General features: G+C 42.8%; 3 protein-coding genes and 1 long non-coding RNA gene across 5 annotated transcripts; 2 read left to right on the forward strand and 2 right to left on the reverse strand.

The window, feature by feature from the left end:
• Window positions 1–4,443: 4,443 nt before the first annotated feature.
• LOC104478157 (opsin-5-like) lies at window positions 4,444–9,650 on the reverse strand. The gene is made up of 4 exons (XM_086745509.1): window positions 9,578–9,650; window positions 6,502–6,795; window positions 5,605–5,936; window positions 4,444–4,791 (listed from the first exon to the last, which is right to left on the reverse strand). Exons 1-4 carry the CDS (start codon window positions 9,648–9,650, stop codon window positions 4,444–4,446), a joined length of 1,047 nt encoding a protein of 348 aa, XP_086601635.1.
• A 16,847-nt stretch (window positions 9,651–26,497) lies between these two features.
• Window positions 26,498–29,045, reverse strand: LOC147601174 (uncharacterized). 2 transcript variants are annotated; one of them, XR_015258150.1, is made up of 3 exons: window positions 28,952–29,045; window positions 28,561–28,697; window positions 26,498–28,087 (listed from the first exon to the last, which is right to left on the reverse strand). It is a non-coding gene; the product is annotated as an uncharacterized LOC147601174 (long non-coding RNA). The 2 variants fall into 2 exon arrangements; XR_015258149.1 differs by having other exon boundaries at window positions 26,498–28,697.
• A 7,917-nt stretch (window positions 29,046–36,962) lies between these two features.
• LOC104475616 (uncharacterized) lies at window positions 36,963–44,119 on the forward strand. Its single transcript, XM_086743492.1, has 3 exons — window positions 36,963–37,058; window positions 37,344–37,964; window positions 39,107–44,119. Exons 1-3 carry the CDS (start codon window positions 37,016–37,018, stop codon window positions 41,803–41,805), a joined length of 3,363 nt encoding a protein of 1,120 aa, XP_086599618.1. The 5' UTR covers window positions 36,963–37,015; the 3' UTR covers window positions 41,806–44,119.
• An 807-nt stretch (window positions 44,120–44,926) lies between these two features.
• On the forward strand, window positions 44,927–80,528 carry CDC5L (cell division cycle 5 like). Its single transcript, XM_086745465.1, has 16 exons — window positions 44,927–45,074; window positions 47,506–47,609; window positions 49,708–49,869; window positions 50,719–50,846; window positions 51,381–51,480; window positions 51,733–51,951; window positions 52,731–52,875; window positions 53,013–53,201; window positions 55,185–55,333; window positions 57,936–58,098; window positions 59,588–59,752; window positions 61,367–61,447; window positions 61,797–62,042; window positions 64,741–64,938; window positions 78,025–78,237; window positions 80,010–80,528. The coding sequence occupies exons 1-16, from the start codon at window positions 45,030–45,032 to the stop codon at window positions 80,112–80,114; spliced, it is 2,412 nt and encodes an 803-aa protein (XP_086601591.1). The 5' UTR covers window positions 44,927–45,029; the 3' UTR covers window positions 80,115–80,528.
• The last annotated feature ends 63,651 nt before the right edge of the window (window positions 80,529–144,179 follow it).

A 144,179-nucleotide genomic window follows, 5' to 3' on the forward strand; every position in this document is an offset into this window, starting at 1 on the left:
TTGAAGGAGGCTGCTTTAAAGCTCTAGATGGGAACTGACAAACGTACATTGATTCTCTCCTGTAATGTCAAGGTTGAAAAACAAAATGGTGAGTCTAGGGAAAGAATAGTTTTCTCACTCTACACACAGTGTTTGTATTAGGCTCTTTAAGGAAAGAAAATATTCAAGTGAACAGACTTCCCTTCAAGCTTATTGTCAGTTTGCTGCCTAAGCAGAGATTCCTTATAAGATGACAAGCTAAGATGGAACATGCTTTTCCCATATGTTCTCTGCTGCTGGAGCAGCATAGCAGTGAACGTAGCGCTTACTGACAAGTTGATGTCAGGCTGTCAGCCCTCATTGGTAACGGCGAATGGTTCCCAACTAAAATCTCGGGTGCTGCGCACGCTCCTCATCAACCTGGCTGCTTATAACTGCACTGCTCTTCAGGCTAGTGAGAATTTGGGTTAGTGCAAAATCAAGTAGGTACTCTGCAAATACGCTGAAAGATTTAGTTTCTATATGAGTATTTTTGGCATATTCCAGGACAAAATAACTAAACTATGGGACTAGACATTCAGGCCTTTCCAATAGGAATGAGCAAGGCAGCAGCAGGTTACTGCATGGCTACATCATTTCTATTAGGAAGTTCCAAAACAGTAGATCTTTTTTTATGTGTAAAACATCTGATTTGCAAAGCATGTCCAAGGAATGCAGATAGGACAAAGGGCTGGAGAGTTGGAGATCCTAATTTACGCACAGGAATTGACTTACTGCAGTGCATTGTCTTTCATGAAAGATGCTCTGATAAAGCAAGAACTTGGGCACGGCACCAACTCCCAGGCCAGTGCCCTAAGTGTGAAATAAACTTTCTTCTTGACTTTCAGTTGTAAAGTAACCTCTCGAGCATGGTAGATGATTCAGAGGACAAATTAATAGCAATCCATTCATCATTTTTAGTGTTACACAACCTTCAGGACTGGTGTTTTTGCACTTGTATTAAGCTATTCATCAAACAATCAGTGCTTTACAATGATCAGCAGCAAGACTCTGTGGATACAAGAAGAACCCAAGACCAAGTTTAAGTGATTTCCCCAAAGTCACACAGTATTACTGGCAAAGTAATGGGGTGGAACCCAGGTCTCTGCAGTGTTAGCCTCATGCTCTAATACTAGAACAATGATCTCCATCAAATAATTGATCTTTGTTCTGAAATGAATCACAGTTAATTTTACAGATGGGAAATTGACCTTTAACAGAAGCGATCAGATTCTGTAAGTTATTCCTGCGCCTAGATGGATAGACTGACTACAAGGTTTTTCAAAGAAAGGCACTGATTTGCAATTATTTTAATGCCAATCAGAGTGCTAGTTGTGTTATTTAACCTTATGCATCATCATCTGAGTAGAGAGCTTCGTTTATCTTCATTGGAAAGAAAGGAGCGGAAGGTGGCTCACTCAGATGTGGACGTCTGCGTTGTAAACTTCCATAGTTCAGTGAGATAACCCCTAGTATGTGAGGAGGCCGGATGCTGTGGGAGTTTTTACCTTAAACACTTGTTTGTATTGGGATGGCAAACATAAGATGCCCAGATCTGCTCCTGATGTAAGTACTTGCCTTCTGCTTCAGTATCTTAGAAGATTACTTAGTTGACAACACAGTCCAGGGCTGGGCAGAAGCACCATTAAATCAGAGTTATAATTTGACCATAAATCAACTTCATTAAACTTATGAAGAAACAACTAGTCCCCTATATAGGATGCTATACTTAGAATCATAGAATCATAGAATCATAGAATGGTTAGGGTTGGAAGGGACCTTCAAAGGTCATCTAGTCCAACCCCCCTGCAAGGAGCAGGGACATCCCTGACTAGATCAGGTTGCTCAGAGCCCCATCCAGCCTGGCCTTGAACGTTTCCAGGGATGGGGCCTCTACTTCCTTTCCTAGTTCTCTGGTCAAGGGTGCCCTGCTTTCTAAATTTTCCGTATATAACATGAAACCATCTAAAATTCAGGGTCTTTACTGGGGAGGTTTGAATTTGCTTCTCACTGAGTTTGAAAAATGAAAAAGAGATTTGAGCTGTATTTGATAACACAAACACCTGGACTCTGATTTTTAAAACCGAAGTACGAAAACAGGTAGTAAATCAGGGTATTAGAGCATTATACTTAAACATTAATGATATACAAATCTTTTGGTTTTTCAGAGAATTCACTGTATTGTGGAGTGCCATATTTTTCGTATTACGTACACTTTGAAAGTGTTTACAAGTGGATGTGGACCTATTTTTCCCACATTTTTCACAGAGGAAGCTTGTGTTACATCACGTTATCAATGTCCATGTCATTGTTCCACTCACAAATCTGCAACTGGCAGATGGGAATATGTTTTGTTGTTTATTTTAAACATCAAGCAAGTGAAAGCAAAACCTCTGAGGTGGAAGATGATTATTAAAAAAACGGTCTCATTTTCCTATCAGGTAATTTTTTAAAGCTGAAAAAAAAGCTGATAATTGGCATTTACCATAACGAGTCCCTTTCCAGCACATCAACATTTTCTCCACCCGCTGACACGCTCCTCTGACCCCTCTTGTGTTTTACACTACTGTCACTTTTGCTTCTTCCTCTGCCATCTCCTCGCCCTCCCCACAAACACACTTGCATGACACTCTCCTGCCTCTTCTCCTCTTCCCAAATATTTTCCTTCAGCTTTCACATGCTCCCCTCTGAGTTGCTGGTGTTTTCTCCTGCTCCCCACATCCCTCTTCCCTTTTCCTGTTTTCCTGTGCCATGGGCTGCCGCAGGTGACAGTTTCCCAGAGGATGCTTCACCTCTTTGTATCTGGGACAGAAAACAGCACAGTCTCATTCCATATGAACAAGATGATGTCGCCGTGGAGGCCAACTTAATTTAGGAATTTTTCACAACTTTTTACACATAAACCTACTTGAATCTAGTGGAATATTGATGAGAGTTGGCAACACTGCCAGTTGCAGGAATTCAGGGGAAGGCAAACTCCTTAAAGCTTCCTTACCCTCAAATTACTAATTAATTTGTGCCTTAGTGTACAATACAGCTCATGTTTCGTTCTGTTTGTTCTTTTGTAATCGACAATCCACAGTAACAGAAATTCTCAGAGCCACAGAAGTGTTTAAACCAACCTCTTAATCCTGTGCTTGGCCTTAGCTGTAGTTTACAAAATGAAACTAATTATTAGAGTTTGAGTGTGGCAGAAGTTTTCAAGAACTCCAAGACTTCTTGTCTTCATCGAACCTAACGCAGAGAGATGTGGTCAGCTGAGCAGGCAGGGGAAGCAAGAACTGCTGCAGCTATCAAGCCGTGTTTTGTATGTTTCAAACCCTAAAGATATGTGTTTATGGCCTTTAAAATCACCAACAGTATGCCAGAGAGAGACATTTAAACTGTAGGAGCTCATCGTTTCCACCTCAGAACCTCTGCTGTTAAACCTGGCTAGCAGGATGATGTTATGCTTTAAACCGAACCAGCAAACGCTGTTTTCGGTTGCAACGGTGCCAGTGCTCCAGCCAGTGGGGAACTCAGTCTCCCAGAAGCTCCCACTGAAGCGATGAGAGCTAGGACTGCATCTGCAGGATGACTTACTGCCAGGCAGCTTACCCTGGGGATGTCTGTTGGCACGCTGTACGAAGTGCTCCTCCAGAAAACAAATGCTCCGACAGCTTTCATGGTAGAAGAGCTGTTACACCCCGGCAAGCAACAGCACAAGAGCAAAGTTCCTTTCGCTAAGAGATCCCTTCACTTCTCCTTGTGCTATTTGTGATATGCAGAAGGCGTCCTTCGCTGACTGCCACGTTCCCACCCAACCTCTTCAGAGTAAGGCTGCTCCAGTCCTTTTCGACTGTGTTTTAAGGAGATAGATCTGTACCTCTGCCAGAGCAAGGAGCTGTAGATCTCTGTAAGACATTTCAATCACAGCCACTTTATCAAATTTTCCTGGCAGTGAGTATTTCTTGCTACCCATATGGTTTTCTGTCTGTGTTGGTGGAAAGCTACACTCTATAGCTGTACTTATTTGGTAACACTTTGTGTTCAACCTACCACTTTCTCTGATGGCTGTTCTACAGGTAGAGCCGAGAGTTTGCAGATAGACTGCATTAAAAAGTCAAATCTATAAGAAGAAAAACAAAAATAATAACTCCTCTCTTAATTATAGCTGTTTCCCTGAAAATAAGTTTAGTTTACATGTTTTTATGTCTAGTACATAAATCTATCTATTTCCTCTAAAGTGGAAATTCTTGAAAAAAAATAGAAGGGTTGTTTGTTGTGTAGCTTAAAGACAATATTTGAAAGTTGCTTAAAAATATATACTTAAACCTCTGTATTTGACATAAGATACGCAGTGGCAACCCCACGTTCTGCATTCCTACATTTGGACCCATGAGTGAGCCCAAGTTTTGACCTGTGTTGTGAAACCACGGCTGCGTTTCAGCGAGTTGCAGCTCCCTGGTTCTCCACCTTTGCAGCTGAAGAGAGACGTACATTGTCTCTCCCACTCCACATCATCGACACAGGATTTTCAGCAGAGTTGTTGGTGCTGAAGAAATGGACTTGCCAGCCGCAGCAACACTGCAACTGTTTAATTTCGCGGCGGAAAGTTTTGCTGAAGATGTAGTAAATGAAAGGGTTGTATGCTGTCGAAGATTTGGCAAACAGACAGGGCAGCAGCATAACAACGGGCTGCAGGGAATCGCTGGAGTTAAATATGGACCAGAAGCTGGCTGCTGCGTATGGTGTCCACGAGCTCAGGAACCCCACCGAGATGAGCACAGCCATCTGAAAGGGAAACAGGGCTTCAGTTCTCAGCTTGTGCTGACTGCGTCTGATACGTGGGGTGTGGTTGAAACCACGCCTGAACCAGCTGAAACACCTGAAACTGTGTGCTTGCTGTGGTGTGACACGAGCACTGGTAACACTGGGCAGTGTGTATGTGCTCTTATTCCCACCAAGCAGAGCTGCACTGTGGGTTTCTTATGAGGCAGTTGTTGTTGGGCAGTTGTTTTCATCTCCTTCCCTGACTCTGGCTGCAATATGTCAACCAGAAAGTATAGCCTATGAATATACTGGCCTCTAGAAAGCTTGGGTCAATTCTGCTCATCCACAAGAAATGAGCAACTGAAATGCTTATTGGAAAAAAAAAAAAAGTTATATTAAAAAGTCCTATTTCCATACAGAATTTCTGTGCAGCTCTCACTCAGAATACCCACTGAGTCAATCAAAAATATCTAGAATGACAGAACAGGACCTTCAACCCAACTACAGTGTGAATGGATTCAACAGCTACTACAGCATGAATGGAAATCTCTATGTTCATGAAAATCATGGGTACAGCTGCCTAAAGAAGGTTTAACAAGCCGTGTTGTACCTCAAGTAGATAATTCTGATCAAGCTACTGAAACTACAAGGTTTCCAGGAGCCCTCCACTCCTCTGAGGAGTGCAGAGTGTGGGTGAGACTGGAAACACATCTCCATCTTTGGTCAATACGAGACAAAAGCAATGAAGGGTCATCATGAGCCATGCATAAGCAGAGCCAGTTCTCTGCAAGCACCTGATTATTGCAGGCTCTTCTCATCACTGGGATAACTCACCAATGTCAGCTTTTTCTCCAGTTTAGCTGCATTAGGGATCCTGTCAATATTCTGGATCTCTTGGTACGCTTTATGAACCTTCCAGGCAATTCCCAAGTAGCAGGCAACGATGGTCAGTGCAGGCAGGACTGTGCACAGGAGGAACATGCTCAGGATGAAGGAAAAGCCATTGGAGGAGTTGTGGAACTTGCTCCAGGCTATTGTACAGGAGATGCCAAATGGCTCAGGGCCATAGTAGCCCCAGCCTACCAAGGGTAAAATGGCCCAGAGCAAGGAGTAGAGCCAAATGAAAGCAATCAAGATGCGAACAGTGTTCTTGGTGATTTTGTTACCTGCAAGAAAGAGGAAGAGCAAGTATATATGAATGTCATCTCAACCACATGGTTTTGGCCATAACTTCTTTTCCAACAGAAGGATGGTGGCTACAAATACGCCTGGGCTGCTGCTGCAGTTCCCTATCCTTTGGTCTTCTCCAGAAACATAACAGAGAGTGTGCATGGATCGGGTGAGACCTCAGTGCAGCCCTCAGTGCTGATCTAAAGTTTAGTAATTCAGGGAGCTTTACAACATCAAGTTGACTCAGGAATGCCAGGAGAACACTCTTTGCTCTCACGTTTCAGTATGTCTGCTTGCAGACAAATAGGAAGATAAGACAGTCTGGTCCAGCAAAACATTTGGGCTCCGCACCCTCAGGTAGTTTCACTTGGTATTACCGAGAAGTGAGAAACTTCACTGTTTCATGAGGAATTTAATCGGATCCTTCTAGGAACATTAGAGGTTTGATATTGGACTAAATGTTGAGGCTTACTCCTACAGTTACGGAACTGATTCTTCACGCCAAAGTACCTCTCTGAACACAATAGCCCAAATGAGGTTCCCAGAGATGTAATGACTTACTGTTTGATTTGGATGAATTGGTAACAAGGAATCGGATCACAGCCATGGCACACAGGGTCATCATGCTGCAGACACCAAAAAGAAAACCCATCAGGGCGTAATATACGCAGGACGCATCTCCTCCCAGCCAAGCGTGGTTCCAGGCGGACGCAATGGCCAGCGGGTACATGCTGATTGCCATTCCAATATCTGCCACTGCCAAGTTGACTGTAAGCAGCTCCGGTGATTTCAGGAGGGAAGAGCGCTTCACAGCTGTAGCAAGGACGGCTGAATTTCCAAGGATTGTGAGGATGGCTGAAAGAGAAGAATCAGCACAGACAATAATATCACACAGTTAGCAGAGCTGTGAAACGCTTATCTGTACAAAGGATGTGAAAAATGCCAGCTGTGAGCCTGGGACTAAAGTCCCGAAGACAGGACAGACTGGGAGACTAGCCAGAACTCAGCACCTCCCAGGCCAACACTACGTTCTGCTGATGCTTTGAAAACATGCCAGTGTGTATGTGCTCTGCCCTGCTATGAAACCTTGTTCAGCTGAAGCTCATGGCGAGGAAACTTCTTCTCTTAGATAGCAGATAGGCAATGCCACCTGGATGGTGTTTCTGAAAGCTGCTACACAGCTCAGCATCCCCACCACAGCATCCACTGCTTTGCTTCAGCTAGCTCTTGGGTTTAATTCCTGCCTCCCTGCTAAACAGGGATTTATTTCCCAGTCAGGCTGTGTTTCCGTTATGGACCTGGTAGAGCAAAGAGGGCTTCAGATTTCTGTTCACAGCCTCCTGTGGTGCTGACCAGCCTTCCAACTCAGGGAAAGTTTGTCAGATGAATAGTAGACCATATCTTGCCCCTTCCTAACACCACACTATAGCTCTTCGCTCCCATGTCACAGCCCCCTCTCCATGCACTATATCCTACCTCTTCCCTTGTAGCTCCTACCTCATGTGAACAGCCCACACTGTCAAGTAAAACGGACCCATCCACCTTCATTTTTCCCTGGTAATATTCCCATTTCTCCTTTCTACTGAAGAATTCCAGCTGTCCTTCCTACTTGTCCCCTCCTCTCATCCGATGCCCTCCACTTCCCAATGCCTTCCCTCTTTGCGATGTATCTTCCACCGGAACCCAAGCACAAGCCTCCTGGGCCCTGAGCTGCCTCCATGGTCAACACGTGCTAGCTGGGCACCTCATGGTCCTCACTGGTCAAGGACCACAGTCACTACGTGCTGCAGTTCAGACACCCACACTGTTCTGGTGGTCTCCGAGCACGCTGAGGCTCGTAGGAATTGTTTTGCCAGAGACGTGCAACAGACCAGAGACTGCTTCCCAAAAAGACTCGTCGGACATAGATTATTCAGATACGCCATAGGGCTTCAAAGCATTCACGACAACAGTGTCAAAAGTACAGTTAGCAAACAACTCGCTTTCTCTTTTCTTTCAAGTGAATATTGTGCTGGAGCTACATTTTGATCAAAGGTTTTACCCAAGAAGGTGTCCTCGAAAGTCAGAAGTGGAATAGAGAAAAAGATTCTGTTCTGTTCCCTCGTTGCTGTGAATGCAGAAAGGCTGCATTTGCTCACACATAACAAAGTGCCCACAGAGGAATTAAGAAAGGCACATGCCACAAAATGGAATAAATACATTGGCATAAACCCAAGAATGGGAAGGGATGCCAAGAGAAAGCCTTAAACAGAACAGAGGTACGAATCTGAGACCCCTCATCCCCCATTCATTCACTTTCTAACCGCACGCGTTCACTTGGCACCTCTGGATACGCTTGAAGAGGTCCCCGATGCCCGCGGTGGCTTGGCACGGGACAGCTTGCTGACAGAGAACAACCTGCGGCTTGGTGGGAAGAGCACTCCCCTGCCAAATGACAGCCACAGGCTGGGACATGCTCAGGCTTCAGGAGAAAAATGAACCCAGTTCAGTTCCTTCTGTGAGAGCTCTAACCACTACACAAGAGGTAGGAAGTAGCTCTTAGGCTGACCACCACGGGTGGACATTCAGGCGCACCCTTCGTTTACTTTGACAGATGCTACTCCCCTCCATCCCGCTACCTGGCATGGGACAAAACTGTGAACTGCATCTATGTTCTTACTTTAGGGTGAGAAAACAGCAAGCATCCTGACTCGCATTAAAAGAAAAACCCTTCGTTGTTTTGCAGTCAGTGATTTTTCTCACCCGGAGTTGTCCTCTCTGCTGTCAGCACAACGGAGGGGACAGCACAGCGCAGGGAAAAGCGTGTAGAAATGGGGGTGAGATGTGAAATGCTAAAGCCCAGCATTGCTGCCCAAAGCCTCTCTATTAAAGCACATAAAAATATATGCTGGTCTTTATTAAATGTGTCTCAACCAGAGTTTTTGAATGAGCTGAGGGGAGGAAGGTACTTGCATCTTAGCAAAACGCAGTTGGACCGTATGCCTAAACCAATTCTGCTCCTCTCCAGATCTACGACGATCGCAAACAAATGGCCTCGGTACGTGCAACAGACAGAGAAGGAAGAAAACACTTAGCTAAAGCCATGCTGGAGCAGGCTGGTACATATCCCCACTTGTATTGCACTGCCAATCTGCCTTCAGCAGGGCAAACATAAAAATCTGCCAATCTGCCTTCAGCAGGCCATCATAAAAACCAGAACTGCTATTTGGGAACTCTTTGCTATCTCACACCAGTTTATCCTACCAAGGCACAACTGCTCTTCATCCCTAACGAAACCTCCCACCAAGGGTCAGACCAAAGCTGCTCTCCCCTGATCTGTCTCATGAAATGAGCTGCATCATCTCTAAATTCACAGGACTGAGATGCCAGGCTAAGAGGCAGACAACTTATTTGGAATATTTGTGACGACGCATAGGCAAACTTATGCTGGCAAGTCTTCAACATTGAAAAAAAAGATTGCAAATCTGAGCGCAGAGATTAATCCTGGCATCCAACCAGCTCACAGGCAATAAGCAGGAACCTATGTGGAAATAAATTTTCTATCATTTCCCACCAACTTCCTTTGGCTGACGGCAGCACGGACGGGGCAGCGCCACTGTGTCCACTCTCAGGCTTGAAGCAAACAGGCAGAACTCACCTACGATCAGAAGAAAGACCCCAGCTCCATAATCCACTACCGGGTGGAGTTTGGAAATGTATTGCTCCTCCATCGTCCCTTGTGGAAGTGGGTGAAGGTTTTAAATCAAAGGTGAAGGGACTGTAGGGGCAAAGAGCCCCTTCCTCATGGTTTGCCTGCTGCAGATGTGCGCCGGGCAGCCGGGTGCTGTCAGTGTGAAGGGACCCTTCTGCTTTCTCCTCTCTCCCTCCCTCTCGTGAGAAGAGGGAGAGGGGGAGAAGCCTGGAGTGAGAGAAAGGCTCCCTCCCTGGGGAGACAGAGTGAAAGCTCGGCAGAGCCACTGCCGGAGCGATCCCGCCTGCCTGGCTGGCAGAGCATCTCTCCACCCACTCCCTCCTCTCACATCGCTCTGCTCTTTGGCTTGACAAGCAACTTCGCAATGCAAATCCCCTCAGACTGCCATCGCCGAGCAAAAGCAATTGTCGCTCAACCATCAGCAGCCTTGGGAAAGAAATCAAGGCTGAGGGATCAGGCAAGGCTGGGAGTTTGTTTTCTAGCTTTACGGCTGTGTATGGGAATCCTAGAATGGTTTGGGTTGGAAGGGACATCCAAGTTTACCTTCTGAGCCTAAAATCATCACAATGCTCTCTCAGTCTGTATAAACAATACTAAGTTTTGCTCTGGGCTCCAAATATGTGTCACAAGCTCACCTATCAATTTACACATGCAGGTCTTGATTTTGGTGCCCAGGGTTTACAGGTCTGAGTCTCAATGCCATTAAGTTGACATTTAGCCTGGGTAGAACCCAGCCAGCACAATGAGGAGCTGATCTATTCTAAATTATTTAATTCCAGTACCTGGATATGCTAAGCTGCATTAGCATCATTCTCTGCTTGGCCTATTTTACCCTGTTCAGACACAAGGAATTTTAAGATCCCCAAGAGCACAGAGGCATCTCATGTACAATCTAGGTGTAATTTAAGCACTTAAGTATAGCAGTACCAGCTTAAATTCTGAAATCCTTAGGAATCTGAGAGACTTTAAAAGCTTTCAGTTTCACCAAAAAGCAAAACTGGCTGTGCACAGATACGCTGCCACCTCAGCTCCGCTGCCTGTTTCTGTGCTTGCTCCCTGCTGAAGCTGCCTGGGATTTCACACACCCAGGATCCCTGCACGGAAGACTTTTTGAGGAGTTTAATTCAGCAATGAAGTACCTGCAACACAACACGTATAGCACAGGGCTCAGTACCACTCACAGCCTTCTCAGGGTTTGTCCTAAAAGCTTAGCAGTCCTCCCTGAAACGGAGAATTCGGTTCCCTCCATTGGTTTCAGAGACTCGGATCCATGTTTTTCCTGTAAGAGTGTTCTGTTGTGCAGTTTATAGATGCCTTGGGTTGAGGAAAATGACCCAACAGACAGGTGCTTTCCTCTCCACTTGAAGTTGGATTGCTCCACACTGAACTCACAAGATTGGAGGGAGAGAAAACAAATGGTATCTGACTCTGTTGCATGGTGTTGAAGGGAGCCCTTGCTTCAAAAGTTGTTAATTTATTTTACAATGAACAGCTACAGCAAAAAGAAATGTGTGGGGTAATGGTGGTTCAGTATTGGCCACCAGCTACAGTTTCAAAGTGAGACAGTCTTACAGAGGTGCTGCTCAGGGCGTGGTTATGACTCCAGAGAAACAAAATCCTGTATCCGGGACCGTGGCCCCACATCAGGGCTCCCCGCTCTCAGCATGCTGTCTGTTAGGAGTTTTGTTCTTACCAAATCTGCCTCCAGCACTGAATAGGGAACTCGGACACCAAATTCAGCACTAATTCTGCTGTCACAGACACAAACCTTATTTTTAAAGGAGACTGAGCACTACTAAGAGTTGGGTGGCTTCATTAGTCCAATTAGCAATTCCCCAGTTCCCAAGTCCTGCTGCCAGGAGCTGGATGTAGGCAGGATATAGTGGAGGAGAGCACAGAGGGAATGGCTGTTTTTCCATCAGAGAATAGATACTGTACCTCCTAATATTATCAACCCAGTGATTCCCATCCTCAGAAACAATTTTCCTGTGATAAACTACTTCTTGGCTGAGGCTGGCTTATGTGCAGTCAGCTCAAGTGCTTCTGAAAAATTCCCCCAAGTTGCTTCAAAGTCATTAGAAGCACAATGGAGTCTGCTTGTATTCATGGCACAGATAAGTACTAGGAGATGGAACAGTTCACCAGCTCTTCTCCAGAGTTTATAAAATTCTAATTCAATGACAGAAATTGCTGGCCTGAAAAATCTTATTGAGTGAATAAGACAAAGAGGTTGCAAAGTTCCTGTTTAAACTGGACAGCTAGGAAGGCTTGACTTATAGGTAGAGGGAAGACAAAACGAGCAGGAGGGACTTTGCCTCTCATCTGGGTGAAGAGGGATTGATTTTCCAAACCTTGAACCAATGAAAAGAGCACAGAGAATCACAGAATCACTGAAATTGGAAGGCGCCTCTGAAGATCATCTAGTCCAAGCCCGCTGCTCAGAACAGGATCAGCTACAGCAGGTTGCTCAAGGCTGTGTCCAGTCGGGTTTTGTGGATCTCTAAGGATGGAAACCCCAAAACAGATGGAGCTCCTCTGTGGGCAACTTGTTCCAGTGCTCCTCTGTGGTCCCATTCAAAGTCTTATATGGTTTTTAAATAATGACACCACCTAACTCAAGAAATAAGCACCTACTCATGAGCTGTTCAGTGTAGATGTCCTTCACCGAATGTTCCTTGGCAGCAGATAGTCAGCTGAATGTTGTTGTTCGCCACAATGCTTCTCAAGCCTTGGGTGTGTAAGCGAGTATCAGTTTAGACTAGGAAGGTAGAATACACACAGTATTTATTATAAAATGAAGTTCTCATATCAAAAAAAGGCTAAAAAGGGGAAGACATGAGGTCTCAAAAACATGCCTAGTAATGAGAGTCTTAAACAGCTCGATCAAATCAGTGTAGTCTGTTCAAGAAAGAGAGGTTACCATTTGATCCCAATTTGGGGAAGAAATGTCTGCTAGAGTTGGCAAAAGAAATAGTAAATCCTGTGACAGAAAGCAGAAGATTGCTGCATTCTGACGATTAATCCAGTACAGTGCACACAAAACCATAATATTGATACTGCCAGATCACCACAAAGATGCTGGGATTCAACTGTTCACTTTGCTGAATTCACAGAACAGTTGCTGGCACTGTTTTGGGCTGGGCCAACTAGCTCTGTCCTAAGTCATTCTCAGGCACAGGTCAGCTAAAACAGGCCCAGGACCATTCCCAGTAGGCAGTAAGGTCACTGGTTTTCAAGACAAAGTGACACTGTTTAGTTCCCTGCTGATGTTGCCCATGGGTTTTGCTCTTATCGTGGCTGCAAACATTTGGCTGAGAAACAGATTCTGAAGGCGCAGTCATTAGATGAGAAGTGACTGTTTTAAGGATTGTTAGTGCTCAAATAGAACTCATAATTCTGATAAAGAACATCCTTTGGAAAGTTTCCTGGCCTGTGCTACGCAGTCAGCTCACCTAATGTTTCTTCTTGGCCTTTCTTGGTGAAAACACGACAGAGGGCTCAGTTCAAGGAGCCTGCTGTCATCATCCAATCCAAGCCACATCTCCTGCTTTCCCACTTGTTGCATGGTCCATCCTCTCACTACTGAAATAAGACGTTAAATTTCTTCAGGCAAGCAAAGAGAAACCAGAGGCAAGATTAAAAAATTTTGCTGAGAAATTAATTACTCCCTGGAGGCCCCATTGGCTACATCAGGAGCCTAGTCCTCTTCCAGCTTTTGTGGGTACCTTAGATTACACTGTGCGGACATTTCATGCTGGTTTAGATGGCATTTCATTTATTGTGAAACCCTGAATTTAGCTTTCACATGGGGTAGGATTACATCAACAGTTCAGTTATGAAATGGAAGAAAAGAAAATAAATGATTAAAACCAGAAGAGTTGACTAATCCCAAGCCCAGTGCATTTTTCATGTGTCATTTAACAATAGCAAGTTGAACCCAGCATTATCTTTCTGCACTTCAGATCAATCTAGATTATCTGTTTACAATCAAAGCACAATCAAAGTTTACACATCTTGACAGACCCAATTTTGGGCCACCATAGTTTAGAATTCTTTTGTGAAATTTCCCTTCAATTTAAGAAATTACTCTTTAAATTAAACAGATGGAAGAATAAATTTGCTACCTACTTACTTCTGAAAGGTTATGTAAAACTTCAAACAAAAACTGAAGTCACTATGAAATCACATATGCATATTTGATGGAAATATACACATGTACATAAAACAAGTTCCTATTGTTTATGTAAAAACAAGCTACGGGTTGACTAATTACTTGATGCTACCAAGTTAGAACATCCTACAATCTTATTCTTCCTTTCTACAGAAAAGAAGAAGAAGAAAAAAAAAGAGCATTCTGAAGGCATGAAGGTCTCTGAATCTTTAAGAGCAAAGGAATTGTTCTGAATTATCCATTTGCCAGGATGTGGTAGTTCATTTTGCAGAGATAAAATGTCTCAAGATTTGGAGCTGTTTTGGTCAAGAATATTGGGTTTGGTATCATATATCAACATTGTTTATATCTCTTGATATCTGGAGAGGGCTATGAATCTATGTTCACATCTGCACAGAATTCATGTCTATCAAAAATAGCCGTGTACAATGGTAGAGGAAGAAGAAGGAGCATGGAAGAAGGAAGAAGAGGAGCATGGCTTCGCTATCCTCTTTTATCTCTGTCTACTCTGTCCAGATCTCTTCTTCTGTGAAGACTCTGAGATTTCAAGCTGAGCAGAGCACTGCAAACAGTCTATTTGGACAGTCCCTTTTGGGTGCCTTCTCCTTGCTTCAAAACAAATCTGCCATGATGGACACTCAAGATTTTTCAGTGACAAATTCCACCTTTTTCAAACTCCTTGGAGGAGACAAATTCATCATATTCTCCAGGAATTCCTACAACTTCCTTCCATTTAACTAGGAGGCTATTTCTGCAGTCTTGATTTTGGAAGCTCATCTTTGAGCTGAGACCTCTAGCTGAGCTTCTAGCTTTCACCTCCATTTATGAAAACCAGAATCAACTTTTAAGTTGAAGTCTCAGAGTCTGCTCATGAAGTTGTATGTTTTCAACAACCAAATCTTGTTTAAGCTGGTATTTGCAACCTCAAGCATAGTAATTTGTAAATTGTTTTCTTCTGGACATCTGCATTGACTTACATGTTTTTGCCTGGGGAGTTATTTACAAAGTCTAAATTTGGTCTAGGGACACTAATCTCCCCAGCTTCCCTCTACAGTAACTGAAGGTAGCTGCCCCCTTAAAGAATCAGTTTGGATCAATAAATTTTGCTCTTTCACTAAAATAATTTTTACATGTAATATTTGGCTGCTGATTAACTCAGGCGAAGTGAGTACAGCTCTCCACCACAGCCGTTAGAGACTCTACCAGGGAGACCAGAGCTGCAGCTGTTATACCAGTGAGTGTTTGAACCCGGAGCAGAAAATGGACTCTTGTATGCACAGGACTGAAAGATGATTTCAAGACTTTTTACATCACTTTTATTCTTCACTTTTAAGAGTTATTCAATGCTACTGGCAGTTTGAGGTGAGAGTAAATAGTTTAACACTAAATGAATGACCAGTGATTGAGATATGAGGAAATAAAAACTCGTCCAACTTCCACACCAGCACTGGTAAGTATATCATGGAACTAAAGCCAGAAGCTCACATTTATTAAACAACAATGTCATCACTGGTTGTAGCTGGTAATCATTGATACTCATTCTGCGTTGGTGACAAGGAGAGGACAAGATGTACAGCTGTGAGGAAAGCTGCATGTGGAGTAAAGATGTGTTGTGTCCCTGACATGGCAAGCCAGTTTTTTTTTAACTGGGCAATAGGCTGCCCTCTCGGGGACAAATTTGTTAATTATTTTTTTTTCACAGGTAGGAAGGGAAAGATGGTAATGAGATACGAAAAGGTGAATTCAACATGCAAGTATGAAGCTATTTCTTTCAAAGGTGTGAGATGACAGACACTAATACACTATGAGTGGGAAGGAAGTGGCACCAAAGGTGCTAACACAAAATGAAAACTCCTAGTATGTCAGGAACAGAGAAGAATAAACTGTATTGCCCATGGTGTGGAATTTGACAATGCAAACATGCTCATATTTAATATGGTGGCATTGTTCCCACACCTCAGTTTAACAGTATGAACAGCACTAAACGTCTCTTTTTCAAGGTTTCAAAGACAAATTCATGTCTTGTTACACTGCATATTGCACAAATAACCACGAGGGGACACTTGCCTGCAGTTTAAGTAATTTTTCAACCATTTCTTGGCAGTAGGTCAGCTGGGGACAGAGCTGAAGTATATACTGACACACTGACATTCTTTACCCAAATGGTTAAACCTAGTTGTGATGACACCACGGAGTCTTCTCTGGACACTCTTTGGGTTTACAAGCACTGTCTGCAGGACTGAAGCTCCAAGGTGCCCTCACCTCTATTCCCTCTTCCAGTTTCTCCACAAAGGCAGGAATACAGCAGATGAGGAGTGTGACACCAAAGCAAGCATGGCTGCATATCCAGCTGCTCTGGTTTTGTTTAGTGAGGGGGGGCCTAAGGTGGTAGCTTCTGTAGGAAACTGCTAGAAGTCGCTCCCCTTTGTTCAGTGGACTCAGCCGGGCCTAGGGCGGACCTGCTGCTGGCCAAGGCCGAGCCAATTGGTAGCAGAATGTCCCGTGATAACGCCTCTGCGATAACGTATTTAAGAAGGAGAAAACAGGAAAAAAAAAGAAGAGAAGATGTGAAGAAGCTGAGCGGGGGCAGAGGCGCAGAGTGGGAGGCGCAGGCCTCATGGGCCTTGCAGGCCTCACCCTCTGGTCTCTCGCCAGGCAAGAGGGCCCAACTTGGCCCAACTTGGGGCTGAACTTGGCCTGGCCCAGCCTGGCTGCAAGAAGTGGAGAGGAGATGAGCTGGATGATGTGAAGAGATTCTGAGAGGCGTCTGCCAGCCTGTTGTGAAGAACTTTTCTTGTGAGAGGAACGGCTGCAGACGCCAAGGTCAGTGAAGAAGGAGGGGGAGCAGTAATGCGGCTCCTGGCCAAGATTCCCCTGCAGCCTCTGGTGCAACCCATGGTGGAGCAGGTTGTCCCCCTGCAGCCCATGGAGGTCCATGGAGAAGCAGAGATCCACCTGCAGCCCGTGGAGGACCCCACACCGGGGGAAGTGGATGCCTGAAGGGGGCTGTGGCCCTTGGAGGACCCGCTGGGGCAGCTGTTCTGGAGGGACTGCACCCCGTGGAAGAGATGACCCACACTGGAGCAGTTTCATGAAGGACTGTGGCCCGTAGGAGGGACCCCACAATGGAGCAGGGGAGGAATGTGAGGAGTTCTTCCCCCAACCATGAAGCAGCGGCGTAAAACAACGTGTGATGAACTGACCGCAATGCCCATTCCCTCCTCCACCCTGTGCTGCTCAGAGAGGGGAAGGTAGTAGAGATAATGTTAAGCTTGAGAAGAGGGAAGGGTGGGGGGAGGTTATCTTGTTCTCTGTCTCATTATCCTGCTGTTTGTAGTAATAAATGAATAGTTTTCCCCAAGTTGAGTCTGTTTTGCTCGTAATGGTAACTTTAAGGATTTTCTCCCTGTCCTTATCTCAAACCTTGAGCCGTTTTTCTTATATCATCTCCCCCTGTTCTCTTGGAGGGTGGGGGGAGTGAGAGAGAGACTGCGTAGTCTGGTCCCGATCGAGGCTGAACTACGACACCAGTGCAGACAGACAGTGGCGTAGGGTTCAAGGGTGCAATAACACGGCACTACAGATGAACTCGATGGCCCTGCTCTGGCCCTGCTATCACCTACTGTGTGACACTCATCGAGTCACTTCTTTCCTCTTTCTACCTCTGATTTATCCACTGAGATCGTACATTTTTCAAGGCCTGATTGATCTCCCACTATTTCTCCTCAGTGTCTGGTAACAATGCAGCATCGTTATTGGCTTATGCCTCTCAGCACCATTGTGATACAACAACAATGGTTTTAAGAAAGAGGCCAATTTTCTTTCATATTAGGATTTGGCTAATTTTACTCTTACTAATTTCTAAATGGACCCACACAGGGAATTCAGAAATGCCAGGATTACAACTTATTATTTAGAGAGACTTGGAAGAGAAAAATATCTGAGAGACTGAATCCTGCAAAAACATAGTGGAAAATATGAGTGGAAATTCATGGAGATGCTTCTCTCAGATGGAAAAGAACAGGTTTCCTTGTTCAGTCTAGAGCACAATGTTTAATGGAGAAAGAAGACAGAAAGATTGGGAAACAAAGGTGCAACAGACTTAATGATACCAAATCTCTTATTAGGTAGAATGGGGAAGACAGAACTTCTGTTCTACAATAAGCTGTGGTGGCACCAACAGTACTTTTAAAATGACCCCGTTAAGGACAGCATTCAGCATAGCTGCCTGTGCAACAACCCACTGCTAAGGCAACTTCCCTGGATCTTAACTTCATGTGAAAGATGTTGCTCGGCTGATTGAGTTTAAGGGTCCTGAGAAGCAGGGACGGCACCAGAAGCCTCGTGTCAGGACCCTCCATCGCTTTTGAGGTCTTCATCAAATTTGCCAAATCATGCTCAGGCCTCTTTTTCAGCCTTCAGATTATATTTATGTGAGTGAGAGAAGTCACAGCTGTTCTGTCTTGACTCCCTTCCCATGGCCTTTTGACCCTTGAAGACAAGTAGTGTTTAATCCTCGCCATACCTTTAAGCTGGCTGTAAATACAACACAGAGTAGGACTGTGAAGCAAAGAAGAGAAACTACTGTACTACTTTCTTGACTTTATTAGATATTGCTACTAGGATTTTCATTGCTTGAGTTTTCCAAGTTAACTGAGCTGCAGCTACATGTTGCTTTCAGAGAGCACATCCCACACCTCGGTGTTGGAAGGTGCTTTAGGATTTACTTCGCTCCCTCTTTGCAGGGATATAAGAGATCATCTAAGTTGCAAAAAATAATTTCCACAAGTGTTATTAACTCGCAGTCAGGTTCTCTGCTCATTGCTCTTGATACCTGCCTGGAAACAAAAGTGGGATCAGAGGGCAAGTTAAATATTTAGTCAGTATTGCCTATGTTTGCACAGAGAGACTTTCAGCTATTCCATCTGTGTTTAAACTGTGCTCAGCTATGCTTTGCTAATACTGAGTTATCCCTCTGATTACCTTCCAAGGGCCAGCCTATAGTGAAAATCTACTAAGAAGACAAAAAGCCTCAGAAAAGCTATGCATCCCTGCAGCCCTCTGCATCTCTAGGTAGGTATAACACAAATCCACTGCTGCTGAAGTAATCTGCTGTACATCGTAAAAAAAATATTGCCTCACTTTTAAGACACTGGTTCAGATTATTCTGTAACAGCCCATGCTTAAAAACAGCAACAGCAACTGTGACTACTTTCTGCACTCAATTACACTGAGAAACCAAAGATGAATCTAGCCTTGGGAAAAAAAAAAACCCAGTCTTGTGGCAAGGACCCTGGGGAGCGCTGGGTTCAATTCCTTGCCTCGCCACAGTGTTCCTGTCTGCTTTTCGGCAAGTGATTAAATCTTACAGTGCCTTCATGCCCCCAAATTAAACTATAGATATCAATAAAGCTTTCTTCTTCTACTTTATATTCTTTAAATCGCTAGCACACTTCCTTGCGGAGTCCTGGCCTGTGCACATCAGCATTCTCTCGGGCGATGCCTGGACACAATTCCAAGGATACCAGTGGGCCAGGGACCATTCCTGGTGGGCACTTTCCCTCCTGCATTGGGAGGGAAGAAGGTTCAGGCATGTAGATCTGAGCTGTGCTATGCCACCTGCCCTGATGCGCAGAGCACAGACGATGGCTTGTTTTACTCACAAAAGCACAGAGTTTGGGACCAAAAGGGTCTTGTTGTTGGGGGCTTCTTGAACTCACACCAGTACATGGGGGTGAAGACTCCCATGGCACACTTTGGCCCATCTGGAAGTAGTGATGCTTGTCACTTGGAGAATGCCTCCCCAAGAGCATTTTTTATTCAGCCTGTGTGGCAAATATATTTATTTGTTTGTTTCTAGACTCCATTTCCTCATTAGGAGAAAATCTCTGTATTCATTCAGACAGGAAAATTCTAAGCCATCTTTATCCATTATGGTTATTTAGAAAAATTCTGACAGCATGAATACAACAGGCACAAAAACCATGAGGTAAATAAAGAACCATAATTATGATGCTTTTTCACTCATCGTTTCTCTGATACTGACTTGTGACCACTTTAATGCGTGGAGTTGACAGGATAATATTAATCTATTTTTGCCTGTAACTCAATATATTAGAATATTTGTCTGTCACATGTACTCAAATGGATTTTATAACCCCAACATTAGAAACAATATTTATTTATTGGTTTGTAACTGAATATATTAAAATCTGTCACATGTACTTAAATGGATTTTATAACCCTAACATTAGAATAGAATTTATTTCAGCTGAATAAAACCATTCAAAAAGTTTCAGATCTAGTTTAAACTGGTCATTCAGATTTCTAGAGGAAACAGTGAAACACAGGCACTCTCGGTGTAGAAATATGCACCTCATCTGAATGAGATCAGCTGCCATTTGGAAGCGCCTATTGACTTTACTCAGAGCTCAGAGAAGTGTCTTAAACCAGCCACCTGGTTTGAGGTGGCTACGTTTGGTGGAGCTGAATCCTGTCCTAACAGACTTAGTGCAGACAACACAAGAAACCTATAGGAAAGGATGAACTGGAAGCTAGGCATCTCAGATCTTGAGTTAAGGCTTTAAACTTTGTGTATATTCTCCTTGTTTCCATTACTACCAAAATCTGAAAATTCTCAGACCATGCAACAGCCATGAATCCTGCTTGCTATTTAAACTGAAAGAGTATTTTAGCCATCCAACTTTAATATTATTTTCCCAAAGGCTTTAAATTACCAGTTTCTTCCTGTAGAAACACAATTAGGACAATGATGTTATTAGTACTTGAATGATCCCAGTTTGACTGTGAAAGTTATATCACGCTGACCTGGACAACAGAGGGGAACATGTGTTTGCCACTGTGTGGTTGCAGAAAATTGTTGGTACCTGTAAGGCTCTGCTAGTAGGGCATTAGCATGTTCTCTGAGGCATTCTCCAGGCACAGAAGAGTAATCTTTCCCAGAAACTGAAAAGAAAGATTGAGGCAGTGGGGTGAGTAAAAGTATAAGTATTGCAAAAGCACCCACAATGCCACAAAAATAAGAAAAATCCTTCAACCCTCATATTTTCTCTCCAAAGTCTTCACTTGTCCCAAAACCTACAATGTCCTTTCATGTTACTTATTGTCGGTCAATGAAGTTTCACGCTTCAGTAATACAGTTCAATAATATATTTCCTCTTATCAATTCTCTCTCATACAAGCAACATCTCTGCCCGTCTGGCAGAAAGGAAGGACATGTAGTTTTATCCCATAAGTTTTCTCTACGTCGAATTCTTATCGAAGGTACTTTCAGTCCTCTCATCTCCAGCAGTATTTTGTTTAATCCACCGGACTTGCTACTTGCTACACCATCGTGCTTCAAGATGGTCAAATGATGAAAGGATAGAGATTGTATGCCAGGGAAACAGTTATTGAGGGATTCACAGTCTGGTTACACTCCTGTAAATGTTAGTCGCCCACAGGCACTCCTTACGGTGCAGAGACAGGCAGAAACAGGCACCCTCCATATCAAACTTCATCCCACCTCCCTTCACCTGCCCTTCAGTAGGACCTGTTGTGACAGGACAAGGTGTAACGGTTTCAAAATAGAGGGAGGTAGATTTACATTTGATATTAGGAAAAAAATGTTTACAACGAGGGTGGTGGAACACTGGAACAGGTTGCGCAGAGAGGTGGTGGTGCCCCATCCCTGGAAACATTCCAGGCCAGGTTGGACAGGGCTCTGAGCAACCTGATCTGGTTGGAGAGGCTCTCCTCCTTGCAGGGGGGTTGGACTGGATGGCCTTTAAAGGCCCCTTCCAATCCTAACTATTCTATGATTCTATGATTCACAGATCCTAACCAGAACCTATGTAATCAGTTTAAAATAGATTCCCTAAGCCACTTGTGCCTCTGGTGAGCCCGCTGCCCAAACTGTCGGGGCTCTCCGAGGAAGGCAGCTAACACCTAGATTGGATAGGGAAGCTGTGCTTTGTAAACCATGGACCAGCGGCTGCCTTGGATTAGATGGACAAAAGGATTGAGATTGATTGGCATGATAATGAAGACTGGACTAGATGGACCAAATCAGAGGAGACTTGGGTACTAAGGGAAGGGATTGCTGTGCTAACGTATACTAACAGGACAGCATATACACAGCCTTTACGATCGAGTGACCCCCCCGTATTAGTCTATGACTCACTTTGCTCTGCCAGCTCTGCTGCAAGAGTGGCGACTTTTGGCAAAAACATTAATAATAAAAACCAGAAGAATGGTATTATCTTAAATTGTGGCACCCAGCTGCTAAATTAACATATGCTGAATCCCCAGGGTTTGCAAAGCCCACTGAAACCAGTGGAAAGATTCCCATTGACCTCAGTGGGCTGTGAATGATTCTCAAATGGAAATGGAGCTCCAGTTCCAGTGGCTGTTCTTATCTCCATGCAGAATTAGTCTCGGGACAGATCCCGTATCAGCCATGGCGTTTGCTGGGTGCTAAAGCTATTTGCTGTTGATAAAGCGAAGCACAGCCCCATTATACTCTGAAGTGGGGATGGGATGAGTTCATCTAATCCCGTTAGACATCTACATCTAAGCTAATTACCCTCTGCTTCTCTGGTACTCAGTGGAGAAAAGTCAGCATTTCATCTGCAACTCATCACTCCAAAATGGACATCTAAAATAGGTCAGATGACTCACGCTCTAAATGCCTGTTTCTTCTCATTGACAATAAAGGCAGCCTGAGGTAATTTTCTCAGATTCAGACATTGACATGTGGTTGGAAGAATTTCACTCCAAGCATCGTCATTAGACAAGCTTCAAAAATGTTGCATTTTTACATTGGATTGCTAAACCACACAGCTAAGTCAACACAAGATCCTAGTGGAGACAGGTTCAGGTAAACTCAGTCGGCTTTGAATTGTCTTGCATGAACTACAGAGCTTTGTCTCATTAGGATTTTTGTATTAACAGCCAAAAAATATATCAATTTTTTTTTCAGTGACAAAACAGTCTTTGATGTATTGTGCTCTGGTTACATGTTCTGGATGACAGGTCCAAAATGGTCTCAGTTAGATTCCAAAGATAACAATCTTAAATGGACAAGAGGCTTCAAATTATTACCATTACTTTATTCTCGTAAAGCTCTCATCCCACTGGTGAACACTATAGGGTGAAATTCAACACCACATTCAAACTTCAATGTACATGTTTACAACGGAGTCTAGGCTCCTGTTACACTGACTGGAGAACAAATCAATACAGGCAATAGGGACTGGAAAGCAATTCACCTGTCTAAATGTAGGTGCCTACTTTAGAGTGACTTGGACTACACTCTAGGCTCTGTTGGCTGTAGAAAATCCCTCTCCAACCAGGACTTTGGCCACCAGCTCCAATGTAATCACTACACAAAGAAGATACCTAAAATTAGGTAATTACAGTTGAATCCCATCCACTGGAAGCTGCCCACTTGGTTGCCCAGTAATGACATAGAGCCCTCTCCTGGACCATATCCTGGTAGGATACAGTCTGATGAGATGTGCCATATCCTGGACCACTAGAATGGTTATATCAGGAGATAATGAACTAATACAAATATAAAATGAACCCAAAAGAAGCTTTGAAGTAATTTCATTTTGAAGTAAAGTTTCCTACAATTTTTTCTTAAAGAAACACTTTTCTAAATGGGCAGGAAAGTTTTTATACTCGTGGTTTTGTTCAAGCTGAGAATGAAAATATACCGTGAAACTTTGATATATGCCATGAAATGGAAATGCTGAGTTTCAGACAGCTCAAGTAAATTTGATAAAGCCCTGCAAACACGAAGCACAAACATCTTCAGCACAACCAAAACCATAAACTGGCTCCACAAGGGGACACGTAAGTATGACTGCCAGTCTTTGTTGCGTCAGTCTGATCCCCTTCCACCAAATGTTTCTTGGATGATAGTCCAGACACACCAACATAAAGCTTCTCATGAAATTACCCAAAACATAATAGAGTCCTTGTGTATTTGAAAAGCTCTATTCAGAAACACAGCTTCTAACTTGGCACTTATTCTCAAAATATTCATGATGGTCAGCAGCTATTAAAAGCAAGAATAACAATGGCTATTTCCACAATAGCTGTATTTTGAAATCTTAGAGCACTTTGTGAACTTAACAGACTTATCTGAGATGTAGAGACTCATATCATCTATCAGGGAATGCGGGTCCCTCTGGGGCAAGAACTGGACTTCTCTTTCTAAAAAATTCTATACAGGAATACAGATAAGGCATGAATACAGATTTCTGAAAATTGAGCGCAATTTCGATTTTCAGGTAGGCTGAATATCAGTTCTGCTCTCAGAATGTGCTTAGAAACTATACTTAGTCTTTGAAAGTGTGGAATGGTTTCCTTTTTTAACGAGCAGCAGTAAGTAGAATTTCTTTCTTTTGCACTAGAGAGATGGCATAGGGTTTTGAAGTACTGCAGTATCAGGCAAGGGAAGTGATGCAAGGAGACAGCATGGGCTGCAGAACCATCAGTGCCATAAACAACATTCACTGCCTTTTGTGTTCCCATTGACACAGCACTGAGATGGCACCTGGGACACCAGGACTGTGTTTCACTTCTCTGTTTAGACAAGAGAGTCCTCTGTGTTTTCTTTTCTCCATCTCTAAAATGAGATCTTTCCTTTGTAATATTTTTGGTGAGAAGCCTGTCTGAGTGAACTACGGCTTCTCCAGATTACCTCTAGCTAAGGAAAAGTCTGCCAGTGTGAACTTTGCCGCTTCTGGACTATGTGCTACATGCAGGTACAGTAAATGACCCCCTGGAAAAACCCCAAGTGCTGTTGTTGTCTGCCAGGGAAAGAATGAAGAGTCTTCTTATAGCACGTCACAGGTTGGTCTCTGGCGAAGCATCACAAACTGGTGGCTTGGGACAGTTCAGGGAAACCACGTGTGCCAAATAAGTTTTCTCCTAGCCCCTTTCCTTGGAAAGCTCCTTCAATTCAGCATTATGTGAACTGTATTTTTCAGAGCAATGCTTGTCTGTGGGTCTCATCTGTGCTTAATTACAACACAGCCAGGGCAAATATAATGCCTTTTGACTGATAAGTCACCCTAGTAATCATCCCACTCTAATGAGAAGTCCATACCACTCGGTGAATGCCTCAATCACTTCTAACGTGTCACTTACGCAAGGCAAAATGATGGGAGAAAAAAAAAAGAGTATTTTGTGTTTGCATTAATAGAATTCGCTTGAAGCCAGACTCGGTACTCTGCAACATGCTGGGGAAAATAATTCTGGAGAGAAGTTTTGTATCGCATAAAATGCCCCTCATGTGTTTTTCCATTATTAAAAGTATAACCTAAACTATTTTAGGATGGAATAATCTAAGCTGGAAGGAAAATACAAAAATAGACTAGGAGGGACCTGATGTGTTTAGCTGGGGAAAAGGTTGCAAACACAAAAAGCTTTGGCTTCTTCTTTTCCATAATTTTCCATCATTTTCAATCTTGTCAGCATGAATAATATAATTGATTTTTGCTATTATTATGAAGCAGCCGCAGAATACATAACAAAGTTGAAAAGCAGCTGAAAAACCATTTATCTATTTTGTTTTCAATTGAGACACTCCTCCCAACTACAGAAAAGTAACTGAGCCGACTATAATTCCATAAGCCACATCTCATCGGCACATAGTTCAGGCTTGGGAAGGATTTTTTTAAGAAATCTTTTGAAACAAACAAACAAAAAGTTGGTTATAGTCAGACAAAATATCTTTCTCTGTAGTCAAATTAAATATCCTTTCTGCAGCCCACAAGAGAAGTCCTAACTCTGAGGTTTCTTATTGGACCTGTTTAGTCTTTCTTGCTGATGACTTTAGTGATTAGCAGATGGAAGCTTCTCAGGAAATTACAGAGGTGCATTTGGATGGGAGTCATCTAAGCTAGTCTAGATCCCCTTTACACACTACAACAGGTATTTCCAGGTGAAAGATTAATGTTCTTCTAACAACTAAAGGTCAGATGGACTGCACACTAAAGGTTTCTATTTCTTTTTTACCCATAAGAAGGGTCTCAGGGTCTAGTTTAAAGTAAGTCTTATGGAAGGGTAGATAGATGAGATTCTAAGAACATTATTCTAAGAACTGGCAAAGGAGGAGAAAACAAGGTGGATTAGTTCTGATTGGCCTAGTTTTATTTTAAGTTTTCCTAAACTGTGCCTCAAAATTGCTTAGGAGAGTTTTAGTTTGCCGGGCCAGTACCTTGTTGACAATATAGATGGCTTCAGTTCTACTGCCTTGTGTAAGTGTCTGTCACTGTTTAATTTGTTGGGGTAGCCGTGCAGAGACAGACAGATGGATGGATAATTTCCAAATGGCAGCTGGGATCTAGCCACTCAGTTTTGGAGGGTAAGAGAAGTTCACAATAGGACATGACCAGATCACACCAAAAGGCCTCCAATCAGCAAAAAAGCCCTGCCACATCCAAAAATCATGTCAAGAACCAGCTAAACAATCAAATACTATCCAGTCGAAACCAAGTAGAACATTCTCCATTTGCGTGAGGCACCTTAGCCATGAAGTTGTGCTTATCATGTTTTCAGGTTGATCTTCAATCCTTGCACCTGTAAAGAAACTTTTCCATAAATAAATAATGTGTAGTTTATTTTATCTGATGTGGATGTTCTATTTTAAGTTATTTTAAGTCCATTAGGGACAAATCAAAATGAAATAAAGAAACTTTTTATTGTTATTTATGTTCAGCCAATGGAATTGAGCTTGCAGCCAATATCGTCTATGGAGTCTAGAGAAAGATTAGCTGACCAAATGTAGCAGGTAGATTGCATTGCCTGAATAAAAGTGCCAAGCCATTTGAGACACTCTGATTTATCTTGCCTGGTCTACAGATGCTCTTCCAGACCGGCTGATTTGCCCATTGTATCTGACATATCTCCCAGCCCACACAGATGTCTCACATGCCCCATGGCACCTCAGATAGTTCCAGACACCTGTGTTCAGGCAACTGAACCATGTCTGTAGTGGCTGATCAACTTAATTACTCCCTAGGGTCTACCTTCTATAACAGGAGCTTAGACATTGGCTGCACCTGTAGACACATGTGGTGCAGATCTCTTAATCTGTAGCTCAATCTCACTTTAAGGACTCCAGTCAGTTCATAGATGGACTTCCAGCACTGTTTTAAATGCTCTGTGATATGGGAGACATCCTCACAGGGGTGGCCAATATGACACAATTAGGATACCTGCTCCTTCTAGACCAGCACCAGAAGAACCAGTAGCACAGCCTGGGGCTTCTCAATCAGTCCAAGGCACCCATGTGCAGGTAACTGGTCTGAGCCTCGTGTCTTAATCATAACCTGAACTCCACCAACAAAGCTGATCGCTTCTTGTCTGTACAACAGATATTTTAGTCTTACACGCTCCACTAAAGAAAACTTCACACAAATGGTAAATCATTAAATTCCTTCCATTAAGCAGATATACTTTCCTTGAGCTGCGGGTTACCCAGCAACTGACAGTTTGGCAACAATACCCTTATTTTTATGATTAACCTTGTCAATCCACAGGCACTTGCTCTCCCAAACAGCTGACCTTTTCCTACAATATTATTTGTGACAAGCGATGGCTCATTACTGTCTGTTAAACAGTCAGTATTTTAATGTTCCATTTTCAAATTATTATTGAAAGCAGAGGCACCAATATCCTACATTAAGATTTCCTCACGCTTTCCACAACAAAGTCTTGCTATGCTGGAACTTTAAAACTGAAATTTCCTTTGCCACAATTGTTTCACATTGATTTATTTTTTCAGAAAGGTTCAATAAAAAAATCAGTAATTTCCAAGACCAATTTTAAGAAATATTTTGTGTATGTAAAATAATTTAAAAATACAGTCAGTCACACATTATTGCTGAAAAACTCTAGCATTTCTGTGCTTTGAAGCAAGAATTTGAAATCAAGCCACACATGTAACCCTGGGGACAATATTGTGTCTTTGGCTGTTTTCATTATGTTCTCCCAAATGTGATACAGCTCTGAGCCCCTGGAAAAATCAGTATATACATGCTCAGGAGAGATTAGCTCTCTACAGTTTGATAGGTGTATTGTCCAATGTGCTGGCACTGAGCTCCTCCCAGCACAGCTCCTTTTTCCACCATCCCTTGGATAATTAGGCACATCCACCCTGGGGTTACTGGGGCTGAGCAAGGCTTCCCCTGTAAAGATTTCTCCAAGAAGTTGTAGGTCATCAAAGTACTGGTCAGTGATACAGAGAGCAGAAGGAACTGATGGAGCTCCTACCATGAAAAGAAAGGTGCAAACTGAGTCAAATGAAGATTTCTGCAAAATGAGGATCAGACTGAGAGTGAAAAGGTTTAGGAGAGAAAGAACAGGGAAAGAGAGCAGACAGATAAGAATCTGGGGAATGCAAAAAAGGAAACTGGCAGGTAGGAAAAAGAGACAGAAAACTGTAAAAGAATATAAATAAGAGCAGAAGGGATATCAGATTCTGCAATACTTCTTGTAGAACATGGGCAGGAGATGAAGGGAAGTGGATGGCTTATGCATTTACCTGTATTTAAGACACAGGACCTCCAGGACTCCCTTCCTTCTAGGGAAACAGCTGCAACCAGGACTGCATGACAGAAATATCTGGTATCATCTGTTGGTCCTCTCTTAAACTGCAACAAAACCCACAACTCAGAATTTTTAGGTAATTGTTCAGAAACAACATTTAGTTTCTAGTGTGTTACTGGTTTGTTCTGCATACCTTCAAGAACAACAACTTTGGTACTAGTCTAGTCTCTAAGTGTGGCTTTACAAAAAGCAATCCTTTTCTTGAAGTTCTCAGATTAGTGTCCTTGCTGGCAGAGATTCTCCGTCTTTCACATCAGAGGCACAGGAGAGCTGCAGGGAGAGAGAAAGTGCAAATTCAGTAGAACAGACCATGCTCAATTTACCAGCGAAAGGGCTGTGTGTTTCCCGAGTTCTACCTTGGATATATTTTTCTCTTGATTTAGGGAAATGCTGTGTATGGCAATAAATCAAACTGTTTTCAATTACCAAGAGCTGCAAATGCTTACATAACAGCACTGCACTGTTCTCTTTAAGCAATGTGAAGAACTTGAAACACTTTGCAAACAGTAGTGATCTATACAAACCTGCACAAAAATCAAGAGTGGAAATCAAACTTCCTGGCTCCTATGCCTTAACGTTAAGACCAAATTTCTTCCATAGTCAAACACGTTCAACAAGGAAATCAGCTTAGGGCAGAAATCATTGAAAAGAAGAGAGCACTAGGGAGTTCGTGTGACTCTCTCAATCCCTAGCTGCCTCCCTCCGTGGGTGTTCGGTGTTAGAAGGCTCTGTTCCTAAGTGTTGCTCAGTTCTTTGCCAATGACTAGCTCTTCACTGATGTGTTTTCTTCTCTTCCCTCTGGAGCAGACTTTACTGAAGCTGTTCGCAAAGATGAAAAAAAAAAAAAAAAAGTCAGTGGTAGTGTGAAAAAAACAACAACCCAGCAGGTTTTACAATAAAAGGAGCCATTTAGTCACTAAGTCTTGATCTGTTATTGCAACATCCTGTCTCTTAAAAAGCTCTCTGTCGTTGTAGCTTACAGTCCTAATACAGCTGATATTCTGCTGACCAGCCCTTCGGGAGATATTTTTCTTCTTTACATTAAGTGATAGATTAATGACTGAATTCCCAACTTACACAGCCTGTTCCTGTGCTTTTCTATCTGGATTTGTATTCAGTTACCACTTTCCTTCTAATTGCCAGACTATAACTGCTCTTACATTATTTTCCTAGGAACAATCCTCTGACTCTTCTTGGTCTAAAAGTGACATTATCTTTTATCCCTGGAGTTTCAGGTTTTTTGCCCCAACACAAGAAGGACAGGGACCAGTTGGAGAAGGTCCAGAGGAGGGCCATGAAGATGATAAAAGGGCTGGAGCACCTCTCTTATGAGGACAGGATGAGAGAGTTGGGGCTGTTCAGCCTGGAGAAGAGGAGGCTCCAGGGAGACCTTATAGCGGTCTTTCAGTACCTCAAGGGGGCCTACAAGGAAGATGGGGAGAGGCTGTTTAGTAGGGCCTGTTACAATAGGACAAGATAATGGTTTTAAAATAGAGGGGGGTAGATTTAGATTGGATATTAGGAAAAAAATTTTTATGATGCGAGTTATAGAACACTGGAACAGGTTGCCCAGAAAGGTGGTAGAGGCCCCATCCCTGGAAACGTTCAAGGCCAGGCTGGATGAGGCTCGGAGCAACCTGATCTAGTCAGGGATGTCCCTGCTCCTTGCAGGGGGGTTGGACTAGATGACCTTTGAAGGCCCCTTCCAACCCTAACCATTCTATGATTCTATGATTCTATGATTCTATGATTTTTTGTTATGTGCCAAACTCCCAAAGGTTTAGCTGAAATTACAAGGAGCAGTGGATATCTATGGCCAGATGACAATCTGAAAGCGTCCACAGATGACCATATTTGTCTTGAGGTTTTAAACAGTATGTTGTTAACGCCTAGGAAAAGCCTTGTATTGCCATCTGCCAGCAGTTACCAATGACAGGTTCTGCCGGTATCTGTGTGAGTGATAATGACACACAGCCACTAACAGAAACGGAATCAGGAGCATGAAATATGAAGTGGCACGTGCAAAGGCTGCAATAACAGTATTTATACAGCAGCAGCACTTAGAGGCTGTAATCACGCTGTGCTCCGCTAAGCAAAGCACTATGCAAACAGATACAGAGGGCAACACGTACTCCATCTCATCTCAGTCTTGTAGCCAGACTAAGGCTTTCAACCTTCTTCAGCCTGCAGTAGCCTTAATGATCCGTCCGGAGGTACAGAGCCCCGTCTGGCAAATTGAAGCATACTGATATAAGATCTTACAAAATTACTGCTACAGGCCCCTCCAACATGCAGCACTAGATTCATGAGGATAAAAATCCACTGCTCTAGAAGTAGCCCACAGTGACTGCACTCTTAAGTTACGCATTTCAGGTCAATACCTTATGTTAGTCGAGATAAATCCAGGCCCCAGAGATGTCAAAAATCCACACTTCAAATAACTACATTGTATTGGGGATACTTCACCTTCTTACAGTGTCCAATATTTTCTGTATTGTTTTTTAAAATTTATCATCCTCCATAAATACAAGATACATATTTGACTGGTAATCAGCGCAGACCAAGTTTCAGTACAAATCAGTGTCTGATTTTTATCTTGCAGACAGAAAGCTGTAGGTTGCTGGGTTGTTTTTTGTCAAAGCCCATTTTTCAAAACCATAATATCTCATATGCATTTTCCTGTTTCTGTCACTGCTGACTAGGAAATCAAAGGAACATTCATTGGCCAAGTCACACACATGCACTGATAATCATAATCAAAACTCATAAATAAAGACCTTCGGCTATTAATAACCAGTGGCAACTCCTCCTCCAGTTAACAGTGGATCTGAAGATGCTCTCTTTCGCTCAGATTTTTCACAGAGTTAGAAGGCAGAGATGCAGGAATGACAGAGATTCCTTATAAGATACTTTCCAGAACTCTATTTTTTCGTGCTGGAGTGTGGCCACAAGCACTGTTGCGGGTAGATTTCTATCACTCCACTGCAAGTTGAATTTGCAGAACATGGTTTTGTGCAATGGGTGTGGAAAGGCAGCTTCATCGTTCCCCAGACTCACTTTCCATAGGCCAAATGTATTGTTTAGCCATTGCATGATAACTTTATTTGCTGGATGACAGCATCAAGGAGGACTAGGCTGAGAGTTACAGTTTGTTACTTTAAGAAAAACTGGAAATATTCACTTTCAAGGAAAACGTCTTGTCATTTATAGCTTTGTAAAGTGGGCACAGAGTTTTACAAGTTTTTTTTGTAGGGGAGATATTTTTCAAATAAGATTGTTTTTAAGTTTATGCTTTAAAAAAGAAAGAATGGAAACAGATACTGATCTCCTTCCAGTGAGAATATATGAGCAACTAAGCCATTCCCAATTACATTCTTCTCATCCTGATTTTCTGCATTTCCTCAGATGCAGACTCAGGTTACAAGAAACACCAGCTGTCTGAGTTGTGACATCCTTTTCAGTTGTTAACCCCTGCACTTTTAAAATGCAAATTTGGAACTAGCTCAGGAAAAAAAGGATTCAGCAAATGGCTGAGACACAACTCACTACAAGAAATCAGTGCGTACATCACTGAAAATTGAGACATGACTCACAGCCAAAAAAGAAATCCTATTCACAATGGATTTCTTGCAGTTTAGTCTCTTTAAAACAGCTGAGTTTGTGCATTTTGGAAGTCACCTATGAAACAGGAATAACAAATCTGTGGGATATTACCTTTCCATTGGCTTTGATAATTACAACTGAGATGACATATTTTTCCTCCTTGATTTCAACTTGAAATTCAGATCTTACCTGCTACCCCTTTTCACAGGAGATGTTCTAGACCAGTTGAACAGGGATGGCATTATTTGTCATCCCTCGAGTATTTGCAGGGTTTTTCATTGCAGAGCCTTTCTCAGCACAGCGACAGAGCAAACTCGTGGCTGCAGAGCCCTCTTCTGGAAAATCAGACGGTTCTGGGAGCAGAAGAGTTTTTTATTACTTTTATTTTTTTTTTCTATTGCATAGGAAGAACAAGAAGAAGGATGTCCTAACGGGCTGCTGTGGCAGGAAAAATCTAGGCAAGACATCCCTCTCACCCCCAAGCTTCACCCAGCTTGGAGCATCAACAAGTCTTCTTACTCCAAGAGCTGAAACACAGCAGCCAATATTCATCTTTGCCTAATTTAATACTCCCAGTTAGGAGGGTTTTGACAATGCTCCTGCCAAGAGGTTTTGCCACTTCTACTCGAAAATATAACCATGCCATCTGCATTTCACAAACTGAACCTACATATAAAGGCAGGAGGAAGATGGGTATTTCAGTTACTCATTCTGATGTTCCTGGAGTTTCATATTATATTCTGTTAAAAGGGGGCTGCAACCCTGCATTTCGGAAGAAACACCTATACATAATAATAAAGGCTTCTAGAATAAAGGCTACCAGCATTCTTGTATGTACAAGAAAACCACACCTGGTTAGTATTCACGGAAGGCAGAAAGGTAGAGCCGACAAACTTAGAAGGAGGCACATATTTAGCTTCGGATGGTACTGCCTTTCTTTTACCTCTTTTAGCTTTCCAGTTGTAACATTTCTCTGTATATAAAACAACTTTTTGCAAACGATGATTGGCTACATGCCAAACTTATCAGGGATTTGGTTGAATTTTAACTGGATAGAGAAGGTTACCCCTTATCCTTGTCTTTATCTATCCACGTGTGTTTTGATCAGACCTAACCAAACATTGCTGTATGTTAAACATGTCACACTTTAACACAACCCAAAGCAGTACTCAAGGGACCTACATGCACACCACCGATAAAAAAAAATAAATAAGCAGAGGTGCATTTACGTCAGGAAGCAAGGCAATGAAGTTAAGACCTGTAATTAGGTACTTGCCTGCTTTTCATGGCTCTTAGGAAGAAGGTAGGGAATAGGGGAAATTCCTCATTGGAGCAGCTGAACGTGCCACCTTCTTCTGAAGGAATGATTAACAAGTACAGAGCCTGTAAATGAGAACTGGAAATCCTCTAGCAGTGGGATCACAACCTGGGGGTGGTGATAAAATATTGTCAGGGTGTTGCACAGACTGGATGCTGCCTCAGGACCAGGGCACTGGGAGAGGAGGGGATCCTTGGGTTGGCAGGACAAGGACACTGCCGGCCAGGATCTGTCCCTCTGACCCCAGCCAGGGAGCAGGGCAGGCCCGGGGGTGGCTGCCTGGATCAATGAATCGCTCAAATCACCAGACAAATGGTGATGACTTCAGATTGGGAACACAAGTCAGTAAGGCGTGGTCAGGATCGGGCCCCATGAGGGTAGCCAGGGTCAGACACAGCCCAGAGTCAGATGGGCAAGCACGTGGTGCTGATGCAGCCAGCCCATGGGTCGCGATCAGGGTCCAGGTTAGTGGGCCCATGGCCAAGCACAGTCAGCACTGCAATGCTGCAGGGCTGTAGCTCAGGCAGGAGCCAAACACAGAACTTATTGTTTGCATAATTCAAATCTTAAGAGTCTCATAATTATTATTTGAGATCTAAGTTTTCAGGGGAAAAAAAAATAATTAATTAAAATTGTTTTACACACACTTAGTTTCCCTCATTTTCCTGGTGATGTGCTCATCCTTGCCTTGCTCCTGCCGAGGCAGGTAATTTCATTCTGGGGTTGTGGGGGGAATAACAGCAAACTGACCTTCGCCCAGAGGAAAGCTCCCTGCACATACAAATTTGCATGATTTAAGTTTGTAAATATTTAACTTTTCTAGAGATTTTATACCCATGCTTGCAGAAATTGTAAGCCTTTAACTGAGCTGTTAAAGAAAAAAACAAGACTGAGAATCTGAACCAGATCAAGATTAAGCCCTGTTAGCATAGGCACCTGCATAACAATTTCCTGATCCAGCATCTAGAATACTTGCTGTTTGCAATCAGTTTAGATGTAGAGAGACACGGTATCACAAAAAGAGAGAAAGAAGCCACAAGCTGTTGTATGTGGATCCTATGCCCTCACTAGCACTGAAAACCAGTTCATTTTTGTGTAAAAAAGTGTGTGGCACCAATATAGACCATAGAAGACTAGCCATATATCATAGGAGACAGACAAATTACAATTCAAACAAAACATAGACCTTTGAAGTACAGTGTCAGGAAAAGTACCAAATAGGCACATTTCCAGTCCAGATGACAAGGGGGATACTTGCCTTAATGAACTGGGGAATGGCCCTGAATTCAGGACAGATTCTGTCACTCACAGCTTAGGGACTGTTAAACATGGGTGCTGAACATGAATGTCCACTACTGCAGGAAGAAGAAACCAGCAACGTTAACATCCTGTTCTTCCCAATGAAGGACTTGAGAATGACAATTCAGGTGTTATCCTGCTCACAGTCAAAAATTTCTGAGTTTAATACCCAAAGAAACAATGAAAGAGTGAGTGTAACACCAAGAAAAGGTGATAGAAACTAGGAGCATATTTTCAGTTTTAATTGCGTTATTATTATTTTCTTCTCCACGGAAGTATTGTAAGTGCAATCATATTCTTTCTTTTTTTTTCATAATAAATAAATCTAGACTAATAATGATTCTTGAATTAGACTGTTAAGATATCAGTTGTGCTAACAATAAATTCTTGGTTTTATATATGTAATATAAAAGGCATGTTGCTTCTTTGCCCATAAACGAGACTGAGCACCCCACCAGCTATTGCAATGATCCATACTATCTGTACACACACACATATATACATATTATGCACAGATATATATACACAAACACAAACACACACATGTATTTGTGAATACCCATCCACTGGCAGAGTCCCCCCCTGATCAGGCAGTGAGGACAAACAGGATCAGGCCATCCGTACCATTCATATTGTGTGAGTGCTTTGTGTTTTTTTGTCTCAGTTTATCTGTGTGGCTGACCATGTGTATATATATATATTTAAATATGCATATATGTATTTGTGTACTGGGTGTATGAACACGAGTGCCTTTTAGGAGCACATGCTCAGCCTTGCTACTGGCTGGATCAGGGAGCATGGAGCTGCAGCAGCCTCCCATGTAGGGGACTACTGGATTTGGCAAACCCTAACGCTTTTCTCTCAGGCCTTGCATGAGAGATTCACTGCATCCTTACCTTGTTCTAAGGGACTGCTGAGCTTTTGGCAGCACCTGAGTGCTCATCAGACCAGTTGAGAACAACCTCTTCAGGGCAAATATGGCCAATGTTACTCTCATTACTGATTTACTTTTTATTTCAGTTTACCTTCCTTTTGCTATCTTTTCTCTCAACAGCCCCGAGCACGGATAGTCGAGCAGTAAACAAAAAAGGAACAAAATCTCCTATCACTTGGCAAAATGGCCATCAACACCTGCACGGGCTCTGGCTGGGATGGAGTTAACTTTCCTCACAGCAGCTCACAGGGTGCTGTGCATTAATTTGCAACTAAACAGTGTTAATAATACAGGAGGCAGTCTTATGGTGTAGAATGACCCTGTGGGTCATTGGGATCAAACTCTGTCGGGGACTTTTGGTCAGCTGTGCCAGCTGTGTCCCCTCCCAACAGTAAAGGCCTTGATGCTGTGCAAACACTGTTCAGACAAAATACTGGTGCATTATCAGCACTGTTCTGGTCACAAATACAAAACACAGCACCATACTGGCTGTGATAACAAAAATTAATGCTATCGCAGCCGGACTCAGTACAATAATTCACTTTCTGTGAAGCCCTTTGGGCCTAATGACACAATGACTGTTTTTTCCTCAGTTTATAAGCCAAGTTGGCAAGGACCTGGCACAGAGCAGCGAGTGAGACTGGGGCAAAGCAGACTTTAAGCCCTCAGAAACTGACCAAGAAACCACTCCTTCCATAGGTCCTTCAGGAAAGCAGTACACTTAATTTCAGAGCTCAGACCCTTACCCACACACTCCTGGAGCTGCCTCTGAGGGAATGGCCACGATACCCACAGACACAGCAGGCTGGGTGAGCTGGAAACCTCCGCCAGCAAACGTCTCCTCAGGCCTGCTCTGCAGCAGCCTCTCCCCTCCCCTGCGTGCTCTCAGACCTCCCGAGAGGCCGGGCCGAAGGCAACACGGGTTTCCACGGCCAGCAGCGCTCGGGGGCACCCAGAGGCCCGAGCCCTGCGCCGCCCGGCTGATGGCCTACCACCTGTTTTTCGGTTTGGTTTTTTTTTTGGTTTTTTTTTGGTTTTTTTTCTTAAAATGGGAATGGATTTCGCATAGCTTTTGTAAACCACTCCCTGCTCACCGCTGAGGCGTTCTGGCCAGGTAATAGGTGATTCAAATTATTTTTAAACCACGTGAAAGCCACCGCGCACAGACCCAAACGACACAGACCAGCGACGCACGCGCACGCAGTCCACCCAGGGAGGAGGAGATCGCGCTGCCCCAAGCCACGCCCCCTACCGCTCCCGCCAATCAGGAGGCGGCAGCCGCACCCCCCCCCACCCCTCGCTCCTCCCCGCCCACTACGAAACCGCGCGGCCGGCAGCGCCATCCCCCGCCCCTCTGTGCATGCGCGGCGCCGCTGTGACCGGGGGATTGCGGCTGTTTGGTTACGGCGCGGAGGCCGTGGGCCGGGCCGGGAGATGTCGGCGGGGCAGGGGAGGCCGGAGCCGGCGGACGATGGCGGTAGGTGCCTGTTTCCCCGGTGGGGACCCAGCGGGGCTGCGAGCGGGCGGGGGCTCAGGGGCGCGAGGGACTGGGGGAGGCCGAGGATGGAGGCGGGGGGGGGGGGGGACCGTACGCCCCCCATCCCGCGCGCAGGTGGGCGGGGCTGGTGCGGCGGCGGCGGCCTTGAGCGTGGGCATGCGCAGTGGCCGGCCGGCGGGCGGAGCCGGGTTGGTGGCATGTTACGCGCGCAGTCGCCGGAGGTATTTTGGAAATGGCGCTGATATTGTCCTTTTCGGTCCTCAGAGTCGGATGTGTTTGAAATCGTTCTCCCCATCACCGTCTTTGTGCTGAGCGATGATGATTTTCTCCAAGATGACGCTGAGGAGCAAACAGCGTCGCTCCCCGAGTTGAAGGAGGATGATGAGCCGGAGGCTGACTTAAACCACAACGTTTTCCTGAAAAGTAGTGTGACACCTTCAAATGACAGTAGCAGTTTATGCACCTGGGAAGAAAGCAAGACTGCTTCAGATAAGGATAGTAGTCTGAAATACTCTGAAGAGGAACAGGTTGCTGAGAGTGTGTGTAGCAGGTCAAAATCACCTTTAAGTGATTGTTGTGATGCAGCCACGGATAAATATGGTCAAAATTGTGTGTTGCCTACATCATCTTGTGAAACAGAGCTTACAGAGATAAAGGAAACCAGTGACAGAAAAGAATGTGGTGGAGATGATGGCTGTCAGAAGATTCATCCTCTCCTCTCTGCTGTCAGTGAAGAGACCGTCAAGACAAGCAGACAGTTGGCATTGGCAGAGATATCCAGATGTGAAGAGGAACTTGTCAGTGTTGCAAGTGTTCCTTCTGATGGAAGTCAAGAGAAACAACCAGAAATCCACAAGGAGATGGAGACAGCTGTTGAAATGGAAGGTAACTTGTTAATAAGACTCATGTGAGAGTTTAAGAAATCTGATAAATTATAATTTTTTGAAATAGGTAGGAATGTGTATAGGAGGAATGCCAAACTTGTTTATTTTACAGTAAGTGTTTCAACATAGATTAATATCATAGGCAGCAGAAAGAGAGTATTGGCTGGAGCATGCTTACTTCTTTCACAGACTCCTCTGAGAAACAGTGAAACTACAATAAATTGGTACTGTTTCATTCTGCTGTAGTTTGCAAAAGGGCAGCATTTCATTAGGGAAAAGGATCCAAAAATAAAAACTTAGGTTACATGTTTTTTAATTCCAATTATAGATAATAGGAAGAGAAAACCAACAGGCAGTAACTCTCAACAGTATAAGCAGAGATTGGGAGAGGCAGAATTTTTTAAAATAGAAAGAGGTAGATTTAGATTAGATATTTGGAAATTTTTTGTTACGCTGAGGGTGGTGGAACGCTGGCCCAAGTTGCCCAGAGAGGTGGTGGATGCCCCATCCCTGGAAACATTCCAGGCCAGGTTGGCCGGGGCTCTGAGCAACCTGATCTCGTTGGAGATGTCCCTGTTCCTTGCAGGGGGGTTGGACTGGATGGCCTTTGAAGGTTCCTTCTAACCCAAACCATTCTGTGATTCTCTAATTTAGGTTTAAACTCTACCATTCCTTGTAGCAGATGGATGTCCTTCAGGAAGAAAAGCGTAGAGAAGTACTAAGAGTACGTTCCCTTCTAACAGACAGAAGACAGCAGGAGGAGCATCATACTTGTGGGAGTAGAGCCCTAGCAAAGCTTGGTGACAGTACTTTCATAGGACTTCTGGCATAAAGCTGTTTCATTAAAAACTGGAGGGGATGCAGTGTTGTCCTGGAAAATTCAGAGCTTTTGGTGAAAAGAGGAAGTGGAAAGGAGGAGGCTCCTAGCTAGGATTTCTTCTCTTAAAACATTGTTTAAATGTTGGAGGGGGGAAACATGGAGAGAGACGTTAGGAAAGAATTGGAGATAGGACAATATTAAGGAAGCCAAAGGAGTGAAGAGCAAGCAAGTCATTAGATAATTTGGGATTATTACTACCAGTTAATCGTGAACATTGGTGATTGTATGAAATTTCATGCATGTGTGTTTTTATCCCCCTGTAGGTCCTGGTTCCTCAAAGAATGGAGATAATAAAGCTAATAACAGAAAGAGGAGCAAATTTGAAGAGGAAACTCTGAGTTCGCTTTTGGAACACGACTTGAAAGAAGAACAGGAATTTACCTCTAGTTGTTCTGCTCCGTTTGTTAATCGATGTTCTCCTACTTCAGATGAGTTGCTAAAAGATGCAGGGGATTTGGAGGTGAACGCTTCCACTTCTGCTGAATCAGGTACTACTGGAGAGCGTATCTATAAGTCATTAACACCAGTTCCTAAAAAAAGATATCGGCAACAAAAAGTTGTTTCTCCTCATGCAAGCCCAAAAGAATTCGAAAGCCAGCAAGAAGGTTTGGCGTGGCTCAGTAATAGTGTGAGCATCAAACCTCTTTCAAAAGCACCTTGTTCTGTAAATAAGCAAGAAAGATTGAATGTGAAGTGCAGGTTTTGTAGTTCTGTGTATAAATGCAGTGCACATCTAAAGAAGCATGTTTATTCAGCTCATAAAGATAAGAAAATACATAAATGCTGCTTTTGTAAAAGAACCTTCTTCTTTTCTGTCAACCTGAAGAATCACCTTAAGTACCATAAGAAAATGACAAGGTTACAAAAGGCGAGAAAAAATAGAACAAATGCGAGAAAAGTTAGGCAGAGAAGATCTGAAGAAAGAAAATCTGAGACCAAGAAAAAAGGAAGTAAATATGAGAAATTTTTCATCAAAATTGAAAGGGACTTTACGCATCTGGATGTGCCAGTTAGTTTTTCCTGCAAAATTTGTTTCTTTGCTTCATCAAATCCTAGGATTTTTATTCATCACCTGAAGGGACATAAAGAGAGACCCCCTTACCAATGTCCTCAGTGTGATTACTCCTGTGTTAGCTTATCCTATCTGTTAAATCACATGTACTGGCATGCTGGATATAAACTGTACCAGTGCAGGTTTTGCACCTTTTTTTCATTGTATTTTGCAAGCATGGTAAGGCACAGCTACATACACACAGGGGCTAAACCTTACTCCTGTGAGTTCTGCCCGTCAGCATTCACAAGAACCACTGAGTTAAAGAGGCACAGAAGATTACATGCAGACAAAGAAACATGCCAAGGGCAGCAATTTGACTTCGTAAGTGGAAGAAAAAGAACTCGAAGACTTGTAAAGAATTACACATGTGATGAGTGTAACATAGCGTTTTACACTGAAGGCCTCCTCAGCTTTCATAAGAAATTTCATGAACAACTCAGAGCTACTGCTAATGGTTATACGAACCAGAGCAATGAGTATCGTAAAAGCAAAATATACAGAGCTGACAGCAGTTCCCAGGACCATGTTTCTCTGTCTCTTTCTGGTAAAAAAAAAGATTGTCTCAATGGGGGAATGCTGCCTTCAGAAGTAGACTTTGAGGGGGCAGATGATGTGCAGAACAATAAGAAAATGTGCTCTAGAAAGAAATTCCCTGGAAACAGCCATGGAAGCAACAGCTTACCTATTGTTGGGAATAGAACAGAAGTTCCTCTGAATTCACATAAAGTGGACACTGTCCTTTACAAAAAGGAACATCTCTTCAGCTCCAGGGCCTCTTGTTCACAAGCTCAAGATGATGATGCATATCATAGATTTGTGGAAAACTTAAAGGATACGTGGCCTTCCAGTTTGTCTACGTTCAAAATGTACAGGTGCCAACACTGCAGTTATGCTACTGCTGTTCATAGCGACTTTAAGCTGCACCTAAAAATACATACGGATGAAAGACCATTTGTGTGTAAAGAATGCAATAAGACATTTAAAACATCAAACCATCTGCAGAAACACAGCCTTATTCACATAAAGAATGGATACGAGTTTGGCCATTGCCTCCATGTGGATAGCCGTTTAGAGAATCTTGAATTGCATCACGAAATGCATGTAGGCGCGTGTCCAGAAAGAGATTTTTATTCCTTGGAAGGTTCAAACGGTGTCCATTCCTTGCTTGGCTCGGAGGTTTGTAGAGTACAGCCGGATGTCCAGAGGGGCAAAGGAAATGATTTGCTAGCACAAAGTCAGCCAGGATTCTATCAGTGTGCAGAGTGCGAGTATGCTACTTACATTTTAAGCAACCTTGAACTACATGTAAGAACTCACACAGGTGAGAAACCTTACAGCTGCAGTGTTTGTCAGAAGAAGTTTCGTACTTCCAGTCACCTGAAAAGACACAGCGTGACGCATTTTAATATGGAGCATCTCAAGTGCACGAACTGTGACTATTCAACAAACAAATGGCTGTCCCTGAAACAGCATCTGGCTTCACACTCCTCTGAGGAAAGCTCATCTACTGGCTGGCCCTATGAGAAAAAGCAGTCACCTGTCAAAACGTACACGTGCGAAGAGTGTGGCTACTGTACAGCCCGCAATGGAAACTTGAAGCAGCACTTGAGAATTCACACAGGGGAGAAGCCGTTCAAGTGCGGTCAGTGCGCTGTGGCTTTCCGCACGTCCAGCCACCTGAAGCGCCATTTACTGACTCATTTAAAGTTGCGCTGCAGAAGGTGTAAATTTTCTACGCTAGATAAGCGTGCGTTCCAAAAGCATGTAAAGACGCACCAGAAAAAGTACAAGTGTGGAAAGTGTAATGTGGTGCTGCCTACCAAAAAACTTCTGGAAAAGCATAAGCAGCAATATAAGCTTGGGAATTGCAAGCTGGCACTCAGTTCTGGAGAGGTTTGCATGTCCTGAATTTGTTCGTTGCTTTATATTCCCCTACTGTCCCCAGAATGGTGGCTGGTAATGGAAGCAACCAGCGTTTTACTCCAGAGAGTAAAACTTGGATAGTGGTTTACTCCAGGTTTTTCTGAGAGCTTCACTTCTAACTCAGGCTGTGCTAAAGATCTTGGAGGTGCTTTTTTATGCCCAGTTGAATTTTTAATACCATGAGGTCAGTTACGATTTGGCCAGTGTTCATTAATTTAAACAGTTATTCTGTGACACTTTCTTATTAAAAAAATAATAAAATAATAAAAAAACCCTCTTGTCTAACTGAAAGAATGTTTAGTGGGAGAGAGGTGCACATTATATTGCATAGTAATAACTTTTCATTTTGAAATTGTCACTTTTTGAAGGCTTAATGCTACCTCCTATCTGCTGAAAGTTGCATTCCCTACTCCCAGGTTCTCTTGCAATATCTGCAAGAGAAAAAATATTATCTCACTAAATTAAAGAAAAAAAAAAGATTTGTGTCATTACTGGATAATTGAGATATGAAAATGTTTTTTTCTTTATATGTGTGTATATAAGGGGTTTATTAGACAGTTAGCTTGTCTATACTTGTGATAATTTTTTGAGTAGTCTGACAAAAATGGTATTGTTGTCCTTAATCAGATATTTTATGATACTGAGAGTCCTTAAATTGATCTTCATTAATTTTATGTCAATGTCTAATGTTAATCTAGTATGAAATGCCTTATTTTTCCTCAGGCTAGTAGTTACTGTGCTCTTTGTTTCTTAAAATAGACAGTATCATACTTTTTGAAGAATTTCTCAGTTAATTTGACCACTTGTTCATGTATTGCAAATACTGCTTAGTTACATTGAAAACCTTACTGTCTTGAACTGTAAAATTTATTTTGTTGAAGAGCTTTACTGTGCATCTAAAATACGGTGTGTAAGGACCACTTAGCCAAACAGCGGTTGTTACCTGGTTTGGTGAAGACAGATGGATGCTTATTCCACTTTGTATTCAAATCTAGACAAACCTTGGCTTGTTTTACGGAGTTATATGGTGCTAGAAAGTCTGTCTGGACATCACTGGCTGTAAGAAGTTTGGTGGTGTTGATAACAGCCGTGTTACCCTCTTGTGTGAGGAAAGATGATGGCAATGGGCTGGTGCTAACTGTCCCCTAATGCTACAGTTCAGTCCATGAAACAGCAAAGTAAACCTGTAGCTTAATTTAGAGAATGTAAACGTGAAACTACCACTGCATTTTTTTTTTAAGTGCTCCTAAATGTATGCTTTTCTTTATAAATATAGATAATATCTTGAAGAGGCTTTCTAGTAATGTATGGAGACAGGTTGCCCAGAGAGGTGGTGGTTTTCCGTCCGTGTGGATGTGGTCCTGGGCAGCTATCTCTGGGCGGCCCTGCTTGAGCAGGGGTTTGGACCAGATGACCTCCAGAAATCCTGCAGCCATTCTGTGATTTGAAATGCAACTTTCCGCGAGTTTAATTGAAACTCATTAACAGATGGATGTATTTAGGGACAGATCAGCAAAGGTATTTAAGCGATCTAGTTCTTTGCAGTTGCAGTAAAAAAAATATCTGTGACTCTGAACCCTGATGGTTGCAGGTGATTTTACTACAAGCTGGGAAGTCAATTTGGGAATGAGTGATTCAGGTCTTAGAATGACTGAGCTAACCACCTAATACAGTTGTGAGAAAGGAGAACCTTATCCTGATATGAGTAAAGCAAAGCATCTCTGGGAAATACTGACACTGTTACACAAGTGTGGAGGAATTGCGCGCATTGCTGTACAATTCCAGTCATTTATTTGAAGGAAAATTGAAAAGAACAGGTACAAAGAGGAAACAAAAAAGGGAATTGTAAGAGTCTATGTCAGAGAATAACTATTTAAAAGTATCATAGAGTCACAGAATGGTTTGGGTTAGAAGGAACCTTCAAAGGCCATCCAGTCCAACCCCCCTGCCAGGAGCAGGGACATCTCCAACCAGATCAGGTTGCTCAGAGCCCCGGCCAACCTGCCCTGGAATGTTTCCAGAGATGGGGCTTCCACCGCCTCCCTGAGCAACCTGGGACAGTGCTTCGCTGCTTTCATTGTAAAAAAAAAAAAAAAAAAAGTACAGTCTACTGTGATGAAGAAGGGAGCCCAATTTAAGGGGCATACATTTATTGAAGGAAATTTTGAAAAGAGTTTTTAAACAGGTTAAGTTTATTTTAGTTGTAAGGACAACAGAATACATTTTCGGATGGAGCTTGATAAATTTGTAAAAATAATTTCTCCAGGTAGTTGCTTCTAATAAAAATAAATGAATAAATCTGACTGATGAGGTTCCCCTCTGTTCCTTGTGCCCTGCATTTTGGAAGACTGGAAGAGATTTTCAAGTCTGCCAAGTCAGAAATTTAAGTGTGAAAGCATATTTGTTTTAAAATAAGGACATGGGCTGTTCTTGAGATATTTGGCTAGCTCAAAGTGTAACTTTTTTGTTCTTGCAGAGTTTTAACAATAATCAAAGCCTTTCCTAAATAATACTATGAAGTTTTCCATTTCATACAAAAAAAAAAAAAAAATTGCTTAATTGTCTTTATCAACACATCTTGAATTTGGACAAAACGGTAAAATGTAATAGGAAATCCCACTAATGACAAACAGCTTAAGCAAGTGGGTGTAGTTTTATCTGACATATATCTACAGTGAATAAGTGAATAAAAGTTAAGCGCGAGGTGAAGTAAATGAGTGCAGGTGAATCGGGCCTTGCAATATGGTTAACCACCATCCCAATTTATCTACAATGGAAGGAAATACGAATTTATTTTTTTTTTTACGTCTTATTTTACTTCTGCTGTCCCCTTCCTTCCCTGTTTGTGTCCACTGGGGAATTTGACAATTTAATGAATGGTCACTTAATCATTTCAGAGCAGGCCCGGTAATGGCCTGCTGTGCGCACCTCCGGCCGACAGGTGGCGCTAGCGCAAAGCCCCCCGCGCGGAGCAGCCCGCCTCCCCGTTTCACTCGCCTTTCTGCGCCTGCGCCAGCGGTGTCGCCTCTCTCCCCCTCCAACCCTGCACGTCCGTTTACCGTGCCCCGCTGTGCGCCTGCGCAGAGAGCGCGCCCTCAGCGCGGAGTGCGCCTGCACGGGGACTGGGCCGGCCCCGCCGAGGCGAGCGGCGTTTCCTTGCTTTCACCGCGTTTTTCTGGGCAGGCCTTCGAGCCCCCTTCGCCGCCGAGATGCCGCGGATTATGATTAAAGGCGGTGTGTGGCGGAACACCGAGGTAAGGCTCTGCCCGCCTTCGTGCCCCAAGGGCTGGGGCCTCAGCGGCTGGAACGGGATGTGGGGGCCGTCGGCCTGCATTAGTGCGCAGACGTTGCTGGAGGGGTCGTGGTGCGCATGTGCTGAGGTGGGAGGGGGTGGGTGTCATGTAGGGGAGTGTGCTGTTAGGGTGCTGAGCCGAGGGGAAATTTTGGGATCTTTTCGGACCCTTTGTAGCAGGAGATGTGGAGGGTGAGGCGTCTGCAGGCGCTTGGCTCTGATGGGCTTGATTCCGCAGCGGCCTGCACCCTCATCCCCTGCCTTAGTGCGCAGGGGTCAAATCGGTGTTGTTTCTTCTGAAGACTGCGCGTTGGGGAGGACAGGAAGCCCAGGCATGCGTGTGTCCTGTCCCTGCTTCCTGGAGAAACCATCCTCGAAGCAGCTGGAGGGGATGTACGGGCCGTGTTGACCTCGGAGATGTCCCTTTTGTGGGCTAGAGTGTGCCTTACACTGCGTAGGCAGGGTTCTTATTCTCTAGGAGTATGAGGGAGCTGGAATCTCTTGCCTGTGAAGACCCTTTCAAACGTGGAAGTGGTGAAGATGGGTATGGGCTCTTTGTAGCCCAGAGTGTTTTGTACACAGAAATTATATACTCTTATGTATTCAAAAAAGAGAAAAAAAAAACCCAACACCCCTTTCTCCCAGTTTTGCTGTCACAGGCTTTCAGAACTGCACATGATTGTGAAAAGGGAAATAATAACACAAGAAATCAAGGATGTCAGTTTTATTAGATGCCATGTTTAAAGCAGAAGTAGGTGCCTGACATTGTTAAATCAACATCTCTGTCAGTGTATGTTGTGAACACTAGGCATATACATAGTTCCAAAAAAGCAGTGAAAAAAGTTAATGGAAGTTAAGTATACTGTGTGTTGGGAAATGTACTGCATGTGTTTTTAACCACTTAAAACCATGGACGTACCAGCCGTGTGCCAGGAGGCAGCTAAATTGGAGGTCAGCAGAGGACAGAAAGAACCACTGTTCTTCCTTCCATAGGAAGGCCTTCTGCTGATCTTCTGTGGTTGACTAATTTTGGGGTTTGTTAGGAGAAACGTCAGTGGGTTAAACAGGTCATTGTTTCACCCATTTTTATGTACAGAGGTGAAATAACTCTCCTTGGTGCTACTTTTTTAATGAACATTTTGATTTTACATACGACGTAAAAATTACAGAAGGCGGAACCAGTCGATATCAGGTCGTTAGGAAAGTGACCAATTGCTTGCAAAAAAAAGCCTGCTAATGCCATCAGTGTGGCTACTGCATGCCATGTAACACCAAGTAAATTTTAAAAACAAGAGAGGATTTATTATCTGTTCTTCAATAGAAATTACGTTAATTGTTTGCGGTAGCAGCTCAAGCCAGAGCTCATTGACAGCTTACTGTTAAAGCTGCTGTGTGCTCTGAGAGATGTCTGTGCTAGACAGAGTGTCTGTGCTTGATGACTAGCATCTGCGCGGTGCAGCTGAACAGATTGTGAACACAGCTACAAGTACTCACCGGATACAGAAGAGGAATATTTGTAGTGGACAAGGCTGTAAGAATAGCTTTGATGCATTTGAAGTACCACTTTCTGACCTGTGAGGAAACCAGAAATAATGAACCCATTTATCTGAGGGGAGGGGAGAAAGGGATTGGTGGATGGATTGACAGACAATTAATAGAACTTTGAACTTTTGATCAAATCTCAGTGCACGCTTTGATGTATGTGAACCACCTGGCTGTCTGTTACATTTATTTTTTTTTTTTTTCCCCAGAAGTTTATAAGCTTTGGGATCAGCGCTTTTGGATGTTACATTCTGAACATTGAAGTGATTTATTTTAAGGTTTACTTGTTAAAGAGAAACTTACTATAAAGTTCCTGTATTTTTCTGATTCTTTTTTTTTAAATAGCATGTTCCATTGATAGGTAAATATTCCATTTGCATTAAAATACAAAAAAAAAGAAAGATAATTTTATGATATTAATTAAAACAAGCCACCCAAAGGTATGGATCAATTCTGGTTTTTTTTTTTCAAAGTATTATGTCATTACCAGACAAACACTTCCCTACCTCTTAATTGCTGTCCTTCAGGGAAGACATACAGAACCTTTAAAAACAGTGCATTAGAGAGCATTGAAAATAATAATTTTGGAAGTTCTTCTGGGTCCGTGAAGTTGGCCACAATAATCATCACATGTCCTTTTCATTTAATCTTTATTGATTTCATTGGCCTTTGAAATACAAATCCTCACTCATCTTGAGAATAAAATGTGGAAAAGAAGCAGCCGTGCTGTGCTGCTTCCAATGGGTCAGCCCATTAGATGAAATCCACCATCTTCTCCTCTGCTTGAGCTCAAACTTTCTGTTTTGCAAGTTCTTGTGATCTGTAACAGTATTTTTTTTTTTTTTTTTAAGGATGAAATTCTGAAAGCAGCTGTGATGAAATATGGCAAAAACCAATGGTCTCGGATTGCTTCTTTATTGCACAGAAAATCAGCAAAGCAGTGCAAAGCCAGATGGTAAGTGGGAGGTGCTACGTCTGGGAACGTCAGATTCATAATCAGTGGGAATTTAGAAATTACCACAGATTAATTTATTTCCACAGAGGAGCCATATTTTTAAGATTGATTTCTGCTGTCGTGGATATTTCAAATTCCTGTTGCTTGAAAACAATGGAAGAAAAGTAGCCAAAAGTTCTCTTTGCTAACAAGTGTTCTCTTTGGTAACACACTGCAGTGTTAGCAAATGCAGCACCACTTAAAAGTATGTGTGTGTATGTGATTTCCCCCCGCGCACGCGCAATATTTTAAACATTTTTAATCAGTGAGTATTATCAAGGAAGCAAAACTGTAAGATACTAACCTCTTCTACAGGTAATTTTCTAATTTTTCCTAAAAGGAATTTGGCTGGAGGATAAATGTTTAGAAATTGCACTGTGGAATTTAATTTTATATAAAAAATAGAAGCTTAAAACAAATTCAGATACATGCATTATGAATCTATTTGAGACTCAGACTTAGTTTCTCAAGTACTGAACTTCACATATTTGTTAGAATACTTCTATATAAAGGTAACAGCACTGGCACGGTTAAAGATCAGTAAGGTAACTGTTGAAGGATCCAGACCAAACAGGTCTACCATTTCTGGTACCTTTGGTTGTTGCGATTTTTACTTTTCTTTTGCTGAATTAATTTTATGACTCCTTCCTGTCATAGTTCAGCCCTGATCAGGACCAGACTACGCAGTCTCTCTCTCACTCCCCCCACCTTCTGAGAGAACAGGGAGAGAAAATATAAGAAAAACGGCTCGAGGTTTGAGATAAGGACAGGGAGAAATCCTTAAAGTTACCGTCACGGGCAAAACAGACTCAACTTGGGGAAAACTATTCATTTATTACTACAAACAGCAGGATAATGAGACAGAGAACAAGATAACCTCCCCCCACCCCTCCCTCTTCCCAAGCTTAACATTATCTCTACTACCTTGCCCTCCCAAGCGGCACAGGGGGGAAGAGGGAATGGGGGTCGCGGTCAGTTCATCACATGTAGTTTCACGCCGCTGCTTCATGGTTGAGGGAAGAACTCCTCGCATTCCTCCCCTGCTCCGTTGTGGGGTCCCAGCCCTACGCCACAGTCCTTCGTGGAACTGCTCTGGCGTGGGTCATCTCTTCCATGGAGTTCAGTCCCTTCAGAACAGCTGTCCCAGCGGGCCCTCCACGGGCCACAGCTGCCTTCAGGCATCCACCTCCCCCGGTGTGGGGTCCTTCACGGGCTCCAAGTGGATCTCTGCTCCTCTGTGGACCTCCATGGGCTGCAGGGGGACAACCTGCTCCACCATGGTTGTCACCAGGGGCTGCAGGGGAATCTTAGCCAGGAGCCGCGTAACTCCTCCCCCTCACTTCTGAACTGACCTTGATGTCTGCAGCCGTTCCTCACAACAGGCTGGTAGATGTCTCTCAGGATCTTTTTTTATGTCTTATTCACTTCTCATCTCCTTTCCACTTCTTGCAGCCAGGCTGGACCGAGTCGGGCCCAGTCGGCTGCCTGGCGAGAGGCCAGAGGGTGAGGCCTGCAAGGCCCATGAGGCCTGCGCCTCCCCCTCTGCGCCTCTGCCCCCGCTCAGCTTCTTCACATCTTCTCTTCTTTTTTTTTTCTGTTTTCCCATTCTTAAATACGTTATCGCAGAGGTGTTATCACGGGACATTCTGCTACCAATTGGCTTGGCCTTGGCCAGCAGTGGGTCTGCCCTAGGCCCGGCCGAGTCCACTGAACAAAGGGGAGCGACTTCTAGCAGTTTCCTACAGAAGCTACCACCTTAGGCCCCCCCTCACTAACAAAACCATGACACTTCCTTTGCCAGAATAGACATGGGAAAGGAAGAAGAGGCAATATCTGTATGAAAAGTGGTGGATAAATAATACATTTGAAAGCTCAAATACATATGTCTTAAAAATACTCTGAAGTAACATCCTTTTGTACACAAAAAACTTGTATGAAATTTGCATGACAAGATTTTCAAATCTTGTGATGTTTTGGGTGAACATGGTTCTGAATTGATTCAGACAGATCAATGGATAGCTTGGATCTGTCGTCCTTATTTTTTTTCACTTTTTAACAGGTATGAATGGCTAGACCCGAGCATCAAAAAGACAGAATGGTCACGGGAAGAGGAGGAGAAACTGTTGCACCTGGCCAAGCTAATGCCAACCCAGTGGAGAACCATCGCCCCGATTATTGGCAGAACTGCTGCACAGTGTTTGGAACACTATGAATTTCTGCTGTGAGTTACTGTTTTACTAGAGATGCATACCAGGAAAATCTGCGGAGTTTTTTGTAGTGATGCGTCATTCCATTTTCCTGTGGTGCTGAAGTATGATGGTTTCAAGTTGACTGAGTCCTTTTGTAAACAAATCCTTAAGGACAGTTTCTTTTCAGTCAATGTGTCCTGCTTGAAATAAGCTTCTGGAACCTGGAGAGCAGACTTGAATAGGGATAGGTGTATGTTTTCTTGCCTCTGGTCGTTCTGGCTAGAGAATTGTTAAGATTGGTGCTTTTTGTAGGCTTCCATGTCAGGTTTGTGTGGGTGTTTTTTGTCTGGCTGATCAGCATGAGTGAGTGTATGAGAGAGAAGAAAAAAGACAGACACAAAGCACATGTTGAAATGGCTGAATGTGCAGCTGTCATCTCTTTATGCTACAGGGGGTTTCTTTAGGCCTTTAGAAGAGAAGGAAAGTGCAGTTTTCGTTTGTGAGCTTTCCTAAATCTGATGTGTTTCACTGGGTATAAAACTCAATTGTTCATTTTGTCACTCTGCTTGAATTCTTGTCCTTACTGTCAAAGATTACCTGAGGAGAGTTCTCTACTATTAGCTTTGTCAATATTTTATTTCATAAAACATTTATTGTTGTAATTTAATACTATGTTGGCTTCTTTTGTCTGATTTAAGATTGTGTAACTGTACCATTGTCCATGAATCTTTTCTGCAGTAATTGTATGACAAGTTTAATGTGTGGCACATAGTACAAGGTTACTGTTTTTGGTCAGTCTTTGGGGATGTTTAAGGGATGGTTCTTAGGAGCCTGGGGGAAAACAAGGAGCCGGTTGTGACATACATACAATGTGTTTTTAGGGACAAAGCTGCTCAGAGAGACAATGAGGAAGAAACTGCTGATGATCCTCGGAAACTTAAACCTGGAGAAATTGATCCAAATCCAGAAACCAAACCAGCCAGGCCAGATCCTATTGACATGGATGAAGGTAAGACATGAGTTTTTGGCAGGAATCTGATCTCTTTGCTTTTCTTTTTTTTTCCTTGCATAGCGCAATGCTATGATCTTAAAAATGTACATTGCTAAAACTCTGTGAATGGACCGATGGTGTTTTTGAATAATTACAGGTTTGCAAGTAAAGTGCTCTTGGATCTGAATGTAAATAAAATAAACAAATTCTCTAATATAGTACCCTCAGATGGAGATGTAAATGAAATTAGAATTTCATTAATGTGGTCAGTTTGCCACTTTATTTAGATATCTTTATTTCTGTAGATATTAGTTGAATTATTTTCAACATTAGGCATTTTTTTCTTAAAGTCTTCCATTTCATCTGGCCGATGATTTAGAAAATATGTGGGAGTAACGTTGAGAAAACAAGTTTAGCAGTTGTGTGGAATGCCTGTGAAAACATTGATTCATTCAGCTTTTAAATATTACTTTCTGATCTTAATGTCACTTTTTCCCCTTAATCCCATCTTTAAGGGCAAATTCATAGCTGTATTTTTCTGTACTATTGTAGATGAACTTGAAATGCTGTCTGAAGCTAGAGCTCGTCTGGCTAATACACAGGGAAAGAAGGCCAAAAGAAAAGCAAGAGAGAAGCAACTGGAAGAAGCTAGGTAAACTTATGCTTAGTTTGATATTCTGGGACTGTTCTTGCTGACTCTGGAGCATTTATAATGCATAAAGTCAGGCACAGCCTTAAGTCATTGCAGAATCAGACTTTCAGATAGTCCATTGTGATGAGCTTCATTCTTGTTGTTTAAATACGCGCAGCCCTATCTCAGCAGCAACTGGTTAAAGTAGTACCAGACCTTAGGAGTGACGTGTAGGTACGCACTTTACACCATGTAATGTTACTGTTTCTTCAGGCGGCTTGCTGCTCTCCAGAAAAGACGAGAACTTCGGGCTGCTGGTATTGAGATCCAGAAGAAAAGGAAAAAGAAGAGAGGTGTGGATTATAATGCAGAAATTCCATTTGAAAAGAAGCCTGCCCCTGGTTTTTATGATACATCGGAGGAAAACTACCAGTCCCTGGATGCAGATTTCAGGAGGCTACGTCAGCAAGACCTGGATGGAGAATTAAGATCGTAAGTGTGTGTTATACTAAGGAGGGAACAGTATATTTAAAAAAAAACAAAACCAAAACCCCATATATATGTGTGCATGTACATATATATATAAAAAAATAAATGTTATGTCCTGGAAACGTCTGCAATACAATGTGGGTAGGAGTCATATTTTCTGTGGGACAGATAGCAGTGCGGGTTGCTTCTGCCTTTTCAGTCCCCTGTATTTTTTTTATCTTTATAAAAGGTCTAGTTGACCTTTTTTTCCATGAGAATAAAGTTCCTCATGCACACTCTTGCTCTTTAAATGGAAATCTTGGGGTTTTTGAGGTTCATTTTCTTTTAGCAGTAGATTTGCTTGTGTATTTGCAGTCCTTTCTCCAACATTATTAAGATTGCTTACAGGAACAGATTTTACTTGTTATAGTATTACTTTTGATGGAATTGTTCTTAAGTAGAATCTCCTTAAATGCTTAATTTCTCCCTGTCCAACAAAAAAAAATCGCAAAATGCACAGTTGAGAAATTAACTGCCTATTTTCTTCATGAGCAAGCACCTGTTGCTTAATTCCATAATTTAGAAGCATGACACTGCTTTGTAGGTTCTGCTGCAACAGATATGCAGACCGTATCTAATCACTTAACTTCTGCACCACAAGGTGGTTCACTCTTCCTGCAACATGTCTTATTTCAGCATATCCAGCTTTTGATTAGGGTACGGGCTTTTTGCTCTTTGATTATTTGTTTTACTTTGTAGCTGTTCTGTGTGTTCTAAAATGATTCTCTTTTCCGTAATGACAGTGAAAGAGAGGGAAGAGAGCGCAAAAAAGACAAACAACATATGAAACGGAAAAAAGAGTCAGACTTGCCTTCAGCTATTCTACAGACCAGTGGAGTGTCAGAATTTACCAAAAAAAGAAGTAAACTAGTGCTTCCAGCTCCTCAGGTAAGCTGTTCATTGATCAATAAATGGCTTATAAGGTCAATGCCAATGTGTGCTTTCTCTGTGGCTTTCAGTGATTATCAAGTGGCTCTTGTGGTTGTATTTTATCTTACTGTACCTTGGAATTTTCTCTTTTAAAGATATCTGATATAGAACTTGAAGAAGTTGTAAAAGTTGGCCAGGCAAGTGAGATTGCACGCCAGACTGCTGAGGAATCTGGAATTACAAACTCAGCTTCCAGCACTCTTCTGTCTGAATATAGTGTGACCAACAACAGCATAGCACTAAGGACTCCCAAAACTCCGGCAGCACAAGACAGAATCTTGCAGGTAGAGTATAAGCATACAGAATGCGCTTTTAGTTTTAGTGTGGTTGTCAACTGAATAGAAAGTGTAAGTACCATAGAAACATTCTTGAGGTTATCTGCGGTACTGGGGTTTGAGCTGACACAGAATCTCCAGGACACACGGAAAGGCATAGAAGCAAATGCACTTCTGTCTGATCATTTGACGTAATGCTTCAAAACACTATGTTTTGTTTTTTTTTTTAATTAAATATTGTGTGCAACGGTTAGCATTAACCATTCTTTTGGGGTCTTATATAATTTCACCTTGTCTTGAGTAGATCTCAGTGTCAAAGATGTATGTAGTGTTCATGTCCTTAAAACAGTGTCTTCTGTGTTGTTTCCTACTTAGTTCTGCTGTTCAGCTTTTATTTATAGATTCATGGAATAGTTACGGTTGGAAGGGACCTTTAAAACCCATCCAGTCCAACCCCCCTGCAAGGAGCAGGGACATTTCCAACCAGATCAGGTTGCTCAGAGCCCCGTCCAACCTGGCCTGGAATGTTTCCAGGGATGGGGCATCCACCACCTCTCTGGGCAACCTGGGACAGTGTTCCAGCACCCTCAGCATAAATAAAAATTTCCTTATGTCCAATCTGAACCTACTTCCCTCTATTTTAAAACCATTATTCCTTGTTCTGTCTCAACAGACCCTGCTAAAGAATCTCTCCCCATCTTTCCTGTAGGCTCCCTTGAGGTACTGGAAGGCTGCTATCAGGTCTCCCCGGAGCCTCCTCTTCTCCAGGCTGAACAGCCCCAACTCTCTCAGCCTGTCCTCATAGGAGAGGTGCTCCAGCACCTCTGATCATCTTTGTGGCCTCCTCTGGACTCATTCCGTGAAGGTCCATGTCCTGTTGGGGGCTCCAGCCTAAGAAGGACATGGACCGTTTCAGTTAACAAGAAGTAATTAACTGCAGCAATGCAAGAATATTTTCCTACCACTTTATTGGCTTAAAACCACTTAAGACAAATATTGTCAAAAACCTGCCTTTGCAACCTCTGAATTATGTTTATGTTACACTGATTGTGTGAGTGTCTGGGTTCTTTAAAAACTGCTGGTGTTTGGCAGTGTTTTGTTGAGTATGGGGAAATGGCAAAATGAAATCAGTGCAGCTAGTGTGTAAAACAAAGAAAACTCCACCCCAAAAACTCCACCTCAAAACAAAAAAAAAACCCCTATGTTGACCATGAGCTGTATTTCAAAAGTTTTGTAATAGGAGAAAAGAAAAAGTTCCTGACTCTACAGATCACGACCTAAGTCTCCGCGGTGTTTGCAGGAATGGTCCCATTCACCTTCAAATAGTGTACTGTGACATCACTTATGTCGCAGTATTATGCATATACACAGTTCTGTAGATGGATTAGTAGTCTTCTGTGAACATAATTGCTGGATGCAGTAGTGTCATTATCTCAGTTCATTTTCAGAGTGCTTTGATTCTTCATTGTAAAAAGAAAAAATATAATAAAAAGTAGTGAGTTATTAATAAAAGCCCCAATTGAGTAACGGACCAAAAATCTGAGTAGTGACCATCTCTTTTGGAACATTTTCTTTGAAGTGCAGTTTGGATAAACTTCATTGATGTTGAATTTCAGAGTGCACGCTGTTCCCTCTAAAAATCAGGATCCCTAGGATGACCTGAGTGTTCAGTCACTAATAAATCCTGCAGATTTATGGAGTTGAGCAAACTGAAGGAAGCTGAAACATTAAATAACCCCCTAATTTTTGCAGCTCCAATTTACAATATATTTTGCTGGATATGAAGGTTAAAATCCCTTTCAGTGGAACAGTAGGGTTTGTAAATACCGGTGTATGGGTGTTAAAGATAAGTGTTAAACATCTTCCACAAACTGATTGATATTCAAATAACTCTTCAGCTGTTCTTACTGCTGCTGAATCTGTTAAACACTTACAGCAGAGTGTGACTGTGAAGGTCTCAGTGATGTACTGCATGTGTTGTCTGTTACACAGGAAGCGCAGAATTTGATGGCTCTCACAAATGTTGATACCCCCCTGAAAGGAGGTCTTAACACTCCCTTGCATGAAAGTGACTTTTCAGGAGTAACACCACAGAAACAAGTTGTTCAGACTCCAAACACTGTGCTTTCCACACCCTTCAGGTAAAGCAGACTCTTTTTTTCTAATGAGTGCTTGGCTGGGCACGTCGGTAGTGGTGGGTGGAGGGAGCAGATTGCAATGTGTGAAGTAGTAGGTTATGATCAGGGCTTCAAAACAAATTTTAACTTTCTTTTATTTCAAGCTCTTGTTGTACAGCTTTCTCCTTCTCTGTGTCTTTCACAAGCTCAGCCACATTATCATCATCTGTATTTGTACAGTGTGTAGCTCACTGGAGTTTTGATCCGAAATGAGGTCTTCTGTGGTCTGGAGCAATATAAATTGTACTGAAGTAATACAGGAGTAAAAATAGTAAGATGGAATGTCATTCCCTATGTGGATCCTAGCCTTTCCAAAGTATTATTTCTGAGTCAAAGGTGCGGGAGGTCCCTTAGCCAAACCCACAATGAATTTTTGAAAAGCTGGTGTAAATATTTTATAAGCCATATATATCCAAAATAAAATATTTCTTATATTGCCAGTCTAAATAGTATGGAATTGCTGGTTTAACACTTATAGTGGGTCCTGAATAAATATATATCCCACAAATGCCAAATACATACAGCTAAAAAGTACTACACTTGGTACATTTTGTCTGTCAATTTTTTCAACTTAAGTTCTAATTTTACTTGTATGAAGCTAGTAAGAAAAGTGGAGAATGAAATAAAAAGGACCTTTATGGCAGCTTTTCAAGAGCAGCTTTGTTTTGTTGTTTAAAAGCTGTGTGCAAAAGCCCCGGTCTTTTAATTAGATCTACATAAAACATAAATGAATCCTTTTCTGGAGATCTGTTGGCGTTAGTGCGGTGCAGAATGAATGTAGAGTTTGGCCTGGAGTGATCTGGCTATTTATTTGGGTTATTTTATATTCAAAAAATGTAAAGACATTCTAATTTTTTTGTTTGTTTGGGGTTTTTTTTGTTTGTGGTGTTTTTTTAGCTTCTGAAAAAACATTTGCACATGTAAATATGGTATCTGCGTATCAACTTGGCTTGCTTGCAGAAATGCTCTATGAGTGTGAAAAGCCAAGACCTTGAGCAGAGAGAAAAAAAATGTCCATCAAATGGTTAAAAATAAATAAAAGGAAGCCATAACTTTTTAAGGAGGCAGAGTAGTGAAGCAGAGCCATCAAATATTTAAGTACATCTTTTTTTCCTGTGATAGTATGAAATGTGTAGTATTTTCATGCAAGGTTTTTATGGAGGTTGTTGCCTTGCATTAGGATTTTTGTTTTGTTTGGTTTTTTTCTGCATCCTAGTTATGATAATTTTTTAAAAAGGTATTGAGTTGAAAATTGTAATAGGATTTTAAACACTGCATGGAACTCATACAATTAGAAAAAAACAGCTCGCCTACTTGGAAATTGTTTCTTCTGGAAAGTTAGCATAAAACTTTTAGTATAATCAAAGTAAAAATATCCTATGAAACATTCATTTGAAAACATAAAAATTCATTTTGCTGTTTTTTTGTGGGTGTCGTCCTGCAAATGTTATTGCTTGTATTTATCCTAAATGAGAGTTCATAGAAGTCTGTGAACAACCTAAAGTAAGAGGAAAGTATCACTTGCCTGTCACAGGCATACCCTGTAAATAAGGCACTGTTGTACCCCTTAAAAGGAGACCAGTACTGGGTGTCAGGCCATATATACAGTTATGTTTGTCCACCATTACATCATCTTACTGGCACTACAGAATTACAGTAACTAGTAGTGGAAATGATGTATTGAATCACCTTGTCCAGTCTGTCTCTGCCAGGGTTATTCTCTGCAGCATACATACTTGTCATTGCTGCCGGAAAATATTTACATAAGTGTAGGTACATAATGCAGGTTTTCTTTTCTAAAAGATGTACCCCTTCCTGAGCTTGTTTTCTTTGAGACATTTAACAATGTCTTACCAGTTTATTATTATTCTAACTCTGTGAAACCTTGTTACAAGTTGGCAACAGAAAACTTGTCGCTATATCCAAGACAATGTCTGCATGCCTTTCGTGTAGTAGGTTATTGGGATAGAGAACAACGTTTCTTCCCAGTCCAGAGGAGAAGCAACTGAGGCCCACAAAGTCTAAGACTTAATTAATCTTGCCTAACCTTAGGTGCTTAAAAGTAATTATTGTAATGTAATTACTCCTTCAATAATTGGTGAAAGCAAAGAGGCATCTTCAGAGTGATTAATTTGATTGTAAGATGGGACAGCTGTTAAGCCAGATGAATTCAGAGTGAGTGACTTGCCACAGGTGGTAGGGAAATCAGAGCTTGCAATTAAATACTGACTACTGTATGCCAGAATAGTGCCTAGTGACTAGATAATCTGTTTTCTCAAAAGTAGCAATGGGAGTTTGTGTTGAGGTAGTTCTGAAACTTCTCGTAACATAATGACATGCCTAGATTTCAACTTGACAGGTACTTGGTTACAATTAACAATTGGTAGAAAATAACAGGTTTTTTTATTATTCTTCTAACTGCGTATTACTCTTTCATTGCCTCCCAAGAAAAAAAATCTAGATTGAATTTATTAATGCTATTTAGATAACTTTTTGCAACATTCAGACTTTTGCAAGTAGAGCTCTTTGAGAAAAAAATAAATTACTGTATCCACACTTCTTCTAGAACACCTTCTCATGGACCAGAAGGCTTAACTCCTCGTGGAGGACTAACTCCTAAACCTGTGGTTGGTACAACTCCTGGTAGAACTCCACTGCGTGATAAATTGAACATCAACCCAGAAGAGGGAATGGCAGATTACAGTGACCCATCTTATGCAAAACAAATGGTAAGAAGTACTTAAGAAATGGATAGCAGTGGTCTAGTAATTTTCAGGATTTTTAATTCTCATCTCCTGAACTGAATTTTAATTTATAGCAAGTGTTATTTCTGCCACTTGTCTATAGGTCTGTACTCATCACCTAATAAAATCAAATCTTTAATTGAAAGAACAGAAATCTTGCCACTTAGAATGGCTTTCAGTGTGCTCAGTAAAAGCGCTCTAAAGCTATTCATCAAAGAAGACATAGTCAAGTTTCAGTCCTACTTGTATCTTTGAAGCTGAGCAGAAAATATATCTCAAGGAAAGATTCATTTTTCTTGCAATCCTACACAGACCTCAAGTCCCTCATCATCTTGGCTTTCTGATTTACCTACAGGACCTTTTCATCACTCTGTCCTGTTGACAGGAGCTAAAGGAGTTTAATTTTTGCCATTAGGAGCACTTGGTTTTGAGATATGCAGTAATCTGAGTCCCATCCAGATTCTTTCATCGCCTTTGGCAACAGATGTTTCCATTCTTGGAGATTCAACCAGATGTACCCTGCCAATTATGGTATAAAAGGGCATATACCTAATAGGTAGCACCTTGGGAACTCCTTTTATGTGGCTGATTCTGCAGCCTTAACTGCGGCTTTGGGTATCTCCCACCAGAGCCATTGACGTTTTCCTTTTTGGGCTAGCTAAGGATATCCACTTCAAGTTTTTGGCATGTTGTTCTCGCAAAAATAACTCTTCAAGTTCAGAATTTCAGATTTCCTCTTAGCTTGAAGGACAAAGTTTATTTGTTGTCCTTGTACTTACTTTAGTTCCATCTTAGTCTTTTTGTAGTAAAAAGGCTTTTTGCTACTAGAAGGAAAACCGGAGCTTCAGTTTCCTGATGGACTCCACTGGTTTCCAAATCTGGTGGTGTTTGTCTCATTGTCCTACTGTGCCACAATCCCCAGATTTGTGAGCAACTGCCAGAAAAAAGTTCCAGTTAGGCTTGCAGATACCCCTGTGTCCATCATCAGTGTGGACACATTTTCACATGTTTTCAGTTTCTTCCAAGATCATAGAATCATAGAATGGTTAGAGTTGGAAGGGACCTTCAAAGGTCATCTAGTCCAACCCCCCTGCAAGGAGCTTCTCGATGTGAATCTCTGCTGTTGTACTGAAGCTACTGGGAGGTGAAGGTGCCATGCTGTTGTTTTACTTGAGTATTTCAGCCTATTTTAAGATTTCAGGAGCTATTTTTAAGAAAGCTGTATGTTGTTTTTTAGCATCAGAGGGTTTTTCTGCTTAGTAGTCCGTAAACTCTGGGGTGGTGGTCTGTAGGCCAGCCTGGATTAGTAACACACCTCTTTTGTCAGACTTCAAAGATTTTGTTTTGGTTGGCTTTGTAGCAGACTGAGATTACCAGATGATACTGACTGTGTATTGTTCATGTCTGTTAACTTAGATGAATGAAATATTGTATTGCACCTTAGTGCACTATATCCTTAATGTTACTTCAACAGGAGAGAGAGTCTCGTGAACACCTGCGCCTCGGACTCATGGCCCTTCCTGCTCCAAAGAACGACTTTGAGATTGTTCTACCTGAAAATGCAGAAAAAGAACTTGAGGAACATGAAGTAGATGAAGCTTTTGTAGAAGATGCTGCTGATATAGATGCCCGCAAGCAGGTAAGTGTGTGAGATGTGTATAGTACCTGTTGTTTAAAATAAAATATATTCCTTGTATGGTTCCCGTAGTTTCATACATGTTTAGTGGAAGTGGTACAGCTTCTGCAGAAAAACAGTAAAATGTACCTGTTTTCTCTGCTGCCATCAGAGTATGCCCACACAGAGGCTAAATCAGTTTTCCCTCCGAGTCCTCTTCTTAAGTTGTTAATGTCATGTATCACATGTCGTTTTCTGTGATTTAAGTCCCCAAGAGTGTGTACGTCCTATCTCCTGTGTCTGCCCCTAAAAGATAAAAATATAATTAAAAGCATTTTTCTACAGAGGCACATTCTTGCTTTTAAACACCTGAGAATTGTCCAGTGGTTTTTTTTGTTTGGTTGAGTTTTTTTTTTTAAGTTTCAGATTATTCTCTCAAGATTAGAAGTTACTGTTTCTGAAATGTAAGACAGGTGTCTACAAATTCAGGCAGGCTGGTAGCACACAGATGGAAATCTGCTGTGCAGTGGATGGGCCCCGTTTGTATGACTTGTACCAACAGGATTACCTAGACTGCCAAGCTGTGAATGGGTCCCTGGTTTTTTGTTTTGTTTTCAGAATCAGTGAAGACTGGGTAAAGTGCTAGCTTAAATTCTGCTGGTTGAGTAGCTGTACTTGCCAGTAATTAGAGACACTTTAAAATATTCTGCCGATAAGAACCGTCTCTTTTCCATTTTTTGCTTATGCTAATTTTTGTGATGCAAATCTGGTTTTGTTACATACCTTCAAATAAATGTTTGTTTTCGAGTTCAGAGGGGATTTTGCCAGTGACTGTGCTTTGACAAGTGAACAGGATATTTTTTAAAAATCCTGTGCTCTGATATCTTCTAATATGATAAGCGCTTACCAGAATTTGATTTGTAGTGTGTCCCATTTGGGGAGGAGCATATTATATATGCATGTCTCCTGCATATTACACACACACAAGCACACGTGCACACACACACTCACTCTCTCCCTGCATAAGTGTCTGTGTAGAATAAAGAAAAGAATTTGAGTTGTAATATTATATTAGAGAATGACGGAGATTAGAACATGGAAAATCTTAGTCATCATTCCTGAAGTTTTAGACAGCACTGCGTTTTCATGTTACTTATTGCCTGAAAGTGGAATGTAAGGAGAAATCTCATGGTTTTAACATTTTCACAAGTATTGTTGTAGTGAGGTAGTTACTTTACGTCATAGAAGAGGGCAAATAAAGTCCTGGCTGCAAATTTAAGAGCCTTTCTTTTCATGGTGGTTTTACTATTTGGAGAGTTAGAGCAGATATCAAACTTGATGTGGAGAAATTTGTAAAGAACAAAGTCTGCTGAGGTTGAGACTGAAGAACAATTTAATGGCTGGAAATGACTTTTTAGGACATCTCTCCTCTTAGAGTTAGTCTGCTGTGCTATTTCCATTTACTTTAGAGGCAGTAAATTGTGATGTCATCATGTAAAGAGTGATCTGTTACTTGGCTCTGGCTTTATAACATGAAGTCTTTGCTGCAGTCATCAATCAGTTTTTATATCACAAACATTTGTAAAAGCATCTGATTGTCATATTGTAGCCAGAGTAACACTTAGCTTGTTTGTCTAGGCTCTCCGAGATGCAGAGCGTGCAAAGGAACTGAAGAGAATGCATAAAGCTGTTCAGAAGAATCTACCACGGCCCTCAGAAGTAAGTGGAAACAAAATCCACTTTTAAGGAAAAAAAAAAACAGAAATAAAGGTTTTAACCATTATAGGAGGAAATACAGTCTAAGTAGATCATCTTTATTTGAGTGTGCTGATTTCAGTTTTTCAGGAAACTTTGACAGCAAAATTGTCATGAGATATTTCATACACACAAATGAAAGCACAGTTGGGTGTTTGGGTCGTTGCGTGTGTGTTGCACCGCAAAGGATTTTGGCACCTGTTCTGCGTGGGTTAGCTGATGTATAAAATTCATACTCAGATGGAGCTATATGAATTTGATGTGATCTTTAGTATATATGATGTTTATGAACTTTTTATATATTCCTGGGCAGGTTAATGAAACAATACTGAGACCCTTAAATGTGGAACCACCTCTAACAGACTTGCAGAAGAGTGAAGAGCTAATAAAGAAAGAGATGATTACCATGCTTCATTTTGATCTTTTACACCACCCATTTGGAGATCAGCCTACTGGTAAGAAGGGGAAAGGCCCAGGATTTGGAAGCAACAATGCAGAACATATGGCTTACTTGGAACAAAATCCTTATGAGAAGTTCTCTAAAGAGGATCTCAAGAAGGTGAGAATTGTATGGCCTAGTTATCAGTGACCTAATGTTTCGTTATGTCATGGTCCTGTAATCTTGCAAAAAAAAGGTGGCTTCAAGCCTGCACAGAATTTAGTTGGGAGATCTCCAGAGGGTTGTATGAAGAGCTGGAAGGATAATTTAAGTGCACATTCTCTTTTCTGTGAGGTAATGTTAATCTAGGCACTCAGCAGAATGATGAGGATTCTGTGTTTGTCCAGAGACATTGTCTTTTAGATATAAGCAATCACAACACATTTAAAACTCTCATTTTGAGTAAGGGTAGGAGCTGTAATACCCCAACAGTTGCCAGATTCTACTTTGCTCTTTTTGGAAATTAATGTTAAATCATTGAGATTTTAGCTAGGTGTGATATCCACCTTCTGCTGTCTGTGTAGCTTGTTAATCCTTTAGCAACTAAGCATTTTTTTTTTTCACGCAGTGCTGACTAAATAGGACAGTGGTAGCCACCTTATAACTTGGAGCAGCAAATGAAGTCGTTTAATTATGCTTGTCAAGCTTGATCCAGCAGAGCTGTGCCAGTGCAGAGCCTGCTGGGCTATGGCAAGTCATCTCAAAGCATACCTGGTTAAAAAGCGCTGAGTAGGCAGAATAGGTCGTTGCTGGGTGAAATGAGTAGGCTGTCTGGGCACTCTGTCCTGTTTTGCATTGTAATCCCAATTTAAATAGCAGTCCTGTACCAAGTGTTCCGGTTCGGGTTATTCATTTATTTAAGCAGCCTCAGATGTTACATTTCACTGCCAAGTGACAGATAGACGGTTCAGACACACAGTGCTGTGGTTAGCTCTTTCAAAGAGTTTCACCTGTGAAGTTGTGCCAGTAACCTTTGACCAAATGCTTACAGGAATAAAAATGAGTGAAAAGGACAAAATCACGTGCCACCAAGTCATCTGGTTTGTGCAGACTCCTGCTATCTGAGACTTGCATTCTGACAATAGCTGTGGTATCTCTACACCTAAATCCCACAGTACTTTAAAGTGACTCTAAAGATATACAAGCGGATTTTAAATCTGTCTCCTTGACCATATCTGACCAATGAATAAAGAGCCTGGAATGAGAAACACTGTACAGTATGTACTTCCAATTTGCTGTTAAATGAAAAATTATACGTGAAGATTTCTGAGCAGGAGAAGTTAAAGATGGAAAATACAGTTAGATCATGAATTTCACTGCCTTGCCAGTGTCAGATTGTTCCCTTCGGAATACTCTGCTTTCTCTGGTTGTTTTGAAGTGCAACGAGAATTAGGTTTTCTATCACTTCCCTTAGAGACTGTTACACAGTCAAGTAGTTTTTGTCTGGAAACTTTTTTCAGAGTCCCTGGAAATTTTGTCTCCTAAGTGATGGCCAGAAGTTGTTTTTGCATGCTTTCTCTCTAACATTCAGCATAATATTCCCTCTTTGTCTAAAATAAAATTCAAACCAGGAAGTTTTCCTATCTCTGTGCTCTCTCATCTGGGGCTTGTTTATTTTCCTTTGTTTTTTCATTTGTTTTTAGAACATCTTCCTACTAAAATCCCGTCATAAAATGCTCCTTTCTTTTCCTGATGCATAGTGTGCTTTTTGGAAGGATTAGCAGTAGTGCTAAGCACAGTACACTGAGCTCTTAAAGCTGTGGAACTGTTTTGGTGCCACAACTAAGTAGCTTTAAATAGTTCTTAACAGAGTCCAAATAGAGGCTAACTGAAAGTGAACCTTTCTAAGATTTAGCTTTGTCAGGTGTGGTTAGAGTACTCCTATTCTGTCTGTCTAGACACCAAGGACAAGGAATTATTTTTTCTTTCCGCAGTATCCCTGAAATCATCTAATCTGGTGATAACCTGAGCTACTTCCTGGGTGATATGCTATTATAAAACATATGTCTGCTTGCAGTGAGGTATCTGCTGCTGATACGGAGATTTCTGGTGTGCGTATAAATCCTGTGGAAAGAGAGGACATGCACTTGTAACCAATGAAGTCCAGATCAACAAAGATATTTTAGTTTTTCAGTTACTAATAAACTGGGAAGGACCTGGGTGCCTATGTAGTTTTGTGGACCAGACTCTTTGTCAGAAATATTAAGAGTTGTGAGAACACCGTGAATCTTTTCAGTTCACTGTAAGTTATTTTGTAAAGTAAACTGGAAATAGCAGAGCACTTCTATCTCACTAGTAGTTCTCTAGCAACAGAATGTGTGTGTTAGTCAGAGTAGTATTTCCTGCACTGGAGCTTATACAGCTCACCCAGTGATGTTTAGAGTTGACTTTCCTGGTTGTGTGGAGAAGGGCAAGCAAAAGGAAATGAAAAGTGATTTTTGTTTCATGAAACAGCTGCTTCTGTCTGTACAGTTCTCCCTTCCCTCAAGGTCCTTGCTTTTATCTCTTTTCTTCTGCAGCAAGATGAAGTATCTAGCTGTGCCACAGCTTTCATTAGCTACAGCAGAGTGATGTCAGGTTTGGCCAAATTATATAAAATGAGGGATAGTTGCGCTTTGAGTAGCCTTCTAGCCTGCATTTCATTTATAATCCACAGCATCTGTGTTAGATTTCATAGTTAGCTTAACCTGATGGTGAGCTTTTAGCATGAAAAAAGAAACTGCCCCTGTGAATTGCATACTGAAGGCTTGAAAAGAAGAGGAATTTTCTTGTATCCTGTGTATTGTAACTGCAATTTATTTCTCATCATTTCCAACAGGCACAGGATCTACTGGCACAAGAGATGGAAGTGGTAAAGCAAGGAATGGGGCATGGAGAGCTCTCAAGTGAAGCTTATAACCAGGTGTGGGAAGAATGTTACAGCCAAGTGTTATACCTGCCTGGACAGAGCCGCTACACGAGAGCTAACTTGGCCAGCAAAAAAGACAGGATAGAGTCACTTGAAAAAAGGCTTGAGGTCAGTGTCACCTTTTTCTGCTTTTTGCACCTGCCTTTTTTTTTTTTTTTCCCCCAAGTTTCTTCCTGTGTATTTTGTTTCTTTTTTCTATGTAAGAGTAACAGGTTACTTTACAAATAATTCAAATCTTTCGGTGGAGTTCCCTTGGAAAGGTTGTTGAGGAATTCTCCTAGGAACTTTATAGATGTTCTTGAGGTCTTTAAATTGCCTTCTCTCATCCTCCTCGTTTTCTTAAAATATCCCTAGAGTATTCCCACACGCAATTTCTCTTTGCACTATTAGCAGAGCCCAAGAACTGAAACTACGTGTTTTTCTACTGAGTTGTGGAGTACAGCATTCACCAGTATCGACATGCTTGCATGGGTTTATTCAAAATGTAACAGTCACAGGCCTTAACTCAGCGAGGCATTAAGATTTGGTAAGGTGTCCAGGGATTGAGGGAGATGTGTGTGGAGAGGAAATCATCTGAGGTGTGTTGCACTAAGCAGAAGAAAGTGATTCAAACCCTTTGACACCGATTTCCCTTGCCCTGTCCCCTCTCTAGAGTGTCACCAAAACACTTCACACAAAAATACACAGCTTTTATGATAAAAGGTAAGCTGGTTTTAATTAGTTTTTTCCCAAATAATATGTGTTTGTTCGGATTTGCGGTAAGTCATTAACTATTTTCTAAAACACTATTTTAGCTTAAAAGTCTCTCTAAATTATGCAGGCATGAGATTATTTTTTTCCATGGTAAAAGGAAACTTTTTGTAAAAGTTCTTCTGTATTTAACATCAACATAGCTACTGTTGCTAGAAGTAAACCCCCTCAAACAGCAACTACCACAGAAATAACATGAGAGAGGCCAGAAGGGCTGATTTTTCTCTTGATTCATACACATGAAATAGTGACAATGTGTATTTTATAAAGTTTGTCAGTCAAAAATGTCATCCAGGTACAGACTCCACAGTTGTGAGTCAGCCCCGCTCGGGCCAGGAGCAGTTCACCTGCACGTAGCCCAGTAGCAGAGCGTTGTAGCGTTAATGCCAGAGCGCTTGTCTTGCTGCTGCTCACCCAGCAGAGAGCACCATTGCCCTGCCCAACGCTGCCCGCTGCTTGACAGGCTCTCACACGCTCTGCTCCGCTCTGTTTTCACAAAAACCAGAATCTGAGCGCAGCAGGAGCTGGCTCGCATGGCAGCAGGGGCTGTGCTGGTGTCATGCCAGCAATCTGAGGGCTGTACCTAATTTGTGTACAAATGCTTTTGAAACTTAAATATCTTATGCCCGAAACTACATCAGAAGTGCAATATTAAAGTTGCAAAGTCAAACAGTTTAAGTTGGGGAATGCACAACAGCCTTACTCTGGCAGCCTTATTTTGCCTATGCATATGCATTATGAGGCAGTCTTTAATTTCATGATTACAGACTGGTTTTTCCACAGACTCATTTACTGCACAGGGTGGATGGTACTTGCTTAATGAGTAGCTGTTGAATATTTTGTTTTCTCTTTATTGTTCAGTGTGTGGCCTTGTGCCTTTATGCTGCGCACTGTTTCTGAATCGCTTACCTCTGTGTGGGCTTTCTTGTGCTGTTGATCTCTGGTCATCTCCTCCCGCTATTTGAGCGAGTAGTTGGTGGCGGTATGCTTATCGAGGATATTAAAGCAAAGAAAGTAAGGTCAAGTCATCCATTCGTCAAGCTCCTGTTGCATTTGTTCGTTCTGTAAGTGCTCGTTGCTCTGTAGTCACCCAGGCAGCAAAACACAAACCAGAGGTCTTGCCAAGATTAAAACTTGCTACCAACATTGCATGGAACTCTGGAAGACAGTTAACAAAATCCAGCTAGCTGTGTCTATGATCAGTTGCTGTGATCATGCGACTCCGTGTCTCGCTACATCTCTTCAGATTAGCTGGGAGCTTGGGGCACTGCTAGACAAAGCTAATTGCTTGGTGCGCTTAAGAGTAAAGCGAGTGAGCAAGCTGCTGTGCGTTCGAAATACCACGCACTCCAGTTCAGTCAGGCACCCAGAGCTTGCTGTGCCCCATAGCTTCAGGAGCAGTGACAGTACTGCGCTGCCTTTCACAGCTCGCTGTTTGTTTAGTGCAGCTGGACTCTTTACAAAGTTAAAATTTTGAACTGAAAAATCTCTCCCAAGCGTGTGGAAAACGCAGTTTAGTGCAGCTCTGTTGCCTGTCCTATTTAAAAGGCCTGTCCTTAAAGCGTGATATACTCACAAAGTTTTCCAAGTATAGGTATAGGAATAACTTCCTAAATAAGAAATAAAAAGCATAGCAGTTTAATGAACAAACAAATATACAATGAAGAAACCAGAGCAATTATTTTTTTTCCTCATCTTTTCTCAGCCATGGCAAAACCCACCTTCATTTTAATGTTCTTCCAAGGAAAATTATCTGAAAGCAATATCGATTGAAATAGATATTTTAATGGGAAGTATCAGACAACCTTAATGAAAAGCAGGAATATTAGCTCAGCTTTCAGTACCCCAAGATATTTGCTTGTGCTCTTAACTTCCTTTGAGAGAAGAGTAGAAAATGTAACATAGTTTGCCAGCAACAGAAACTGATCTTAGTCAGCTTTTGGGGCTGCTTCTTCCCCTTCATACTACACTAAAATAATTTGGAAAAAAAAAACATGGGAGTTTAGTGATATTTGCTGGAGACAGCTGCACATCAGGTAATCACTGCTTAATACTTCCATATGGGATTGCTAACACCCTGCAGATCCTCTGCAAAAAAGCGCCAGCTATTTCTAGTGCCGTTCTCATTGCTCAGAGATTGCCGGGTGGATTGATGGCGTGGACAAACAGCCGTCTTTCTCTAATTGGCCCCTTTTCACTGCCTGAGTGATTTAGTGGTGGCAGCCTTGTATATGTTGACATGACATTTATCTTTCTGAAATTGATGGTGATATCACAAACAGATTCGTGCTGTTATTGATGAACTTGAGGAGATGAAGTGGAGCAGTTGTGGAGAGCTTCTGTTTGGCTAGATATCCTGTCCAGGCGTTGTCAGCGGTAGTGCACGACTCAACAATAGTTTCAATATTGGAATGTACTGCTATGTTTTAGTAACACTTTTCACTTCTTTATTTTTAGGGTTTTGGACTCTTTGAACGTGTTACTTAACATGGCTTGAGTGTTACAAGATTATGTGAACTTTTTTGCATTGTGGGTGGGGACTTTAAGGTCCATGCAAGTGAATCCCTGTGACCTCACTATGTCTCTCTGGTACAGCTTAGATTTGCTTGAATCCTGGTGGAATTTTCTGATCTTTCCAGTAGCTTCTGGAAGCCTAGCATATTTGTTTAAGGCTAGGCTATACTGCAGAGCTAGCCATTTCAGAAATGGGAGTTTTCAGATACTCACGGTTACATGTAGTAACTGCTTCAGTTCTCTGCGATACCTTGTACTCTCTTCTCTTCCAAGCAATATAATTTATAAGGAAAACCATTACTACCTAAGGTGTATGTTAAACTAGGAACCTTATCAGATTAAATGAGATAGTATTAAATGACATACCTGTTTAACAAGCTAGTTGCTTCCCTTTGTAGTTCTTAATGTAGAAACTTCCTGCCAGTGTTACTTTTCCTGTGAAGGAGGTTCATAATGTTGGCTTGCAGCATACAAATATTTTTGTTAAAACTGTGGTAGTTAACATCATTTCATTTGATTGCTGAATTATAAACACTATTGAAAGTCTAAAGAGGAGGAAGCTGTAGTTACATTGGATATGCAACGCATGGTAAATTATCTGGTTTTTTGCAATATCCAAGACGTCAAGATGGTAATTTACCGGACCAAAGTGTCCATTTTTGCTTTTGGTTGCAGCCGAAGTCCTCTGAATTAGTTTATATTGAAAACTGGTTGCTTAGCTGGATTTTTATGGGTTACATGGTACGCTCTGCTACAAGGTGTATCCCTTACTAGTTTATTGGAGATTGTATTTTAATTTCTCTCTAGTTTACATGCTTCTAAAGCTTGTAGTTTCTTTTGGATTTTCAGGTGTGCCCTTGCTGAGAAAACACCTGGAGAAAATAAGACAATTTATAAGATTAGGAGTAGAGAAATTACTCCTAAAACTAAAATCTTTGAGTAGTCTGCTTTTATGGTTGCATGTATGAATTTGTACTGCTGTGTTGCCTTTGTGGTGTATGCTTTTTTTAAATAAGGTCTGGGAATGTACATGGCACCAGAGGATCACATCTGAGGGCTCACTGTCAAGGTGTTAGGGTCTGACAGAGCGGACTGTTTATGCAAGACCACTGTTGCAGTGTCTGATCTCTGCTTAATGTACAATTGATCATCAGAGTACATTTATTTAGCATAGCAGTTTTGGAGGGTATATACTTCTCCTGGGTAACACAAATATATGACAGATCCCTTAGGAATTGTATTTACCTGTGAGTGAAAACACTTACATGGTTTACCAGAGTGGTTACCGTGCGGTTTGTGCTATAACTAGGATGCTCTAACGTTTCCTTGTGCCAAAAAGGATCAGTGCTACTTATTTTTCTCCAGCCATTACCGCTGACCTTGTACCAGTACTCTTGTAACTCTGTGGTAATCTGGATCAGTTCATTGAATTGGCAGAGAATTAATTATTTTAGATTAAGCAACAGACCCCTTTCCACAGCGCCTGGATATTGGATCAGCTTAGCTATAACACATGCAGTATTTGCTTGTAGAATTTTGGAATATTTGTGAAATCCACAATGAAAGTAACCCATAACATGTAATGAGGAAAGCAATAAATAAAAGCTTTAGTATTGCCAAGGATAACTTGTGTCTACAGTAAAAAAAATGTGCCAGAGAAGATAAATGGATTTAGACGGAAGTCTTGTGTTTGCTTTCTAGCGCAGGTGAGTATTTGTTGCCTGTTTTTGAGCAAGTCCCGTGAGTTCAGATTTGATACACCTTATTTTAGCCTCCTCACTAAAACCAAGCTGCAATTGCCTTAGGCTCCCTCTGTTTTGGTAGAGATGAGGTACCTCCTGAGAGCAGATTGGCCTATTTAAGAGTTGAATTTCCCTTTTGAGTTTCCAGGTTTTTATTACAGAGGCATCTAGAGCGCCTCAGATCAGTGGAACAAAACTAGGCCTTAATGTCTCCCTTGATTCTTCTGTCACTGGAAGTGGAGTAATGTCTACTTTATGGGGCTCTCTAATTTTGTTTGCAAAGCACTTGTAGACTTGTGACTGAAAATCACTATGTAAAACTGCTAAATCTTTAAGTGTACTTACACTACCTGGAGAACAGTTGTCTTTCCCATTTACAGCTTGTTGAGTCGAGCTAGAGCTTTGTATCTTTGCGTGTTAGAAGTTTTGGAAAAAAAAACATTGTTCACTGTTCTTCAGGTGAATTAACTTATGTCCTTGGTTTTCCCCACAAATTACATTTGCAGTTAGCAGCTACCCTTCCCCAAAACCTTCATCACCATGAGGACGAAGGAGGAAAGCAAATCTAGTTTTATTCAAATGTCAACACTTAAAGCAGTGACACTTCCCAGACTGCCAATTGAGCAGCTTTGGGAAACAGACCTATACTTTTGCTGTTAAACAGTTATTTTTCAAAGGAAAACGCTACTAGTTTATTTTTTTTTACCAGTTCTCTTGCTATTGACTTACTTTGGGACCTTTGGAAGGAAGCAGATCAACGCCAGTAAGAGGGTTCTTCTTATTCTTGTTTCAGTGATCTTGCCTATGAGTCTGAAATTTGCCTTCAGGTTGTACCGCTCTGCTAGCCTTTCTTCCAAAGTCATAGTTTTTGCGGGGCTAGATAACTTTTTTTGTATAGAAAAAAGTCTTTTTCTGCATGTCCTCAGTCCAGGATGTGCCAAAACATTGGAAATGACCAATGAAAAAGTTATTTAAAATAAGCTTAGACTGCATAGCAGTTACCTTTCGTTTGGCCAGTTGCTCATAGTACAGTGGGAGGTTTTCTCCCTCCTTGTCTAAAACCATCACTTTCCTCTGTGGCGGTTGGTGAAATCGGGTTTCACATTTGAAAATGTAGTTCATAATGGGAACTTAGATGCTTAGAAATAAAGTTTAGCATTGACAAAGCCCTTCATTGAAAAAGGCCTTTGCACACCATCACTGTTGAAAATTGTGTTTGGACAGAGAAAAGTATAAATTGATACAATCTTTTGCTGGAAGCCACCTCATCTGCAGACCTGTCAGTCTTTAAAGCCTGTCCTAATGGGAAGCAGTGTCAGAACCTGTGACTGTTGGGCCAGCGTGAGTTGCTGCTCACAGAGTAACTTGCTCCATTTATACTTGTGTAATAGTAACTGCTGGAATACAGTATTAGTAACTGCTGCAAGCTTATCATGGGGCTTCTGCTATGTATTGAGAGGGAACCAGGCTGTTTGCTGACTTGTTTATTGTGTGAGCTTCCACCAGATTGTTAGCCTCTCTTCTGGAAGAGACCAGTCCAAAAGCTTTGGGTTAGCAGTGATAGTTTTTAGAAGATAATTACACTGTGCTCACTGCCATGTTATCTCATCAGACACAGCAGTAACCCACACTTGCTTACAGTTAATCAGAGCTGCTAGCCTGAGGTAGTTACTGCTGTCTGTGATCTTACTGTAATTTTTTTTTCCAGGGAGAGGTAGAGAGTTTTCAGAAAAGCTTAGTAAAAATAAATTATTTGGTTTTCTTCTTAAACTGTGGCCTTCTAGATGTGTTTCTGCTGTGATTATGATATATCAGTATCACTGTTAATACTGCTAGTCTTAGAAGCAATTCTCGAATAAAAATATTCAAAGTGGGCTTTACTGTCATCATTGCAGATCAGCAATGACTGCTAATTTATCCAGTAACTTTCTGGATTATTCTAGATCTAGGTAGTTGGATGCTATGAACTTCTGTGGGAATACTTGCTCTTGATGTGCCCTGTACTATCTTTACTCAACAGTCCTACCAACTGGTGTTACAACACTTGAAGGCAAGTCAACATTTCTGAAACATAGTTCACATGGAGCTTGCTCTTGGATTATTGGTTTTGACTCTGAGTAGAGAGAGTAGCCTTCTGCAGATATCACTAAGTCATAATGATATAGATCTATATAACAAAGTACAATTAGGAATTTATGTTGAAGATTCCCTATTCAGTTGGGGAAAGGTAGCTTTATTTTCCCATGCGAGCTTTGAACATTTGGTCTAGTTTCAGTTGTGAAGTTGCAGTTGCATACCAGCAGTGCCTTAATTTGAGGATCACCTTTGATTGAATCTTTCCATGAAAAAATTTGTGTGATCCCAGTCAATTAGAATTAAATCCTACTTTGTCATCTCTTGACAGTCATATACTTGTCAGTTATATAACTTTTTTGGTTGCTCTGATACTGATCAGCACCTTTTCTTAATGATCCTCCTACACCCTCATACATTAAGTAAGCATCATCTTCATTGTTGCAACAGAGCGCTAAAGTTGTGTCAAGCCATGGAGTGGTTTCAGTTGATTAGCTGAGCTAATGCTAGTGTTCATGCCAGTTTGATAGATTGAGCCCGTATTGTTCTACACTGGAAGTGAAATCTTTTTGGTTGATAGTAGCTCCAAGCCTCAGTTTCCAGCAGAGTTGACTGTTACCATTTACTAACTGATAGGTAAGAGACAGGTTCTACAGAGAATTTTGTCTGGGTATACTGTAGACAGATGAAACGGTGTTTAAAGCAAAAGAATGGAGAATTCTGTCCAAGAGCAGGAAAGTGGAAAAATATTTTTAGATCAGTTAATTTTTGTTTCAAAATGTGCTGTTGTAGAGTGCACGATCGAGCTTATGAACACCTAAACATGCACCGAGGATGCCCTGGTGTTACAGTTATTGTCCCTGGGAAGGTTTGAAACGCTGGTGAAACCTGTTCAGTGTAACCTGGCCTTGAGCAGAAGGCTGTTGTCTTAGAGTACCTCGTCTCATTCCAGCTACTCTGACTGACTGAGCCAAAACGAGGCAAGTTCACAAGCCCTGCTATTTAAATTAAGTTAATGCAGGTCCTGCCAGCAGAATTGAGTATGGGAGGGCCACTTGTGGGTCTGAGGTAAGGAAGGAAGTTATAGTAAGGTTTGGAGTAGTCCTATATAGGTTCCAAGAGTAACCTATTCAGGCAGCGTAGCTGAAGCTGGCAGAGGATTTCTCTGCACAAGCTAAGCAGCTTTATGATATGTTGATTCTCCAAGGTCACAGAACAAGTTGGTTTCCTTTTGACTATGGCTCTGGTAAGAACATGAAGCAGTTTTTCTTCCATGTTTTTTGTCCATCGGGCATGATTAAGAAGATCAATTAGAAGACAAGAGAGCTTAATGCTATTTAGGGATTACCAGAAGCTCCACATTTAATGGAAGGAAAACAAAACAGTCAGTACAGAGGAAAACAGCCCTTTGAACTGAGGAGGGGTGTCCTCAGTAGACTTGGTAAGATGAAGAATTGTGAAAATACAGTTTTGAAGACACTTGAGCCCTTCCTTCCTCAGGGTCAGTTTTTCTGAAATCTTTCCCAGTGGATGTTTGTTCTCATAAGCAGTCTTTCCCTGTTCTTTGTTGTCCTTAGTTAAACCTTACAACTAACCTTCTATCTAAAATTTCCTTGCCAAATTTAAATCTCTCTTCTTTTCTGGGTGTACATAAGAACAGAATAATTTTTCCCAATGATCTTTGTTATGTTTGAAACATGTTGTTGCGTTTTTCCTTATTTTTTCTCTTTTTGTTAGATGGAGAAAAAACAAACAAACCAACCCCTCCCTCCTGGTTTTTCTGTCAGTCTTCTGTTTTTAGATCGTTTAGTATAAATCTCTGATTTTGTCTGTTGTTCTGTTTTGGTTTCTCTTCTTTGGATCTCCAGTGTAATATTGAAAACTGAACACAACTCTGTGAGGCGTGAGGGAAGGCTTTTGCATAAATAGTTTTGGGATGGGATGAGGCTCTCACACTTGCCCTAAGATCATCTGTAATTTTACCCCATGTCTGTACATGTTATTCCCGTTTTGCTATAGCTGGTACAAAAGTCAGTGGAGCCAAAACCAGCCAAGGAGCAGTACAAAATAAATAGCGAAGTGGAGAAATCTTTCAAATGTCTTTACGTTTTCTGCTAGGTTCAGGGGGGAAATGGTTGTCAGATTTTACTGAAATCTATTTCTTAGCTTTAAGCAAATAATGTAGACTACTGTTTAAACACACCTCTTCATAACTGCTTGGAATTTTTAGCTTGGTATCTGAGCCTTAAAATTTTACGAAGCTTGAACTAAAATTATATGCAGTTGTTGGCATTAATGCAGCAGTCAGCAATTTTTAATAAATAGTATTTGTTACAAAAGCTGAGACCTCCTTTTGACCTTTTCATAGTAGGTTCTAAAATCTTCTAGTTGGGAGGGAGGGGGAAAGGTGATGAGTGTTCTCTATAAGCAGAGAAGGAAGAAAAGGCTGTTATTTCTGGGTTTAGATACTTGGGAGGCTTTTTTCCTCTTTTTTTTTTTTTTTTTTTTTTTGGTACAGCACTGAGGCCTATGATAATCCAAAATAGACAAGGAACTGAGTATAAAAACAAGAGCTGAATAGCAATATAGAACCTAAAGAGCTCTGGTAGTTAAAAGTAAGAATGTATATCCAGAACAGCTCAGCAATATTAAGTCCAGTTCTCATTGTATAAAAATGTCAAGTGTGCTTATATAATCGGGGTGTGAAACTATAATGAGCATTGGATTTGAACTGGCTTTGTTTTTTCTTGGAGGAAATAAAAAATGTTTTATTATATGTCATACATTAGAACAGTACACACTTAGGGTGGGATTGATCCACCTGACCTTAGGTAACTGTGTCTGAGCAAGCAGTCTGTGCTCCCATCTTAGTAGAGAGCACTTCAGTGGCGTGCTTAGTCTTGTTCTGAGAGCCTGGATCAGATCAGCCATGCCCTAGAGTTGCCAGTTTCTCTCCTGGTTATGGAAAGACCTCAAGTGACAAGCTCAGATGTTGATGTTTAAAGCCAAGCTAAGTGAATCCCATCTGAAGTGTGTAAAAGTGCGTGACCAACCCAGTACTGCCACTGCTACTGGTGATACTTGGAGCGTGCAGGTAATTCGGGACTTCTGACTGCAACGCCCTGCTCAAGTGTCTTTTCTATACAGTGGAGATAGCACCTATAACTGCATTTCATGTCCTCAGGTACTCAGTGTTTAATATTTTATTAGAAAATTAGGTTGTTGACAGATCTTCACTCAGGACAACAGGATAGTGGAACTTTCCCAAATGGTCTTTTTTTTTTTTTTTTTAACCTGTTCTCGAAAAATGACGTTCTGATTGAAGTTTCATTTTACACTGAGTGTACTCTGTGTTGTTGGTAATGCTGTGAAACAACACGGGACAATTTGTCTTTGTTCCATTAGACCTCTGTTACAAACAAAATTCTGTTTGCCTGTGCATCCATCTATTCCATGATCTCTAAATGTCAGTGGCTCTCAACACACGTCTTTCATCCAAGAAACAGTAATTGGAAAATAGTTCATTTACCGCACAGCTGTATTTGTTGTTGCAGTAATAGCATATTATTTACCAGTGAAGACATTTAAAGCTTTCATACTTTTCCACCAGAGAGTATCCTCACAAATCCCTAATCTATTTATTTAATTTTCTCTAGATTTATATAAATATTGAAAAAGAGGCGCCTTTCTGTATGCTTAAAGCACCTTGGGCATAGCTTAAGTCTACATTGCAAACAGAATCTGAAAAACATAGCCGTCTGCATCTGTCTCCCCAGGAGCAAACTAGACAGCCCAGTCAAATTTCTCTTTCACTCCCCCATTAACAGTTTTCTCCCTTGACCATTCACTTTGTTTATCTCTGCACCACCTACTAAAACTGTTTCAAATGAGTGAATAAATTGTTAAGGCGTAGGGCATTTTACAGAAGCATGCAGCTGTATAATAGAGTGTACTTTATTAAAGTTGAAGGGTTGATGAAATGCGCTGTGCAATAGCTTGGTGCCAGAGACCGCGGTGGCTGCGCTGGTTCTAGTGGCTGGGGTTGTCTGGGTGACTGTAGTTCCCACTGTAAAGGACAGATCAGAAAATAGTTCCTTCCCAATGGAGTTTAGTTTCGTTGGGAAAAGATGGTCTCTCAGGTAATTGTAGGGTTCAGAGCAGTGAAAAGCTTCAGCTTTTTGGTTGATCAGTGATAATGCCTTTGTATGTAAGAATGTTCGCCAGCAAAGTTTTGATTTTTAAAGAAAAAGAAGCAAGGAAGTCACAGTGGTTCCAAGTTAAGCTTTTATATTTTAACACTTGAGAAACTTAGACATTTTTCTTGATCTCCTGCACTAATGTATCTTTAACCGTGGCAGAAAGCAAAATCTGAGAAGCCTGATTCCGTCTCTGTTGAGTTTGGCATCTTTAACACAATACTTTCTGAAAAAAAGGCTGTTATTTATTTTTTAAATTTTTTTTGAAAAGGAAATAGCATTAAAAAATTAAGTCCATATTTAGAGATGTGAAATGCTACACCTCTGCACGGTTTTGCTCAGTGGTGCGTCCCTGTGTTATTTGTTGGTTTGTGATTCAGTTAAAGATTTCTTCGATGCTGTCCATCAGGCTTTAAAAATGCTGACAGCTGTTTCATGCTTTTACAGCCCATTTAATTTTGCTCCACTGAATATAAGTATAAAAATACGCAAAGACTTCTGTTACCTTTTGTATTTATAAATGTTACTATAAAATATTTTAACATATTAACATGATTATACTTGTTTATTTGCTTTGTGTCCCAGTTGGCAGAATTTTGTAATTTGTATCGTTTGTCCGTTTATGGATTGTGTCTGGATTATGGTTTTAGAGGACTAGCCTGCACAACTTTGGGGAAACTACGACTTCTAAATCCAGGGCATGCTGAGTAGGACTTGCCAGAATGGTACAGGAAGGAGAGCTTCGTATCTAACATGCCAATTGCTTTGTGGTTTTGATACCACATTTTAATCTCATCACTTCGTCACATCTGTTGTGCGCACTGTCGGATTGTACATTGTGGGGTTTTGCTTCTGGCTTTTGCCGCTGACCTTAGGCAGCTGATTCATTGTGCTGTCTCAGTATTTGTCTGCTAGCTAAAGATAATCTTACCTTCTTGCTGTGAGATCCGTAAGGGAAAAGCCCTGCACAAAGGCAGTGTTACTTAAGAGGCCACTGAAGATCTCCAGGTTTTTGGTGTGGCGTAGGATGAAATAATGTTGCAACATAGCAATGTAGTAAAGCTGAATGGGAGATCTTATAGATGAATGAGGTTACTTTAGACAAAACCAATTTCACTTATTTGCAGTCTCATACTCACATGCTTACAAACACTAATCATGGAAAGGTTTGAGTTGGAAGGGACCTAAGATCATCTAGTCCAACCCCCCCTGCCATGGGCAGGGACATCTTGCACTAGATCAGGTTGCTTAAAGCCCCGTCCAGCCTGGCCTTGAACACTCTAATCAAGTAATCTGTCCAGCATTCAGCTACTGAGACATTTGAATCCAAGTGGTCTTTTTGGGATGTTTTATGGTGACACCAGGAATGAAGGGTCACTGCCTGTTGACTTCTCATCATGGCGCTTCCCAATTGCTTTTTTATTGTAAAGGATATGATTTAGATTAATCTTGTCAGGGTAAGCAGAAGGATTGCAAGATGTGGCTGGTTTTGCAGAATAAGAATGTAGTTTTGAAATGGAAGAACATAATCTTTTTATTTACTTTTCCTTTACTGAGGCGAAGAACTTCTCCTGTGCAAGGGAGATGTGATTTGGCTGCTTACTTAGCTCAGCAACTGCAATAATTCCTGTCTGTGAAGTCGTACTACTGTAGTGTGTCATCACCCCCTGTTTTGGCTAGTGGACTTCACCCCTGGACTAATGTATTTATTCATGTTGTAAAGGTTTTAATCCAGAAATCTAGATGGTTGTAAAGTGTGCAGTATGATTTTGAATCAAAGAGCCAACTCTGTCAATTTGTTAATAGAAATCAAAGAACTCTATCAGCTTTATAGTGTTCTATAGATATGTCTTCACTACTTATTTTTTTTTCTCTTGAGTTCCAGATAAATAAAACAATTATTGTGTTCCTTCTGACAGATAAACAGAGGTCACATGACAACTGAAGCGAAGAGGGCTGCCAAGATGGAGAAGAAGCTGAAGATCTTGCTTGGTGGTTATCAGTCTCGAGCAATGGGCCTCATCAAACAGTTGAATGATTTGTGGGACCAGATCGAACAGGCACATCTGGAGCTACGTACTTTTGAGGAACTGAAGAAACATGAAGATGCTGCAATCCCACGGAGACTGGAGGTGAGATTCTGAAATGTAATACCCTAGGTCAAATACAGGCACTTTGTGGAAAGGATGTTTTTACAGTGCATGGGCTCTGAGGTTCACAGCCTGAGTTTGTATCAAATCTTTAATGTTTTTTTTAAATTATACTTTTGCTATTACCAGACTTTTCTGCTGTTCACTTCAGTGTCAAAGATTCTGTGACATTCTGGGACCAATCTCCTAGTATGTTCTTTAACTTTGTTTTTATTTCCTCGTGTGGTTTATTAAATTAATCTACAATGCATGTTGGCAGAAGTTCTGTATCTGTCTTAATTTGGCTCATTTTGTTTTTAATTACTGTTAAGACATAGGGTAGATCTGAAACTTGTGTAAAGCCCCCTGCTTCCTTACAAGTCAGTGGACCAAATGCCAGTATAGACTACAGGAGATTCTCCTTTCTTTTCACGTGTTGATTGTATTCTTTCCTGAAGCTATGTCGTTGTCAGACTTGCAGATGGCTGGACTTATAAAATCAGTACAATAACCCCATTTCAGTACTGGTTTTCAACAAGGCTCTCCGTTTCAGAAGCTGAGAGCAGTTGTTCTGTGATTGTAGTTCTGAGGCAGCCTCAGAGTTCAGGCCCTTTGCCTGCAGTCCTGTTGCTCGCTAACAACGTGGGCACATCTGATCTGGACCACTGCTCCTGAGTAATACCACGTGCCTTACCAGCCTCTAACTGGTTGGCATGGCTTTTAGGAGGAACATATCTCTTAAGCAGCCTTAACTTCAGCCCAGAGCTAGCAGAATCCAGGTACATTAAGGTACCTGAAAACCATGCCTCGGAGCCACTGTTCTCAGTTTAAGTATCTCCAGAATATTCTTCTCTTCTTTATTCAGCAACCCTCAAGCAAGAGTCAGTCCTAGGTTTGAGCCAGTACCAGGCTTGCTTTCCAAGAAATAAGGGCTCATCTGAGCACAGTTTTTCTTTCTTTTTTTTTTTTTTTTCTTTTTTTTTCTTTTTTTCCTTCTGGAAGAGACGTTTCCATTGAGTCTCAAATTGTCTCAACCACCTGCTATAAAAAAAGATAAAACATATCAGTTCTTAAAACTGATTTTGTGAAGTTGCTTTAGAAATGCTGATAGATGTGTTTACAGACTCAGAAGTGATTAATTGATTTAGTGAAAGTTAACAATTAAAATGTATTAAGTAGCTTGCTAGGTACCAACAGCACCTGTTAGTAAATGGCACTTTACTCAAGGCTAATCCTCGGCATACATTTACCGTCTCATGTGATACAAGAGTGAAGGGAGATCAAATGAGCTAGCAGCGAGCAGTTTTAGAACAAGCAGTAGTTCTTCACGCGCTGTGTGGTTAGCAGAAAAAGGCCTGTGGAAGGCTATGTTGCAGTATGTGGGGTTAATTAGGACGGTTACCCAAAAAAGGTTTTGAACAAACTCAGGGAAGAAGAATCCGTGGATTCTTCAATACAATGTTCAATCGTTCAATACAATGCACTGTTTGTGTCGGGTTTCCAAACTGAAATCTCTCCTTTTGAAGCATTTGATATTAAGTGCTCTCAAAAACAGGGTAAGACACCTGATATGTGAAGTAAGATAATGGTGATTCTTGATACTCTGCATCCACCACTCTGTTCTCTGTTTATATTTAAAATACGTAATTTTAGCAGTCTCCTGTCTCAGTTCCTCTCCTTCCTCTGAAGGAAGTAAAATATAACCTTGCTAAAGATATTAATGGATGTGACTATTGGACGAACTGACTGGTTGCTTAATTATGTTTTCCCTTCAGTGTCTGAAGGAAGATGTGCAGCGACAGCAGGAGAGAGAAAAGGAGCTCCAGCAGAGATTTGCTGACTTCATGTTGGATAAAGAGACTTTTCAAGCAAAGTATTAAAGCACAAAATTCCATTTGTCAGTGATGTAACATTTTAAAAGTGGACAGATACTTCTCCAGCAGCTTTTGCCGTCAGTTGCAGAAATCAAGTGTAGTCTGCTGTTTGCATCTTGTCAAGTTTTGTTCCTTTAATGGACTGTTCCAAATGCTGTAGGTATGAATGGCTTTGGCCAGTGTTAAAAATAGGATTGAAATGTCCAGAATTTTATTAAAAGAAAAAAAAAAATCACTCTGGTATGATTTTAGCCATGTCTTCATTTGCTAGGATTACCACATTATTCCTAGTGTTTTACCAGTCTTAAGACCTGTAAGATACATGCCTGCAGGAAAATGTCTTTTGAATAAACCTGGAACGTTAAAAAATAATTAAGAAATAAAATGCCTGTCTTTTAACTGAAATAGAATCCTCTGTATCGTAGGCCTCTTGTGTGTTTCTGGTAAATTGCCTTTCTTCCCTTCCCCTGCTGCTACTTTTATTTTCCAAGACTGTAACTTGTATTAAGTAGGACCTGTGCAGGATAATTGTGATCAGTGTAATACCATGTTCCTGATTCTTCTCCGTGCTTATGACTAAACACTCTCATTTATATCAAGATATTCAAATGGTCATACTGGCGTTAAGCGTAACTTCACAATCCTGAAACAGGGTAGGCTTAAGTTTTATAAAAGCACCCAGCATAGCCTAACTGTTGACATAGATTTTCTGCTGAAATCTACCCTTAAATTTTATAAGTATTTATGCTTTTAAAATCATATGTGCATAGTGCATTTTCCCTCTGTCTGATTGATGAACCTTTTCCTGCTGACTTATATACAGTGGGCAGAAGGTCTTGAGTAACATCACAGTTCTGCCTTGGCCTGGACCTTGCAGAAGATGGTTGTGGAGGCTGTCTTACACACCACAAGCACCGGAACTCAGTTGCTTGTCCTGTTCAGTTTTTAGAATTGTCCTTTACTCTGTTCTGGCTCTGATCAGCTGGTGTCTTTAAAGCACCTCCAGGTTATGGTTTGTGAACCAGGAACACCGGGAATAGGGGGAGACTGTTCAGTAGGGCCTGTTGCGACAGGACTAAGGGTAATGGTTTCAAAATAGAGGGAGGTAGATTTAGATTAGGTATTTGGAAAAATTTTTTTACAATGAGGGTTGTAGAGCACTGGCACAGGTTACCCAGAGAGGTGGGGGATGCCCCATCCCTGGAAACGTTCAAGACCAGGTTGGACGGGGCTCTGAGCAACCTGATCTGGTTGGAGATGTCCCTGCTTCTTGCAGGGAGGTTGGACTAGATGACCTTGGGAGGTCCCTTCCAACCAAACCATTCTATGATTCTATGAATACTCAGTAAGCTGTGGGGATGTGGCCAGCCCTGGCAGCTTAACCGTGTGTGTCTGTTGTGCCAGTTAGCCTGAGTGCTCGGGAGCATGCTCCGAGCATTGTTTAGTTTACCACTGCAGACACAGACACATCATTTCACCACATCACTGTTACATGCCATCGTTTAGGGGTTTGTGGAGTACATCCTAAGCACATAGTACTTCTGAAATCCTGGTAGTATTTCCTGTTGCTCCTTCAGAACTGGTTGCTCAGCATGCTTTGTTGCGCAGAGCAGTGTGGAGCGGGGTAGAGAAAAGCTCCCTGTTTACTACTCCTGCTCCCTGTTGACTACTCCTCTCACCACATCTCAACAGGTTTTCGTTTTCGTGCTACTTTGACTGTTCTTCTGAAGAGTAAGGATGGGATTATCGAAAGGGATAATTGTGCTCATTGAGGTACTTCTGTAAATCTCATCCAAAATCTTTATCTGATTACTGTTTAGTCAGACCACACTTGAATGAGATGCACTGTTTAAAATTTTATCAGCTATCCCAGTGCTTTTAATACATGCATTCACCAGTCAGGCATCTCATTAGAGGATTGCTTTCCTGTTTTTATTTTTCTGGAGATGTTCATCACTTCTTCAGTAATCCATCTTATTTTCAACCCTTACACTTTGGGTCTTTCTTTCATGGAAATGCATAGCAAAAAGGGCAAAACTATTGTTAACAGCACAGAATTCAGCCAGTAAATACATCCAGTTGCACACATAATGCAGTGTTGCTTGTATGTATTTGAATTTAAAGGAGGACTTCACTGTTTGCAGTCTTACAGTGTTACAGAGTGTTGGTTTGTTTAGGCCTTGGGACTGTTACTGGGGGACACTGTCAGGCTTGTGGTTGTGTAGCTGTTTAAGAGCCATCCGCAGCCATCAGTGGTAATTGGAGAGATTTTTTTAAAGGCAGGGAGTAGTTACGCAGCCAGCCTTGGAATATCTTCCCTTTACTCACCAGGACATCGTTCTTCTGAAGTATTAATGCCATTATAGACAACATACTTCTAGAAATGTGTTAAATATTTAACTAAACCAGAGCACATCTGGAAAGAAGTATTAAGCATCAATCTTTTAGCATATGGGGTGTTTTAGCTTGGATGGTTATTCCCAAAAGGAAAAATCATATAAATGCATATCATGACAGTTCTTGTGGTTGTGTGGTAGCTAGAGATATTAACAGAAAACCCTTGTAGGTTTACCAATACCACAACTACAATTATTTCCTTTTTGGGGCTGCAGCAGAACCTCTTTGATGTTTCCTCTATCTTTGACAGCTTTGGAGCTAGGCAGGTATTCAAACACTCGGCGTTAGCAAATATTTTTAATGGCCAATTCAGAAGGATTGATAAATTCCAAAAGACACTTTTCTTTCTTGGAATACATACAATTAACCGGTTGTTAATTGCAGCAGATAGGTATTTGTAGCATGTAACACAGAAGGTACAAGGTTATTATATTTGAAAGGCACTCACAGGAGGTTTGTTCAGTGTTTTGTCTGGTTCACTTTATTTAGACAATGCTTAAGCAAGTTTGCTGTTTCTCTGTCTCTAGTTGGTTTTTGTCCTGAAGTTTCTGCCTCTCTCAGTAATGAAACAAAACTAAGGAGATGGAGTTTCTTGCCTTATTTAAAGCTCAGTTGTACCCTGCTTTTGCTTTTTACCTGCCCTGAGCTGCCAGGAAATCCTGCTGTGAGCCAAGGAGATACCCTTTTGGTTCTGAAGGTCCCCGAGATCCTGTGGAGCTTCTTGAGCTCAAAAAGGGTGCTGGAGAAGGCTTGATGTCAGGTACTGCTGAAGGTCCTAAATGAGCCCTGCTGTAATCGGGACATGAGAACCAGAGGACAGAAAGTGCAAAGCTGATACTAAGCTATAGAGACTCCTTATTCCCTGTCTCATCTTTATCCTAGGTATCTGCTACTAAAGCTTTGGACATTTATTTTTCAGACCCCAAACACTGACAGCGGTGGGACTATGGCACAACTCCTCCCTCCTTTTCCAGAAGTATTTCAATGCCATGGCACAGTAACTTGTCACTGCAGATGCTTAAGATGTTGTCTGAAGCTGTTGGTCGTGGATATCATTAATGGCCTCATTGCCCATTTTAATGCAGCCAGCAAAGAGGCTGAAATCTTAGATCTGCTGAAATCACCCCTAAAAATTCACACTGTAGGCTTTATGCATGTGTCTGTTGGATCCAGAGGGATGCGAATGGAGCACCAGAGCCTGGCACTAGGATAGAATCATAGAACAGTTTGGGTTGGAAGGGACCTTTAAAGGTCATCTGGTCCGATCTCCCTGCTGTGAGCAAGGGCATCTTCAACCAGACCAGGTTGCTCAGATTCCTGTCCAACCTGGCCTTGAATGTTTCCGGGGATGGGGCATCCACCACCTGTATGGGCAACCTGTGCCAGTGTTTCATCACTCTTATTGCAAAAAATGTCTTCCTTATGTCCAGTCTGACCCTACCTCCCTCTATTTTAAAACCATTAGCCCTCGTCCTGACACAACAGGCCCTACGGAACAGTTTGTCCCCAACTTTCCTATAAGCCCCCTTTAGGCACTGGAAGGCCGCTATATGGTGTCCCTGGAGCCTTCTCTTCTCCAGGCTGAACAGCCCCAGCTCTCTCAGCCTGACCTCACAGAAGAGGTGCTCCAGTCCTCTGATCATTTTCATGGCCTCCTCTGGATCCTCTCTAACAGGTCCATGTCCTTCTTCTGTTGCGGGCTCCAGAGCTCGACGCAGTATTCTATTGAAGTGCTTAGGAAATTTGTTCAACCAAATTTGTGTGCTGGTAGATGTCAGTGCTTCCAACAGTAGGTGCTGATGGAGCTTGGGCTTTCTAGATCCCTTTCTTGGGCTTAGGCCCGGTTTATGTCCCAAACAATGCTCCTTGAATCTCTTTCTAAAATGCTTTGTAATTGAATACAGATGTTTGGTGGACCCAAGAGTGACCAGCACACCTTGATGTTAAATGTTTATTTTAAACTTCTGAAGCCAACCACTAATTTGGTCTTTGTTTCCAAGAACAACGGTAAGTATAACCACAAGCAGTGTGAACTAGTTAACAGTTTACTGCAGTGGGTAAGCCGTAACCCGACTGAGTGACAGAGGTGGGATGGGGGTTGTGTTGTGTGTGTTAACAATTATTTTGAGAATTATTTAACATTCTCCCTGAGAAATTCCTTCACTTCCATTTAGCATGCCACGATATATCTGCAACTCTAAAGAATTTCAGCTGGTGATTTTCCTCCCTTCCTGGAATTGGACTTGGCGTTTACACATTGGATCAATCCCGTAGCTGGACCCTGATTCAAAGTCCGTGGAGTTGATAAGACTGACATTTACTCTGAGTTGGAATCGGATACCTGGGAAAGCTAAAAGGACAGCCGCGTTAAATGTAGCATTTGAGTGTCTCATCCATACCCAGCAGATTGCAAAAATCAAGCATGTGCTGGAGTTAAGGGGGAGACTTTTCTAAGGCGCAGGAGGTTCCCTGTGAGAAGTCCAACAGAGCTGGAGCCAACTCTTCAAAACATGGCAGATCTCCAGAGAAGCAAGCAGTGTTTTAGCTTTGTAATTAGTCACTCCAGCCAGCAAAGGCAGAGATACACTGTAGTCCTCTGGCTTCCTTAAGCAAAGGCTTCCTGTGCCAAAGGAGCATCTTGTCTTTACTCATTGCTGCTTTTGCACCCTCAGTTGCTGGTGCAAGCACTGAGCAGCCACATTTGTTTTAGGACGTGTTAATCCAGCTTGCTTGTCCAGTCTCCTGTACAGACATGAGCTGGGCCAACTTTTGAGGTAGGAAGTGCAAGCGAAGGTGGAAGTGGGGCAGAATTGCCTCTGCCCGAGGCTGTGCCCCTTTGACTGTGAAACGTGGTCTGCAGCGCTGCAAGGTAGGTCGTTAACATGAGGCAGCTACCTACAATTAGGCACTTTGACTGACTCAACTGGATCTGAGCCCTTGATAGTAAACACTGTAGATTCATGGCTTTTTGCAAACACAGTCTGAACATAGATTTCTAAATAAAATGCATCAAAACCCATGTCTGAACTTTATATTTTGGCTGCAAACTGGCTAGCAGGATCTTAAACTAGTATGTGAACTTTGGCTTGCCTTCAATATCCCAGGACAGTGATGTTGCTGGAGAAGATGACATTATTGTGGTCTGGACTTAATCTGCCTCACATTCATCTCAGGAATCCAGCTTGCAGTTATCTTCCATGCCATGGGTTCAAAGCAACACCTGTCTTCCAAGGAGGATTTAAAAGTGAAGTATCAAATAGCATTTCCCCCATTTTCTGAGTTGAGTGAAATGCATGTTGAAAAGTAGCCAGATACTCATGTAAAACCAAAGTGTCCTCCTAACTGATTCCAGACTTTTTCTTTCTGCCTTTCTAGGACTCCAGCTTGTACTTTTGCTTTCTAACAACAGAAGGCCTGATTCTGCTTGTCCTGAAGACTTGCATCACAACGACTCATGTGGGAGACAGCGATCAGACCCTGATTTGGAAAAGGACATGCTTAATGTATATGTAAGCCAATCCGTCCCTGTGTCGCCCCCAAAGTACATACAATTGTCCATCATTTTAAAAATTAAAGAGGGTCTCTGAGTGCTGTATTGAATCAGGGCCTTAGTGACTTTGAAGCAAAGGGGAGTAGCAGTGGATAAAAAAAGGAGCTCCACTTTTTGATTGTGTGCAGGCCATGCCATTAGGTAAGTCTCTCTTCTCCCCTCCAGCTAGACTATGGCTCATTAATTTTTGGATGTTATTTAAATGAGGTGGCTTTAACCAATTCCTGCTGCCTGAGGCGTAACTGTGATCCACGCAGTAGGTGAAAATGTAAAGAAGTGGGTACAAGCAGTGTTTTACAGCATCAATTCTGCTGCCGGTATGATTACTCATAGTGGGTTTGATTGTTTGCCAGTTGTTGGGGGGGGGTGTTTTCTGGATTTCCTTTATAATTTATGAAGAGATGCCTTAGTGTGAGAGTTAGAAAAATCTCACTTTCAAGTCCAAGTCAAAGGTTTTTCACATATCAGATTAGACAGGTTCTGCCTCATCAGATCACTTTCAGGTTTCCAAGTTACAACCATGGTTCTGATGTATTTGGATTCCTTAAGGATTCATCAAAGGAAATGCAAGTACCTCTTTTAAGATCATTTATGTACATCGAAAACATTTATGAATTGTGACGCGAGGAACCCCAGACTATTTTATTATTTATTCAGTTCATATATCAGATCTTTTGCCAAGTACATGCTACAGGTAAATGCCTCACAGGATCAGACAAACGTGTGTGTTAGGTTCCTCTCTTCTCCTCCCACTCCCTCCCCTCTCTCCCCAAAAAAAAAGAAATGTGGGGTCTATTCTGTATAATTATCATGCCAGTAGCATTTTAAAGTATGTTATGCAGCTTAGGTGACATCGTGGCCTCAGTGAAACCAATGGGAGACTTGGCTTCAACTTCAATGAAGCTGAGATTTCCTTTCCTCTCCTCTCCTGTCTGTATTTGATGAGACTTTCTGTCAGGAGGAGAAAGAGATCCTTTTTTGAAAAATAGTCATAGATGCTTAATAAAGCTGAACGAGCCAGCCAGGATTACGTTTTTAGCTCCATGGCCAGCCAAATGTATTCCAGAACTAATTCTGATTAAAAGAACTGAATCCACTGGGTGAACCTCAGACACAAAGGCACCTCTGAAGTAATTCAACTGTATGATTTTTTTTTTTAAACTAATTATTGCACTGATCTTTATAATATCTGGCCCTTGTGTAAAGCATTGATTTCAAAGCTGTCTCCCTTTTATCTGTTAATGTTCATGAATTATCTTAGGGCTTGGGCAGGACCATCACTGTAGCTGGATCTTAAAAAAAAAGAGTGAGTTTACTGGTCACATTAATTAATCTGCATGGCAGACCATGAAATGACTATAAATAGAAGTTAAATTATTCCACAGATTGTGTCCTCCCTCCTTTTCTTTCTTAATTTGAACTCAACCACATCAATCTCTAGCACAGAACAGGATTGCCCCTCCTTGATCTGTGTTCCTACTAAAGCACTTTCAAGGGTTTGGGAAGAGGTAGGGTGTTTCATTAGACCGTATAGGTGGAGAACAGAGATATTCATGAAGTCCTGAACTCTGAAACTACAATCTCACCTCCCTTTTCCAGCTGGTTTATTCAAAGATATTCTCCCTGTTTCTGTGTCCTTAGCTCATCCTAGCTACAACAGTGACCTCAAAGATTTTCTTTCCTCGTTTACCTGGCACTTTAGTTGAAAAGAGACAATGCTGGTCTTATTGCTTTAAGCTTAGAGGAAAACAAAACAAAACATAGGAGCAGTAAGTCCTTTGGTAAAAGAGGAGAGAGTTACATAAATTCTAATGCCCCCCAGCTCTCAGACTTCAATGGACCCTATCTGCTTCAGGAATCACTCTGTTGACCTGGAGTGAAGGAGCTCTGAGCACAGAACCTACCCAATCATGATGAACCTGCTTATTTTTCATCATTGTTGATGAGCTGAACACAGCTCAAGTACCCTGACTGCACCATCACCTAGTGACGTGGGAAACGGGAGAGATGGGTTTGGCAGGTCTCAGTTCTGTGGGCTAAATCTAAAAGGTATTTCTTTGTGGTGCATCTTCACATGTCCAAACCCAACCTTGGGCTTTCTGCTGTTACAGAAACCTTCCTCATTACCATGTAATGGCTCCATGGTTTTTCCTTTGACCATGTACACCTCTGACCAGCATCCTGACAGGACTCACACATGCACCACTTGCAGCCTTGGCCAAGCTGAGTCCTTAAGGGACACCAACCTGCATGGCAGTTAATGGAGAAGGGAGCAGGATTACTGGGAGAGCAGAAGGAAAGTCTCACCCTCCCTGGCTGAGTCAGGGCTGAAGCACTCCCTATTTGAAGGTCCAGACCTTGGGCGACACTTTTGCCAGTCCCAGAGATCAACCATCTGGCATCACTACATTGCCTGGAAACCATCCGAATTCCAGTGAAAGCAGAATTTTTTGGCTCTGGACTCCAGCCTGGTCTCTAGATAGGAAGGTGGGAGTAGCTGGCCATACTCTACCTCACAAAAGGATTGTACAGAAAGGCAAGGAGGCTCAAGAATTGTATTTTATGTATTTCATGCTTGCCATAGCACATCCCGTGTCATTCTTAATAAGGGCAGTGCTACCAAAGTCCAGGGAAAAAAAAGAAGTCCTTGAACTTACTATCAACATGAAATATCCCACCTAATTCTAAATTACATTAAACTGGGGGTGGACTTAATTGTGGAGGAGAGGATAAAACAGTGAATCCAATTTCCTAGCAGGTCCCAGAATGTCTTGTTAGCAGCAAAACAACTTATCCAGCACTGGATTTAACTTCCTTTAAAGGCAAACGCCTTTTGGTTAACAGCAAGGATCTGTTTTAATTTTACAGTTACCCAGTGACCACAGCACGCAGATTGTGCATCTCCAGAGAATGCACAAACATCTGTCTGCCTTCCCTTGTTCCAGCAGATCATGGGAGCATAGTTAAGCCACACAAGGGGTGGTTGTGGCAATAATTGAAGAAACTGCCAAATCGGCCAGAAGAACAGCAAAAGCTTCAGCCAGGCAGACATGTCTCTTAGAAATACCAAGGAAAAGACAATGACAAATAATGAGGACTTGGCTAGGAGAGGTCAAGAGATGGCAGTTGGTTAGGAGGCACCTACCTACCTACTGAGAAGTCCTCTTCAGCAGGACAGCAGGTTACCAACCCTTTAGTGTTGTACTGGACAGATTTTTCCAAAGGACTTCCTTGCCTTTGGATGCAGAGATACTGAGTGGTACCTCCAAAAGTCTTGAAGTATGAGAATGAATGTAGTCATGGCCACTTATTTTGTGCTGAACTCCGAAATGAGGGCTGGGTTGCACCATACCTGTCCCTTCTGGGGACAGTTTGGCCCGTGCAAATCACAGTGGTTTAGAAAGACTAGAAAGAAGCCTCCAGCCTAGGCCAGTTCTGGGCACGTTTGTGACAAAGAAATGAGGAGCATAAGGACTGCAGAGAGCTTTTTGGGCCAAACATGCTAAATTCTGGGCAAGTGCCACTTGCAAGTGCTAAGATCTTCCCGTCAATCTCACGCAGTCTACTTGGACTGTGTCTGGTGTCTTCACAAACAGGAATCCAGCACATCTGTCTTGTTGGTTTCAAGGAGCAGCAGACACCTAACCTATCTGGCCACTGCTGAGAACAGCCCTTGGCACAAAAGGAAAATTTCCTTAGGAAAATGGCTGAAACTGTTCACCAGAATTTTAACCTTTCAGAGAAATTTGATCTGCAGTGGCCTGAGTATCCAAGACCATATGACCAAAGCTACAGAGGGTGCTTTAAGGAGGCTTGAACAGCTTCGTTTGGAGTTTGATGGTACTTGACATCCAACTAGACCAAGTCTAGTTTGGTGGCAAACCAAAATAGCACATCCTACAGACAGAGCTACCTGGGCATAGCACATTACAAGATCCCTTTTTGCCAAACTGGCTGCAAGAAGCAGAGATTCCCCAAGCAGCCACTAGATGCTTCTTACATTAATGGTGTGGATAACACTAGACTGCTATGACCCACATTCCTGAACTCTTTAGTTCTTGCAGCACTGCACATCAATTTAGTTGTCAGAAGGGTCCTGTGCCCATTGCGGGCAGTGTCCAAAGGCAATCTCCAAACCCAGGCTTGGGTAACTGCTTCTGAAGACAGCCAGCAGTAAGGATCAGCCTTTCCCCACTCATCCCATTGGTTTGGGGAGCAGAAGCCTGAGAACAGCTGCACAGCGGCTGAGAGCCTGTCACAGCTCACAGCTGGAAGCAGTTTTCTTTGCAGAGGCTGAGCACAGCTTCCAAGCCCCAGGGTGGAAGGAGGATACTGCAGGGAAGCAGGGCAAAGTGGAGGAAGGGAGGGAGACAAGGAGCTGTAATGAAGTGCACACATGCGTATGTGTGAAGGAATGACCTGACACATGAGACGTGTGCCAACAAAATTAAAGAAAAAAAAAGAGAAAAAAAGTGCGTGCTGATGCTTTTCTGTTCATGTCACACGTGCAGGGCTGACCTCAAATGCCTTCTGTCTGGCATCACCACACTCCCAGAGATGATGAGACTCAGGTGACGTATTTTGTCTTTGCCCATATCTGACTCAAGCTCCTTGGCAGAACACTTGGCCCAATAAAAACCAAAAGGAAGGACAGCCTCAACTGGAAGAGACTCATCCCCACAGCTCTTTGCTGGGAAGCAGTGCCTGGACCAGGCACTGCCTCATTTTGTGCTGTAGCAACAAGGCTCTCAGCTCCTCTTCTCCCCTCCCCAGGCCAGGCAGAGAGTAGCACTGCTAGGAAGAAGTTAGGAGGCTTTGTTTGGGTTTGTCTTCGTTTATCGTACCCATCCACTGTTCAATGAAAAATATCTGAGTAGACCCTGGACCTGGGTATAGGGTACAGAGCTGCTCTCTGCTTGCTACCTGCCACACTGAGGTTACAGGGTCCTCCTTCCAGTGCACAGCCACACCAGTGCCAGGAAACTAAACCATGTGTATACCTGACCCTAAGGTGGGGCATCACCATGCCCTTATTAAATTCATTCTCCCAGAATGATAACAGTGTTAAAAATTGGCCCTGGCCCCTGCTAATACCTGAGGAAAGCTTGGGAATCGGTGGTGCAAATGGAGCATCCTACCAGCCATGATATACGGACCCCCAGGTCCAGTGCTCTGGTGACGCATCGCCCTGTGCTGCATCTGTAACTGCTTAATGGAAAGTGAGCTGCTCTCTCACCCCAAAAAGTGATAAATGATAAAGATTTGAAGTTCTAAGACTGAATGAAAGATGTTGAAAGATGTTGACGACACTCCCTGGGAGACTACAGTGACCTCTTGACCATGCAAAGATGGTCATCTATAGCCATGAAAATGTTTCAGAGGTGCAGTCCATCTCCTTGTCCATGCTAGTAATAATACAAGGGCAGGAAACCTCAGAAACACTAAGGCTGTACCAGCAAATGGGCAAGAATACTCTTATTCATATGCCCTACATGGGAGGACATGGTTCACATGGAGGGATGAAAACCAACCCTCCAAAGCTCACTCTAAGGCTGGAGGTCCTCTCCACATAGCGCCTAAGCACGTGGTCAAGGTCCAATGACAACATGTTAATAAATGCCAACCACGTGCTGAAGGACTCTAGGGTTTCCCCCTAATTTCGGAATGCTGATGTGTTTTAAGGTTCTCTCTCTGCCCTGCAGCCATATCTACTGAGGTACACAAACCCTTCCCAGCCCCATCCAGCAACACTCCGTTCCCACTGCCTGCAGCAGGACACCCTCCTCCCGAACCATTTCTGCATGTCATTAAAGGCAACGCCAGACACCAACATCCCTAGCTGTGTAAACACTGCAGAGGTACTAAAGATAGCATCAGATCATTTCTCAAAATCACATCTTTTCTTCTACGCTGAGGCTAGAAAATGGCAAACAGGATGCAGGATTTGGCTCCACAATATTCGCTGTTGTCATGACTCATGAGTTATTTTTACCTTTTTTTTTGCAACAGAACAAATGGCCATGGTAATTAATCTCTGTCTGTTTTGACAATAGCCTGGCCAAAACACATTATGTTCTTGCATGCAGTCAAAGTAGGGAGAGCAGCACAACAACATCATGTGTGCGAGTCAGTATTTAAAATCTTTTCTTTATGTTTGCTTTTTTACATGTCTTTAAAATATGCTTGTGTACTATACTGAACGTATTAAATAAAGTCAAAAGGAGCAACAAGCGCTATTGCACAGGTTAGTTGCACAGATATAAATCTCTGTTGTGAGGCTCAACCACATGTGACACAAGAGCTAATCAAATCATGGCAAAGGCAAAATGAATTTGGGTCTTTTCAAGATGATCCAATGAGGAAGCACCCAATCCCAGTGGAAGATTTAACTCTGCCAAGCTCCTTCAAACTTCATTGGCTAATAATTATTTCTACAATAAAAAAAATGTTGCAATCAAACGCTCCCCCAATAGTATTTTATTTTCTACAGAGCTGGTTGAGCAATGAAAAAATTTATTAGTGGAAAATATATTAATGAGGAATTTGAGGAGAAACAGCCAAGAAGTCAGTGAGCAAGATTTCCACAAAACATCTCCGCAGTGTCAGTTTGCTTGCACACAGCTTGCAGATGCCCAGCACTCCCTATGGGGTAACAACCATACCCCAAACTCTGGAAACAACTATTTTTGCCACCCAGCATGCCTAAAGGGGAATACCGATTTAGAGTAGTAGTCCAGATCTACTGATACCCACTCATCCGTGAGTTCAAAGGAGCAAGTACTTCACGTTCTGAGTTCAGGCAACCCCTAATTGTTGGCTTAACAAAACACTCCTGCTTAGGATTGCTCATCCCATAAGCATAAATTATGGTTTCTTGTCCTTTCCTATGAAGCAGCATGTTCTCATGGTCTGGAGGATATGAGCTAGACAAGCCTGTCTAGTAAACTTGCTGTTTTATGACAGTCTCTTGTGGGACTTACACAAGTACATCCTAAAATAAGAAACACCCATTTTTGATAGCCACTAGTCACTACTAACATGCTGTCTGAACTATCCCGTCACCTTTAACAGAGTTTTCCTTGCAATGACCCATGAGAGAAGACAACAATTACTTATCCTTAATTGCTCAAAGTCTGCTGTGTAATAGGACATTGGTAGAACACCATCATCTTTCCATCTCAGAAAACATCCTCCAAGTCTTGTAGCAGTAAGTGTGATGCTTTTTCTTCCTTCAGCCTTTGTAAAAGTGAGAGGAAAAGCCAGTTTATTGAATTGTCTAGGCTTTTAATTTTTGTTTATCAAAACAAATAATATATTTTGGAGTTACGCTTTTCCTCACCTGTGGGAAAAGTTTGCAGGCTATATATTCCTGGTTCTTCCAGCGCCGGTATATCTGTATTTGTATCAAAGATAAACAGTGACAAATTTCTCTTATTTCCAATTTATAGAGAATTTGGATTGATGTATTTCCTGGAGTTCCATGGAACTGATATGTTTGATAGAATTCAGAAGATATTTTTAAACCGTTAAATGAAAATACACAAGTGTTTCCTGAATTTGTCTCTTCTTATCCCATAGTTTACATGAACTGTTCAGCAACGGGAAGCAAAAGCTGAGTTTCAACCAAACCCAGACCAATACAGAGCTTCTGGTGGAAACCATGTTGGGATTAAATGATTTCCTTTGGTTTCCATCCAAAACCAAGCTGAACGTGGATTTCTGGGTTGAGTTTCACTTTGCATTTTTGGTTTTATTTAGTTATGAAGAATTAAGTGAAACTTGGGAGGTTCAAACCCTCATTGAATGATCCTGAAAAACGATCTGCAAACCCCCTTGCTATGGAGTCCTATTTCATACCTTTGATCTCTGTGGATGTTGGGAGCGGCACTCGCGTCTCTTCCAACCTATAAAAAACAGACCAGTGAAGCCACTACATTTTTATGTAGAGACTTTGGTATCCAAGAGACAACGTCCATTCCCAGTCACCACTCTGAGGCCAGCTGGAAAACAGGAAATCCCAGAGTTCGCCCTTCTCCCGGACAAGGTCCATCAAAGCCAGCGAGTACCACCTTGAGCACTCCATGAGCCTACTGGGAAGTGCAGAGAGAGGCAGGCAACTAGAGGTCCTACTAACTTCTTCTAGGGAGAGGAAAGCATTTACGTTCCTCAGCTCCCAGCTTGTGCTGAAATCACAGGTGGTGCTCTTTGGGCTTCCCATCATGGTCAGTATGATCTGTGAGACCCCAGTTATGTGGCGTAGCTGTCACTGAGCGCAGAGGAGAAATAGGGCAATCGTTGAGCTGCCTGGCCATCCATGTACTAGACATTTTACTTTTGCTTATCTACCCATCTACACCCTGAGGTGTAATGCCATGCTGTGTCATCTTTCGCAGGACAGATGGTGCAAGAACTTCCTGTCCCACAATCTTGGATCGTCTTAGCTTGTTTTTTAACCAGGGTCATTTCCATGATCCAGCTTAAAGCCTGACCCACACAAATAGCCTCTGGTTGTGCCAGGGGAGGTTTAGACAGAATATTAGGAAAAAAATTCTTCACTGAAAGGAACAGGCTGCCCAGGGCAGTGGCTGGGTCACCATCCCTGGAGGTACTTTAAAAGGATATGGCACTTAGGGACATGGTTTAGTGGTGGACTTGGCAGTGTTATGTTTATGGTTGGACTCTATCTTAAAGGTCTTTTCTAAACGAAATGATTCTATGACTCTAAGGTGGCACTACGAAATTGAGGAGGGGTTAAATGCATCATAGGCTGAGTAGCTTTTGGGGAAGGAGAAGTCTTTGAAGCTACTGTCTGCACCCAGATACCCTCAGGTGGTCCTGTTGGACCCTTCTTGTGGATGTGTGACACATGTCTCCCAGTTAAGTCATCTTTATGGAGCACATATTTCCTGCTCCCTCATGTTTTTATTTTCTTCTCCCTCTTCAAATGCTTCCTGCCTTTGACTGTCTGTGATTGAATTCCCTGGAGCCTTAGTAGTCTTGGAACTCTTCCACTTTTATAACTTGATTTTACTATTTAGAAGAAAGTTTGATTCCCCTCCCAAAAAAAAAAAAAAAAAAGAGAGAAGAAAGGGGGAAAACAATTCTATTCACCCACCAACAAAGAAGCAAGATCCAAAAAGACAAGATTATTCTCATTCAGCTATTCATAGCTTTGGAGTGCATTTCATTTCAGTGTCTGCACAGGCCTTTGTAGCCACCATCTGATTGAACATTACTTATACTGCATATTATATGCACTAATGAGAAAATGATTCTAAATTGCCCCTAGGGATGGTTATGATTAAACTATTTGCCTTCACTTCCTCTACTAAATTAAAGCAACCAAAAGGAGACAAAAAAAAAAGAGACTCAATCTGGAAAGCAGTCAGAATAACGGTTTGGTAAAGTTTCTGAATTCCTGGGAACATTTTTGCTCCTAAACCTAGTGATTGGCTGGATGTTTCATGCTACAACTTGAAACTAAAGCTGTGACAAATAAGTGAGATGACGGAGCGTTCTGGAGGGCTGCATTGGGCAGGATATTCTGTGTTGTCAACCAGTTTGAAGCCCTGATCAGCTTTAATTGCACACGACTGAAGCTGCTAAAGCCCTTGCTGCCACTGAGGAGCTCCTCCAAGGCGTCAGGCGTCTGTCTCTTAAAAAGAGCATTTCAGAGGCTCGCGCACACGGAGCCTCATTCAGACGTTTTATTTAAACTCTTAAATCTTTTCAGCTTTGGATGAATAAACAAGTTCCTCAAATGCAATCCATTCTTGCTGGTCGGCGTTTGCAAGTGTTTTTCGCGGAAAAGAAACAGAATGTCATTTGTGTTTCCTTTGGCTTTTTTAAACACAGCAGGATTTGGGAAGCAGGGAGCAGCGTCACGTTAAATGTGCATGTGCCTGTGTGTGCTCACGCACGGGGACTTCAGTGGCAGTTTTATTGTCCATGGCTGTTGAATTACCTAATGAATTAATTAAATATGTGCAAACTCCATGGGGCAGATTGCCAGGTCACATAGCTTCTGAAGCACTAGTTAAAATCATCTCAATTCCAGGGTTCTCAAACTGCAGCCTACGTTTCTCTGGCGGTCTCCAAGTCTCTGCAAGGTGGCCCTCATCATCTTCACACTCTCCAACCTGGACACTGTCTCACTCCCATCACTTAACCCAATACGTTGGGGTCAATTGCTGCAGCTGGTTTATGGATTCCTCCCGTCGTCCCAGTGACAGGGAACCACCATGAGATGACCTCTCTTCCAACACACCAAAGCACTACGGCTTCTCTGCTACAGCCTAGGGCATGCACAACCCCAGCATAGAAGCATGGACAAGAGTTTGCCTCACTAAGCCCTGCAGATGCCTTAGTGGTTCCTCAAAAGACAACAAGGCACAGAATTTAGACACCCAACAGAAGAATCAAAAGCTGCATCATAGAGTCTTAGTATAGAGGTACTAATGATGTTACGTCACAGCTTTCAATGATGTGTACCTTATTTTATACTTTATATATCATAGGGACATGAAAAAAGTTTATTATGAGCTCACCTATTTGATACTGGAGATCACATGGAGCTTCAATAACTCAGGATGAGAGGAACCTGCTCTTCTTTCCTTTGGCCATGAAGAAGAGTATAATCTGAATAATTCAGATACAGATGTCTGCACCACTGGCATCTGAAGCGGAGGGAGTTTTACGGCTAACGCTCCATTTTTCTAGGGTAATGGAGACAGCTCCAGGCTCAAAAGGTCTCCGAGGTGCCAGGCAAGATCTTGGCTCAATGCTTGCATTAACACAGATGGCCACTGGGATTTATTCACACTGCTTAATTTGGAGTGAAGTACATCAGGGAGCTGAGGTCCACATCACTGAGGCTCTAATCCTTGCCAAGACTGTAAGTTCCTTTGTTAACTGGTTCGTTTGAAGGAAGACACTTCTGTCCACATACAGTCAGGGGTGAGAGAAAAAGCCTTTGAAGGTCTTGTGGGGAACACAAGTACCCACAAACGTAAGTGCCCAACCTACCTACCCAAGGGGGCTCTCAAAGGTGCTCACCATTAACTACCCAAAGAAATGTGGATCTTGGTTTTGCCATTAGCTAGATGCCTGAAAAAGACAGGATTTGGGCTGCCTATCAAGAAATGAAACTGAATGTCATGCTCTTGGCTAACAGGGGCAAGGTCTAATTTCACGCATTCCATGATATGCAGGTATCTGCACCATTGGGTCACCCCTGTGGAGTCTGGCCGTGCGCATTTCTGTGCACATGTGCAGCCGAGCATTTAGGTGGAAGGAGGAGGCCGACTGATCCGGACATACGCATTACAACCGAGAAGCTGTCCCTTAAATCTGGCCTCTTGCACAGAAGGATTCTGGCTTTGGTGGCGGGAGCGCATTTTCAACTGACCCCATGCTCAAACCCAAAGGCAGAATCTTCTTTCTTTCATCCCCACATCACTCTCCCCCTGTAACTGGAAGGTTATGTGTTTCTTAGCTACTGGTCAGACTGGTAGTGCCTGCCAAGAAGCTTTCAGGGAATTTCCTCACTATGTAACAAATTTATGAGTCATATGAAAATCTGGGAAGTGATTCAACCAGCTGTCTTGCATTGACTCAAAGATTTTTACAACACCTCGGTGCCTCATCTTTGATTGGAGCCAGCAGAATGGTTTATTGTAACATCAAATGGTCTTATGTTCTCTCGAAGGATGCTTCCTACTACCAAAAAAAAAAAGAAGAAAAAAGCTGTAAAACTTTAGATAACGGCCTGCTGCTAGGTGAATGATGCACAGAGCGACTATATTTATTTGGTAGGAATTGATGAATGTGGCTGGAGTGCTGCTTTCCTCCAGGATGGCTGCAGGGGTGGCTGTCACCAAGCGGTGTGGCTCGGCTGCTGCAGGTACAGCCTTCGTGCGTGGCAGGGATCGGGACTGCGAAAGCTTTTGTTCCATTTGGGGTTAACCGGCTATTTCAAGGAATTTGAGCAGCAACTCAGTTGTTATCTTTTCATCCCGCAGTCATTGGCATTGCCTTCAAAATCTTGGATTCGACGGAGCAGATAGGGATCCCAGACAAATGACCACCAAGCAGCCTTTGGAGCCAGCTTCACAGGGAAATCTGCGCTCACACGTTGTTTTAGACACCTTGGTCCAGACAGCATCCATCTCCTGCTCACAGACACAGGGCCCGTAGCTGGGCAGGAGGTGATCCCGTCCTCCCAGGCACACTCCTGAGGTTGCCTCTGTCTTACATCCAAGGACTGCAACTTGAGGTACATTATTTGCCCAGGGAGTAGAGCCTGAGCCTGCCTTTGTTGCAGCTGAGGGTGCAAAAAAAAAAACCTGCTTTCTTTTACCTATTTTCCTCCTGTCGGCAAGTATCTTGCAGTCCTGCCTGCAGAGAGACAAAAGATTTTTTTTTTTTAAAGTCTTATTCTGTAGCCTGTCTAGATGGGAGAGAGACGTTGCATCCTCTCAAGCAGAGCAGGAACTGGACCAGGACTTTCCATCACCATGGTGATCACACTGGCATCCCTGTGCAGAAGCGATGCTCACAGACTGGGTTGGCTGAGGGGCAATGGGGCGGGGGGCGCCCCATCTTACAGGCACTTTGATGAAGAGGAGGCTCTGGGGAGACCTCATAGCCTTCCTGTGCATAAAGGGAGCCTACACGAAAGCTGGAGAGGGACAAATGACAAGGGTATGTAGTGATAGGACAAGGGTAATGGCTTTAAACAGAAAGAGGGTAGATTCAGATTAGATGTAAGGAAGAAATTCTTTACTGTGAGGGTGGTGAGGCACTGGAACAGGTTGCCCAGGGAAGTTGTGGATGCCCCATCCTGGAGGTGTTAAAGGTTAGGCTGGATGGGGCTTTGAGAGACCTGGTCTAGTGGAAGGTGTCCCTTAGGGCAATGGGGTTGGAACTGGATGATCTTTAAGGTCCCTTCCAACCCAAACCGTTCTATGATTCTATGGTCCCAAGCATGTGGAGCACTTGGAGAACAGAGCTTCAGCTGGAAGAGAGCTGGACTGAGGAGTAGGCAAATATCTACAGCTGTGGGCACTAGGCTGAGGAGCAAAGTGGGCTAATCAAGGACATTCACTTGGGTGAATGCCTCTCTCTTGGGTGAGATAGCCAGCTTTTGCCTCTGCTCCTCTTCCTAAGGGGACTTCAAGTACCAAAAAAAATCCATCTGTAAGTCATTGCAGGTGGGGGATGTTCCCTCAGAGCCTCACTTGGCACCAGGATAGTCTACCAACCAGAGGTGAACCTTTAGCCAACGGCTAATGTGTGCCCCTATGGCGGGGTACACTGTTACAGTCCTGGTGGCACCACAGGGGAAAGCATTCCCTTGAAAGGTTTTCAGTCTCTCCCTCCTCCAATTTCAATTGTTATTCTCCTGACAGAGTAAAAGTTGGATAAAGGTCACTGCATTCAAGCCTAGAGTAATATTCTTGTAGGCACTGAAATTGCTTCCTCAGCATGGAAACACAAGTCCATCAGGAGCATGCAAGCCTCGCTAACAGCATTGTGTGCTGGGGAGAGGGGACAGGAGACCTCTGAAATCTCCATCAGGAGCCTGTGGCAAGGCCCTTACCCTACAACAAGTGTCATGAGCATGGTCCGTGCTCACACTCAACAAACACTAGTTTTATAGGTCTTGATGAGAAAATAAATGAGATCCTGCATGCAGCTTGCTGTGGCTTGGAGCCCAGGAGAGGGACACCGATGCACCCTGAGATGGTTATTGAGGACAGTACCACCAGCAACCAGCCTTTGCTGGAGGCAAAGCAGGACCCTGGATCTGCTGCTGCTCACCCAGGTGCTGCAGGCAACCTCCTACAACCAGGGCTGTGCTCGGCAGACCTCGGTTCTTTATTACCACTGCTATTGCCAACAATCATCACTGACGGGAACAGCGCTTTTTGCTCAAGAGAACAAAAATAAGAGCAATGAGATTTTGGCAGAGCTGCATGAGACCTGGAAAGACAGTCCACCTGAAGAGCCAGAGCACAAGAGGGGTGTCATTAAGCAACTACAGCCACAGTTTAGTCGCTTAGGATTCATGGACTCGCATTTCCTAATTTGATAGACTTACAAATACAGAGAAATTGCTGGGATCCTGTGCTTTTAAAAAACTTCTTAGGTGAAGAAATCCATTTAATAGATGGCACTAGAGCTAACCAGAGAATGGGAAGCAGAAATAGAGTAGAAATTATCCTTGCAGTCAGAATTACATTGCTGCAAACAAACAGAATAGAAGAAAAACTGTATTTTATTATTACAGAACTAAACCGACTATCTATATTAAATATCCAAATGAATTTAATTATTAGAACTCTGTTTCCAGCATGAGTTTCCATGTCTATGAAAGCAACCAGCCACACAAAGAATTTCTCACAGTAGCCCAAAATCCTTTGTTTTAGCCACTGGATTTTACTGCCAAAATGCTTGTGGCAGCTCTCGGCGCAGCTGAAATGAATGCAGCTCTTGCGGCACTCACCCAGCGCGTTGCAGGCGTAATGTGCCTTGCCAACCTTGAAATGCTGGGTGTCAGCACCTGCAGAACCCACCGTACAACACGGTAAAGGCAAATAATATACTTGAAACAGACAGGTCAAGTGAATTTTCAGAGAAGAGCAGTATTATTTCGATTTATTGAGGGTCACAGCATATAGTCAGTGAACTGAAACACCCTTCTGTGTCCAGGGACTTAGAGCAGCTGTACTCAATACAAGTGTTCAGGTAAGCAGTATAAATCCTTGTCAAAGTTTTTATTCGTCTCACAAATATACATACACTAGCTTGCATGAAACTCTTGCTTCTATCTGTTTCCAAAGGACACAAAGCTGGAAATGGTGGAGGATGAGGGAATTAGAAACTTGGGGCGAATAAAATAATTCTAAATGATGGTATTGTCTCCTGACTATTTTCTGGTTGAGAATTCCCCTTTCATCCCTCCATCCCCTTCCCGTCGAGCAGTGTTGTGGCTACCACTTGTAACAGGCAGAGAGTGCAAAAATGTCTGACTTCAGGGGATTTGGCAAAGATTCTGGGCTTGAACCTAACAGCAGATACAGAGCACTCGTAACATTCAAAACTGGCCCCGTCTTTCTTGACCTCTGTGATTTTTATTGCTTATCTGGGTGTATGTAATCATTTTAAGATGTCTCCTCTTACTATAAAATAACCATGAATTATTTTTTAAAAGGTAGATAATGAACTTCAGAATAACCCTTAAATGTACCCAAGCAGACAAAGGGGAATGTGAGGTCACTGTCATGAAGGATATCTTCTGGCAACTGATCTGAGAGAGCTGCTAATGATTTTAATTAGCTTTTGGAAGCACAATCCACCCATTTTGAAGCTGATGCTCTGCTGCCGGTGATGATGCTTTGGAAGATCGACAGCACAGAACGTTTTCCATAATGAGACGTTGTACAACTCCGTGTGTCAAGCAAGGAGAGATTTGTCTCCCACAGAACTACAGTAGGAAATCTGTAGCTGGAAGGTTTTCCAGCTGTGGACCTCCAGTAGGTAACACATGTGCTCCCCTGGGCAATTGGGGATTAACGACCAGGCACCGAGACCTGGCGCCGTCAGGTGCAAATCTGAAAATCCACTTTTCCTCCTGGCAAATCATCTCACCTCCTCATTTATTTCACCTATTTGGGTTTATAGGCTTTTCAGAGGGATGCTAATCTCTGCCTACAGGTTTGTACAGCGCCTAGTCAGTAGCAAGGACTCAGTCACAGTTGGGGCTATCAGCCTACAGTAACAGGTACAAGTAAAATAGCAATAAATTGGGCAAAGCAGCGGTAGACTCTGGTTCCTTGGAGGTGGTTGGAATAAGATCCTCCACTGGAGGACCAAAGCCAGATCATAGTTAGCAAGGAACAGCATATCTATTCTAGTGAGGAAAGTGTGATAGGAAAGAGATTTAAACTATTTTGAAAAAATGAAACTACATGAAGAACCTTTGCCTGCCTTCTCCTTTGGAGTCTAGTGAACATGTCAATGTTTTGTATGTTTGCACAGCCATACCTGCGCTGGCCAGAGCTGGGAGCAGTCCAGCTGCCGTTCAGGGTCCGGTTGGCCACAGGGTTAGGGCAGAGAGACAGCGATCCCTGCACGTCCTGCAGTCCATCTCATTAAGGAGCCATCCCTTAGACCTGAGATCTGAAAGAAGGTGAGAAACGCGTGCATACAAGAGTGACAGGCAGCTGCCCAGCCAGGCTGTTGGTTTGCAAAGGCAGGAACCTACAGCTTCCTGAAAATCAGTCTCCTGCTGAGGTTCCTCGAGTTGTGTGATGAAAAGCAGAGGGACCCAAAAGCAATAATATCTTTGGAGGCTTTCAGCAAGTCCTAGCAGGACAGTCAGCAGAGCTTGATGGTCTGCGGTACACATAACAGCATGGCTTTGCCATCCTCCAGCACCATCAACATCTCCATTACAGCTCACTTGGGAAGAGCCAAAAAAAACCCAGTGAACCAGGGGAAAGACACTTGGAAAGGACTTAAAAAACTCCCTGATGTCTGAACATACTGAATAACATGGAAATGACCTAACAAAACATCCCTCCAGGTCCATAGCTACCTTCTAATTCATGTATTTTAGGAGGCAGACTTGAAGCAATGGCTGAGACAAAGAGCAGTTGGTCCTTCAACATGGGCCACTGTTTACAGCAGGGAAATGCAGGAGAAAAAAAATGCAAGGAATGTATATTACTGGTGGGGAAAGAGACATTCAGATTACGAGACATTGAGACTAAGAGTTAATTATCTCAAGTGTTTAATTTTTGAACAGGTGGGATGACACCGGACAAAGACAGAGATGCCTCTGTGCTCAACAGATCCCTACTTCCCTCCCAACCTGTAAGGGAATTTGAAGTATTCCAGAAGAGACACGGAGGAATCAGTAGACACAGAGGTGGAGTCACCAACAATTTTAAGTGCAGTATGACTTTACGCTGACTGATGGAATCATAGATATGTAGATATTGAGCATAGAACCATAGAATGATTAGGGTTGGAAGGGACCTTTAAAGCCCATCCAGTCCAACCCCCTGCAAGGAGCAGGGACATCTCCAACCAGATCAGGTTGCTCAGAGCCTCATCCAACCTAGCTTTGAATGTTTCCAGGGATGGGCATCGACGATCAACGATAACAATGATCAATGATCAATTATAACAATGACAGATTATCATTTAAAATAGATCAAATCAAAGATAACAGGCATTGACCGGAATTTTCACTAAAAATGCAAATGAAGGCTGGGCTTAGTATTTTCTACAACTTAGAAAAAGTTTGGGTTACTTTTATACCCTCTATGATAAATCATTGGGCCCAGAGCACATGTTTAAGTACTTTGCTGAATCAGGGCCATTATGAGTAAGAGCCTGGCACTGCACCCCTGTTAATGATCTTCCAGGAAATGTACAATTGTTTTTAGAAGAAGTCTAATGAAGACAGATTTGTATGAGATCTCATTTGATGCAGCCAGAAAACCCAAACTCATCAACCAAACAAAAGCACGGGGGTAATTTTTTTTTTTGGTGTCTGATTATACTTCCAGGAGTGCTGGTGCATAATGCTTTCAAACTTTCATTGAACTTTACTCTCTCACTCCGGACGATTATTTTTCCTTGAAGTCTGTTGTTGAATGATATACGTGCACCTGCGCGATAATGGCTGGTTAGAAATAACTTTACTGAGCTGGGAAAACCCAGAACGTCACCTCTACACTTAACCATTTTATTTCTTTTATGGCTCTGGTATGGACCCCTTCTCTAAAAGCTACTGGTGGAGCTTACATTTGTCAGGGGAAATGTGGGTGTTTTATCATACCAGCTGTTTAAAGTCTCCTACAACTTTGCAAACTGCTTTAAGGGTCCTTGCTTTTATCACTGCTCAAACTTCCAAGCAGTCACCAGAACAAAGGAAAGAACAGCTGGAAAGTTTTAAAAGCAGCAATGTTTGCCATTTCACTCAGGTTTAAGCACAATAATTAATAAAACTTCCCCTCCTCTTCCACCCCATCTTAGCGCAAAATCGCTTCGGAACACCACTTCTTGCTGGCCCCTTCCACTGGGTTTCAGCAGTTATATCCCCCTGTTCCAAAATAGCAATTATTATTATTTTTATCATTTCACATCCATATTGTGCTGGTGTCCCAGCATTAACCTGCTAAAAAGCATATCTTCTGGTATTTCATTCATCTGAAGAAGAAATCCTGTGGAGGAGCAGGAATAGAGCACACATAGCCAAGGGAGGAGACACCAACCTCGCTTCCCTTCGGCCATCTAGAAGTGAATTATCTCACACAGGCGAATCAGATGGGCTCCACCCATAGCCAACGCAAAGAGCTGGGACCTCCGAAGGGTGATATATCTCAGCTGCCTTGGACCCCTCTCTTAGCATGGCATGAATCATGCCCTGACCCTCTTCCCCTCTCTCTACCGACTAAAGAAAAATATCTGGTATTGGCCAAACTTGCAGGCACTTGCAGTTAGGTCAGACGAATCTCATCTGGGCACCATGGTGGTCTGTCTGTCCTGGCTTTCCATCAGGCTTTCCATCAGCGGACGATGATGGATGCTCTGCAAGGATGTGAAACAAAGAGCAGCACCGAGATCTGTAACGTACGGGGCTGTGCAGTAATAAAGTGTGAAGAAAATTATTTCCTTCCCTCTGCGGTGATTAGTGTGTGCTCTGAAGTAGGAGGGCTGGATTGATGGCTGCTGTAATTTTATCCCGACTGAAGCTGCTGGAGTAGATTTGAGAGGTGGAAATAGTGCCGTGGATCCCTGGAAGATGATGCTGGGTATTCTGAAAAGACCCAGAGGCTTGAAATGGTGCTTGTAGGCAAAATAAATTGTGGGATTTTAAGGGGAAATAGCAGTGATCATGTTTCCACATAGTACATGCTTGGAGACATATCTGCAGCAGGTACAATTCTGAGTGTTTCCTAAAGGCACTTAGAGATCTTAACTCCCACTAAACAAAAACACAGATGTTGAAAAAACTGAGTTTTTTCCTTTCTCTGAAAATTAATGCCATGCCTGGTGGCTTTGGCCTTTTTGCTCTGCTCAGGACATCCCCAAAGCTGCTGTTCTCCATCCCAGCAGGACACTCTCTGTGCCGTGAATTGGGTCCTCCCTCTGATAGGTGAGATGGGGCCTTTATTGGTACAGTAACACCATCCAGCCGTGGTTGCAGCAGAGATCTTCCAGGGGTGAGATACCCTTGTCAGAAATGACGCTCAGATGTTCTGCTCCCCATGCCCTGGGGCTAACACCATCTGCTCATTGTGGTGACCTCCCATATGACACCAGAGGAAGGGACGGCTGAATCTAGCCTGAGACTTGGCCATTCAGCTGAGCATCCTTTCGCCCTGGCAGCTGTGGCCACACAGACTGGCGGCATGAGCAGGCTTTACAGCATGGAAAAACACTCAAAGCACGGTAAGTAACACAAGGTACCTGTGTTTCCCAGCTGAGACTTTTCCAAGATAGTGGCAGCGACACTTCCGACACTTCCGACAGACATCGTTTACAAATCATTATTAACAAAACAAAGCACTTTAAAGAGAGTCACCCCAGGGCACCCTGGCCTCTGTTAAAACAGACTTTTCAAAAACATTTATGGACTTAAATAAAACTCATTTCAGAACGCCAGCAAAATTGCCTCCAGGTTTCACTCTGGCTTTGCTACCAGTCTAGTCCTTAAAATTACTCACTGGGAAAGGGAAAGTTGTTTTTTTTTTTTTTCCCCTATACACAGTTCCCGTGTGTGCTGCTTGGCAGTGAAAGCCCTGCCAGAACGCAGCTGACCAGATGCGGGTGACTGAGATTTGATGCAGTGTATATACCAGATTGTCACTATTATTACTGTTGTTATTATTGTTATTATGTGTACTACAGCCTTGCCTGAAAGTTTGCATGGGCAAAGGGTAGGAGCTAGGAATGCTACAGCAGAGGGACGGAGGCATGCTGAGATCAAATGGTTTGCCCTGGGACACAACAGGAGGTCGGTGGCAGAGCTGGGAAATGAGCTCAGCTTTCCTGAGCCTCTCTAAAATAGGTCTAACTACAACGTTTTCGAGGTGTCCATCACCCTGGCATCCAAGCTCCTGTCCCAAGACCCCAACCTGCACATAAAGCACTGCGCTCTGGAAGCTATTCTTTATCCTTCTGCCAGTAAATGCAAAAACCTCATTAATAAGAATGGGAGAAATGGTTGCAGAAATGCGTTTGCTGGTAACTTTCACTCTCTAGCTCATATTTTTAACACACCCGGCTCCAAATGCTGGATGGCAGATGGAAATACTCATTGGCCTGATGGATTTATGGATGTCTAAATCCTTGTGGCAGTACATATTGCCTTCAGAACAACATTTTCTTCACAGTGAGCCAAGTCCTGGTGCAGTTGAAGTTATTGGAAGTTTTGCCACTAACTTTAATGGGATCAGGATTTGGATTTGTGTCGGCAGATAGAAAATAACCCACTATTGCAAATTTGGAAAGCAAAAGTTGAATTAAATGGGGTGAGAGTGAGGAAAAAGAGAGAGAAAAATTTAAGGTCTGGTAAGATTTAGGATCGAGTTTTGCCCCATCTCTGTGTCTCCTTGTTCTGAAGGAGGTAGTCCCATGACCATGCAGATGGTATGAGCAGATCAGTGTTTGGCCCAGGCAGAAATGTTTTTTCATCTCCAGGCACGTACCTGTAACTCCAGCCTGTACCCCTGGTGACCAAAAGCTGTTGTGGCATTTCCCTTTGTGTGGCATTTCCCTGGTGTGCTGCATGAAACCAGGTGTTGCTCTCTGTCTGGTTTCCAGCAGATAATTGTCCAGCCCTTAAAAAAAAATTCTTAAATCCAAGCATAAAATGGACATCCTGCTGTATATAGCAGGGGACTGAACTGAGCAGGGGACTTTGTCCTAAGAACAGTCCAAACACTTTATTTGAAATAAATCCATAGAAGATCCGTAAAGATAGGAGCAGGGACAATCGACAAAAGAGTTTTAGGTAACACTCACAGACCCCAGGACATCTTAGCAGTCCTCTTTCTCTGTTGCCTCCTCACCCGAAAGAGTTGCCCTGGGAAGCATTGTGTACGGCAAGCATTTCTAGTTGGGCAAATAACAAGAAGCACAAGACATTTCAGAAAACTGACTCTACTGGGGTGATTTCTAGTTTATTTGGTAAAAGAGCATGGTTAGAAATCTCACAACAACCTGAACTGGTACCCTGAGGGCAGACAGGGGGAGAGGGTGATGCTTCGGATGGTGCTTACGCTACCGTAGAATTGCAGGACTAACACACAACAAGCAGAGGCTGGAGATGTCTGACAGGTCTCAGAAGTCTGTGCTCAGTTGTGGTGAGCGACACCATTTCCAGGCCGACAAGTTAAAGGATGCACGTGGCGAGTCGGCCTTTTATGACACTCAGTGCGGCTTTTAGCTCTTGCCTGTGATGGGAGTTTATGTCACAAGATACTGCGGCATGGGAAGGTGGGTTTCGCAGTCAAAGCAAACCAACAGGAGCTGATAACATCTGGATTCAGCTCCTGATGTTGCCTTGGTGATTTTGAGGCTTCGCTGAAACCACCAGGAAAGATGGAGCTGCATTTGGTGAGGCACGGGTGGTGTGTCGCCTCCTGCAAGTCTCCTCCATCCCCTCACAGGGAAGAATACTTTACCATAAAAACTATTCCAGAAGCTGAAGCCAAAGACCATCCCCCAGGTTCATTGAGCATCTTCAGTCTAGCTAGAGAGGAAAAACCCGTCAAGTGTGAGTATTTTCACAGCTCTGCGTTGAAAGGGGAGACGAAATCCTTCCTCCTGAGCTGCACGGCTCGGCCAGCTCCAGCTGTGAGCTCACAGCCGCTCTCCTCCCTGGGCAGAGCGAGATAGCAATGCGGAAATCACCGCCCGTGGCTGATTACACAAGGCAGGTGTGATGCCAAGAACATCGTCACCCGATTTGCTTGCCAAGTACCTGGATGCAGCACGAAAAATCGCATCCTGCAGATAGGTCCGTCAGCCGATGAGCACACTCCCCTCGGAGATAGGATGACTGAACATGCAAACTAATGTGCTTGTGAGCCTTGCATGTGCAGAGCTGTAACAGATGTTTAAAGATCATCCTCTGGCACTGGGAAAGTGTCTAGGAGGCCCTGGATAGGAGTTTTCTTGGCACACTTTTTTTTTTTTTTTTCAGATGAGCTGAAGGTGGAAAGTTCCTGTTAGTGATTATTTTCTGTCTGTGAGCAAAAGGCTTATAATGTGTGTGCCCCAGCTGATGTATCAAAGAATGCCAAGCAGATAAATGCAGCTCTCCTCTTCCCCGTGGGTCCCTATCTCTCAGCAAGCTTGACAAAGATGCATAAGACATCCTTTTTTTTTGGTGACACCAGCAATTAAAAACCTGCAGCTGGAAGCACCTCACACTTTCCCTGACAGTGCTCCATGCAAACGTGAATCACAAGTGATACACACAAGAATATGAGCCAGAGATAATAGGGATTTGTGCAGAAACTATGCTGAATCTGAGGAAAAAAAAAAAAAATGCTCGTATGGGTGTGTTCTCCAGGGCTGGTCCCAGACATTAGAATAAGACACTTCAAATTGCAGTGTTATGAACCCCATTGCAGGAAGCCACAAAGATGATCAGAGGGCTGGAGCACCTCTCCTGTGAGGCCAGGCTGAGAGAGTTGGGGCTGTTCAGCCTGGAGAAGAGGAGGCTCCAGGGAGACCTTAGAGCGTCCTTCCAGTACCTAAAGGGGGCCTACAAGTAAGATGAGGGGAAACTCTTTAGTAGGGCCTGTTGTGATAGGACAAGGGGTAATGGTTTTAAAATAGAAGGAAGCAGATCCAGACCTGATATAAGTAAAATTTTTTTTACGATGACAGGGGTGAAACACTGGCACAGTGAATGGGAACATTCAAGGCCAGGTTGGACGTGGCTCTGAGAAACCTGATCTGGTTGGAGATGTCCCTGTTCCTTGCAGGGGGGTTGGACTGGATGACTTTTAAAGGTCCCTTCCAACCCAAATCATTCTATGATTCTGTGATTCTATCACTGACTTGTCACTTTGCAAATAAAGAATGATGGCCAGAGATGTCAACTGCAGTCCATCCAAGCTCTAGAAAATTTGAGCACCTAGAAGGTGAACCCTACTGATGCTGGCTGAGAAGCTCACTGCAAATCTGACTTGATCTTCCTCTGACTCTCTTCTCCGTGTGCAGAGGTGGGGATACCTGCAGCTCCTTTCTTGTCCACCTCCTTGCATGCACATCAGTGTATGGGCTCTCTGCGGCTGTGATTATATTTTATTTGCATGGTGCTGAGACTTTAAAATTCCTGTTTGCCATTTCTACTGAATAGTTAAATACCTAGCACAAGCAATCAGGATCACATCTAACCAAAGTCTGTATTCCTACTATGAAACCCTATAGCAACAATCAAAGCCGTCTTAGTGAGGACTGCCCATCCCACCATGAAATAATGCTGCAGGGCACCACCACATGCTGCAAAACCTACTGGGGCAAGTCTTGTTTAATCATTGAGGATAGCTGAAATGTCTTTGACTCACACCATGGGTTTGGCTAGCGTACTGTGGAGCTACCTATCTTTAAAGAAGGAGCATTTATCCTCAGGGTCTGATCCAGAGCCACTGCAGAGCACTACGACCCTTTTAACTGATTACACAAACCCAGGAATAGACCTCTACTGACTGCTGCAAAAATGTGGACCTTCTTTTTCATGCTGTTGTTGAGTAGAGACAGAGAAGATGCAGACATAGATAAATGAGTCATAGAAGACATTTTTCTGATATAGATTGGAACACCATGGGAAAAAACTCATTCGCTCCTGCTTCTTAATTTGTCAGTGGTGTGTTTCAAACATCGGCTTTTGGTAAAGAGATATTTCCCTATTAAGTTGTAAGGGGAAACCTACCATTAAATGGCCATCAAAGTTAAAGGGAGTTTTGCCCCAGGTGTCAAAAGAAGGACAGAGCCCCAGAATAGCTTTGTTACAACTACTAATAAAAGCTGGAGGCAGTTGCTCCCAGCTCGTGTTGGTAAAGCAGTGATTTCTCTCCCACTCTTCTGGAGCTATAACACTATAACTTTGTTTGCAGCCTAGTTGAACACGGAGTTTAATTCATTAATGTTTATAAAGTGCTTTAAGATCTGCAGCTGGATAAGCGCTAAATAGTCTTATTGCTGTAATACAGATGAATTTGCTTATCTTGCATGTAAATCAGCTTAAAACATTACCCTGAAATTAACAGCTCTGGGGTTAACAATAGGCTCAACCACATACTAAACTGCAGCACTTATCGTATCACAACATTGCCCTTATTAATTACACGCCCTGCTGTGGTTTTTGGACCAAAATCAGCTACACTTCAGATACGGGCAGCCGGACACCACTGGGAGGAAAGCGTTTGTAACTGCACGACACACATGTTAATCATGAAATTAAACAGATGGCCCAGTCACTCATCAGTGAAAGTCCACCAGGGGCTGTAAGAAAGAAGGAGATTTCCTATGTAACATAACAATTTGGACATCAGAAGGTTTCGAGTTACAAGATTTTTCTTTATCCTCCACCTGAAACTTTTAAGGGGTAACGTCAGGGAATTTCATCCGGGCTTTGGATACTAATCTAGTTTTATGCTGTTTTGATCTGTCTGTTGAGAGCTGGCAGCCCGCTCCGCCGACTCCACGTAAGCGTACACCGTGCAGCAGATGGACCGGCCCTTCACAGCCACGGAGATGTGTCTGGAGCTTTCAAATCCCCAATGCCTCCAGAAATCCTCAGATGTGATGAGCTGCTAAAAGAGCTAGGCCCAGCACTCACTGCATCGTGCGCCGGCAGGACGAGTTTCGGGGCTGAGATGCAGGGGAGAGGGAGCAAATATTCACTTCTTGCTCATCCGCGCATCTCTGATGAAGTAATGAGTGTGAAATCTAACATTAAACCGAGTTTCAGGCCATGTGACTGCTAAGCTCACATCAAACTCACTCTGCAATTTTTGCTGAATTTAAGTAGCATGCACGAGTAATACCTACTACAGTATTGCCTGGCGTAAAAACGGGATAATGGGCCCAATTAAGATTAAAAGTCAATTTCTGTCTGAATCCTGCATCCTTCTTCACTTATAGACATGAAAGGGATGATTATCAATACTTCTAACTGCATTTCTGGCAATGGTTAGCAGTTCTAACCAAAGTCAGGGCTCTGATGCACACATGCATGGTAGAGACAGCTTGTACACAGAATGATTTACAATCTAAGAGGACACCAAAGAAAGACTAGATGAAGGGAAGAAAGGGTTATTATCCTCAGAGCACCTAGAGCCAAACATTCGGTGGTATTTAAATGCCTACTGGTGTTTTCAAAAATTGACATCTAATTCCATTTGAAAACCTGTTCCAGATTTACAGAAGTTGGGTCAGCTCTCCCAACTGGAGATACATTTTCAAAAGAGCTCAGATCCTAATTAGACAAAGGGCGGATTTTTTCAGAAGTGCCTTGTGTGGGGCTTTGAGATGTTTTGGAAAAACGGGAATAAAAATCACAATGTGCACAGAGAGTATGAAAAGCCAGGTTTACATAGCCTCTATCAGTTGCAGCTTGCAATTGTATGTTTGGACTTGTTTAGACTTAGTTAAAAGCCTTTCTACAAAGAAGTTATTAATTCTAATTTTACTTAAGCAAGTATCTACCATCTTCCTCTTCTGTAACACAGAAAACTATGGATAGCCTTTTCTTCCCATGACATAGAGTTTCCTACAGAGAACAGTTTGTGGAGATGTGAACATTTTTCTCTCTCTGTTTAATAATCACAGAAAGAGGATTTTTATTTTATTTTATTTTATTCTCAAGTCATCTTAATTTTTTTTTCAGTTTCTTTCTGAATCCTGAAGCTTTTCATTTATCTATGTCCCTTTTAGAATTGACTGAGATTTAATGGAAGCCTTAGAGTTTCTATTTCAAATATATCAATGAGTATGAAAAAAATGCTCATTTTATATATATTTTCCATATGCGATAAAATGATTTCACAATAAGCCCAAATTAGAGAGTGGTTCAGGAAAACAGAGCTGGGAAATGCAGAAAAGGACATCTGTGTAAACTTTATTCACACACTGACTAAAGGCACAATATTGATTTGACTTTTTGCCATTTTTCTTTCAAGCAGAACAAAAAATTCCAAGTCTGCTATTGAAACATAACCTAGCGATTCTTTTGCCAAGAAAAGACCAAGTAGTGAATTTGCCCAGTAGTAATATCAGCTCAAAACCCATCACTGCCAGATCAGTGTCTTATATTGGGCTCTCTGGGTCCTATATAGGTGCCCCAGTAAGTGGCATAAGGTTTCAGATTGGGGTCCCATGAACCATGAAATCCCAGGGGAGAACATTTCACCTTTCTTAAAGACTGATCACTGCAGAGCCTCAAGCTTCACTGGGCGCTGTTGTGAGCTCTGCTAGGTAGAGCTAAGCAGAACTCACAACCTCAGCAGGGAAATTAAGGGAAATTTTAGACTTGATGATCTTGGAGGTCTTTTCCAACCTTAAAGATTCTATCACCAGCCACATCTAACAGGGCTCCTGGCAAGTGCAAGGCATTGGGGCCATGTCAGTGCTCAGCATCTGGTACCAGGAACACTCAGGGTGGCGGTACTCCATGCAGGGCAATGAAAAGCGAGCCGTTTTTTGCTGAACAGGTCATGCGTGATGCGCCTTGTGCTTGGGCCCAGGTACCTGGGAAACACTCCAAAAGCCACATAGAGGTCTCTTTATGACTGAGACAAAGCAGTGTGTATCTACATCCAAACATCTAGAGGATGCCCTGAAACCCCACTGCCTGCTTGGTTGACTAGCTGGGTGTATTTTGATAGACCACACTTACCTTTAGCACTGGTTTTGAAGCAGGGGAGGTCAGGGATTGCACCTCGTGTGTAGAATCATATCAGTGTCTGGGTCCAGCTTAACTTGTCAGGAGAATGAGGTATCTCTGCTGTCTCACCAAGGCAGTGGGTCACAGGACAAGATCACAGCAGCATCATCAGACAAAGCCCAACCACAATTGCCCAGGAGAAAAGCCAATCAATCCATCAACAATCATCACCTTGTAAGTGTGGGAACGCACAGCCATGACCAGCATGGGCACCCTGCAAACACACAGCTGGCACTGCCCCATAGCCAGAAGGTCCAGAGCTCATGAGCAGGCTTTGTTTCGAGGACCCATTACCTTTTGGCGGTAATATACTGCAGGTGAAGAGCAGAAAGACCTTCCTAACACATAAGCAAAAGTCAGATGCTCAACCCAAATTTTTCACTGAGAGGATTTGTGCCATAAGAAATCACCCCTCTTTGGTTATACCAACACCTGACAACCAGAAGAGAGAGAATAACAAGGGGGCATACATTGAATGAATAACACCGCAGTTCTTGTTAAACACTTTCTTTTATTTTTTTCTTCTTCTCCTTTCCCCCTCCTCAGTTTTTTAGCTTGTAACACCAAAAGGTATTGGAACAAGGACTCCCTGATGTTGTCACATTGCAGAAAGTCAGATAAGATGATCTCACAAGGCCACTTCAACCCTTTTATCCTCCAATTCTGTGATATGATTTAATTTCCTGGGGATTAACGACCAGGTGTGGTTAATGGTGCTTGGCTATAAAGTGAGCAGCCCGCTCCTCCCAGGTGGTCAGTGTTTATCCCTGTATGCTGGTCATAAGTGCTGCTCTCTGGGGGCAGCTGTTGTGTTTTTCCATAGCCATCTAGGCACACATCCTCCCCCAGAAAAGGTTTAGGAACAAAGCCCAGAAGTAATGACCCAGATTTGGAGGACAAGCGCTCCTGCATATGGTACCTTTGAGTTTTGCCCTTCTAAGCAAACTGCTAATGAAAAGCCAAAGTGCTGTAGTCATGGGCACCTTGCAAATAATTTCTTGTTGATTGGAGAGGTCTTCAGACATTGCTTATTCCCAGGACACGCTGAGGTAGCAGGTATCAAGCAGTCCTTTGTCAGCAAAGAGAACTCTACCTGGCTTCTCACCATCTGCTGAAGGCAAGGCTTGGCTTTCTCTGCCTGCATGACAGATGCCGTGACCTTCCCATCAGCACAGCTTGGTGCCGGGGTGCCAGCGGAAGAGTTTTGAAACGCTTGTGCCTGCAGCTCCATCGCTGCAGGGGGTTATTCTGGCAGAATTGAGGTGCTGGGATGGGGTACATGGACAAAATGCCCAGGATAAAATTTACCAGGGCAGCTGTGTGCTTACCTTGTCCATGCCCCACCCCAGCCCTGCAAGTGCACCCGCAATTGCTGAAAGATTTTCCAGCATCCCACCCACCTCCTGCTCTGGGAGCTGCTCCCAGCAGGAGAGAGGAGCTGAGATTGGAAGGGGTTTTCTTGCAGTAGTAAGAGGGTAGGGGAACCAAAGCAAAGCCCGTGCTAGCCCCCTCAGGCACAATTTCTGATCTTCATGAAATCATTAACCCTCAGTCCTGGGAATACAACTCAGATAAACTGCTCAGAGGACCTGTTGTGCAAACAGCGAGGAGGGGGGAATTCCCTTCCCTTAGCAGGCAAATTATGGGCTTAATAAGAAAGATCATTCACCTAAAGGGTTTTAGCCAGTTCAGACCTGGATATCTGGAGCACTTGGGCCGTGGAGGCCCATCACCCTGCATCCAGGCGGGGGGGCACGGGCAGAGGCACCCCCCCACCAGCTACCATGGCTCCTGCAAGGCAGGACAGCTGCGAATAAATGTGCAACTCATAAAGCTGAAGGGGCTCTGCAAGCTATTAGGTAATTAAGCAAAGTGAGGGTTTGGAGCGCCCGGCTGCTGCTTCCAGCCCATGGCTGCGCTCTCTTTAGAGTCTGATTGGATAAAGGATTTTTATTAACTTCATATTTTTGCTTCTAATTTTCCTCTCTTTGCCTTTCATTTTGCAGGCCCTGAGCTCCTCTGGTCTTGTGGTGATGTTTATTGGCACTGGCAGGTTGCAACACCCCTGCAGGCTTCCCACAGACAAACCCCAGAGCGCAGACCACGAACCGAAGCAACTTCATACGCCGCCTTTGCTGTGAAATTACTCAGGCACTTCCCTCCCGCTTTTCCTCTCGCCCTCCCCACCTTCCCAGCTGGAGCCTCCTCCTCCCCGCTGTGCCTCTCCGTTTCCAGCAGAAGAGGCAGCAGGCCCAGAAAAGCAGCTGGTTTGCAGGGCGTCGCCAAATTCATCTTTTCGCTGCGTCTTGAGGCTGTGGGCCGAGGTAGGAAACAAGCCCCAGCGGGCTGCAGCGGCCGCTGCTTCTGCGTGGTGCAGGATGGGCTCCAGACATGGGGAGGGATGGAGGGAGAGTGGCTTTGGAGCCGCAGGGAAAGCCTTGAGCATCCACTTTTGGCTCCACCATAGACTTGCCTCATCTTCAAGGTTATGTAAGTCAACCCCAACCAACCTGGACACCTGGAAACTTGTAGTTTGCCCCTTAAATAAACACTTATTGTCTTCAAAGTAGGTGTGCCAGAGCTTAAAAATGCAAAGGGTACATTTTCAGTGCCATAGTGCCAGTGTTGGGGCACCTACTACCTGCTCCAGAGAGCTCCCCAACCTTTCTTTGCGGCACCGAGTACCAAGTGCCCTTCTGGAAGTTTTCCTCAGCTTGCAGAAGTGGTGCCCTGGGATTGATTTAACCTCCTGCAGTCGCTCGTTATGCCCCATCGAATAATGGGCTCTGGTTTGCGAGTGGGCTGGATCGGCTAAATCGGCTTATTCTTTGCGACGCTCATGGGCACATCTGTTAGCAACAGCTGGCTGCCAGCCCAGCCTTCTCTTTTTTTTTTTTTTTTTTTTTTAAATATCACTTTGGGGTTTTACTAGTAATGTCTCTGGGCAGTCGGAGGCAAAGAAAGAAGCGGCAAACCCCCAGAGTGCTGCCAGTGAATGCAAATGAAAGGTGAAGGGGAAAGCGCCTCGTTGACGAGCAGCGGTGCCCAGTTTTGGTGGCCCTCCAGCTGCTTGTTATAATAGCAGGGGAGTGGCTGGGTCACTTGATGATTTATTTCAGCCCCTTGTCCTGGTTGGAAGAAAGCATAAAGGATGCTTTGTTTCCACAAACAGGAGACGGGGAGCCCTCCCGCCTCCAAAACCTCCCGCTTGCCAACAGAGCCTGGTGCGCTCCCCCATGTGGGATCCATTTGAGCCTGAAAGCTTGACAAGAAATGTCATAGCAACTCCAGGATGCTCCCCCATCCAGCACAGCAGCGGCAGCTTGTTTGTTCAGAGCTCAGCTGCTGCGCACAATCGATGCAACGTGTAGCGTGCGACGGGGGTTTAAAGATGTATGGGTAACCTCTGGCTGTGCCGAAAAGACGGTCTGTCCACGGGGAGTGCTTTTTGAGCCGCACTCAGCATTGTTTAAACTTCTAGGCATCTCGCCTGACTCTTACAAGCCCTCGTCCCGCCCAAGCACTTGTAAAACTTCTGAGCTGAGCCATTTCCACCCTTCTGGAGCTGCTGCCATATTCAGTGCGGATGTCCCAACCCAGACTGAGCAGCCTTTTGAGGTTCCTGCCTTCTTAAAAAGATGGATTTAGGACCCAAAAGCTGATATTGGATCTGGACTGACACATTTATGATTATCTGCTAAGTTGTTTTTTTTGGTTTTTTTTGTTTTTTTTTTTTTTAGAATGCCTACTACAATGAGGGTGGTGGAACACTGGCACAGGTTGCCCAGAAAGGTGGTGGATGCCCCTTCCCTGGAAACGCTCAAGGCCAGGTTGGACGGGGCTCCGAGGAACCTGATCTGGTTGGAGATGTCCCTGCTTCTTGCCAGGAGATTGGACTAGATGGCCTTTAAAGGTCCCTTCCAACCCTAACCATTCTATGATTCTATGATTCCACGATTCTATGATTCTATGATTCTATTCTTTATGGCTGCAAATAAAAGCTGAGGAGCACAGAGAGACATACCCAATGCCGTTGCCAGTTTGTGAGCATCCTGGAATGGTAGATGAGAGCAGCAGCGGCTGCTGCCTTCACTGAAATCTGCTGCTGCCCTGAGGGGAAGCAGATAGGTTCATCTTTGGAGGAGGACTTATAAGGACCCTTTTTCACATGTGCAGGGGTTCCTGTGCTGCGGCACTGGCATTTCTCAGAGCGGTCATGTAGTGGGTAAGTCTATGTAGTTGCCAGAAACTTAGTTAAAAGGAGTTTGTCTTTAGGTAGGGCATCTGCCAGGAGAAATCCAAAGTGTTCAGCAGTCTGTTAGAGGACCTGCACTGGTAGCAGGCTCTTTATTTTGAATAAATGGGTATAAATATCTTAAATAATTTTGAAGGCACAAGCTTTAATGGAAATGGCAGAGATCTGTGTCTCAGGATCTGTCTGACTTGGGTTCTGCTTTCAGTGGCACTGCTAGTGGCACTGCTAGTGCCACATTGAAGAGACATGGGGTGTGGTGCGAGAAGACTCCGAAATCTGAGATTAGCCCAAGCAAGTAATAAATCATTTAAAAACATCTTTACACAGTCCTTTGCAATCTCTGAACAATGATGCTGTTCTTTTTGAAATGAAAATTACTTCACAGGGGCTTTTTCTGCCTTTTTCTGCTACCTGCCTTTATTACCCATATTTTACAAATGGAAAAGCCCAGACAGGTCAACAAATAAATAGAAAAATAAATAAATAAATATAAATATATAGAAATAAATAAATCTGTATTGAAAGACTCACTTATGTGATTAGCTGCATTTTTTTCCCCCATGGCCATTCATATACTTGTCTGTGCTATCCTGAGAGTCACTGCAATGAGAGGTCTCTCTCTTCTTCTGGAAGAAGCTTTACTCCTGGCAAAAGAGAAAAGGCCATCTCATGTTACAAGGCAGCCCCTAAGTCAAGATAATAGTTTGGTGAGCAAAAAGCTCTGCTCAGAAATTATTCCGTCCATGCTGGTTAAGCTGTCACTGAGCTTCAGTGACTTAACTTTGCTGTGCAATGCTCGTTGATCCTGGGATGTAATTTATCAGCCTGAGCTGAGCCCAGAGACATCTGAACCTTTCCTCTACCCTCAGTTGCAGGGCAACACCAGACACTGATGGGAAGGACCACCCAGAAGAATCTCAGCTTTTCAGGATTTTGCTTTCTAGTGGGAAAGGAGGAGTTGTACTTCCATAGCTTCAGGATCACCAGGCATCACAAATGGTCCCAGCACCATAGGTCTCTCAAAGGGGCAACACTCCTCAACTTGAAGTCCTGAGTTGCTGTTCGTTTATTTTCTGGTTATCTCCTTCTCAGTCACAAGCTCTGCCACTGTCACTGAGGCTCTTTGCCCAAGCAGTGATTTTTCCTGCCCAGACTATAGCCAAATCCTTGTTGGCTTTGGCACTCACTACATCTGTAAAGGGCAGAGCCCAAGCTCCAACTGACCTTACCATGCCCAATTAGGTCAACCTGCAGCTCCCTTCCCTAGCTCCCCTCCACCTCTGAGAAACTACCTACCACCATCTGTGAATCATAGAATCATAGAATCATAGAATGGTTAGGGTTGGAAGGGACCTTCAAAGGTCATCTAGTCCAAACCCCCTGCAAGGAGCAGGGACATCCCTGACTAGATCAGGTTGCTCCGAGCCTCATCCAGCCTGGCCTTGAACGTTTCCAGGGATGGGGCCTCCACCACCTTTCTGGGCAACCTGTTCCAGTGTTCTATAACTCGCATCGCAAAAAATTCTTTCCTAATTTCTAATCTAAATCTACCCCCCTCTATTTTAAAACCATTACCTCTTGTCCTATTGCAACAGGCCCTACTAAACAGCCTTTCCCCATCTTTCTTGTAGGCCCCCTTGAGGTACTGGAAGACCGCTATCAGGTCTCCCCGGAGCCTCCTCTTCTCCAGGCTGAACAGCCCTAACTGTCTCAGCCTGTCCTCATAAGAGAGGTGCTCCAGCCCTTTTATCATCTTCGTGGCCCTCCTCTGGGCCTTCTCCAACTGGTCCATGTCCTTCTTGTGTTGGGGGCTAATCTGACTAATAGTGACTCAAGTGAGCTCTAAGGACAAAGAAAAGAATCCCAGCTTTTAAAACTCCTTTTTATTTTTGCTGTTTCCTTCAGTGTTTGTGTGTTCTTAAACTACCAGCTCTTGCAGGCCAAGGATGCCGTGTGGCTGCCTGGAAAGTGCTTAGCTCTCTGGAAGCGCTGCCATTAACAACTAATAAACGTCACGATAAACTCCATAATCACTGGTTGTTGCATCCAGACTTGAAAGTTCCCTGGATTGCTTTACCTTTAAGTGAAATCACCTCCTCGCTGGATTGAGACATGTTTGTGGGGCCAGAAGGCACTATTAGATTTTGCAACTCAACCTCAAGGGACGGATTGCAGGCTGAAAGCATTGAATACCCACAGCAGACTTGTTGGAAAAGTGGCCGAGTGCAGGGCTCGAGTTCGGGTACAACAGGCCCGATGTATTACTGCGAGCTGCCCACGTTCAGCCATGAGCCGATCACCCCGCCATAAGGTGACCATGTAATCCTGGTCACCTGCTGGTCCAATTAAACTGTGGACATCTGCAAAATATAAACCGAGAGACTCCCCGTGTCCTTGTGGCACGCAAGTTGTATTTTATAATGATTCCAAAACAGTTTTAAGTGAAAATAAGCCACCCTGCACAAGAGCTAATGCAGGCAGGGTGCAGAGCTGAAAAAGAACTGGAAAAAATTAACTTCTGGTATATATTTCCTATGGTTCCTTTCAGTTAACTCGCTGCAATGCTTAAAATACTTCCTTGCCATATGAATCTGCTGTGGTGTATTTAACACATTACCGTTATAAAACGATTCAAGTGCAAGCTTCTTTTATCAGCAAAGTCCAAACTGCTTTCCTTCCTCTAAACCAGCGATGGAGCTAAACCAAAACCACAGATCTGATCACTCCCTGAACATTTGAGCAAGTTTGGATCTTCAACCCAGCATCATGTACGGTCCTAATTTGTTAATAGGCCCACACCTAAGTCCCGAATCCAAATGTTGTTGGATTTGGAGGTTGTTCCTTATAATGAAAGTGATCCAAAACTCCATTTCTAGGAGGCTTGGGCTTTGAGGAAGTTTGGTTCTGACAAAAAGCAACCACTCACGAACTTTCTCTAAACAAAACAGAAAGGAGAAACTGGAATTTTACCCCTCTTGTGTTTGGACAGAAGATTTAATTTTGGTCCAAAATTCTCCTGGCAAACACCATGGTTTGGGGCAAAACAGTGAAATTTTACAGAGTGAGGAAATTATGTGTCTTTGAGGATTTGTCCTAAAGGGATTTGGGATTTTTTTTTTTTTTTTTTGTTAAGGATATTGTACCAGGTCTTTTTTTTTTTCTGGCATATATAACCATTTCTCTACTAGTTTTGATATCAAGATAGTGAGAACCAATGGATAGAGACAAGCAGGCACAGGACAGTTTGTTCTTCGCCTCCATCTCCTTAGGAATGACTTGTTCCTTGGACAGACCTTGCTGATGGCATCTGCTGTCGCGTTGTCAGAGTGGCCTTTGCCAGGCTGCCAGGTCTCTCCCAGGCTGCTCCCAGGGATGGTGCAGGAACAGGCATGCTCCTGGGACCACTTCCAATAGATGGTTGGATGCGGTCACCCTGTTTTACAGGCTAATAGAGTTTAACAGCGTGAATATAACCAGACTGTTAGTCTCCAAGCCAAAGAATGACTTCCGGCAATGTTTGGTTTATGAATACAGATGTAGCCATTGAGGTCAATGAGGCAAAATGAAGGGATAGACACATTTGAGTACTCTGAGAGATGAAAGCTGAAAGAAGATGAGTCTGCTCTATAAATCTGCTTTTTCACTAAATGCGAGTAACACAGGCAGCAGCACTTAATGCTGTATGACTAACCCAAAATCACAATTCTGAGCAAGATGTTCAGCTTTTCCTCTGAAAGCCTCCCAGACCCAGTCATTAGCTCTTTTTGCCAATGCTGTCAAGAAGACCCATCTGATGCTCTGGAAACCCCTAAACTTTGAAGAGGACCAAGGCAAACACACGCCACAGAGTCTGCCCTGTCATAGTTATAATCATCAATAATTTTAAGATCCTATGCTCTGTCTTGTTGTGCCCGGACATGAATGCTTTCTCAGCAGAAAGACTGAAGAGGAAATCCTAAGACCACCCTGCCCTTTAAGGGCTCTTCAGAGCATGACATATTCTGAATGACCCCATGCCCCAAAGGCCCTTGGCCTTACAGCATGTGTCACGCAGGACAGTACCACAGAGGTGGCGTCACTGCACATTGAAATCACATTTCCAAGCCTCTTCACAGCTTCCTGGACTAACCAGACATATGCCACGCCAGATGCTCATCATTAGTGGGACCACTGCCAAAGTCAGATTGCTTCACCATCTAAACAATGCCTAGAGAGCCCATGTGTGCCACTTTTGGGCTTGTCTCCTTATCCCTTTTCAACCCCCTTGCTCCATCTGTTCCCACACAGTCGGGTGGACTTGTCTGGGAAAGTTTTGCTTGGGTGCTTTCACACTCTACCACCCCAATTCTCCTGTACGGGAGACAGGGGGAACGTACTCAGTCTGGAATAGTAGCTTAAATTGCTAATGAATGTCAGTTTACATTAATTCACCAAACTCTGAGCTGCCTGAGGAGGAGGGCAGGCAGCTTAGAGATCAATATTTTAAACCTTCTGCTCAGCTTCTTGGTGGTGGATCAGGCTTGCTTTGGATGCTTCGGGCTGAAGCCAGACCTCAGACTGGTACCGTGACTCAGTTGCAGAGCTCCTTCTCTTCTGCTCCGTCACAGATCCGTATTACTCAGGAGGAAGAGGCACAAACAGGTAGGAGACTTTAAAAACAAGCCTGAGTAAGACAGCATGTCTGTGTTTCAGGTTCCTCAACATGCTCCTCAGTGGCAAATTCCTCTGTGTGTACAAAATGCCACTAACCTCCCCAGGGCCCGTGCAAACAGAGGCATCTCAACACATGAAGGTCACCAAGGCATTGCTGACAATATTTTTTGTTGTTTTTTTTTGATTGTTTGGATTTTTTGCTCCAAATTTCCCTCTTGTTTCAGACCACTTTCATCTCCCTCTGTCTCTGGAGCTCTGTCTCATTGTGCATCTGTTTTCCCTTTGCATGTTCTCCCTTCCCCCTATGTTTACTTTTGTAAGCAGACTGTTGTTTTTATTCAATTCCCTTTGGTTTTCTTCGGGTTTTTCAGTTCTTCTGATCTTCTCTGCAGCTCTCCCATTCTCTCCACGTACCTTCGATCCCAGACTGCCTCTGAAGCCCTGTTTCCAATTAGGTCTGTTTTGTCTTGTTTACCGGACCTTTCCTCTCCCCAGTGTTGCACAGCAGCTACGTTTTTTTTTATTTTTATTTTTATTTTTTTCCCCCTTACTGGTCAGAAGCCAGGAAGCTACTCCTTCTTTGCTGATGTTGGTTTTATTCGTTTACGTATTTTCTTTCCCCAAGAAATAGAGTAGATTGCTGTTTAAAAATATCTGCACTCTAATTGTAGTAACTGCTGTGGAAATTACTTTCATACATATTAAATTTTAGCAAAAAAGTCCATCCTAATATCCCCCTTTTTTTTTTTTTTAACCTCAAAGCACCTCATCAAATACAGACCCAATTCTACTTGCTAGCAAATTTCCTTACAGAAAGACCCACAGATCCTGGTTGCTGAGCACCCAGGTCCTCATCAAACCTTCTTAAAGACTGCTTCTGAGAAGAAGTCAGACGCATCCTTCTGAGCCAACAGAAAAGAACACAAATTACCAGTGCAACCTCTTGCTTAGGTCTTGTGCAAGATTTGCCAAAACCAAACCACCTCCAAGAAGCATTTGCGTAGTAGCAAACCTGCCTTTCCTGGTAGGAAAACAATCTGAAGGAAGAATTTCTCACTGGATCTGTTTCAAATTCAGTGTTACCTTGTCCTGGGTAGTACAGCAGAGAAAAGTTAGCATCACAAGGGAAGGAAAATTTTATTAACAAGAAAAAAAAAGCTTGGAAAGCAATGTGGGTTTCATCTGCTAATTTCCTTTTTTTTTTTTTTTTTTTTTTTTTAAGAAAAAGGCAACAAAATAAAAGTTAGCTTCTGCACTTGGCAGTCTTCTGTCCCCTCAAAGCTTAAGGGCCCTTTTCAACCTCTGGGGTAAAAAGTGGAGCTGACCAAGATGTATATAGGTAGCAGAATCAGATTCTACAGTAATAAAATTTGTGGGGAAAGTTATCCACCAGCCTTGAGAATTCCAGCAGTGCACAAAGCCGTAAATGTTTGGCACCACAAAGCATTCAAGAAATCTGAACGAGTAATGTTGGATTTGGTTCTTTGAAAGCTTTCCTTCTCACTCCCCTTTGTTATGTTTTTTTTTCCATACTCAATTCTTATAAGCAGAAGTGGTTAACTCATGAGTTTATGAAAAAAGAAACTTGGCTTCTATTCCTGGCTCTTGCATTCACTTTCTGCCTACTCTTGGAAAAGTCACTTAAAACTAGACCTATAAGTAGACTTGGGTTGTTGCAGGTATCAGACGCTCAGGAGCTCTATAAGTAGATTAGATGAGTGCATAGGATTGCCCAAAGACAGAAAGCAGAGCTTAAAAATACCTGAGGCAACCTGTAGAAAACAGGAAGATGGGCAAGACCTAGGGCTTCTAAATACCTGGTCCTGGATGAAGGAAGACATGGCTATCTGGGAGTCTCTAGCTGGAATTTTCAGCTCTGAGTCTTTTTCTAGATTAGATATCTAAGTCACATTAGCCCAGTTTTATGGAAATCTGCTGGAAGGTGTGCTGTTCTTGACAGTGAAAGAGGAAACTGGAGAGCTGTTTTCTCAAATACCAGTTGGAGAGTGTCCAGAGGAGGCCACGAAGATGATCAGAGGGCTGGAGCACCTCTCCTGTGAGGCCAAGCTGAGAGAGTAGGGGCTGTTCAGCCTGGAGAAGAGGAGGCTCTGGGGAGACCTGATAGAGGCCTCTCAGTACCTAAAGGGGGCTACAGGAAATATGGGGAGAAACTCTTCAGCAGGGCCTGTTGCAATAGGACGAGGGGTAATGGTTTTAAAATAGAGGGAGGTAGATTCAGACTGGACATAAGGAAAACAATTTTTACACTGAGGGTGGTGGGACATTGGCACAGGTTGCCCAGAGAGGTGGTGGATGCCCCATCCCTGGAAACATTCCAGGCCAGGTTGGGCGGGGCTATGAGCAACCTGATCTGGTTGGAGATGTCCCTGCTCCTTGCAGGGGGGTTGGACTGGATGGGCTTTGAAGGTCCCTTCCAACCCTAACCATTCTATGATTCTATGATTCTCACTTGCTTGAGTTGGGAACTTTGACCCATGTCTTGACTTTTGGGGTAGATTTTGGGCATCTGCTTGGTGGGGTAGGGAAACTAGCAGGAGACCAGTCCAGTTCAGTCACTGGGCTGGGGGATATGATGAGATACATGGCAACATCAGAAAATTTCACTGCCACCTCTAGTTGGTGCAAAGCCAAATATAACTCTGCTCAAAGAACAACATGCTCCGAAGCAGGTCCTAAAGGAAGGACCATGGAGCAAACAGGCAGTCTGAGAGCTCTGCTTTGCCTCTGATGTGACACAGGCTCTGAATGGAGTGACAGTTTCCAGGCTGATGTAATTTCTCTGCTGGAAACTCAAGGCCCATGGGGCTTTGCCAGCAGTAATGTGAATGTGCATAGCCCTTAGCCACAGGAATTTGGAGGATCCCTGTAAAATCCATGTTGGAAGCAGCACTTAGATCCATTTGCAGCTTTAGCTCAGAAGCCCAATTCTGTGATCTGTCTGCACCCCTGAGTGCTAGATTTCTTTGTGAAAGATGTGAATATTCGTACAATCCAGTTGTGTTGGAAAGGTGAGCTAGAGTCAGCCAATAGTGTAGTGTGTATGTGTTTAAATATTTCATTAGAAGTATGTTTTGGAAAGCCAAAAAAGAGCAGCATAATTTTAATAAATAATCCTATCAAATGTTTATGGTGCCAAAGCTATGATATAAATCAATATGTTTAGATTTGAGCATGATAAATATACCTTAAAACAAATGATTTGAAAATAATTTCCTTATTCACCTACCTGCCAGTTTTTCTGTACAAAGGCCTTTGTTTCTTCAACTTCTCTTGATAACATCATAGCCACTTGAAACAGCTCTTGGAGCAAACCTCAAAAGCAATCCGAAACTCATTAATCATGTCAACATGCATGCACAAGGAGCACAGTACCTGCTAAAAACATGGACAAGTGAAAATTATTATTGTTTATAACAAGCCAGGGAACACGGACATGCATGTAGTCCATAGGTTAGGTGATGAGCAGAAAATCTTGGCAAAAAGCAGTGCACAGGTGTGTTTATTCTGCTTGATCCCCTACAATATGCTGGCAATAAAAAGACAGGAAGAAGCAAATGTTTTCCAGTGATCAGTAAAACAATTAAAGGCTTTGATCAAAATAAAATGCTGCTTTACCTCAACCGTAGACTAGGCATTGGGCTTAGTGTTTGCTTTACCACTCTCTGAGATGCTTAGTTTTTGTTTCTGGGTACAGAATCATGGCTACTTGGCATCCACAACCAAAACTGTCCCCAGGATCAACCCTGGCTGCACCTCTGGGCAGCAGTGGGGATCCAGGAGAAGACAGCAATGGCAATGTCCCTTTTGTGAGGAAACCTTCTGCAATTGCATTTTTGGAGTCCACATCCCAATCCTGCCACATAATGTCGGTGGTAAGGTCTCTTCCAGTCATTCTTGTCATATGGTCTGTGGTTGCTTGGACCAGAGAGCTGTACCTTCTTGTCTGAAAGCAGCCACTCCACTGCTAGACTAGAATGACTGCTTGTCCAGGATGAGAAGCAGATGAGGTCTATGTCCTAAAGCTATGATGGCTTTTTCTTTGTTTTAAAAACATCCAAAAGGCAGATATTTTGCTCAGTGTATATTTTAGCTACTGGCAAATGTTTCTAGCCATGCTAGAGAGCTGATTATATCCCTCCCAAGCTTCCACTTTGGATGAAAAAAAGTCATAGTAACAGTTGCTAGCAAAAACATTCTGGAATGGATTTGTTGATAGAAGATGACTGCTGTGCTTTCAGAAGGAAAATTAAACTGAAGAACAAGTATATTTAAGCATAATTGCTTTAAAAACAGAACACATGCTATATTATAATATGTAGTTCACTGGAAAATGGAATAATCCAGAAGGCTGGATTCAGTACAGCGCACTGGAAGAGTTATGTTAATTTGCAGAGTCCTGCTTGCAGCTTTCTGTCAGACCGTGTGTAAAATGCCTCAGCACCACTGGATAACAACTCAGCTTGGATTCCAGTAGGACAGTGCAGCAAGCTTCAGGTGCAATTTTCAGGAAGGTCATTTTGCAGATCAAGATAATCGTACCAAAATTTGGGGTTTTTTTTAAACAGGATCCAATTCCCTCTGATGGCTGGGTAACCCCAATAGGACTGAGCCACTGCATGGGTCCCTCCGTCCTCCATACTCGCTGCGTAATGACCTTACTCTGGTGTTACGTAGCATCTTCTCATCGAGCTCTGTTAACCATGACACACAATTAGCATATTGTAATAAATGCTAATAGTAATTCTTCCACGGTGAAATTTTTAGTTTCCATTTGATACAATATCATCTTTGAGTCACTATCAATTCTCTTAAATTCTGAAACTCAAAAGAAGATGATACTAGGATCTGATTTTAATTTTGGAAAACTGGAGCTTCCCAAGTTTTTATGTGGCAGACTCAGAGAAGTCAGTTTGTCCAGCGGACCCAAATCCTGAAGCTCTGAAGAATGGCTCAAGACATCCATGAGCCTAAATATTATTTCAAACCTCCAAATAATAATTGATTTTATAGCTCAGAAATTATTTATTTTGGCAAACAAATAAACCATGTCAAACCACTCAACAGTTTTTTTTAACTTGCCTTTTCTACTTACTTTTTTTACCCTTTTCTCTTACTTTGTACCCTGCATCATATGCTTCCTGTGGAAAACGAGGCTACCTCGCAGGAATGGACATTACAGCAACTTTTCTAATTAGTGCTGTTGTACGTCAAAATGAATGCTTTCTGAACAGAAAGAACAGATGTAAGGCATGACAACAACAGCAAAGCCTGTTATAGACCAGAGTGCTGGAGGAACCAGCAGGGCCTGTGGGGCCTGTGTTGGTCAAACTTTGCCACACTGCAGTCTTACTGTGTTAGAAAGCAAGCTTTTTCAATGAAATGTCAAAAGATACCAAATCATGAGCAACACCAGCCTTCTTGTAGCTCTGAAGGAAGGAAATAATCCATCTCAAGATGCCTTGAGCCTGTTCTCATATAATAACCTATGTCAGGTTTCTTTGGAGCTTGTAAACCAAGCAGGAATAATAAACAAGTGAAAGCCGAAAGGGGTTGGAAGGACTCTGGTGTGTATAACAGGAATTCAGCTTTGCTGCCACCAGGATTTCAGCAGACCTTCTATGACAGCCTTACACTAGTCTGTTCCCAGTTCAGCAAGGTTTAATCAATTTTCCAAAATTCTTAAAGACCTGATCTTTGAAAGAAGTTCCAACACAACTTGGCATACACCCCTCTGATCCCATCCATGAAAGCATCCTGAGAAAATCAGGACGCTCCATCAAATCAGTGCACCAGTTGTCTCAGGCATATCTCTCACTGAAGTTGAGACTGTTCACTGGAGAATGGCAGGGCCCAAGCTCTGCTTAGGGACAGTGCTGCTGAGTTGACGTTGGATAAGCTATGCTCCTTTGGGACTACAGTGACCGGGACACAGGGCTGACCCATACCCTGTGGACATATTTTCGTCACAGCTTTCACCAGTGATGCAGATGTGAACTATTTATTCATATTGGCCAAAACTCCACCAGCATGTTGTAGACACTTAGAGATGGTTCATCTAAGAGCCTGAGATGTTCATTATGGTTAGCAGCTATGTTCTGATTGTCTGCTAAATGGTGTTCAAGACAATGAGGAAATACAGGAGTTGAAATGCTTAGACGTGCATTAACACAGTAATTACACCAAACTGGGAAGCTGTATTGGCTGTTTGTATTAGCACCACATTAGAGTGATGGGTAAACTGAGGCACAGAACAGTGACTTGGCTTGTTGGTACCACTCAGAAGGCTGGACGTGCACTACAATCTCCTGTGCAGTCGACCACTGGCCCTACAAGCTATAGCAGGGAAGATAACATATTGCCAGCAGTAAAAATCCCAGGAGTCATGAGATTATTAATGTCAGACATCTCTTACGCTCCCTGTGTATAGAACCACTGTCCAGTAAGACCAAGGATTATTTTGATAAGCAGTTGGTCTCAGGTAATATTAGTTTGTGGGAAAGTTTCTTGGATGTAGCAAGTCTTCTCTACAAGGCTCATTAAATTGCATTTTGCTACATTTACTGCACGTGGCCGGTTTCCCTCATATGGATTGACTGTTTATGCTCATTTCTCAGCTGTGTTTATTGGTAAAGTTTCATAGCCTTCATCACAAACGCATAACAGCCCTAACCAATATAGAGCATCCACCATTTCTAATAACATATGGTCTGACCACTCAATAGTTTAGATGCCATGGTTCATTAATTCTCCACAGGAGTAATAAGCATTTGGTATTGTCTTATGTTTTAAGCCAATTTGTTGTTCCAAATGGATTAAGAAACAAAAAAAAAAGACCTGCTATAATCTGAATTTAAACAGTCCCTTGCTTAGTGTTGCCAGAGTTTTGCTGCTGTGTAACAACAAAATCAAAGCCACAGGACTTCTCTCCTGGTTAAATAAATGTCACTCCCAATTGATTGCAAGCCATCAGAGACAAAACGCTAGTTCAAATTCACCTCTAGGTCATTCTGATGCCCTGACTTCCCTCACCCTGTTTTGGAGAACACCCATCCTTAGCATGAGAACATGAGAAAGAAAGAATGGTAAATTTCACAAGTGAATTTAGAACAAATTAGTTACTGAGCTACACCAAAAGCCTGCAAAACTTCCACTGTTGGAAATCAGAAATTCAGAAGAGTTGAAACTGAACTCATAAAACTCAGCAGTCTCCTAAGACTGATTTCTAAGGTTTCTAAGGAAGAGGAATACAGCATTTTTGCCTCAATTCTTTACAGTCTTGATGCCTGGATAATTTTATGGCTAATACCATAGTATATTAGCAGTCTAATCAGGCTCCATCAAGGAATTGGTTGATTTTGGCAAGTTTGAGGAGGTGTTACATGGCACAACAATTATTGATAGCCAACAAGGTGTAAGAGGGAGGATTATATCTTCCCCTGAAACTTGAAGCACCACGTGAAAAACTGAATAGCCAGCTTGATCAATTGGCAGTGGGACTGGTGCAGTCATCAGCCAGTAGAAGTGTGGTGATGGAGAATGATATCCAGTGGCTTCAGTCTACTTGAGTCTTTAATTGACTCCAGTTTGTAGTTTTGCTGTTCTTGGTTTTGTCTGTTAAAATACCAACATGTGCTACCACTGGTGGTAGCAGTAGTGGGAGCTCTGGTAACTTGTTAGCTACTAGCTACATTAGCTCCAAAGAATTTACTCATAACCACCAGAATTTTTAGACCTGGTAGGGGTAAGGTTAGCTAGGAAGGGAACTAAAGGGTGGCAGAAGGTTTGTCACAATGCTCAGACCTTTGTTGTCGCTTCAACTTTTCTTTAAAGTTAATTGTAGCAGTTGTTAGGGGCAGGCAATGGCCAGGGCTGTTGACTGGAGATCTACCAGTTGTGGAGGTATGTGATCTTTCCCCTTATCAGTTTTTCATTTATTCTTTTTCTTAACTTGTGAGGAAGGAACTAGTAAAATTGAAGTCTCTTTTCTTATCAGCCTTCTACTGGCATGGCTGACCAGAATGAAAATCACCCAAATGACAGTAGATCAGAACCAAAAAGAACAAGATGTAAAGGAACAGTGAGGAGATTAAATCCTTACTTCAAAACCTGATTGATACTTTCAGAAGTTATTTCTCTGTCTTGACAACTTTTAGCAGCTCTTAGCTGAGACTAAACTTTGTTCATTTGATTTCTCTGAAGTTCTGTTCTATTTGGCCAGAAGAAGAGCTATTTTCTTCTCTTGAGAGGTATGAATCCGATGAGATGTTTGTGACTGTGTCTATGCTGCAGGATTTGAGTGAGTGCTCTAGCCCAGTCTGAACTCTTTACCTGCACAAGATCACTCATCAGAGCAAGAGCGCAAATGCTCTCATTTCCCCACTTACATCAAGGTTGCACTAGAGAGGAAATCTAAGCACATGGCCAAAGGGCAGAAGACATTGCATCCAAACCCTGAGCCCACTGTGCCCCATTTTCCCTACTTAATGAGGTGGATGGGAATACCCCCTAGACATGAAGGCCAGCATGCATGATGAGACCATGTGTGTAGCATGATCTCTTAATCTTCCAAACAGAATGGCTGGGTGCAACCTGTCTGTTGGGCAAGGTCCTAGCTCGCAAGCCATGCAGGGGCACTATTTGGACACTGTTGGGCCCAATCTAAAGCATGGCAGGGTGAGTTCCAACAGGGCAATGGCAGAGATGATTGCATTCCCAGGTGTCATTTAGCTGGCTGGCGCAAACGAACTTTTGGGGTACCATGCTGTGGTGGGATACACCCTGCCTATATTCTCTGTATTGCTCTGAGAGTGAATAGAAATTAAAGCAAATAACTTCTGTGGAAAATCCTACTTTAAGGAAAGGGAATTTTCCAAAAGTTATGATTTAATTTCATAGAAGAGTTTGGGTTGGAAGGGACCTTCAAATGTCATCTAGTCCAACCCCCCTGCAAGGAGCAGGGACATCTCCAACCAGATCAGGTTGCTCAGAGCCCCGCCCAACCTGGCCTGGAATGTTTCCAGGGATGGGGCATCCACCACCTCTCTGGGCAACCTGTGCCAATGTTCCACCACCCTCAGTGTAAAAATCTTTTTCCTAATGTATAATCTGAATCTACCTCCCTCTATTTTAAAACCATGCCCCCTTGTCCATGACTGCACAAACAGCTATGCAACAGGCCCTGCTAAAGAGTCTCTCCCTATCTTTCTTATCAGCCCCCTTGAAGTACTGGAAGACCGCTCTAAGGTCTCCCCAGAGCCTTCTCCTCTCCAGGCTGAACAGCCAACTCTCTCAGCCTGTCCTCATAGAAGAGGTGCTCCAGCTCCCAAGATCACTTATGAAAACCATAGCTACAGATGGCAGATAACAAGGCATGCCTCTAAACTTTCTGCAGTTTTCAAATATAAAGTTCTACCTAAATCACTGATCTATGTCCATAGTTTTTATATGATGGGCATATATTTTGGGTCCCTGTAATACTTGTCCCATCTTTTTGACCAGTGAGAAGTACATGACTTGTGTCGCTTGTTCGTGTAAACATTCAGGCCTTTAAAAATATCTCTCTGACCTTCTTCAACTCTGCCTCAATGATTTCCTGTGGCAGGGAATTCCTTAGGGTGATTATATGCTTTAAACAGAAGTATTTCCTTGCATCCATTTTAACTTTGTTGCCTGTGAAATCGACCCAGCAACCCCCTTTGTTTCTTGCTTTATGAGGCTGGATACTGAGAAACTTCCGGATGGTTTTTCTACAAACCAGTCATTATTTTGTATTCCAGCATTATTTATATATAAATACATATACAAAAAAGAAAGACACAACAGCAACTCACTTACGTAAACAGGGAAAATCTAAAAGTCTTTCCAGAATCTTTAGTCACTTAGATGCAAGAAAGAAACAAAACTCAAGAAAATTACCTTGAAAAGTTAGCTGCAGCCAGTATACACAATAAATGGAAAAAACAAGATGGCCTTTCCCTCTTTATCTTTCCTTCAGACTGGAAATATATTTTTCTGGGCATGCACCTCTTACACTAAGAGAACTGGCCTTCAGGTCCCTCTTGCCCACTGTGGGCCTGTCCCAGACCCTGCCACCTGCAGCAGTAAGGCTGCTGTTGGAGTAAAGGCTCAGCGATCAGCTGTAGCATCCCAGCTCTGTGTAGTGTCCTCCATCCCTGCAATGGGGACACAAAATTCAGGAGGAAGGGTGACTTACCACAGCCATTCCCAGGGTGGCGACAATGGCCAGCACTGGAGGACACCAAGACCTGCAGATTCTTGATGATTCTGGGTAGCTTTTCCATCCTAGCAGTGTTCCTAATTCCATTTGCTCTCACCGCACTTTCTGCTGGTTGAAAATGACACTTCAGGACATGGTATTTTCATGTCAAGATGGGCAAACAGGTTAATAAATTTACTCAAGTTTATTGTGATCTCAACAGTGGTGACACAGACAGAGCTGAAGACATCCACCTCTCAGTGAGCTTCGTAACCCTTGTTACTAACTGCCTGCATGAATAATTTTACTCCTACAGGTAGTGTGCAATGGTCAGGAGATGGGTGGGAGAGGATCTTTGTGAAATGAGTTCTGCTTTAGCTTCCAGTCTAGACCATAGCATCTCCTGAAAGGAAATACTGGAATCTACTAAGAAAATAGAAATAGAAATTATAAAGCAGGGACATCTGACTTCCTCATTCAGAAACACAAAATCAGATCCCTCCATGGTGCCACTCTGGAAGATTAATGAAGCTGTCCTGGAGAGGGATGGTCTGTTGTGCCAAGCATGAAGTGTAAACACACATTCATATAATTAGAATGAGCTTTTATGTTGCCTGCTTTTTAGAACAGGACTTCTATCTCCCAAGTCACCTTTCTTGGAGAAAAACGTCTATCATTGAAATCAGGGATCTCAAAAGGCTTAGCAACTTAGTCTTTCTTTGCAGTCTCTTCCAAACTAGCCTCAAAGGTTTTGTGTTTGAAAAACAGAACCTTTACAGAAAAAAAAAAAAACAACCCAGTATTTTTAGCTTCATTCAGTAGCTCAGCTGAACAAGAACCCATTGGTTCTCTGAAGACCTCAGAACTTCAGGATCAGCCTCGTGTCAACCCTTGGGATGTGGAAGCTTCCCAAAGGCCACCATACCATACTTGCCATCAGCATATGTGTGTTTAATCAGGCTCTTGACAGGTAAAGACTGTGAAAAGAGGACAGTTTGTTCTCCCAAGCTGTTAGCTTTCTAAGCCCCATGTTTATTTTGGAAGTGAATGAATAACATTGTGCTGAGAAAGGAAATTAAAAAAGCAGGGTTGTAATTTACAGTAGAGAAAAGAACAGATTTAAGGGTCTTTTTTTTTTTACCCTCTTTTTCCCTCCTTCTTTCCCCCTCTTTTCACTGCTCTGGTTCCAAACATCCAAACGTGCTACAGCTGAAAAAGAGGACCTCAAGCCTTCCTTACTGCTGGCAACAACAAGTGAGTTACAATTGCCAGTCTCTGTATTCTTGCCAAGAGAACAAACTGCTTCAAGGCAAAAGAAAAAAAAAGGAAAAAAAAAAAAAAAGGAGGTTTATCAAAACCAAATGCCACTGGAAATCCTAATGCTGCCAAGCCCAATTCAAGATGTACGTTGAAACCTATCCCCAGCCATTTAAGGAAAAAGAAGAAAATGGATTCTTTAACAGAATATTTAAAATATAACAATTGCTTTGGAGTAAGGAATTCTACTCTCTCTGGTTCTTATAAAATCTTTAATTTTTTTTTTCTTCATCTCTAAGTAAACTCCCAGCAGTTTTCTTTGAAAGTGGATCCTAGGCAGGCACCTCTTTTCCAAAGCGCTCAACATTGTTCTAATGAGATGTGATAGGTGGTTTAGAGTAGGAGCTGGTCCAAGCAGCAGAGGTATTGCTTTATTGTGTGTTTGTTTTTCTTTTAACATTCAGTGATCTGGCTACTCTTCATTTTCACTTTAATGCTTCTTATTATTTCGTTTCTAACCTGTCCCCTGGATACAAATCAGATCCAGCCTCCTTCCCCCTTCCAAGCATTCACTGCAGAATGGAAAAGGGAGAAATTTAAGGCTTTTATTTTTAGAGTAGTTACAGTTTTGAAGGCCGGAGAGAATGAACTATTTGGACCATCCAGTTTGATTGTTGGACACCACAGAACCTAGAATTTCATGCAGTAATTTGTGCATTTTGTCCAGGAGCTGGACAACATTTTCTGGGAAACCACCCAAGCATCAAGTCCTGCAGGAGCCATCACAACCTTGAGCTTATAGAGCTAATGGGTAAGTCTCACCCCTACAAGTTATGTCAAGTTTTTGCCTTCAACACTAGCAAGTCTCAGTTCAAGACATTCAAGCTTGCAATAACTTTAGGACATGCTTTGTCATGTGCTGTCATTGTTCCAAGCTCTACCTGCAGGCAATGGTTAGGGCTGTGGTTCCTAAGTTTCATCTGAGAAATGATGAAATGGAAAAAAAACAAAAAAAAAAAACCCCAAAAAACCAAACCATGCTGGCCTGCTAACTTAAGAATCCACAGTCAAATGTCATCTGAGAAGCAAGTGGCATTGACTCACAGTGACGCAGCAGCCATCAGCAAATGCTGCCTTTGAGCTGAGACCAGAGTCTACAGCCAAACCAACGGATAGAAATATCCTAAAACAGTGGGAGGAGGGAGAAACTGCACAGTCAGGCTTTAATTTCTTCTGAGAGACTGGAAAGATCCTGGTGCCTGTCTGCATAAAAGCCCGTTCCACCTTACTCCTGCCCATAGGGAGGAGTACGTAATTGCAATCCAGCCTCAGCCAACAGATAGTGCTACTAACGATCAGATCAAAGCCTGGACCCATGTCTTCCTTGAAGTTCATCAGATGTGCAACACAGCAACAGTCTCACCAACACAAATACAAATGCAAGGCCATCTTCAACACATTATTTTCCTGCTTATTGCTGGCAAACGTCCCTGATAGATGCAATCATATTGTTTTGCTGGGGGTTTTTGTTGATTGCACCGTTAATCACCATTTCACTGCTTCAAATGCTGTCCACTATGTGATCTTTTCAATGTGTGACCATACTTGCTATCCTGCTGAGGTTAATTTAATATCAAATAATCTGCTTCAAAACCTCTTTGATTGGTGCTGAAGTCTTATTTTCTCCAATCCTTCATCATACAAGTTTTCTTCCTCCACCTAGCCTCATGCCTGTGATGAAGAGAATGCAGTCTAGACCCAGAGAGAAGAGTGCCAGAGGAAATAAGAGGTTCTGGATGCAATCTTGAGGTCTTCTAGGTTCCAAGTTTTGTTTCCTCCAGTAAAGTGCCTCTGTAATTGTTGCCCTGATATTTATATTTTCACTTATTAAATCTGTGCCATGTAATAAAATGTGCTATAAATTAAAAGCAGAGTAGGAGCTTTTTCATCTGTTCTCTGCTCCCTGTCAGCCTCAGGATGTTGCATTATGGAGCCTTTCCTGGTTCACCAAGCCTCCTGCTCCAGTTATGTCTGAAGGGAAACGGGTGAAATATTCCCTTGTTATTAACTGTTAATGTCTGACGTTTTTTACTTTTCTTTTCTTTTTTTTTTTTTTTTGCACACAGTGCTCTGAAATTGAAATCGGAGCTGCAGCACACCAGCAGCTGTTAACACATCTCTGTTAGCTTGTCCACCAGCCGCGGAGCACGGATCCCTTCTGCTCCGCAGCTGAGCTGCCAAGCTCTGTTTCAAATGAAAGCCCAGCTCAGCTTCAAAGTCTGCATCCACAGCAAAGATTCCTTAGCATCAAAGGTGTGGACAGGCCCTTACCAAGATGCACATCAGCCTCGACATCCAGATCTCACTGTGGCTTTCCTAGGAGCTAATAAGGATTTGCCTGAAAGCAAGAAATCAAGCAAAAAGCTTGCCAGGATTTAGATGCTGGGTTTGAACTCCAAATTACCTGTCGACTAAGCACAGATTTCCACCCCCAGGTCCTGATTTATGGAGATGAGTGACCAGCACAAACACTGCCCATGTCTGTGGGTGCTCCTCTCTGCTTCTTTGTTTGCGCATGAAGAGCAAGATGTGGCTCACGTGAAGGTGGTGTTGAGGGGTGGCTGGTTTGAGTGGCACCTTGGGATGGTGGCTGTCTCCTCAGCTTTTCACAGCTGTAGAGGCACTGTGTGCTTTCAGGAATTGGCACAGGGAAGGGAATCATTGGTATTTGAGTGCTCCTGTATCATCATTAAGTTCTCTAAAGTGTTTAAATGGGGTGGCAGCAGTAGAATTGCCAGAAATTTCTCTAGAAGTTGAATTAAGAAAGTTGTCAGCTACCTGTAGGGAACTCAGGAGACCATGGAAGTAAATGCTAGGATATCCTTGGTGATATCTCTATGAAGATCTTTTATATGTTCAAATCACGTGCCTAGCCTGGATTCAAATTCAGATCTGAGCTCTAATCAGACCAAGTCCTAAGTCCATGTCACAAGAGCCTCCTACACAGGTTGTGAAACCCTTGAGCCCCTGGGCCAGAGCTCAGCAAGGTCAGTTGACTTGCTTCTCATTTTCAGCTTAAAGAGGAGTTGCAATACAGCTGAGAGGGTCTTGGGAAGCTGCTGCTAGTAATTTCTTGGCTGCTGGCCCTCAGCTGATGTCAAGGTCCAGGAACAATGGGGAGAGAAAAGGAGAGCATCTCATCTCCACTTTGACCTGTTGCCAGGATCCAGCTTTAGGTGACAGTCACACCAAGACCTAGAAATACAGGGAAGGAGGTTGAGGACTTCTCCCTTGCTGTTCCCTGTCTCTCATGTCCTGCGGGGAGAGCCCCACCATAAGGTGTGGGTCTGAGCTGGGCGGCTGAGATCTGTGCCTTACTGCAGAGGAAATATCAGTAAATTCATCAATAGCTTAATAGCTTTGTAGTTACACTTAATGTATGAAGAAGCTGTGTCCATTCCACATCACCTCTGAAGAGGCAGCAGAAGCTGCAGCTTTTTTCATTGCTGTAATTGCTTAGCTGGTGGTTCTGATTATCTTGGAGAAAGATTTTTCTGTGGCAAAGTCAATAAATACAAGACAAAAAGGTTCAAATAAAGAAGGATTTGCACTTAGTGAAGGAATCCCTTTCACCAAGATCCTGTGTTATCACAGGCTATGGCATTATAAACTATTGATGTTAGAAGTGATAACATGGGTGAAAATCAGTGCTTCAGTGACACCACTAACAATGGGACATTTGACTCAGGTCTGAAAAGCCACATAGCAGCAATAGGGTTATGAGCCCATGTGTTCATTCAGTTACAATCTCCTATCAAGTATACACACAGTATGCAGGATGATTTTTTCTTCTCCATCCCCGCAAATGTAGCCTCGAATCTGAGATGCAGGGAGTTGTCTCCTTTCCTGTAGGTTTACTTTCAATGGTGATCCTGTAGAATAAATGATACTCTCAATTTCTCTGTACCTTACAACCACTGAATGAGTTACTCAGGGATATCTGTCCAACTCACAAGCTTCCAGTGTGTTTGATTAGAAACAACTGAAAGAAAAACAACTAATTTTATTGACTGCACAGGGAGTGAGAGGCAGCTGACTCGACCTTAACTATGTTTGTTCTGCAAGCCTAGGAAGACTGAAAGCCAGTGGCTCTGAGTGCATACAGCAGTAGGCATGCAGGCTAAGAAAATACCGTTTCCTATTAGCTTTTCAGTCTAAGAATCCATAATGGAACAAAAATAGCTACCTCTGAATCAGCAGAAAGAATGCAATTGTAGCTTCAAATGAATCTGAGCAAAGGGATACTGTGAATCTAGGATGGAGGGTATGGAGGAAGAACAGGTTATACAAGAATTTGTATTAAAGTTTGTTAAATGGACACTACCACAGCATCAGAGCTCTCCATCTTCCAGTGCCCTGATTCCAGCCAGTAATCAGGCATGCATGGTTTTAAATTTGTGAAAAAAAAATCAGCAGGCACTTCTGTAATCAGTATCTGATGTTAAACATCCCTATATTTATGTTCAGCAGAAGTATGGTGTTTTCAGACAAAGCTTAATAATATCTACAAGAACATGAGACAAAGCTGAGCAAAGTGAGGAAATTAAAGACACTAGCAAAGAAGCAGAGAAGTTAAAGGGTTTGTTTTTTTTTTCTTTTCTTTTTGGTATATTATTCTCCAACTATAAAAAAATAATAGGGAAATTCCTGCTCTCAGGGAATTTTTATGGAGAAATCTGAATGTGGTCTTGAAAGAAACTCCAAGTTTCCCCCCCAAAAAAAATTATGGAGAAACTTGAGAAGTTAAAGTGCAGTAAATCAACAGGAGTTGATGATCTTCATCCACGGGTATGGAAGGAAATGAAGTGTGAAATAGTAGAGATCTGAGTTTATGCCATCAGGGACCATTCCAAGTGCCACTGAAATCAGTGGAAAGACTCTCCATACTGCTCCAAAAACTGGGTCAGACCTTCCCAAATTAATTCAGAAAAACAATGACTACTCACAGGAAGGTGTTCATCACCCTTTCAGGTCAGACGTGGGAAGCTCAATGGGGTGAGGAGGGCTGTATCAGTAGGATCAGCCAGATCGGGAGGAACCCAGACCGTACGGAAAGCTCTCTGTAATTACAGAGCTCCACCTCGGCCAGCGCAGTGCAGCTCTGCAGGAGTTGGCCCCGTAACATTGGGAATGACATGTGACACTATGAGCATCGAGCCAAATCCTGCCACCCACACGGTGTGGTAGACGCTCTCAGGATCTGGCCCATCTCAGTGGCACCACTGTGTTTGCACGCCCACAGGGTCTTCTTGCAGCTCGGCTTAGCTCCCTGGCTTGCTAGACATAGTACATCTGAAAGCTGCTCTTTCTTCCCCGAAATCACTGCTGGCAATCATTTGTCACAGCTAAGGACAACATCTCCTGCTGCTTGGCGATAGGGCTTCTGCACAGACGATGCCTTATGGACAACTTCAAGTTTCCAAATCAGCGTGAGTGCGGAGCACAGGCCAGGCTTCCCTTTTCAGACACCGAGAAGCAAACACTCCCAGCTGCCAAGGATTTTACTTTATTGTCATTTAAGTTGGCTTCTTCTGCACAAGTCGCTGGCGGTCTCACAGTAGCAGGAGTTGAGTAATAATAGTATTTCCAGTACGCTCACCTCCAAGCAATGCTTGAGAGGAGAGACTGCTGGGAGAACAGGATGAGGACGGTTTGTATTGGCTGTTCCTTCTCTCTTTCTCATCAGACTGTGATTCAAACTAGCATCAAACTACAAACTCCATCACTCACATCCCCCCTGTAGATTTTCCATGTTGGCCCCTCAGCAAGTGGGACTAGACTACCATTCATCAGTCCTGGAGGTGCTGAGAGGGTCCTCTCATCTTGGAAATTCTGAAACAAAGTAATCCGCCAGCTTTTCAACAGTGCCATGGCTTTACTACACAGGGGCTGGGGATTGATATATTTTTCCCTGAGAAGATTCCTCCAGGAAGTTTGCAAAACCTAGACTCACCAGGCTTCACTCAGCTAAATATGGGACACTCCCTTTTCCTGGAACTGTCCTCATACTCAGAGACATGCAAAACAAATCAAAGAAAGTGCCTGCAAGCAGGGTAGTCATAGAACTCCAAAATCACCCCCAAAGTCATCAATGCACCATCTAAAACAACCTCTAAATACAATGTTATTATAGTCCCTGACTACAGAGATCCAGAGCTCTTCTCCATTTGCTTCTCTGAGAACACAAGGAGATCTTCCCCTACCCCCATCCTGTTCCTTAACATTGGCCTCCCCATTTCCAAAATGCCCCTTTTTCTAACTTAGAGGCAAAGTAACACTGTTGTGGAGCAGGAACACGTCTGCTTTGTTGGTCATCTGAGGCAGCAGAGGCTGGAGAAATGTTTAGCAGAGCCCTTTGAAAGCAGATCCCCACTCATGGTTCTTACCTGGCCTTGCTTACTTAGGTTCAAAGAAGCACCATGGTTTCTTGCCTGCTCTGTGATCTATCCTGGCAAAAAGATGCGTCAACAATAGTGCAATAGTACTTCAGTCAAGAGATAGCCCTGACTAGGCTTTAACACTCACACCTTGTTACAGAGAACCAGGAGAAAATGAAGGATTTATCGCTACTGCCTCAATTTTTTCTTTTGTGGCTGAAAAGAGTTTTATGAGACCATGGAATGAAAGGTCAGCTATTGCCTTGTTAGTTTGGTGATGGCTTTCTACCTCATTACAAAAAAAAAGCATAATGAATATTTACACCACTAGACAGAGTCTTACAGTTTCCAGATTTTTTTTTGGACAAAATTAGTGGGCCTGTGTGATGAGAGAGAATCTAAGAATTCATAAAGTCCATTGGGAAATACGATGACTTTTCTGTTTTCCACACGAACTCCTGATATATTCCCAGCATTGCCGCAGTCAAACTTCTTAGGACCCTGGTCCTGGGATGCGACTTCACAAAACAGTTAGATGCTTACATGCCTCTATGGGAAGCAGGTGATCAACCAGACAGAAACAGGATTTATGTAGCTGAGTTGTGGAGGGCAGCCTTCCAGTCAGTACAAAATGCTGAAAGATTGCATGGTGTGAAATTACGTCTCTGAAGACTGGGCACACAACAAACCCCAGGGCTAAGTAGCTGTGATTCATAGGTGGAATTCTCCAGTTGCCTCCCTGCCTGTACTTGGATTTGGGAGACCTCATCCCAGAGAAGTCTTGTTTTCCTTCCCAGAAGCTGTATCTGGGAGGACAGAGTATTTCATACATCTTTGCAGTGTATTTCTAAATCTGCAGAAATATGGCTTCTGACTTACTCCCTGCGTCATAGTGGAGAGTGGGGTGCAGTATCTAGTTGGTATTTTGATGCTTCCCGTCTGGGAAGTGGGATACTTGGATTTATCCACCACCTCAGTCTTCACAGCTTCAGACCCACTCATCTCACCTCCCAGAACAAAGCCCTAACTCACATGCTATCATCTACACCATGCAACGGTGATGGGCTGGAGACAAAGCAACACGGTGAGATCTCTCCTCCAGGCTCCCCTACAAGAGACAGCCCAAGATTTCATGCACTACTTCCTCTTGCACTAAAGAGCTATTCAAATTCATACAGAGATCTTTCCAGGTGGGACAGCCCCCAGATAGACCCACCAAGATTAAATACACATAGACATCTTTCTAGGCAGGAGAGCCCCTGGATAGACCCACCAAGAAGATTTCCCCAAAGCCAAGGTCTTCAGGATTACAAGGTCTGTAGCTGTAGGGCAGGGAATGATGCCAAAACTTCCAGACAGTCTCTCCTGGAGCCAAGAGCCTGGAAGAGTAGATATAATCTGGGCTCAGCTCCCAGGTCCACAGCAGGGAGCCTGGAAGCTCAGAGAAGCCTGACCAGAGCCAGAGCTCTCCAAGCACACTGGTTCTCTGCTGCAAGGCTGCAACTCAGAGCCTGGGCAAGGGGAGCAGCCTCCAAGTGTGGGGAAACCAAGCACAAATGCAAGTTGTCCTCTTCTGGCCCTAGCAGGATCAGCGCACAAATCAGGGAGAGGTATGCCAGCAGGATGATGACTGTAGTACAGGGCTTCAAGTGGTCTCCTAGCACTTGCTGGAACAAGGAAAATCTCTGTGTCAAAAAAAAGCCTATTTCTTTTCAAAGCCATCATGTTTTGGGAGTCCTGCAAGCAGAAATGTATTAGAAATTCAAAATATGTTTTGGTTTATATCCAGCATAGACGGAAATCAAATTTAAAAGGTAAATAAATAAAAGACAGAATTGGAAGAGGAAAAAAATCTCTTCCTTAAACTTTGAAACATTACCTTTTGCCAGAACAGTATCTGCTCTAGGCATGGATGGAAGGAATTGACTAATTTGAACAAAACACTTTTTTTTTTCCTGTATGTTTCTAAATGAGCTGATACAGTACTCCAAAGACAGAAATGTGGTCTATGTTCCTTACCGGCGCGTGTGAGTGCAGCTCCACTGGCTTCTGGCAGGATTTCCCCAAAGCAAGTTATTCGAGAATGAGTGCAAAACCCATCAGTTAAATTATTCACAACTACAGTCCCTGCTTTATTAGACTGTTTGAAAAAAAATAAAGAATAATTTATTTTAACTAATCACAAATTCAAATCACTTCACTGGAAAATGATATGCAAACAGCTCTAGTCAGCCTTAATAAGGTTTGGGAGGAAAGCCAGGCATTGATTTGGCCTCGTGGAGCTCTGATATCATGCTGGCCGCCGTGCAATGGTGATGGGAGTCAGGGATGCAGCATGCTGGCTTTTTCAGAAATCTCTGCCAGCGGAGGAGACAGATGCCTTTTGGACTAACACCCGCTGAACTCTCACAGGCACGCACACACAGAGGAGTGTTTATTCACTTGTCCGCGGCTCTGTTGCTAAGTGGATGTGTTCGCGCTCTCTCTCTGCTTGTTTTATTAAGTCCGACACGTTGTCGTGCGATGCGGCGCTCGGCACGCTGCAAAAAGGGGCTTTCGGATAAGGTGAATCCTTCCCGCTGGGCTCTGTGTGAATTTGGTAACTCTTCCTTTCACTCAGCAAGGAGAGATTAATAATAGCTACGAATGCAAACGCGGCCAGTCCAGGCTTCCCTTCGTGTTTTTCTGTCTAGGAATTTTTCCTTCCCATTTGTTGACACATCTCGACTGCAATGAAAAATTACATCTTTAATTGAAACGCAGGCTCTGCTAGCAGAAAAGAAAGGAGATCTTGTGGGACAAACACAATACGAGGAGGCAGGAGATGTTAGTTCAGGTTCTGACTCTCCTACAGCCTGCCTGTACGTTCCCTAACAATTCATATGATACCTCTGTGCTTCTGTTCTCCCGGTAAATGAGAAAAACAAATTGCAGACTTCCTTCCTCTCTCAAATTCTTTTAGCCTGCAAGACTCCTTGGAGCAGCCAGTGTCTCCTGTTACCCATAGATACAGGGCCTTCCCCAACAGGTTACAAACTCAGAGGAGATTCCTAAGTGCTACTGTAATAATGAGTCATTTTTTTTCCCCAAACTCCCTTATCAGGTTATTGTAGGACCAGACTGACTTTTACTGAAAGCTGAAAACTTTTTGAAGATTTAAAAATCAGAGCATGCCAAGACAAGAATGTCAATTACCTACAGAAAGAAAGATGATCATCTCCACTTCAGAGATAGAAAACTGAACAGGAAGAATAAGTGATAGTTTCCCAGTTCCCAGTTCCCTGTGGAGTTTTGGAGAATTAAACACAAATCTCTGTTACAGAACTCTTACTAACCGATTTTTTCTTTTGTATTTCAAAACAAAAAAAAAGCCAATCATTTCTCTCAGGTTCCCAGCAAAGTCAAAATGAGAAAATGAAGAGTTTTTTCCAGCCCTTCAATTATTTTTTTTTTGTTTGACAAATATTTATAAATTCTAAATTCAGTTAATCCCAGGTAATTTTTGGTTAAGAAAATGCTTGTGTATCAACCACTCTTCCCTGTTTCTAAATGAGATTGCAATTAAAAGAAATGCAGTTTAAAATATCTCACCTCGTAGTAGAATATGTGTATTTCAATGCGTATGCATACATATACTGATATATATATATCTTCTCTTTGAACTGCAAATATTTATCAAGCACACTAAATATTGTAAATGAGTACAGCTCTAGCACTCTTTCCAAAGACATTAATAACCCTTACAGAATAATATACATGAATCTTTCCTGTATGTTTAGATTTCTCCTGTATATTAATTTCCTGAATAGGGCATCCTCTCTGTCAGAGTCACAAAGCATCTTTTACACTGGTAGGTTCCACCATGCGCGTTACTATAACGTGGTCAGGAACTATGAATTTTTTTAGGTACCGTTCAGGGGGCATTTTATATGCATATTTCATGAGAGGAGGGGGTGGAAATAATATTTTTGGCAGACACTTGCCAGGATATGGATGGGATTCAGGAGAAGATGTCTTTTCATATAAGTAGTCAACTCCACTCAATTTAAACTGTGACTCTTGGGAAGCATTTAAAACACAGAGCTTAAATGGAGCTGCACTATAAGCAGGACAGAGCAAACTGTCCAGAGTATGTGTGCATATATATATTTATATATAGCCAGATGCTCAAGGTCAAACTCACAGAGCTAGCCATTTGGGGACTGAAATGATGAAGCCGTTTGCTGAGACAACTCGCTGTTCAGAGCTGCTTAGCCCTGAGAGGCCGAGAAGTTGTCCTTGGGGTGAACTATGGGGTCCAAGCCA

Source organism: Chlamydotis macqueenii, chromosome 3, assembly GCF_036417535.1.
Source record: "Chlamydotis macqueenii isolate bChlMac1 chromosome 3, bChlMac1.mat, whole genome shotgun sequence".
Lineage (NCBI taxonomy): Eukaryota > Metazoa > Chordata > Aves > Otidiformes > Otididae > Chlamydotis > Chlamydotis macqueenii.

Bases quoted from the DNA above. Each gene is read 5' to 3' on its own strand.
- LOC104478157 (XM_086745509.1), bottom strand. From the start codon at position 9,650: ATGGAGGAGCAATACATTTCCAAACTCCACCCGGTAGTGGATTATGGA. The intron at 5,937-6,501 runs GTAAGTCATTAC...TCTTTCTTGCAG, and splicing joins CAATTCATCCAAATCAAACA to GTAACAAAATCACCAAGAAC. The intron at 4,792-5,604 runs GTGAGTTATCCC...TTTCCCTTTCAG, and splicing joins TGGAGAAAAAGCTGACATTG to ATGGCTGTGCTCATCTCGGT.
- LOC104475616 (XM_086743492.1), top strand. From the start codon at position 37,016: ATGTCGGCGGGGCAGGGGAGGCCGGAGCCGGCGGACGATGGCG. The intron at 37,059-37,343 runs GTAGGTGCCTGT...TTCGGTCCTCAG, and splicing joins GGAGCCGGCGGACGATGGCG to AGTCGGATGTGTTTGAAATC. The intron at 37,965-39,106 runs GTAACTTGTTAA...ATCCCCCTGTAG, and splicing joins GACAGCTGTTGAAATGGAAG to GTCCTGGTTCCTCAAAGAAT.
- CDC5L (XM_086745465.1), top strand. From the start codon at position 45,030: ATGCCGCGGATTATGATTAAAGGCGGTGTGTGGCGGAACACCGAG. The intron at 47,610-49,707 runs GTAAGTGGGAGG...ACTTTTTAACAG, and splicing joins AAGCAGTGCAAAGCCAGATG to GTATGAATGGCTAGACCCGA. The intron at 51,481-51,732 runs GTAAACTTATGC...CTGTTTCTTCAG, and splicing joins AAGCAACTGGAAGAAGCTAG to GCGGCTTGCTGCTCTCCAGA.